The 123,798-nt window shown below is 55.9% G+C and overlaps 3 protein-coding genes across 4 annotated transcripts; 2 read left to right on the top strand and 1 right to left on the bottom strand.

The window, feature by feature from the left end:
- Window positions 1–10,395: 10,395 nt before the first annotated feature.
- On the top strand, window positions 10,396–83,488 carry PITPNM3 (PITPNM family member 3). Of its 2 annotated transcripts, XM_041000573.1 has the most exons (20): window positions 10,396–10,588; window positions 26,216–26,311; window positions 33,535–33,642; window positions 50,440–50,487; window positions 62,609–62,685; window positions 62,936–63,171; window positions 65,655–65,844; window positions 66,334–66,456; window positions 66,637–66,821; window positions 68,963–69,135; window positions 70,319–70,489; window positions 71,359–71,556; window positions 71,792–71,940; window positions 73,076–73,192; window positions 75,639–75,755; window positions 75,991–76,139; window positions 76,386–76,535; window positions 78,890–79,073; window positions 81,870–81,998; window positions 83,162–83,488. In XM_041000573.1, the coding sequence occupies exons 1-20, from the start codon at window positions 10,567–10,569 to the stop codon at window positions 83,465–83,467; spliced, it is 2,928 nt and encodes a 975-aa protein (XP_040856507.1). In that variant the 5' UTR covers window positions 10,396–10,566; the 3' UTR covers window positions 83,468–83,488. The 2 variants fall into 2 exon arrangements, with proteins under 2 accessions (XP_040856507.1, XP_040856508.1); XM_041000574.1 differs by lacking the exon at window positions 33,535–33,642 and having other exon boundaries at window positions 10,518–10,588; window positions 83,162–83,467.
- A 4,641-nt stretch (window positions 83,489–88,129) lies between these two features.
- On the bottom strand, window positions 88,130–91,062 carry PIMREG (PICALM interacting mitotic regulator). The gene is made up of 4 exons (XM_041001567.1): window positions 90,772–91,062; window positions 89,159–89,454; window positions 88,599–88,694; window positions 88,130–88,163 (listed from the first exon to the last, which is right to left on the bottom strand). Exons 1-4 carry the CDS (start codon window positions 91,060–91,062, stop codon window positions 88,130–88,132), a joined length of 717 nt encoding a protein of 238 aa, XP_040857501.1.
- Window positions 91,063–94,849: 3,787 nt separating this feature from the next.
- On the top strand, window positions 94,850–99,213 carry AIPL1 (aryl hydrocarbon receptor interacting protein like 1). The gene is made up of 6 exons (XM_041001105.1): window positions 94,850–94,945; window positions 95,218–95,397; window positions 96,974–97,162; window positions 97,886–98,062; window positions 98,186–98,327; window positions 98,992–99,213. Exons 1-6 carry the CDS (start codon window positions 94,850–94,852, stop codon window positions 99,192–99,194), a joined length of 987 nt encoding a protein of 328 aa, XP_040857039.1. The 3' UTR covers window positions 99,195–99,213.
- The last annotated feature ends 24,585 nt before the right edge of the window (window positions 99,214–123,798 follow it).

The following is a 123,798-nucleotide window of genomic DNA, read 5'->3' as shown; positions in this document are numbered from 1 at the left end:
CCTGTAGGCAGAGGGGAGAGCATGGACACGACCTGGAGTCCTGAAAGGGAGAGCACAGGTGTGGACACGACAGGAGCAGACAGATGAGGGCGAGGGGGTCCGGCTCAGGCCCCACGCAGGAGGAAAGCAAAGCACGGTGTGTCTGGGGTGGGTGGGTGAGGGGCCAGCCTCGAGCTTGCCCTCCCATCATCCCGCCCTTCCCTGGAAAGCAGATTGCCCTGGCGCAGATTCTCTCAGTTCTATTTCTAAATGGGGGAGTTCGTGGGGAGCCCAGGCCTTTGCCAAGTGCTCCATCTGTACGTGATCAATCTCTCTTCCTCAGAAGCCCTGTCCACCATGAGCTGCAGCTGGAGAGGCCTGCAGGCTCACACTGTTAGTCTGAGAGACAGGGGCCCCACCCACACCGGACACCCCAGGACTGCTGAACCCAGAGGGCGCTCAGGCGCCCCGGCCAGCATCAGCTCCTGCTGACGGCTTCCAACGGCTTTGCCATCCACTCAGTGGGACACAGAGGAGTCCCTTTATTTCCCCAGGGAACCCCGCAAGGAATCTCCTCCCTCCAGCCTCTGTCACCCACACAGGTGGCTCCTCAGCTAGCAATTGCTTGAATGTCAAGAAGAAATCCCAGCCGCATTTGCACCAGACTGGCCGGCCATGCAGCTGGGGCCGGGGAAGGCTAGGTGGGCCCGGGGAAGGCCAGGGCAGGTGGGCTCTTTCTGACCAATCTCTTCCCATCCTGGCCTCAGGAGGGCGAGCGCAGCCCAACACACCGATTCAGCACACTACACTAGGGGACCGTAGCCGGCAACGTGTGTGACACAGGTCACCAGGCTCCAGGGACAGGGCTGCTGGCTCCACTGGCTGCAGCTTTTCATTAACGGGGATAATTGGTGGCAGCTTTAAAAGGGACAAACCCAGCTGCCCCTGCACCGACCCCGGGGGGAGCTGCCCGCCGCGCAGTCACAGGCATCGGCTAGCGCAGGGGTTTCTCACGGTTGTGAAGAGTCAGCATTTCTTCAGATTCCCCTCAGCACTGTGGATGCCTCCCTCAGAAACCACACACACAAGTGCACACACACAAAGGGGCTTCAAGGATGGGAATCGAAAGATCCACACATAGCAGTTATTGTATTTTAAAGATTTATTTGAAAGAGAGATCTGCTTTGCTGGGGGTTACCCACGCCTTTAAGCCTGGCAGCACTGTGAGGACAGGCTCTGGAGCATCTGTGGGTTCTGAGTACTGGCACATCCCCTAGTGCTGTTGTCATTCAGATACTGTGTGCCCTGGGGTCCAGTGGGAGAGTTTCTCAGAGTCCTTCTCTCTTGTGTCCTGCAGGTCCTGGACTCAGTGCATCAGGCCTGGCTTGACCATGAGGAATGCAAACTTAACTTTTTAACCCCAAACCCGACTTTTCGATCTCAAGCTCTTTGGCAATTGGGAGTCCCCAGTGGAAACAGCCTGGCCGCCAGATCTAAGTCTGTCTGCTCCAAGCCAGCTGCTAGCCTTTAAGCTTCCTGCCCTCCAAGGCTGCCTAGGGTCCCGTCTGCTCTGAGCCCACCCAGGGACTCCTTTGGTGCTCCCCCAACTGGAGCCCAGTCAGGAGCAAACACATCTGAGGCCCAAGGGGAAGTTTCCCATGGGAGGCGACAACAGCTCGCAGCGTCTCTGCAGAGGGCAGGAACCCCTGGCTAGAAGCCACCAGTACCCAGTGCTGGACCGTCCCCTGAGGGTCCCCTGCTGGACCCTCAGAGCCCACTGAGTTCAGGCAGGGGGTCCCACTCTGAAGCCCCCTGCCACACTGTTCCCTTCCCCACCAGCAGTCCCAGCTTTAGGACTGTCACCCATATGCTCTCCGTCCCTGCCAACACAGCTCTGCATAGCGCCCCGGGGCCCTAAACTCGCTGGGCCTCCTCTACTCAGTCCCAGGATGCACTTCCCAGCCTGTGCCATCCAACCTCTAGCAATGGATATACATAATACACCCAGTGGAGATTTCTGAACACAGGCAGCAGCCGAGCCACTAAGTGGGCACCTGCCCAGCGCACCTCTCCCCACTGAGGGCTACAGGAATGTACGGAGAGGGCTGTGCCTGCCCTCCAGATGAGGCTGTCCTGTGCTTCCATCCCGCATGTCATCTAGTGCCTCCTTAATAAGTGGAGCCAGTTCCCTCTCTGAACCCTTGTCCAATTCACCCTGTTAATTGTTCTGACCAGAAGCATTCAAACCACAGTCTGAGGACAAACCAGAAGGATGTGCCAGGGATACGGAGTGTCTGCCTCCTTCTCTCCCACCGTAGGGTTGAGGCAGGCCTCTACCTGGGTGAGGCAGCCACACCCATTCCTGGTGGGAATCCGGGTTGACTCAGGCTCCCTCTACCTGCCCAGGCACCTGGAAAGGGCTGGGCTGGGCTGGGCTGGGCTGGGCTGGGCTGGGCTGGGCTTGCTGTGGAGACCAGGAGGTGGTGGTGGAGCCTCAGCCGGTTGGTTACCTGTGTTTTGTTTGTTTTTCTTGTCTGTGGCAGGAGAGTAGGTTTCAGGGGCTTGGCTTTGAATACCTGCTCCATCCCTTATTAGTTAAGGACCTAATGAATGATGGGTAGCCCAGGGGTGATGCAATAGCTCAAGTGGCTAATCTTCTACCTGCAAGCACCAGCATCCGATTAGGGCAACAGTTCCCATCCAGCTTCCTGCTTGTGGCCTAAGAAAGCAGCAGAAGATGGCCTTGGGCTCTACATCTGTCTGGGAGACATGGAGAAAACTCCTGGCTCCTGGCTTCAGATCATCAGCTTAGCTCTGGCCATTGTAGCCATTTGGGAAGTGAACCAGTAGATCCAAGAACTTTCTATCTCTCCTTCTCTCTTTAAACCTGCCTTTCCAATGAAAAAAAAAAAATCACACACATTTAAAAAGAAATAAAGAGGGCCCGGCATGGTAGCCTAGTGGCTAAAGTCCTCACCATGCATGTGCTGGATGGGCTCTGGGTCTCATCCCGGTGGCCACGCTTTCCATTCAGCTCCCTGCTTTTGGCCTGGGAAAACAGTCGAGGACGGCCCAAAGCCTTGGGACCCTGCACCTATGTGGGAAACCCAGAATAAGCTCTTGGTTCCTGACTTCAGATTAGCTCAGCTTTGGCCACTGCAGTCACTTGGGGAGTGAATCAGTGGATGGATCTTCCTCTTTGTCTCTCGTCTTCTTTGTATATCTGACTTTCCAATAATCAATCAATCAATCAATAGAAATTTTAAAAGAGAAGAAAGATAGGTGACTTTTGTAGGCCTTAGTCTGCTTATCTGTAAAACGGGAACAGTCATAGTCACAGCTCTCTCGTCATTGCTATAGGACTGGAAGGGGTAACCCATGAAAAGCGTATCAGGGGCTGGTCAAGCCACTGCCTATAATGCCAACATACCATCTCAGAGCGGAGTGCCGGCTCTCCCGCTTCCCACCCAGCTCCCTGCTAATGCATCAGGGAAGGCAGTGAGGATGGCCCAAATAGTTGGATCCATGCCACCTAGGTGGGGCACCCCGATGGAGGCTGGGCTCCCAGGCTCGACCTGGCCCAGCCCCAGCCATTGTAGACGTTAGGGGTCAGTGAGCTGGTGTGTGGAAGTGCAGCGAGACTCAGAGACCCCAAGACTGACTCCACCATACCGAACCCAGCACTACCATAAACCCCCTAGGTCTCGGTCCCCTTCAGACCCACTAGCCCTTTAGGTTTAAACTGCGCTCTCCAACAACCCGCGGTACTTCTTCTTTTTCTTCTTCTTCTTCTTTTTTTTTTTTTTTTAAGATTTATTTATTTTTACTGGCAAGTCAGATATACACAGAGAGAAGGAGAGACACAGAGGAAAATCTTCTGTCTGATGATTCACTCCCCAAGTGACCGCAACGGCCGGAGCTGAGCCAACCCAAAGCCAGAAGCCAGGAACGTCCTCCAGGTCTCCCACACGGGTGCAGGGTCCCAAGGCTTTGGGCCGTCCTCGACTGCTTTCCCAGGCCACAAGCAGGGAGCTGGATGGGAAGTGGGGCTGCCGGGATTAGAACCAACTCCCATATGGAAGGTAAGGACTTTAACTGCTTGGCCACCACACCAGGCCCTTGTCTGCTGTACTTCTTCCCTGACATTCCTGGTGTTCACTTACAGCCGCATCTGCCAATCCCTGACCTGTGCTTCCCATACCCACTTTGAGGCTATAAAGGTGTCTCATGCCTTTGTCCTCTGTCTCTATTTGCTTTGTCAGTCTCAGCTTTCTCTCTGCCCCATGGCTACTTCTCCCACTGAAATAAAGACCTCTTTGAGTGATTTATTGCATCTGGCTTTTGGGTTTGTGACAATAAAAGCTAACAGGAAGATTCTCTCTTTTTCTCCCCACCCACCTGTCTCTCTATCACTCTGCCTTTCAACTATATGACTACATGTTTGAGAGAGCTTTCCCCTGACACGTGTGTGCACCCCTTCTGTACATTCTCATATGTGTTCAGAACGTGGCGCGGTGGCACTGTCGTGCCCAGGCACTTTGGCCCGTTGCTTCTCTTCTTGGCTTTGTGAAAGATCTAACCGCACTGCTGCTTGGGGACTTGGCTTGCTCCCTGTCACACTGCCCACTGCTTTATCACATGACACGCTCCACTGTATTTTCCTAACCCTCTAAACAGCCAACGAGGGCTCACTGCTCTTCCATGACAGACGACACGGCAACAAGCCCTCCTGTGCCACAGAACAATTCATTGTCAGGTTGTTTCCTGAGCTGTTGTTCTACCAGTGCTCTCATTCAACAGATGGCAAGACTGAGGCTCAGGGACTAGCAAAGGGGTTCTGAGGTCTGGCCCAGGGCTGCACCTGCTCAGGGCGCTCCACCCAACCCCTGTAGCCAGAGGCCTTTGTCTTTGTCCACTCAGGTTTTCCATCTGCTAGTTCATTCCCCAAGTGGCTGCAATGGCAAGATTGAAGCTAAGTTGAAGCCTGAGCCATTCTGAAGCCAGGAGCTTCTTCTGGGTCTCCCATGTGGCTGCAGGATCCCAAGGACTTGGGCTGTCCTCCACTGCTTTCCCAGGCCCTTGCAGGGAGCTGGATGGGAGAGGAACAGCCAGGACACAAACCAGTGAGTGCTCTTGTGGGATGCTGCCATGGCAGGCTATGGCTTAACCTCGGTTAAGTCACCACATCTGCCCCATGTAGAAAGCTTTTGAAGGGATACTGAAAACCATGTGGATTCAGAGGAGTGGAATGGAATGGGGCTTGGGAACAAAGGAGTGGCTGGTGGGAGCTGTCTTCAGCTGAGGAGCTGCTTGGAAACGTCAGCCAAGGTGTCCTATCACAGCTCAGGACATAACAACGTCCCGGAAGATGGCCTTGGCTCACCTCAGCTCCCAGGCCTTACCCTTCTGTGCCCATGTCTCTCCTGACCAGCCTGGCCTGAGCTGGGACCCAGCCTGGGTTCCGGAGGAAGGACCCTGCATGAAGCAGAGCTGGAGGGAACCCGTGGCGAGCTGTGTGAGGGTCAGAGCAGGTGCAGATGCGTCACGGATGCAGCTGAAGGCCCTATGACATCATCCATGTACCTCATCGGACTGTGAGCTTCTGCCCTTGTCTGGAAGGGCCACACTGGCAATCAGGCAGTTCTTTCCCCGGTTGATCTATGGCTTCTTCGGCGCTTTATCCACAAGTGTGTTTGGTCATCAGGCTTCTGTAATCTCCCATAAATAAATAACGTGCATGCAGGTCAGGGTCGGGGAGGGACATGCTGAGGTCAGAGCGTCTGGATGAGCCTGCATGGGTAAGGAGGGTGCGGCTGGAACTGCCAGCGGGCCATCAGGGGAATTCAGCTTTCCCCAGGACCAACCTGTATTTAGTGTAAGTGCAGTGTGCAAAGACTGCTGGGCTCACAGGGGCGGGATGCCATGGCAGTGGGCATCCAGCAGAAAGCACAGACCCTGCTTGCAGAGACCATGCAGCTGCAGAGACTGCAGGAACCAGGACCCAGGATGAGGGGTCCACTGCCCTCTTAGACAGCAGGACCAAGTTTCTGCCCCTCAGCACTTCTCCTGGGAGCTGCTGCAAGCCCCCTTTACCACTAGCCCCCCGGCCCCCTGTCTTTCCTTGAACACTCGGCCTCTCAGGCGCGCTTTCTCTCATTCCTGATCCCATCTGCCAGCACAGCCCGCTCAGTTAGATAGCACCACATCAACCGTAATCGAGAAAAACGGAAACCCACACTTGAGCCTCCATTTAGGTCAGCATCCCAAGTGGGAAACCTAATGCAATGGGTTTAGCAGTTTGCAGACCACTTTTGCTTGGCACACACAGGCAGGCCATGTATGTGCATAGTTGTGGGTGCACAGCCCCTCTGTGGTCATGAAAGAAAATGCACTCTAATGGGAGGGCAGGGCTTTTGGCTTGGTTCCCACCCCAACCCCAACCTCCCTGGGAGAGGTTGTGTTTTGTTTTGCCTGCAGGGCCTGGAGCTCATGGAATCTTCCTGACTGCATAGCAGACTACAAGCATGAGCCCCTCCCCATATCCCCTTTATAAAGCATATTGCTTGAGGGAGGGAGGCTGGTGGGCAGGAGTCCACATGACCCCCGGAGGATGGGACCCCATCAGAGGGGATGGAGACTCCCAGGGTCCTAAAAGCACAGAGGAGGTGAGCCACAGTCACCAGAAAGGACCGGAGCAGGAGGAAGCACAGCATCCTGGGTGTAGACTGAGTCAAGAGCAACAAGCCAGAACAAACCAGAAACCAGCTACTCCCAGAGCTATTCTGAAAGGTTCCAGAGGAGAGTGGCTCTGCCTGGGGCTTGAGGGTGAGAACCAGAGTTGGAGGGTGCAAGGGAGGCAGTGAACCAGCCAGGCGACAGCTGACAGCAAGCTGGAGACAGACTTTCCGGAAAGGGCCCTGACGGATGCACATGCTAGTTTGTTCATGTTCATCTTGTCCTCCTGGCCCCAGGCCTGTGGTCCCTGCTTGTCTGGGCCATGGTGGAGTCTTGTCTAGTCTGCATGAGCTGTTGTGGTCCCCTCTGCTGAAACGCCTGACATGGCTGAGTCTTGCTGCGGGCACTCGCCGTCCCATTGGAGTCCCTCCTGGGGTAGACAGGGATGTGTCTCTATTTGGCAAGGCTGCCATCTTGCCCCTGTGTTTCTCTATTATTCACCAAGTTACTGTCAGAGAGCCGTGCGGCAGCTGGGCCCAAGCCCAGCCAGCAGGCATGGCAATGCCCAATTCTACCAGATGTTGTAACCGTATTAAAAGGAAATGAACGTAGCCTGGCATGGCTGGCTTCCCCGCCAGGGGCCATGTTGGCTCCTACAGATGATTGTTTACTTTTCCAAGTGCTTGGACACCACCTGCCCAGGACTAACATTCAGGCCCCCTTGGAGAAATCATCCCCTCCCCCCCCCCCCCCCCCCCCGGGTCCCACTCCCTCCTGCCTGTGTGTTCAAGGCCTTCTTGCGTTAATTAGCAGGGCTGGCCTCCCTTGGATTCCCCTCTCCTCTGTGTGAGGGTTTTCCTGAGCCTGGGAGCAGCTAGGCACCATAGGGGCAGAAGCAGAAGGAACTGTGGTCAGAGGAGAGGACGTGGATGCCCAGGTCTTAGAGAGGAAACCCAGCTTTGCCTCCCATTGCCAAGAACTGGGCAGCCAAAAAGACACAGTGGCTGGGCCGGGCCCTTGCCTCCCGCAGGCGGCTGCGGTCAGTGGTTCTAAATTGCTGGTTCTTACTTTCTTCAATTCAGGACAATTCTTGGGATGCAGGAAGTTAACTCCCACCAGTTAATCTAATGGCCTTGAGTCCCAGTGTGTTTGCTCTGTCTGAAGGCAGGGCCGGAACTCGCCCAGCAGCTGGTAACAGACAAAGCACACAGTAGTGGTGGAGACCAGCAGCAGCAACCCAGGGCTGGCCCCTCACTGATCCAGCCTGTGGGCAGGAGCTGGGCGCCTCGCGAAGGCTGACAAGAACAGGAGCCATGGGTGGATTTGGAAGTCCAAATCCATTGGTTTCTTTCGAGGCAAATGTGGCCGGTTGTCTTCCCCTTTGAGAAGAGGGGAGGGTGGTCAAAGGAGGCGATTTCTGAAACTCTCCGCCTGTCAACCATGCCCACCCTGTTCCCAGGAGCCGAGGGATGGCAGGGTCAATGTCCATCGAGGGAGCATGCTCTGTGAGCAGGTGTGTTAACCTGGGTCTGTGTGTGTGAGTGGACACACACATGCACACACACTGTCTATGCATGGGACTCAAACAGGCACGCACACACAGTGCTTGATGGTTACTGTTGCCACTGAGGACCAAGACCCAGGGGAGCTCAGGGACCGGGCGCTCTGCAGCAGGTTTCCTTCTTGTAAAATAAACATTTCTTTATTTGAGAGACAAAGAGAGAGAGCTTTGCTTCACTCCCCTAGATATCTGCAATGGTAGGTGCTGGCCGGCAGACAACTGAATCCAGGTCTCCTGTGTGTGTGTGTGTGTGTGTGTGTGTGTGTGTGTGTGTGTGTGGCAGGTACACACTTCCTTGAGCCCTCCCCTGCTGCATGAATTAGCGAAGCTGGACTTGGAGATGGAGCCAGGACTGGAAGCCAGGCATTCTCCTCCCGGACTCAAGGAGGCCCCAAGCAGCATCTTAACCCCTCCGTGTGGAAGGTCTATTGCATCTCCCGTGCTCACACACATGCCCACCGCAGGAGCCAGCAGGACCATCAGTCAACTGCTCAGTCAAGGACAGCCCTGGGCGGGGACTGCAAGGCATGGGACACACAGCCCAGCCCTGAGGTGGACTCCCACGCGTCCATGAGCACAAACTGTCTCAGCTCGTTTCTCTCAGTGAGAACTGGGGACAGCACAAAATACCTCAGAGAGCACAGGGTCTGTGTGAAGCCCTGAGCACACCCGCTGGCTCGTGCTGTTCCCATCCCCCACTCCTCACCCCAGGCCAGTGGAGGGGCTGCAGGTGACGGTGCAGGACTTGGGAGCACACAGCTTCCGAACCCCATCGGCTCTGTAGTGCCTGGGGCAGAGGGGGGCCCTTGCAAGATGCATGGGGTGGTCAGGACAGAGGGTTCTGGAAAGCCTCAGTTTTTGCAGGGGAGAGCAGGACTCCTAGGAGGGTCTTTGAGAATGCAGATTTCCTACCAGGAAGACTGCCCAGGATGGAAGAGCTCTCCTGGGAGGTGCTGAGCCCTCTGTGCTTGGACGCGATCAACAGGGAGCTGCCGGGTTCCTACTCAGCAGGCATGCTGTGAATGGAGTCAGAGCCCTCCAGGAAGTGCTGGGCTAAAAACCTCAGGGCAGCTCTTGCAGTCTGCATCAGCCCGGTTTCCAGAGGCGAGCAGCTTGGGGGGCTCCTGGAGTCAGGAATATGGCTGGCCTGAGATGAAATGATGGCATGGATTTCTCCTTGGCAGGTGGATGGGTTCCTTGGGGAGGGAGGCGGAGCTTCAGGGCAGGTTAGGAAGTCGTCCAAAAGAACTACTACTCCTACCCGCCCCCCAACTCCTAGGTGGTAGCAGGAAGCCAGGTAGCCGGCTTGGGTTGGGGAGATGATAGCAGGTGCCAAAAGCTGGTGGGACGTGGGTTGCCCCCTGAGCTGGAGAAATGCATGCCTGCTCTCTGGCCCCCACCTGGGACCCTTCCCTTGCAGGCACCACAGTCAATAACTGGCCAGCTTCTACCTCCTAGTGCAGCTGGACGCCGCAGCTTCCCAGCCACAGGAGGCCTGCTCATCAAGAATGTGTGTGTGAGTGTGTGTGTGTATCTGAGGCTTGGGCAGTGCAAAGGGGGTACAGCCTCCTGGCCCAGCCCAGAGCCCCTGCAGTTTACCTGCCCCCTGGCAGTTAAAGGCACAGAAGCCCATATGTCTTGAGACTAGGTCAGTCCCTGACTCAGGGATGGAAGCAGGCGGAGGGGTCGGATCCTGGAGTGACTTCCTTCTTGGTTTTGGGGCGGCCTCGCTGCTGTGTTCCTGTCTCCGTTCCTCGCGTGGTCACCGACCTCCCAGCTCAGGGCTGCTGGGTTCTCTGGTGTGCTTGCAACTGCTGTCTCGGCGCCCACCTCCGCAGCCTCGCGGAGTCTCCAGCGCCCAGGTGTCAGTGTCTCTGCGCCCGGGTCTACCGTCCCTGTGCCCCGCTCGGACCGCGCAGTGTCTTGCCCGGGCTCCGGGCGCGTCCGTGTCTCCCGCGCGGTCTCCGCTCTGCGTCCTGGTCCGGGTTAGCCGTGACCCCGCGGCTGTCGCCTTCTCGCGCGCCGCGGTGGCCGCGTCCCGGGGCTTGGGGTGCGGACCCGCGGGGGCGGCGTTGGGCGCCGGCCTCCGTCAGTCCCTCCCCGGCTGCGCGGGGTGGGAGGTGTGTGTGTTGGGGGGGAGGACCGGCGCGGCCGCCGCTCGCTCGGCGCCTTTAAGGGAGCGGCGAGGCGGCGGCGGCGGCTGCGGTGGCGGCAGCCGAGGCGAACGGGGCGGGGGCGCGGGGCGCGGCGCTCGGAGTCCGTTCGGGGCCGGAGGCGCCGCGGCGGCCGGGGCAGGGCCCGGGAGCTGCGAGGAGCACGGGCAGCGCAGCCCGGAGCCCGCCGCCCGGGACATGGCCAAGGCGGGCCGTGCAGGTGAGGGCAGGGCCGGTGGCCCGGGCTGGGGGAGTGGGAGGCGGGTTGGTGGCAACGGGGCCGGGGTGGGACTCGCGCCCCTCGCGCAGGTGGGCGGAGGTTCCGGGGTGGCCGGCGCGGGAGGTGGCGCGGCCGGACCCCCCGGAGCATGGAGAGGGCCAGGTCCTCGTCCTTCCTGCGCCCCCGGTCACCTCGTGGGACACCGCGTCCCCCTCGCTGTGGCCCCGCTGGAGAGGGCCAGGTCTGCGGCGCCCCTGTCGAGTCCCGCGGCCCTGGGTAGACCCAGGAGCGGGCACCAGAGCGGATGTCCCGCTGCCGCCGCTCCGTCCCACGCCCCTCAGCGCGAGCCAGGACGCGCCCCCTAGTCTTGCCTACCGTCTTTCCGGGGCGTCGTGATCCCCCCCCGCCCCGCCCCCAGCTCGGTCAGGAGACCCAGATTTTCTCCCCAGCAGGAGGGTGCTCAGCACCCTGCCGGCGGGGGGGAGCCGTCCCGCTCCCTCCCCCACCGACCCGGAGAGCGGCACTCAAGTGCCCCGAGGTTGGCAGGTGGGGCTACTGCTGGGGTCCCTTAGACTCTGCCCTCCGCGGGGCTCCGGCGGGCAGTGCGGTCCCCGGCTGCAGGCAGTGGGCGTTTATCATTCCTTCATTCATCCAACCGGGCGTTCATTCACTAGCGTCTGCCTGGCCAGGCCCGGTGCCGGGTGAGGGGATCCTGGGAGATCAGGTGGGGACTGGCCCCAGCTCCTGCTTGCACTCTGTCTGCTTGGGGGAACCAGGGTACCCTGGGGAACGGGGGTTGACGACAGCCTCTGCCCACAGGGCCGGCCATGCCGTAGGTGGCAGCAAGCTGGCCTCAGCGTTGCCGGCTTGGGAGGCCAACGTGAGAATCTACCAGGAGCTGGGGGACCTGTGACGTTCGCAGGTGCCAGGCGGTTCCCCAGGACCCCAGCTCCCCACCTGCAGGCAGTGAGAGTGATGGAATGAGTGTGAACTCACCCGTACACGCCCTGGGTGTGGATGATATTGCCGCGTGTGTAAATCCCCCTCCTCTCCCCCCCACCACTTTCTTCACCCTCAGAGCTGCCTGGGACCTCCCCCACCCAGCCCTGGGCCAGGTCCCCGGCTCCCTGGGCACGCACGAGGTGTGCAGTTTAGCTGCTGTCAGGGTGGGGCTGGATGTGTGAGACACAGTGAGTGCAGAGCACATTTGAATACCCCCTTTCTCACTTCCCTCCCTGGTCCCTCCTGGGGAGGCACTGTGAGATGACACCCAGCGGGCTGGAAAAGGCTTCTGAAAGCCTGCTACCTCTCTCCCTCACTCCTTTCCTTCCTCCCTCCGCAGGGCCTGGGGCCTTACTCCTGTTTCTTGCCAAGGGTGGGGCACGTGGTAGGGTATTTGACCCTGCCTGCTGCCCTACTGTGTGCATTGTCTGCACCTGTTTGCTGTGGGTCCAGGTCCCCCCCCCCCCCCCCCCCAGGGCGCTGTCCGCACAACGGCAGGTGACAACCGGGCTTGCACTGTGCGGGGGGGGGGGGGGGGGGGGATGTGCTCCTGGGAGGTAGCGAATGCTCTCACCACCACCGCACACTTCACCCAGCCCTGTCAAACATCTGGACACAGATCCTTCCAGTGGCCCAGAGAGGCTGAGCAGAGTCTGGGCTCAGCATCAAGCCTGTTGCATCTTAAAGGCTTCCTCCATCACTGTCCCCATGGCCATGTTCCCCTCTGCGTGGGGGCCCCCTTGGTCTCTGGTTGCTGGGGCTCCCTGTGATAGGTGAAGATGCTGTCCTGCTCTGAGCCCCATCCTTGTCCCCTGTCATGCTAACAGATGTTTTTTCTGCTACAATCCTCCAGGGCACCCCCTTCTCTCCTCCTCTGTGGACCACCCCAACCCCCGCCCCACCACTGGGGAGCCTTTTGGGGCTGCCCAGCAGGTGTGGGTCAGTCTTCACCATCCGCAGCCCTACTAGGCTGCTGTATTGTGACCATGTCCTTTCTCTGCTTGAGGTTCCTAAACCCACTGAATGAAAAACGATAAGCAGGAACGTGCCTGCAGGAATCTCTCTCTCCCACTATTGGAATCTGTGTGAGATAGACTGGGGTGGGGGTGCCTCTAGCCCAGAAAGACCTCTCTTGTTACTGTGCCCCAGGAGGAGAGATACACAGAGAGGATGGCAGGCACCATTAGGGAGGGAGCAGGCCAGGAGTCCAAGCTGGGGACCCAGCTTGGGAGGGAAGAGCCTCCTCCCTCCTCACCTGCCAAGGCTACCCCCTGCAGCCTGGCCACCTCCACAGAGGTGTGGACCTCAGGGGTGCCATGGTGCCTGACTCCAGGTCATCACAGGATGATCTAGTGAGTGGTGCCTTGAAAGTTGTGCAGTGCGTTGACTGAGCAGCCAGCCCTGGCTGTGCCAACTGTGTTCAAGAGGAGCAGAGAGGAGGCAGTAAAAGGACTTTTATGTCACAGGGAGAGGTGAGGTCCTAGGTCCTACCATAGCTCTGGGGGTGATGGGAGTGGGGGTGGGGGTGGATCCAGACAGATTACTGCAGTTCCAGATTTCCAGGGAAGACTTCAGCCACGCAGATGGAAGCCTTCCACAGTGTCGCCCAGTATAGGGTTGAGGGCAGGAGGGTCCTCAGTCTTGGGTGTGAAGTAAGTGATGGAGGGTGGGGAGGGCAGCAGGGCAGTGTCTGGGAAAGCAGAGAGTATTCCCAGCACAGAGCTGCCCTGGGGGTCGGGGTGGGGGCTTGGGGACCAGTGGCTTGGGAGAGCAAAGGCTGGGTTTCCTTAGGAGGTAGACCTTAGGGGCAGGCAGAATTGGGACAGCAAGGTGGCCAGGGTCAGGGTTGCAGGTCTCCGCTTGGAGGTGGGCAGGGCGAAAGTTTGTGCAGGTGTGTGTTGGGGAAGTCTGGCTGGCTGGAGTGCCCAGGGGTGGGAGGCTCCGGGTTGGACCTGGTGTGCTCCAGGCATTTCCAAAGATCCGGGGAGCTGGAGGGAGGCCCGCCTGGGCCGGGCTGCCTCTAGGGGGAAGGGCTTGTTCTGGCTTCCTGAGGCCCCTGCGTCTGCATCCCCAGCCTGCTGGCTTGCCAGGGACTCTCCCACCCTGGGTGGTACATATGAGAGGCCCCACCTCCTTCCACCTCCGCATTGTCATGCAGGGCAGGATCAGGGCACATGGCCGAGGGTCCTGGGGATCTTCCAGGCTGGGGCGGGAGTGCAGGCCTGAGGCTGGGCTTTCCTGGCTGGAGGAACCAGTTTCTGCTCCTCCCAGGCGTTGGCCTCTGCTTGCCTGGGGAGGAGCTGGCAGCCTTCACTGTGCATCCAACCTGGTAATTTGAGTCATATCCCCATCCTGCAGTGTCAGAGTGGGAGAGAGGCTTCTAGATGCTTGGTTCAAAGCCCTTGTTAACAAGGACAATGGGGTGGTGGTGGTGGGCAGTCTGCACTGTAGCATAGCATGTAAAGCCTCAGCCTGGGAGGCCAGCATTCCATACAGGCATCAGTTCCTATCCTGACTGCTCCAATTCCAATTCAGCTTTTGCTTTTGCCCTGGGAAAGTAGCAGAGGGTGGGCCATGTACCTGGACCTCTGCCACCCACTTGGGAGAACCCCAATGAAGCTCCAGGCTCCCGGCTTTGGCCTGGTCCAGCCCTGGTCGTTGTGGCCATTTGGAAGAGTGATCTAGTGAGTGGAAGACCGTTACCTTTCTCCCTCTGTAACTCTGACTTCCAAATAAACAGATCCTTAAAAATAAGGGAAATGAAGGCCCAGTGAAGGTATTTGCCCAAGGCCAAAGAGCTGAAGGCAGAGTTGGGGGTCAAAGCCAGGTTCCCAGAGTTGAGGTTTGGCCTTTGTTCTTCTGCCTGGCGGTGGGGCATGTGCCTTGCCACCCTATCCCTGGCTCTGCGCCCCACCCCGGGGCAGGGCCCAGGGAAGATTTCTCAGAGGAAGAAACACTTGGGAAGCTTAGGAACTTGTTAGTACTTCAAGCAGGTTCCAGAGAAATTGAGGCATGACTCCGAGAAACACCCAAGCCTAGGGTACCAAGATTGCTTTGCTGTGTATCTTAAGAATGGCATGATTTTGCACAAGCACATTGCCGAATCACCTGTCTGCTCAGGTCTCCAGCAGGGAGTCTAAGGTCAAATGAGTCCCCGTGTTCTAAGACCACCTCCAGGAAGCCTTCCTGGACTTCGCTGTAGTCAGAGGCGTGTTGGAGCTCAGAAAAGTCTCACGTCCTTGGCCGATATGCTAAGCTCTGCAATATCGGCTTTGCTGGCCATTGCCTGAGCCAAGTACGGCTCACTGGGAAGTCCCGCTTCAAGCATGTGACCTCAGGACGGGGACCCTCCCTGAAACCCCTCCTTAGAGGGCCCCCATGTTTGGGAGTTCAGCAAGGAGACCCAGAATGTGAGGACCCTGGTCCTGGCTTGGGGCTGTGTGTGAGTGAGGCCCGCTGGCCGGCAGCTGTGTGGTTGTCTTCAGCACATCCTAGGCTCTCGGCTGCAGGCCCCTGCCTGCTCTCACGCACACTGTAAGACCGAGAGCACGAGCACTGAGGGTCCTTCTCTGAAGGCTGACTCAGTTCTCTGCTGTGGACGGAGGGGGAGCCCGGAGAGAACAACAGGCTTTGGGGGCAGAGGACTTTGTGGTAGGACCAAGCTGCCTTCCAGGCTTGGGGGTGGAGGCAGTCTGGCTCCTTTCTTTTGCTTTTTAAAGATTTTTTAATTGATTTATTTGAAAGAAAGAGATACAGAGAGAGGAGGAAGAGAGAGAGAGAGGATCTTCCATCTGCTGATTTGCTCCCCAGATGTTTCAGGCTGAAGCCAGGAGAGGCAGAGCTGGGATCATGGCCAAGGTCTCTTCTCCACTGGGACTCAGTGTTCACAGGAGTTGAACCAGCCAGCCGAGCCCAGACCTGCACTGGCCCCAGCTGACCCTGATCGAGCACCTGCTCGGGCTGTTTCCTCGTCTGTGAAAGGGGACAGGACGAGCCTGAAGCTCTTTCCAGCCCTGGCCCTGCTCTGCTTTCTTCCTTAGCGTCATCACTGTCACAGCCTTTTCTTGGGCCACCACGGAGCCCCACCCCTCCCATCTCCCTCACATGCATCCTCCCAGATGAGTGGTTAGGGGAGGGGTTGATAAGAAGCTGAAAACTTGAAGGCTGAACTTGAACTTTGGGCCTCCTAGGGGTCGCACCTTCCAGCCCATTCCCCTATCTTTAGCCGGGAGCCAAGTTGTGGGGGTTGGTGACCAGGTGATGCGCCCTCCTCACTGTGCCACATTAGAGGAAGATTTAGGGGTGTAAAGGGGAAGGAGAGAATGCCTAAGAAATGAGTTTGAGAGTCAAATTGGAAGTGAGCTCTGAGCTCCCACCTCCTCCTGCTACTTGCCCTCCTATTTCTCCTTTAGAATTCTTGTTTTCCGAAGAGAAAGACAATGCTACTGTGTACCCCTTTTTCTGCAATGGCATGGGGGGTGCAATGAGTCACTCTGGAGGTAAATGTCACAGGGCGGGGGGAGTAGTTGGGGAGCAGGGAGACCTGTGAGGGGGTGCACAGCTGTGCCTCAGCTCTGTGACACCACGCCTACTTGGGTAGGGGAACAAGGGGGTGGGCACCTCCTGCTTGTCTGGGCCCCAGCAGGATGCCCCACCCAGCCCAGCTGCCTCCTCCAGGTTTGCCTAGGCTGCCTTTGTGACATTCACCCAGGGACTCTGCTGGGCTTTGTGGGGAGGCGGGCTCCGTGCGAAGCAGGGCGGGGCAGGGGTGGTGTGGGGAGGTGGCTGCGTGGAGTTGGCTACAATGTGGGTGCTGCAGGGCAGGAAGGCAGGGGCTGCTGCCTCTGCTGGTGACGTGGGGAGCTGGGAGGGGACAACCTTCAATGGGGCAGGTGCCCTGGGGCTGCTACACGCTCTGGTGGAAGGTCTGTCCTGTTTACAGGCAGACCTGAGACCAAGGGTGGCCAGCAAGGAGGCGCTCCTCTTCCCAGCTGACCGGCTCTTCTGGAGGAGGGGCAGTAGCCGTCTGTTAGCCGGGGAAGCCAAACAAGGGTTGGAAGCAAAAATAGAAACACATTGGGCTGTGTCGGGGAGGGGCCTGGAGTTCTGCTGGATGGCAGAGGCCTCTTCGGAGCCTCTGCTGCTGACGCCTGTTTGCTTGCTGCCTCTCGGTATTTGCAAGACGTCACGTCCTATGCCCGGCCCTCCTCAGGGAGAGAGACTTAGATGTGTGGGGGGACCAGGGACTGGGGAACACGCAGAGGCTGGCCATGGGCACACCCCCAGCCCCGGCCACTTCCAAGGCTGTCCCTCAGCTTCTGGGGGCCACTGCCCTACCACACATCCGCCTCTGACCTTTTCTGGATTGTTCTGGGTTGGTCCAGATCCCCACCCTCCCGGATGAGAACTTCCCTCATCCCCATGAGACTGGTCCCTGTTGATCAGCTCTGCAGTCATCTCATGTGGTAAAAGAGCTGTTTTCAGCCATTGTGTTACTGTCCAGTGTGTGTGTGTGATGGAGGGGTGGTTATCCCTTGCTGTTGTCTTGTTTGCATCTTGTGAGGCAGAATCTGGAGCCACCTCCAGCCCCATCTCTGGGGCCCAGGGTGCCATCCTTGACACTGTAACTGTGGAGTAAAGTGGAAGAGTCCAAAGGGCACAGGCAACCTCAAGCCTCTCCTTGTTCAGTGGCAGGTGGCAGAGTTCGTGGAGGGTGACACCAGGCCTTGCAGCTAGAGATGGGGAAGCTGCTCCCCTCCTGCTATTTGCTTCTGGTAGACAAGGAAGCCTTTGGTGCCCTTCTCGAAGGTGGTGTCCCTGCAAGAGCCTCCCACATCTTCCAGGGGTTCTTGAATTCTCATCTGGCCTCCCCATTCCCCCAGGCAGTGCCTGGACCTGGAGCTTCTCTTCTCAGCTCCTCACACTGGGGTCCTGGTATGATTACAAAGAGGACTTGTCCTTCGTCCTGTCTCTTGGCTGCACCCGTGTCCCCCAGTCCCTCGAGGAACTGATCGGGAGGCACTTGTTGGGGGGAGCACAGTGGCAGGTGTACTTCGGAGCTCCCTTGCAGGGGAGATGTGAGTTCCTCCTCCTGAAGGAGCAGAAGTCTGGCGGGACCCAACAGGGACATCTGGGCCTTGGGAGAATTGTTCCAAATAACTCAGAACTGTCGGGAGTCTAATTGTCAGGGCAGCTGTGAGTACAATAGATAGCCAAAGCTATTAATCACTAATGATCTCCTAAATAAGGTCATTAACGGGTATTTAAGTGGTATATTAAGGAGATACTAGCCAGCCTTCGAAAAGCGCATCTTTCCCAAAACAACTGGTCTGGTCAAGTGTGCCCTCTTGCAGACTGGGCTTCTAAACCTCCGAGCCCACAGGAAGAGGCAGGGCAGGGGAGGGGAGCTGGGAACGGGCGAGCCAGCTTCTTTCTCCAAGCTTCAGTTTTCTTATCAGCGCACCAAGCCTCCTGGGCTGCTCTGAGGGTGAAAAGAAGACTGGAAAATCTGGCGGTGGGATACAGTGCTGGACAGAATTCCATGTGAACTGTGAAAGCGCCCTTATAGCCACGGGCCACGGCACCTGGACTGTGCTGGGCACTCTGTGTGGCCAGGACTGGTGCTCACATGTGGCTGGCCTTGTGTCTGCTGCTGACTTGATGGCTGGGCCTGAGGCTGGGACAAGGTCGATTAGTTTGTAGCCATATCTGTGATCAGGTTCACGGACCTGGTTGGAGATTGGTACTGGGTTCTGATGCCTAGCTGGGGATCGTGGCATGTTCTGCTCACTTGGCCGAAGACGTAGACAGTGGTTGATGTCAAGATTGGAGACTGGCTTGTCCAGGGGCCTGAGCAGCTGCCGGGACACTTGTGCAACCTGAAGCCTCGGCCTCAGTCTTGTGCATTACTGTGGCTGGATGCACCTGCCTTGTCCTGGGGCCGGGGCGGGAGAGGGGAGGTGCTGGATGCCAGGCAGCTCAGCAGGTGGGCCTTTGCGGGACTGCTTGCTGGCGTGTGTCTCCCGAAACAGCCTGGCACCCAAGCTCACCAGTGGCACATCTAGCCATTTAGGAGATAGTTAGGACCTGTTTCCATAGCAACCAACCCCCAACCAACACCAGCTCCTTTCAGTAATGCCTTTTTCTGGAAGCAGCTTCTCCCGGTCTCTCGTCCCTCCCTGGGTGGTCCCACAGCCTTTTCCAGGCTGAGCAGGGCTGGCTTCCCAGGCTTACCTGCTTCAGAAGGGACATGTCCCCTAGAATATTTCCGCCAGCAGCGGCCTGCCTGTGTTTGGCCACTCTGAGCCCAGCAAAGACTTTCTCTGTGCCCAGCTCTGGGCTGGGAGATACTGGGGGCTCAGAGAGGACTCCTACCAGGTAGGCACAGGCACTGGGCATTGTGGGAACACGGAAGGAGCTTGTAGTCAATTCTTCAGGCATAGATGGAAATGGGGTTTAGGAGGAGGGATGGAGAGCATTCAGGCGAGGAAACCTGCAGAACTTAAAAGTCTGGGAGGAACAGGGAAAGCATGGAAGGGCCCTTGGTTAGACAGGGCTGGAGCCTGCCCTGCGGGAAGGGAAGAAGTGGAGGGAACAAAGAAGAGAGGACCTCGAGGGAGAGGAGAGGGGCAGAGGAGGTGAGGAGGCCTCCATGAGAGCCTCACTGCAAAGTTTCCACTCCCACGCCGCCTTTGGACTCCAGAGACCCCAGGAACCCCAGGCAGGACGGGAAGCAGTGAGGTGTGATTCTAAGTGGGCATGCACAGCTCTGTGGGCTCTTGCTACCTGCAGTGGTGGTAGTGTCGGAGGGGGGCAGGCCTCATTATCTCAGCTGTGCCTCCTGCCAGCCGCTAGACCCCTGTGCATGCGTGTGGACTTATCTCCTGGGGTGTGTGTGCCTGAGAGAGAGGACACAGGAGTCTGTGTTCCCAGGACTCTCCCCACTTCTGAGTGACAGATTGCTCGGGTCTGCTGGGCATCGCCAGGCCGTGGCTTCACATCATAGGTAGCTGTAGCTGGTGCTGGGCTCGGAGGCCATGCCACAGCCTCAGGGCCAGCAGGCCAACAGGTGCAGGTGCAGGGGTGGGCATGATGTGCACCCACCATGACCATTCCCATGCCTCCCTGGGGCACCTGGAATCGGAAGTGTTATTTGAACATCCCCCAGGTATGACTATTTCTATATTCTCCACTCCCCCACCCCACCCCCGCCAGGCCTGACAAGCCAGTTTTTTTATTCTGGAGAAGAAAGTTCTAGATCCAGCCTCCCCAGGTAATGATTCCATTGCTTTGGCCCATGTCTCTTCCTGCCTCCCATTGGGCGCCAAGTTTGCCAACCCTGCTCATCTTTTCTGTTAAGCTGGGGTCCTCTCTCCCCTGAGAAGGCCTCAGGGCCCCTGCAGGCTGCAAAGCTTCCACGGGTGGTCAGTACAGTTCACATCCATCGAGGCCTCTCCTGAACAGACGCAAAATGGGTGAGGCTGGTCTGCCGCTCCATCTCCTTGAGCACTGTGTGGGAGGCAGTGCCGGGATGTACTCCTAGGACTGGCACTCCCTAGGGCAGAGGCTGTTCCAGTTGGGCCCCATCCCGCACTCTCCCTTCCTGGGCACCATCTGGCCCGAGGTCTGGCCCGGGAGAGTCGGCCAATGCCCTTGCCCCCTGCTTGGCTGTGTGGGGCTTCCCCACTCCTGAGTATGGGGCAATGCCTCCTTGCCAGTGGGGATTGTGTTGTCAGACTGGAGAGGGGTCCCTGATAGGGCTCACATGGAAGGCTCTTGTGTGCCCACCCATCTCGCTGTCTCCGAGTCGCTGGGACCCAGGGCAAGCAGGTGGAGCAGAGGCTCCAAGGCAGGGTTACTACATGTGGCTGGACTGGATTGGATGTGTTATCTGGGGGGACTGTGCCATCCCGCAGTGGTGGGCTAGGAGAGAGAGGAGATGGCTCCCCATGGTCTCTCCTACAGCCCTGGTGGGGTAGAATGGGCTATTTGTTTCTCTTGGGCTACTGGAAGGCAGGGACAGTCCCCATTGTCTTTGATTCTGATTTTAAATTGATATGGCAAGTAGAGGCGGGGTCTTCAGGAGGAGGTAGGCTGAGCCTTGGGCAGCACCAACGGAGGTCTACAGCCCTGGCCAGGCCCTGGGTGCTCATCAGCAGGAAGCTGGAGTCAGGAGACAAACCCGGGCACTCCAGTGTGGGGCACAAGTATCTGCACGCATGTGTTTTAGGAACAGTCTCAGAAAAGGAGAATGGTGGGCTCGGGAGGTGCACACTCTCCAAGGATCAAGGGCATACACAGACAGACACATGGTCTTGTGCCCCACCCCCACCCCACGGGACACCTGCTTGTGCAGCACCAGACCCTTCTTCAGGTGAGTGTAACTATATTCTGATTTTCCCGCACATGGGGATACCCCCGGTATCAGTGTGTATAGGCCCAGTGGGTTCTAGAACCCAAACAGCTAAGCTCCCTTGTGGAGAGCCAGAGGTGAACCTCTGATCTTTGCCCAGTGCCCCAGCAGCACGAGGGAGGTGATGGTTTTAGTGGCTGAGAGAGGGAGATGGGGGTCCTTCTGAGCCAGTGCAGAGCAGCCCCGTGTGGTGTTGTGAGCACAGTCGGCTCTGGGTTCAAGTCCCAGTTCCCTCACATATGGGACTAAGACAACCCCTTCCCTTGTCTCAGTTTCCACCTCCTTGCCTGGAAGGCCCCCACCCCTGTCTCTTGGTTGAGCGTGTTCTGCTGGGCTGGTTTACGCTGAGTTGAGGTGCTCTCTGTTGGGCACACGGCATGCACACGGTAGATTATTTTTATTCTTTGGCTTCTTTGTCACTTCTTGGCCCTCTTCCACCTGGGACTCTGTACTTGGCCCAGAAAATGCAGAGATGTGCAAGGCGGGGACCTGCTTCCAGGGCCCTGGGCTGCTGTGCCTCTGTCTCTGCTGATCTGGGATCCCAGTGCCCACCTGCTCCGACCTTCCAGGCCGGGTGAGGCCTTTTGTACGTCTTACCCATGTCCACTCCACTTGTGGACTTTCTGACCTTCCTGAACACTTTTTAAGAGGGATTTATTTATCTTATTTGAAAGGCAGAGAAAAGGAGGAGAGTCGGGGATCTTTCGTCTGCTGATTCACTCCCCAAATGACTACAACAACTGTGGCTGGGCCAGGACAAAGCCGGGAGTCAGGAATTCCACCCAGGTCTCCCATGTGGGTGGGACCAAAGGACTTGAGGCATGCCTGCTGCCTCTCAGGGTGTGCATTGTCGGGAAGCTGGAGTTAGGAGCCCAGGCTGGGCATTGAGTTTGGGCATGCCGTGGTGGGATGTGGGCATCTCAAGAGTATCTGCATCACTGTGCCGCATGCCTGCCCCTGTGAAGGACGCCTAAGGAAGGAGGAGGTGCAGGAGGAGGAGCGGGGGAAGAGGCCTGGTGTTCTTCACTGAAGTGATAGCTTTGACCCCGTGAGCTCCCCGCCCCATCCCTTTAGAATGAGAACTTGATGAGACCCCATCCCTTGTGTTCAGCACCCCGTGTGTGAGGAATGGGATGCGCCGTATGACACCCACCTTGTTCTTCTGCTCATTTCTGGTGGGGGAGAACAGGCTCCCTAGCATGGGGCAGCTGTGCCTCCATAACCACGAAGTCCGCGGAGGCCAACCCATGCTAAACGCCATCCGCATCCCCTAGTAACTTAGGATGGTGGCAGCTGGCACGAAGCCACGGGGCTGGTGAGCTAAGGCCTAGTTCTCTAGCGCCCCTCTCCTGCTCCGATGTCAGCATACGCACTGTGAGATGTGTCTCTGATTACTGTCCCCCTTGCTGCCCGCTGCTGCAAGCTCAGGACAGCTCATGTGAGGGGAATGAGACTTTTCTAACCTTTCTGATCCTTGCTTCTTAGGAGCAGAATAGATTTGGGTCATAGGAATATTTGTATATTAATAATTAGCATAGCATGGTAATATAGCATTATTAATAATATGCATGAAAGTTTTTGTACCTTCAGTATCTGTTGGTTGAGAAATTATGTAAAGCTACTGTAAACTCAGGAAGAATTTTAAGTGGATTTCTTTTCATTTTTGCTTAAAAGGCAGAGAGACACACAGAGAGAGCGAGATCTTTTGTCTGTTGGCTCACTCCCCAAGTGCCTGTAGCAGCCAGGACTGGGTTAGGCTAAAGCCAGGAAGCAGGACTCCTCCCTGGGTCCCCGACTTGAGTGGGAGTCATCACTTGTCATCTCTCAGCATCTGCATCAGCAGGAAGCTGGGCTGGAAGCAGAGCTGGGCCATGACCCCAGGCGCCCCAGTGCAGGTCCCCACCCACCCCCGCCAGCTTTACGCAGCATCTTAACTGCTGTGCCGCAGTGATCACCCCTGTATTTCTTGAATCAAAGAAACACCCACATATCTTTGATGTATTTCCAAGTATCACTTTCGTGTTATTATATGTGCTGTTGTTTTTGTAATTTTCAAGTTTCCATTATTGTTGGAATATGGGAATGCAACTGGGTTGTGCACGTTCATTTTGTGGTCTTTGTTCTTGATACGCTTGGTTATTGGACCCAATGGGGCTTTTCTCTTGTTTTTTTTTTTTTTTTTGGTAGATTTTGTAGCTTTCTTTTGTTCTCCATGTAGACAATGATGTCACCTGATGATTGAGACAGCTTTATTTCCTCCCTCCTGGTCTGTATAAGATATAAGAATATCTTCTTTGTGTGTGTGTGTGTGTCTTATTACACAAGTTAGAACTTCCTCCGCCTGCATTTGGAAAGCAGTCCCATAATGACATTGGAGAAGCATGGTGAGGGTACATTAGGGCTGCAGTGTAAGTTGGCCTGTTGCACAGCCCACAGTACTAGGTCAGGGCTCAGAGCTCAGGGGAGCCAGGGAAGCCTGGGGTAGAACTCATGCTGTGACTAGTGGGGACTCCAAGGTTGCTGCTTAAGCTGGGTGTATTTGGGAATGTATGATAGATGGGGCAGAGTGACAGACAGGAGGGCCCTGTCCTGGGCCACCTGAGGTGTCCCTGGGAATGGTTTATGCTGTAGAGCTGAGCATAAGGGCATAAGGAGTGTCAGCACCCTGAAGGGCAGGGGTGAAGGGGAGCTGAGCCTGCAATGGGCTCTATCAGCTTACAGCGGAAGATGCTGCAAGAGCCGTGGCAAGGGACAATGCCTGCTTTCCATCTGTCCCCTGGCACCTGCTATGTCTCAGCTGGGTTCTGCAGATCTCAGAGCAGGCCAGTCTCTGCCAGGTCCCTTGTCATGTGGTTTGGTCACTCTGCTGCTGACACTAGAACCCAGGGCACTGGGTGGGATAAGAATAGGTGTGCCTGGGGCATTGGGGAAGGGAGGCCCTGTGTGCATGCCGGACGCAGGGGCCCAGGGAAGGGAGGCCCTTGTGCATGCCGGTTGGGCTGTTTCTCATGGAAGATGTAATCAGTTGTGAACTGCACATTAGGCTGCAGACCTCCTCTGGCCAAGAATAAATCATGCTAATGGAATCATGAGATGCCATCATTTAAGCCACAGCCCAATTTCAAAAATGTCAGTGGCAAAAAAAAAAAAGTGCATCTCAAACCATGAGCCAAATTAATACATTTGGTTTTAAGCTTTTAGATTTTATCATCATTTCTTTAATTGCCTAGGCGCCTAAACAGTTAAGTGTGTTCATGTACAAGAATTTCTGTTGCATCAACAGTTTGATCATTATGCTGTGACTCCCTTCTCCCTCCAATAATCCACTCTAACTAAAAACCTCTTTTATCTTGCATATTAACTTTTCATTAGAAAGCATTTTGTGTGCTTGTCCTAGAAAACAAGATTTGTCACAGGAAAAAAAAAAAGAGTTCTATAAAATTAGTAATCATCTAAAATGACACATGCAGTAAAAACCCGAGTTTTCTTCTGCTTCTCATCAAATCCACTCTGTGGAAACCAGGAGCCAGGAACTCCATTTGTGTCTCCAGCAGGGCTGTCAGGAGCCCAAGAACTTGGGCCAGCTCCTGCTGCCTTCTTGTGTCTGTTAGCATAGAGTCGGACCAGAAGTAGACCAGCTGGGGCTTGAACCAGCGCTCACAGATGGGGTGCCAGTGTCGCGAGCCGTGGCTCCACTTGACACGCTATCACACCAGCCCCAGAGCCCAGGTTCTTGACCATGTGGCACTTGTCTCAGGATGCAAGTACAGGTCATTTTTTTTTTAATGGAGTCAAAAGGCACATACTGTTCTGGGATGTGCCCATGGCAAATCTCTTGAGCATCTTTCCATGTCAGTATCTGAAGAGTTACTCCATCCTCTGTGGGTGTGTGCCACCCAGCCCCCGTGAATAGACACATGGGCTTCTTGCAGACAAGTGGCATGTCTGAGCCCCAGGTGGCCAGTTATGTGCTTCGGTCTCTCAGCTCATCTGCCATTCCTTCCAGAATTCTAATCATTTTAGGCATTCATTTCCGCAGTTTTAATTCCCTGTGCAGTCCCCAGCATCTCATTCCAGTGTATCTGAGCAGCTTGCTGAGGGGGAGGTGGGAGTGCTGGTCTCACAGGGGTCCCCAAGTACCTGGTGCAAGGGACTCTGACAACAGAGCGGGGTTTTCTGGCTCCACATCTGTCCTCCCAACCCTCCTTCCGTGGTCCTGGCCCAGCAGGTGGTTTGGGGCAGAGTTTGGGATCAGGGTCCACCTTCACAGGGTGGCCTCATTCTCACTGCTCCCAAGCACCCCTTAGCCCGACACCCTGGCCTCTGCAGACAGTGGTAAGAACTGTGAATGCCTCCCTGGGCCCGCTGAAATCAGGTGCTGCTGAACATGCTGGATCCTGCCAGCTAGGGATCAGTTGGTGTCATCATGCTGCAGAGGGAGAACTGAGGCTGTGGGATGGGAAGGACAACGCTGTGTAAGTGGCTGCTGGCAGAGGTGAAGCTCCAGTCTTCCTCTCTGTTCTGGGTCCTTTTCTCTGTTGGGGCTGCCCATGCTGTGTGCGGTCCCAGGTGGGCCTGTGTGTGCTGTGTGTGGTGGCCACTTCTTGTGTTCATCAGGGTGTCTGCTACCCACCCTCCTCTACCCTCTGCACATTGGGCATGGCCCTGTGACTTGCTTTGGCCAATGACCCATGGGCAGGTATATCATACTGGATGACATACGGGCAGGCGTCATTCTGGGTGACAGATGGGTAGATGTGTTGCTTCTGGGCATAAGCATTCAAGGCTGGGCATGCTTTCTTGTACCTTTGCCTCTGCTTCAGCCAGCCTGGAGGTCTCACCACATTTCAAGGCAGTGATATTGTGAGGGGGTGGTACCTTTGAGAGACAGGGATGAGCAGGGCCCCCTTTGGGTCTGTGCACAAGTGAGAAAGAACCTGTCTTTCTTTGAAATGGCTGGGGTCATTGGTTATCACGGCATGACAGCCTCTTCTAACGGATACACTATGTCTTGACAAAAGTCTCTGATCTCCTCTGGCCCTAACTATTCACCTGTGAAACGGGCACATACATTCCCACCCTTATGTACTAGAGGAGAGGGTGGGCTCTGTGAGGCCTGAGGCAGCACAGGTTGAGGATGGATGTGCAGCACGCTGCCTGCCGTCTGGCCTGGCTGGTTTGGGCTTGCCTAATGAGTGTGCTCCCTTTGGCAGGTGGCCCTCCCCCGGGCGGCGGCGCCCCCTGGCACCTTCGAAATGTCCTTAGTGACTCTGTGGAGAGCTCAGATGATGAATTCTTTGATGCCAGAGGTGAGTGAACCCATCCACTGACCCCACCCCTTACCCCACGCCTGGCTGGGTGCCCTCCCTAGAGCTTCTGTTGGGGGCAGGGATGCTGTAGAAGGCTGACAGATCTCACCACTCAGCTCTCCCACCCAATCTCTGAGTGTCCCAACAGCAGGACCCTGGGGTTCATCCCCGAGCTCTTTGACATTTGTGCCAGAGCTTGTGCCAGGCTGTCCTGGGTGCTGGGCCCCCTGTACTATCCAGCAGGCACCGGCACTTGCTCTCAGCAGAAGGGGCCAGCACCAAACAATGACACCGAGAGGGAAGGGCACCTATGAAGCTCACTGCATTTTCCCCATAAAGCCCCCAGACAAACTCTCGGGCCTTCGTGCTCATCCAGCCCAGCCATTCCTCCACATGTGCAGATTTCCCCTTGGAGCCTGGAGGCGCCCATCTCAGTGTCTCCCCGCACAGACCAGCAGAGCTGACAGCCAAGAGCTGAAAGCTCCATGTTGCCAGGAGAGTGGCATGGTCTCACAGATACTGGGGACACTTGTGGGACTGAGAGCTCTTAGATCTGTACCCCCTCTTCTGCCTCTGCCCCAGTTACACTCCCCACTCCTGCATACTCAAGATGCACATAGTCGTGGAAGAGACCAGCCTTGGGGGCCAGCACTGGACAGTCCCTTGGAAAGGTTTGTCCTACTCCTCAATAGTGCACTGGTGGGGAAACAGACCAGAATCTAGAATCCTCCCAAGATCCTGCCTCAAGATGGGAATTGGGGCCTGGAGCTCAGTGTCTTCCACTTGTTCCTCCCTCTCGCTCTGTACAACGCCACTCCTCCCTCCCCAATCCCGGCCCAGCACTGGGGCTTCCCTGGTGGTGTGAGACACTCTCAGAGCTCACAGTCTAGGCACAGAGGGATACTCTCTGTGATTCTGGGGGGGCTTGCTTATAGGTGGAAGGCAAAAGAGGGGTTGGGGGACAGCTGTTGGGCCGGGTCAGGGAGCTCCCTGAGCCTGTAATAGCTCCAAGCTAGGATGTCAAGTCTTGGCATGGAGGTGTTATTCTTCCTCCTGTCAGTACTGCCACAGGTTATTGGAGATCATAGCCTGGGTCTGTGGAGGTCAGAAGGTACACAGTGAAGGAAAATCCAGCATGTCCAGAAAGGGCTGTGGCCTCAACCCTAAACCATAGCAGGATTGGCTGACACCACAAAGTGTTTGAGTGCACTGATTCCCCACATGGCTGCAATGGCCAGGGTTGGATCAGGTCAGAGCCTGCTACCAGGAACTTCATCCTGGTCTGTCATGTGCCTTGCAGGGGTTCAAGCACTTGAGCCAACCTCTGCTGCGTTTCCCAGGCCACTAGCACACAAGCAATTAACTTATACTGAGATTCACTGTGCATAGAACAGCATAACAGAACAGAACCTTGCCCAAGAAGACATGTGAGTAGCAAAGAGACACATTGGAAAGCTGCTCCAACGTCACTAGCTGTTAGGGAAAGGAAGTTGTGAGAACAGTGAAGTGAAAGGACCAACAGGAGTGTGCAGGGATGCGAACCTTCCAGCCTTGCCAGTCAGAATGTGCAATGGTGCAACTCAGACGGGAACTGCTGGCAATGTCCACCAGACCAAAGTCAGACCTGACTCATCCCCTCCACGCCAAGGGGAGGAAAGCAGGCAATTCACTCATGCATGCTTGCAACAGCTGCATCCCTTTTAGCTCCGACCTGAAACTAATACAAATCCACATTGGTGAGAGAGAGAGAGAAAGCAAAGGAACACCTAATGGTTACAGTAAGAAAGAATGGGCGACTGTGTGGACAGATCTCAGAAATGATCTGCTGAGTACAAGGCAGACCCAAGCACACACTGCACCTAGAGCCTCCTTGGGGGGACATACACATCAATCCACAAGCACTGTAGCAGATCGGGGGTCGCCAGAGGACAGCCGGGAATAGGGAGAGACAGAACACTTCTGGAGGAGCAGACCATGCTCACTGCCTTGCTAGATGGCTTCAAGGGGACACAGTGAGTGGTCATGCCATGGTGCAGCTGGATGTGTAGCTGCCTGATTGTCATGGCGGCTCCCCAAGCCTCCCTGCCCCCCACGACTGCAAGGCATTCCCAGCTGAGAACTGAGGACCGAGGAACCAGCCACAAGTGGGTCTAGGGGCAGCTCGTTCTGGATAGTGGGAACAGCAGGTGCTGAGCGATTTCTGGAAGAAGGAGCTTGGAGCCTCTGAATTAGACAGGAGCTCAGAGAACCAGGACCTTCAGAGCGACAGATTCCCACTGGGAGTCAGTGTCCTCTGCACGTACTTCTCTGTCCAGGCTCCAGTTGGCCCTGTGTGCTCACATCCCTGTTACTGAGAAGACTAGAGACATGAACCTCAGGACCCCCTTGGAAGGATGCACCCTCAAAATCAAGCCGTGCCTGGACTATGAGAGATCTAGCTCCACGCTGTGGGTGATGAAGATGGCAGAGTGACAGGGCAACTCACTGGAAACCATGGGTGTAGAGAACCGGGCATGGCCATGGTGAGACAGCTGACCTCTCAGAAAGCTCGGCTTCCATGAGGTTCCTGGCCATGCCATGCTAAGTTTGGGAGAGAAAATGGGATGCCAGGTTGGAGCTAGAGTGGCCACTGTGGCCACGTGGGGAAGTTTAACTTGTGTGTGGCTGGATAATATTGCTTCCCAGTCTGTTTCCGTAGCAAATTGTTTCTATCAAGAAAGTACCAGATGCATCCTTCACTTAGACGTAAAGCAAATCCCAATTGAAGTTGTTTGGCCACTTGACCTGGAGACATGGAGAAGTTCTTGTCCTGATTGGGCAGGACTGCCAGTGGACAGTTCATAGACTGGCAGACAGGGGCTCTGAACTCATGGGCTAGCCCTGCCTTTGAGGTTCTGGGTGACCAGGGACCCATTGTGCAGCCCACCGTGAAGATGCTAGATGCCACCTGGAAGGTTCTTTCAGCTCTGAATGCTCTGTGAGGCTCCCACGTGTGGCCTGGCCAGGCCCTGTTGGCACTAGTGCCTGGGGGTGGAGTGGAAATACTTGTTTACCCCTCAGCTCCTCCCCTCCATGAATATGCATGAGCAGGCAGGGAGGCCCATGGTTAACAGGCCTGGGGCTGGGGAGTAGGAATTGGGGGTGAAGTCAGACAATATTTCTAGGGCACAGTCTGCTCAAGGTAACTTGACCATGGGCAAAGCATGATACCCGCTCCCTGGGCAGAGTCAGGGGGATTCTCCAGACTGTGAAATATCTGTCTCTACCTGTTCCCTTCCTCCCAAGTAGCCTCTGCCTCTCTCAGGGCTGGCAATGGCCAAGGTGCCCCATCCCCTTGGCAGGAACGAGGCTGGACCCAAGGAGCTGGACTGAATGCTGCCATCTGTTGGTGATTTTGACTTTGGTTGCATTCTCACAGTCTTCTTGGGTTCCCAGCCACAGCGGGCGTGGAAAGGGAGTAGAAAGGGGTGCCCAGAGACCTCATCTGTGGAAAGTTGGGACTGGAGCTGCAACTATGAGTCTCCTCGATGCGGGAAGGCACAGGAGTAGAGAATGTTCTAGAACCAGCTCAAAGACTGTCCTGGGACTGGGTGGGGTGGGGACCCCAGAGCCAAAGTGGGACCTCTGGGTCCCAGGGAAGACTGGTGTGGTGGCTGCGGAGATGGGGGCCCAGTCCCTCAGCTCCAGGAGGATCAGCTCTCCTGTCCCAGTGTCCTGTAGACCCAACTGCGACCACAGAGGCTGCTGGGGTTGGGAGCAAGAGGGCCAGGGGCAGGCTCCTCTCTAGCACCAGGGAGTATACTTCAAGGGCTAGAGCCAAGCTTTGGCCAGGGTCAAGGTCCATTTGAGGTCAAGCCTGTGGTTGCAGGCGATGGCAGATGAGCCTCAGCTTAGTTGGCAGGGATTAGGCTTAGTGGAGGTGGGGCTGGTACTAAAACCACCCAGGCCAAGGTCACAGGGAGTTGAGGGGAGGGGAAGAGGGGGAGAATTAACATGCAGGGGATGATTAAACCCACTGCCAGGGCGTTTCCTCATGGGAGCTCTTTGTGGCCTCTGGGGGTCCTGCGGGGAAGGCCTGGCTACAGTGACAGAGTAGAGTGAAGCTCAGAGCCCAGCCATGGGACCCCTGACACAAGTGACTCCAAAAGGAAGGGGTTCAGAGGCAGCTTCTTCTCTCTCTCTCTCTCTCTCTCTCTCTCTCTCTCTCTCTGTGGCTGCCACCCATGGGACAAGAGTCCAAATGTCAGGAACTGGGACAGGGAAGAGGTGGGAGAGGCAGGGAGAGATGAGAGATGGGTTGGAGAGAGAGTGACCTGGAGCAGGCAGAGCACCTAAGGAGCAGGGACCCCAAGCGCGACAAGGAACCCCATGAGAATGGAGGGAGGTCAGGGAGAGGATCCTGCACCCATAGGAGATGAGGTTCCTGGAGAAAGGAGAGAACAAGGGAGCTCGAGCCAGCAGCCCAAAGAGGTGGACAGAGGCGCCAGAGAGCAGCACAAGGGCCACGAGCGAGAGGCCCCCTGAAAGGGATCCAGAGACGGGGAGAGGATCGTAGTGCGAGTCTGATTGACAGAGGATACAGCCGGATCCCACAGTCCTCAGGAGGAAGGCTGGAGCTGCAGGAAGGAGGCTCACCCCTTCAGAGCCCCCCGGCAGACCCTATAAGGCTCTGCTGGTCTCGCATGTACCCCTGGGAGAAAACCGAGAGCCAGAGAGGGCTGTGCATCTGGCATGGCACCAGAGTGCTGGCTCTCTCTTCTCCCCCTTCCCCTACCCCAAACCTGGGGCTCTTTGCAGCAGGAAGGCCATGTCGCATGCTATACACAGATCCTTTAGGGATCCAGGCCCTGCAGAACAAAGGTTAGGGCAAACAGATGGAGAGCTGCCTTCTTGGTAACTTAGCTAGGAGATGCAGAATCCAGGTGGGCTGCTGGTGGATCCTGACTGTCTGGAGTGGCATGTCCTGGGGACAGCACCCTAGGGGTGGGCCTTGGGACACAGTCCCACATGGTGGCCATGGCTGGCTGCATTCCCACTGCATGCTAGGCATTCTTGCGAGCAGCACCGTTCATCTCATTCAATCCCCACAGCAACCCATGACACAAAACACGGCTGTGTTAGCATTTCATAGATGAGAAAACCGAGGCCTCACATGGATTGTACACCAGCAGGGGCAGCAGCTCCAGGACTGAAAACCGTCAACCCAGCACCAAAACTGAACTCTCTTACCCCACTTCACGCCCTGCCTCCCCAGGAGTGAGGCCCTCCTTCTTGTTTATGCTCAACATCTTTGCTTGCCGAGCTTCCTGCGGATGTACTGTAGTATCTGTCCCCACGGCACCTGGCTAGAACGAATAACAACACCCAAATTGGTGTTGCCATTTAGGAGCTAAGGAAGCAGCCCGTGACATTCAAGGGGCATGTATGTACAAAAAGCACATGGCCTCCAGGTGGCAGGTTCTGCCCTAGGGACCACTACACAGAGCTGCTCATAGGGGTGGAGCACCCCACAGAGGAAACCTGCCAGGCTCAAGAGAGTTATCTAGGCATGTGTGACATCTAGCTGGAGTTCGGGCAGCCAACAGGGGGAGTTCTCGGTAGGCTCTCCAGGACTACTGAGCTCTTCAAGTGTTCACTGTGAGTTTGACTCCCAGGCCCACCACTGACCTTGGCCTTAAGCATGATCTACTGAGTTCGCCCCGTGCCTCAGTTTCCTTGGCTACAAAACAGAAAAAATGGTAATTATACTTTTTGAGTACTATTCTGAAGTTAAGAGGGCTCATATTTGGAAAGCACTGTCTAACTGTCGCAGTGTGTAAGAGAAAGGAAAAGTGATCATTTAAGTCAGGAGGAGGTGCCTTGCCAGCAGTGGGGTCTGCATGACTACAGCTGCACTGTGGATCAGAACTCTGGACAGCTCCCCGAGCAGCTGCTCCACCATGTCCGGTCCACCTGCTGTGCTAAGTTGTTTGGCCACAAAGTGGGTCTCACCCCTCCATTCTTCAGGATTCTCTTCCATGTCCTTTAGTGTCGGTGCTGTGTGCAGGGTACGGGGGTGGGGGTGGGCGTGAAGGAAGGATAACTCTTCTGATGTGTGCCAGGGTGGAGAAGGCAACTCTCCCTCACCCCTGCTCACCCCAATAGGTTTGTTCTGTAAGAACTGTCCTGCTGGGTCCAGTGCGATGGCTCAATGGCTAAATCCTCACTTTGCAAGCACTGGGATCCCATATGAGCACAAGTTTGTGTCCCAGCTGCACCGCTTCCCATCCAGCTCCCTGCTTGTGGCCTGGGAAAGCAGTCGAGGATGGCCAAAGCCTTGGGAGCCTGCATTGACATGGGCGACCCGGAAAAGGTTCCTGGCTCCTGGCTTTGGATCAACTGAGCTCCGGCTGTTGCAGCCACTTGGGGAGTGAATCAGCAGATAGAATCTCTTTCTTTCTGTCTCTCCTTCTCTCTGTAAATCTGGCTTTCCAATAAAAGTAAATAAATCTTCAAAAAATAACTGACTTCCTGTAGGATGAGGGGCTGCAGCAGATGTAGGCACTGGATGTGCAGGATCCAAGGGCTGGTGTTCAGGATGGTTGGGGACTAGCACTCCCTGATTGCTTTCAGGACATTCACTGCTATGCTCAAACAAGGGGGCGAGGTTAGAGACAGGGTCACAGGGTGGAGTGCAAGAGAATGATGGCATTAAGAGGTCCCTTAAGTTGAGATGTGCACCAAAGGTTTCAGATAGCTCAGGGCATCCTTTGAATTCAGAAGCTTCACTGTGGATTGTTCCAGATTTCACCCTGGGACAACCCTTAAATTTAGACATTCGTAGTTCCATTTTACTGATGGGGGTATGGGGGGGCGCTTAGAAATCCAACAGTGTGCCCCATTACAGGCTGTTGGCCAGAGGCAAGGTTCTGCTCTTTCTCCATAAACTGCCTTTCATGAAACGCCACTCTCAGTGCCAGGATGGAGACTTCTCGCATGCCTCTAGTATCTTCTTACATAGCCAGGGGTGGTATCCCAGTACCCAGTAAGGTACAACAACGATGCCTTCTTGCAGCACCTGATTCTTGGATGCCTCCTACCCATCTGTAGCTGCAGACACTTTGAAAGGCTGCCATCCACCCCCACTGGAGGAAGGGATAAACCCTTCCTGTGACCTAGCTCCCTGTCAGGGCCACCTTGCACACAGTGCTGCCTGCTCATGCCAGCTCTGATCTTTCTCACAGAGGAAATGGCCGAGGGCAAGAATGCCATCCTCCTCGGGATGAGCCAGTGGAACTCCAACGACCTGGTGGAGCAGATTGAGACCATTGGGAAGCTGGACGAGCACCAAGGTGAGACTCTGCTTCTGTTTTGCCAGGGGCATGTACCCCACGGTGGGGCTGGTCACTGTGGCCCAGACTGGGGTTTCCTCTGCAGATTCCTCTCTCTGAACCCCTTTCCTTGAAGCCTCCCCAAGATCTGTGTGTTCTGAGGGCCTTGGTAGGGTTTTATGAGGGCAGAGAAATCATAGGATACATCAACGAAATTATCTTGTTCATGGAATGGCTACACCAAAAGCACAGGCAATTGAAGGCAGGTAACTGGGCCCATGCTCTTTGGACTTCTAAGCCTGTGGGGTCAGAATATGTTGGGGGAGGTGGGGTGGTGAAAACAGGCCTGTGATAGGGAGCAGGAGCCAAGGAGAGATGGGCAGCAGTGAGGGTCAGGACCTGCCTTGGCTGCCCTGTTGTACTTGGAGGGGTATGGCTGGGGATGTGTGTTGTTAGAACGTTTTGTATGGAGTGGACATGGCCTGCAGACAAAGCAGACTTGTTCTTCCAGCTCTGAGTGTGGCTAGTGGCCGCCATGGTCCGAGCCCCTCCTGAGCAATCCCTCTAAGTGCAGCGGGGACCACAGGTTGAGGCCTCTGTGTGACGATCAAGACACAGGATCAGGCCGAGGTTTCAGGTTGCTGGCTCAGAGGGGTGTGGCAGGACTTTTAGGAGGAGATGTGCAATGACCAAGGAGGGTCTCCTGATAATGGTGCAGTGGATCCAGGCTTTGAAAGGTGTGTGTGTGTGTGTGCGTCTGAGCTCACATGTAGGGAAACTGAGGCTTACAGAGTCTCTTACATTGGTGGAATGTGGTCGATGTTCAGTGGGTTGGAGCCAGTTCTAGAACGCCACCAAGGATGCAGGGTGCTGCCCTTGCACCTGTTGGCTCAGGCCACTCCCCTGTCCTCCCATAGTCCCCCACTCCCGCCCTTTTTTTGTTGTTGTTGTATTTATCTGTATAATTTGCTGTCACAGAATTGCTGGTGCTGAGCAATGCATAGAGGAAAGAGGTTTGTTTGGCCCATGATTCTGTTCAAGTACCATGGTGCCGGCCTCTGGAGAGACTGGGTGGGGGAACCCCCAGCAATGGTAGCATCGTAGGACTGGAGCGTATGAGAGCAGCGAGTGGAGCACCTGTAAGAGCTCACTTGGTGAGACAGAGAACAGGGGCAGGGGGAGGAGCCGGGCTTGCTCATTCATGACGATCCACTGTTGTAAGGGCTTATTCTTTCCCGTGAGAACCCAGGATTTCCTTCTGTCATCAATCTTGTTCCATTTGGGGACCAAGCTTGCAGCTCAGGAACTGCTGGGGTCCACACCGCACCCGAACCCTAGCACCTTCCTCTCCTGGCCTTTGCTATGCGTAGTCACAGTGGGCGGGCAGGGTTATCCTTAGGATCAAGTGTTTGGGAAATCTGGTTTCAGCCATGTCCAGGAGTGTGACAACTGTGGTGGTGGTCACCTGGTTCCTAACATCTGGTCCTTTTTCTGATCCCCTTTTCTTGCCTCCTTGGTTCAGAACCCTCCCCAGGCCAAAGTACCAATCTTGAGAATCGGGCAGGCCTAGAATGGAGACATATAAAGAAAGAGGTCTTCCATTCACCGGTTCTATTTCTGCATGATTAAAACAACCAGCACTGCAACAGGCTAAAGCCAGGAGCTTCATGTGGTTCTCCCACATGGATGGCAGGCAGGGGCCTATACACTTGAGCCATCCTCTACTGCTTTTCCCAGGCCTTTAGCAGGGAGCTGGCTCAGAAGAGGTGCAGCCAGGACTTGCACTGGCATGGAGACACTGGCATGGCAGGTGGTGACTTTACCCTCTATACCACAATGCCAGCCCCTGCAGGTGTTTCTTTGCCCTTTCCTCTACAGCAGAAACCCCAGGAGGGGTCCGCCCTGAGACAATATTTGGTATCCATAAAAAGACACTCCCAGGTTTGCATCTATTGCATATCTACTCATCTACTTCCAAGGGACGCCTCCCCCTTGCGCTTGATGTGCCGGCCAGTCCCAGTTCTTCCACAGACATCTGAGCTACCTTCAGCAGGGCTCCCACATCCGTCCCCAGCCAGCCTCTCCCTCCCACGGCCCACTGCTAACCTCCACCTGCGTGTCGTGCCAGCTGTGAGCGGACCTCGCCCTCTCCCCCTCAGCCTTAGCCCTGCTGTGGGTTTTGCCTTTCCTCTCTTTGACCGTTGACATCGCATGTTGTGTAGGCGCTTTGGGATGGATTGAACAGCTCCAGTTCTGGGGGCTGCTATTTCTGGTGTGCTTGTGCATGTGGTCTGCGTGCATATGTGTGCACGAGTGTGTGCACGCTGCATGTGTTTATGCATGTGCACACACGTGTGTACGTGTGTGTGCATGCTCACACTCACATGCTCTCTGTCCCTCAGGATTTTTTTTTTTTTTCGCTGTTCATCGTGGACTCATCCTACCCTCCCGTCTTCTCTTTTTGGTGGAAGCCGTGCGTCTTGTGTTTCTGTCCTCGGGGCGTGAGGGTTTCACTCGTCTGGATGATGTTATCGGCTATACCACAGCTTAAGGATCCTGTTCCCCATGGGTGGGATAAACTTAGCCAGCACGTCCACGGGCGGGTGAGCCCGAGGGTTCTAATGACCCAGGTGTGACTTCCCTCTTTCTGGCTGTCTGCGAGTGGCTCCTTCGCGGCTCCCTGCAGGAGGCTTAGGGACAGCCTCACCCTGCTGAGGCTCTCTGCCACAGAGGGGCTGTGTGTCGGCATCTTCCCACCCACAGGGTGACAGCTCCCAGCCTTCTGACCCAAGGATGATGGGTGTGCTTGCCCCAGGCTTTGGCTTTCATCTGCAGTCTGCAGTTCCCTCTTATTTCTGGAGACTTGAGTGTTGCCCGTGCTGTATTTTAAGCTTGGTTACGTCTCCCATTTTTGGTAACATGTTGCCCAGCACATGTGCATTTTCATGGAAGAGTCAATCAGCAGCAGCTCAGAGCAACTTGGTAATGATAAACGTTCTACAAGTGCTTGTCTGTGACTTATTTAGCGTTTCTATTATGGTAACAAAGACATAAAATGCACCATCAAAGCCATTCTGTTTTAAAAAGTTGCTTATCAGAAAGGTAGGAGAAATGAGGGGAGGCAGGAAAGAGAGAGACCTTTTATTCTCTGGTTCACTCCCCCAGATGCCTAAAGATGCTATTTAGCCTAGTGGCTAAAGTCCTCACCTTGTATGCACCAGGATCCCATATGGGCACTGGTTTATGTTCTGGCTGCTCCACTTGCCGTTCAGCTTCCTGCCTGTGACCTGAGAAAGCAGTGGAGGATGGCCCAAAGCCTTGGGACCCTGCACCCGCGTGGGAGACCCGGAAGAGGCTCTTGGCTACTGACTTTGGATGGCTCCGACCACTGAGACCACTTGGGGAGTGAGCCGGCAGACAAAAAATCTTTTCTCTCTGTCTCTCCTTCTCTGTTTATCTGACTTTCCAATAAAAATAACTTAATCTTTTTTTTTTTAATGCTGTTTGTAGTCAGAACTGATCCAGGTCAAAGCCAGCAGATGGGAACTCGATCCACATTGGTCCATGTGGGTGGCACGGACCTCACTGCTTAAACCATTCCCTCTGTCTCCTCCGGGTACACACTGGTGGGAAGCTGGAATAGAGAGCAGAGCTGAGATGGGAGCTGCACACTCCCTTCTAGGATGCAGGTTATCACAAACAGCATCTCAGGCACCATGCCCAGCACCTGCCCTGGAGCCGTCCCCGAGTGGGCAGCTCAGAAGCGCAGGTGCATCCATCCCCTGCCCTATGTGGCGGTTGCTGCCATCCACCTTCACCTCCATCTCCAAAACCTCTTTCTCCCTGCCACCTCACCCCCAGCACTTCTCCACGCTAACCCCAGTGTGCCTGACAATCCCAACTTCCCCCTGATGACTGCAGATTTTACTTCACCGGGCTCCAAATGTCGGTGTGGTCCTTTGGCGGCAGGCTTTCTTCCTTGTGTATAAATGGGTCTGAGATTCAGCCGTACTGTAGCACGAGTCCGTACCGCAGTCTATTTTATATCTGAATATTTTGTCTCGTGCCACACTTTGTTGATCCAGTCCTCTGCAGGTGGATATGTGAGTCGCCTCTTGTGGATAACTCTGCTTTGAACAAATGCCCACCTTGTTTCTTGAGAACATTTGAGAGAAAAAAACAAAACAAAACAAAACAAAAATTAATGATACAAACCAAGTCCCCGTCTCCCTTCCTTTTCAGCCCTCCCTGCCGAGGTTAGCTGCTCAGGGCGTCTCTCTGGAAACAGCCACTTTGCGCCTGTGTGCTGCTGCCTCCCTTTCTTCCCATTTCACAGTTGGCCTTGGAGAGCTTTGCATGTGGGTCAATACTCCTGCACTTTTACCATAGCATTTCCGGTTCTAAGGGGTACCAAGACTTACACAACCATTCTGTTGTGATAGACATATTCTCCGTTATTAGAAGTCGGCTATGTGGATTAAATATGTACACTCTAGGGCCTGGCACAATGGCGTAGTGGTTAAAGTCCTCACCTTGCACATACCGGGATCCCAGATGGGCACCAGTTCTAGTCCCAGTAGCCCTGCTTCCCACCCAGCTCCCTGCTTGTGGCCTGAGAAAGCAGTTGAGGACAGCCCAAAGCCTTGGGACCCTGCATCCACGTGGGAGACCCGGAAGAGCTCCTGGCTCCTGGCTTCAGATTGACTCAGCTCCAGCCGTTGTGGTCATTTGGGGAGTGAATCATCAGATGGAAGATCTTCCTCTCTGTCTCTCTTCCTCTCTGTATATCTACCTTTCCAGTAAAAATAAATAAATCTTTTTAAAAATTCATTGATTTATTTAATAGAGAAAGAGGCAGAGAGAGAGAGCTGGAGCAAGTGATGGGGAGAAAGAGTAAGCGTCTCCCATCTGCTGGGCCAGGGCCAAAGTCTGGAACCTGAGATTCCATCTAGGTCTCCTACACGCAAGGCTGGAATCCAGCTACTGGGCCATCACCTGCTGTCTGCAGGGTGTGCCTGAGCAGGAACCTGGGATCAGGAGCTCGAGGGAGGAGCCAAACCCAGGAGTTTTTACAATTGCTTGCCGCCAGGATGTTTTAGTGTTTCACCAAAGGCGTCTCCAAGCTGGATAAATACCTCTTTGGAAAGTGATGTCCTCTTCCTCACCCCCAGTTGTTTACTCGTATCTACTCCACACCTCATTCTTAATCAGTTTTTCTAAAAGGTATGATGCTCTTCTCAAAGACACAGATCTTATTTTTAGCAACCAATTCTATTTTTTTTCCTAGTTAATTAGCACAAATAAGTATTGTTTTTATTTCATTAATTGTCTTCTGCTTTGCTTGGGCGATGCTGTTTATCCTTTTTCTGAATTCCAGGGAAGAGGGTTGCTGATGGTTCTTGTTTTGTGATTCACATGTGCGCGTGGAAGGGTCGGTTCTCACGAGGCAGTCATGTGCTATTGGTTGGGGTCACATTCGCAAGAATAGGATTTCTTGATGATCTTTTTCTTTCTTTTTTTTTTTTTAGAAGATTTATTTATTTTTATTGGAGAGGCAGATATACACAAAGAAGGAGATACAGACCCTCTGTCTGCAGGTTTACTCCCCAGGTGGCTGCAATGGCTGGAGCTGAGCTGATCCAAAGCCAGGAGCTTCTTCTGGATCTTCGTGTGGGTGCAGGGTCCCAAGGCTTTGGGCTGTCCTCCACTGCTTTCCCAGGCCACAGGCAGGGAGCTGGATGAGAAATGCAGCAGCTGGGACATAAACCAGTGCCCATATGGGATCCTGGAGCATGCAAGGCGAGGATTTAGGCACTAGACTATTGCGCCCAGCCCAGTGATCTTTTTCTTAAAGGGAACTCCCATGCTGAATAAATTTCAGGTGCTCGCCTCCCTGCCACCCCATGCAAGGCCCCGATCGTCACTCTGGCTGCATCCCACAGGACTTGCATAAATAACCCTCTCACCATCAGTCATTGTAAGCCTACATTTTCGACCTCTTTTCCTAAAGTGTTATTTGGAACAGTTCATAAAGATATGGGTGAACAGATTATTTTTCTTGTTGATTTGCAATTTTATTTCATTTGTGATTAATATATTTAATAAGTGCTGTCCTTTTGGAATCCTTATTTAACACAGTTGTATGTGTGTGTGAGAGAGAGAATATTCCGAATGAATCTGAAAGCATATATGTCATGTATAGAAGTTGGGTGCCAAGTTCTCTACTGAACAAATGTATCAGCGCAGATTTCTCCTTTCGTTTTTTTTTTTTCTTTCTTATTGACACACTGACACTTCTTATACAACCCTTCTCTGTATCTGTAATTCACATTTGAAGACATATTTCCTTGCAGCATCTGGATTCAGTCAGCGTGTCTTGTTGCTGAATAGGCAAGGACGTCTGCTAGCTGCTGCTTTTCTCTAAGATTTTTACCTGCTTTTATTTCCTTGCAAGGGGAGGAGAGTGAGAGCGAAAGAGAGAGGAGCTATTTTTTTGTTGTTATTGTTGTTTGCTTATTGTTCAGGAGCCTGTGGCAGCTGTGGCTGGGCCAGGCTGAAGCCAGGAACTCAGCCCAGGTCTCCCCTGTGGGTGGTAGAGACCCAAGTACGCGCGCCACCAGCTGCTGCCGCCAGTGACAGTGGAGAAAGTCGGATGAGTAGTACAGCCGGGACTCAAACCCAGATCCTCTTGTGTGGGATGGCATCCCAGGTGCCACCTTAACCTCCCTGCCGAACACCCAGCCCTGCTTCAGTGTTACTTTTCTCACAGTTACCTGGGCCCTGCTGGTTGGTACAAACTGTTGCCAATTGAAAAGGACGTTTTTTGGTTTCTTTTTGCACAGACTTCTCCCTGTGTCCTTCCTTTTTTCCTTCCTTCCCATCTCCTTTCTCTTCAGATAAGTTTATTGAAGTATGATTTACATTCAGGAAAACTATATTAGCTGCATTAGCTAATACGTGCTGTATCAACTCTCCCTGTTACTTCCTGAATTCCATCATTCCCTCTTTCTCCTGGGCTAGCTCCCGATCTGCTCTGTAGGAAGGGCCGGTGGATAGGAACTTGCCCATTCCTTGCCTTTCTAAAGGAGTCTTTGTTTTGCCTTCTCGTCTGAATGCGCCTTTGTCCGTGGCCTATGTTCCCCACTATCTTTGAAGACGCTCCTCCATGGCTTCCTTGAAGTCAGAGACACCTGATGTCAGTTTTGAGTCTCATCCGTTTGTGGGTAACCTGTTGGTTCTTCTTCCAGAAGCTTTATGTTTTGAAGTCCTTAGCGTTTGAAGGCCAAAAATCGCAAGCTGTTTTCAGGGTGAGATGTTTTGTTGCTGGTGGAGCCTGCGCCTGCTGGTACCCGGTTTACCGCTGTGAAGTTTACCTTGCTTTGTCCCTTCAAGCGGTTCTCTCCCCATCCTGTCTCCCGGAGCCAGCAGATGTTCAGCAGAGGCTGTGGCTTCTCTGACCCTTGCTCAGCAGGTGCTCTTAGTTCTCATTCTTGATCCTCTTAGCAGGCACTGAGGGTCTGTTCACGTGAGTGTCACCAAATAACCAGGCCCAGACAGCAGGTACACAGGGGATTCTTCTCCCTGCGACAAGAACGCAGCGACAGGTGTAGCGCCCTAAAGAACCTGTCTCCCCAAGAAGCTGTTTGTGAAAATTCTTACAGAGAGGGTCGAGGGGGTGTCTGAGATGCAGAGGAAGGGGGCCCTCGCTGAGTGCAGTTTGCATCTTTACACACTCTGTGTGTAGACATCTGGTCCATTGTCGGTCGCGGTCTGGCTGCCCTGGGGTACAAGGTTGCAAGATGATCCTTCCAGCAACACGGGAACATGCTCTGAAAGCAAACTCGGGGAGCTCACTGGTTCAGATTCTCTTCCCTGGCATGCTGCGAGGGGGCTTCAAAAAGTCCCTGGGAGGTTTGCATGAAATTTTAATTTTGTTTTTTCCAGGAGTTAAAAAGAAGCATCTACTTATGTGAAAGGTAGAAAGAGAGAGAGAGAGAATTCTCTAGCCTCTGATTCTCCAAATGGCCGCAGCAGCCAAGGCTGGACCTGAACTCAGGAGCATAGAAGTCAGGACTCAGGAATTCCATCTGGATCTCCTCTGAGGGAGGCAGGGGCCGTCATCAGCTGCCTCCTGGGTGCATTAGCAGGGAGTTGGTTTGGAAATAGAGCAGTGAGAACTTGAACTGATGCTCCAACAGGGGATGAGAGTGTCCCACCCCGAGGTTGGGCCCACTGCACCCCAATGCCCGTCCCTTCCATGAATGTTTTGATTTCCACTCCTATGCTTTGGCTCTGACCCAATGCTCAGCCCCTTTGCTTTCACGGGCTGTTTCCATTCCACTGGAGCTTCGGTGTGTTTCCTTAAACAGTTCTCCATTTCCACAGGCTCTGATTTCCACATGACACCTGACACTGCCTCATGGAGACCCTGGGTCTATTCTGGTTTTTGAAAGTCTCCCTCACTTTCAGTCTCCTGGCAAGTGAGAGATGAGTGGAAACAGACACACACTGGACAGAGATCATGAGCGAGATCAGGACACAGGGTGCAGCCATCTCCAGTTTGAAGGTGGCACCTATTGAAGGTGGCATGTAGCTGCTGTGACCACTTGCCCAAATTTTTGCAAAAGGGAGTTATAATTCACATGGCCTAAAAACTTACCCTGGTAAAGTGTGCACATCATTGGTTTCAGTGTGTTCATATTGTGACAAAACCATCACTGTTATCTGGCTCCAGAAAATTCTTTTTCAAAATTTCTAAATCACTTCAAAAGGAAACCCCATCCCTGGTACCGGTCACTCCCTATTCTGGAAATTCTTGTCAATGGAATCAAGCAGTACACGGCTTTTGTGTCTGATTCGTTGCCCTTTGCATAATGGTTTTGAGATTCATCCACGTGCTAGTGCGAGTCAGCGTGTCACTGCTCTTGGTGGCTGCGTGATATGATTCTGTGAATGGACACGCTGTGTTTTGTACATCAATCACCCACTGATGGACATCTGAGTGGCTTGCACCCTTTGGCTGTGATGGGTGCTGCTAGCGCTAAGTGTTCAGACAAGCTTTTGGTGGACGTGTTTTCAGTTCTCTTGGGTGTGGAGCTACTGTATCTTATGGTAATTCTCGTCAACTTTTTGAGAAACTGTCCAGTTCTTTCCCCAAGTAGCTGTATTCTCTGGCCACTCCCACCACAAAGGTGAACGGGACCAATTTTTCCATATCCTCACCAGCACCTGCTGCCTCCTGCCTTTGTGGTTATTGCCATGCTACTAATGGATCGTGTTCTAATGAATTGTGATTTTACTTTTTATTTCCCTAGTGACCAATGCTCTTAAGCACCTTTTTGTGGGTTTATTGGACATTTACCTTCTTTGGAGAAATATCTATTCCAATTTTTTTCTCCCACATGGGAAAGCTAGGTGGGATTCCAGGCCTTGCCCTGGGTCAGCCTAGCTGTTGTCAACACTGGAGAATGAACAGCAGATGGGAGATCTTTGTGTATCTGTCTTTGCCTCACAAATAAATACATAACACTTAAAAGTCAGTTTACTCCTTTTGAGTCTATTACAGCTGGAACTATTTTCCTGACTTCATTTTCAGGCTACTTATGATGGTTATGTGGAAATACAGTTGATCTTTCTATATTGACCTTGTATTCTGAAATGTTGCTGAGTTCATTTATTTTCATTTTGGGGGGGATTCTAGCAGAGCTTTCTAAGATCGTAGAGTCTCCAAATGGCCATGGTTTTACTTCTTCCTTCCCCACTGGACACCTTTTATTTCTTTGTGCCGCCTACTTTCCCCAACCGCACCCTCCCAAACAACACTGGATGACGTCTTGTTCTGCTCCGAACTCAAGGTCCAAGTTCTCGGCTCCTCACCAATGATTATGCTGTTAGCAGCTGAGTTTCCTGTAGTTGTCCTATGTCTGGTCTTACTCCTAGTTTGTTGGAGTGCTTTTGTTTTATAACTTTATTTTATTCAGGAAAAAGTGTGGGTTTTTTTTTTTTTTTGCCAAAAGCTTTTTCTGTGTATTTTTTGAGATGCTAATGTGATTTCCTTTTATTTGACCAGTCTGATTCATTTTAATAAACCGAATAACCTTGCATTCCTGGGATACATTCCTCTTGGTCCTTGACACATATGTCGTCAATCTCTTATACTCTTCCAGAACAATTTGTGCTGAGGGTCTATGAGCTGTCACCTGAGTAGCAATTTCCAGTCATGCTTCTTCTTGGCCTTCAAGCAAACTTCGTGCAACAAGGCCACGCTCTTGTTGGCAAGAAGCAGGCACTGCCTGGAAACCCATGGTCGATCTCCTGCCTTCAGCTTTCCAAATAGCTGCATCTCCCTGTTCTTCGCCCGCACCTCTGGTTTATGCCTTGTATCGGGATGTGTGCCTCCCACCTGGGAACTTGTAGAAATGGGAGTGGCAGAGCCCCAGCAGAACCCATTGAATCTGCTGACCTCTGAGGGGCTGCATTCACCAGGCCTCTACCTGACTCCAAAGCACTTTGACATTACAGAATCGGGAATGAGTGTGACGCTCACTCGGTCCCAGGGAGGCACGTGTCCATTGCTTGTGCACTCGGTCCCAGGCAAGCACGTGTCTGTTGCCTTGTGCACTTGGTCCCAGGGAGGCACGTGTCCGTTGCCTTGTGTTCTCTGCCTCCTGTCGCTGAGTTTGCCGCCTGTCTCCCACAGTGCTGGCTCCCCTCCAGTATTTGGTGATGTTTGGACGTGTGCTCCACTTTGTATGGACAGCTCCCTGTTAGCCTATTGCTGAGCAATGCGATCTGCTGTGTGCACCTGCTGCTATCTAATTATGGGGGAAGGTAGGAAACAGCGCTGGGGAAGTTGATCCAGTAGCTTCTAGCTTACGCCTCTTGGGTTATTTTCAGCCTTCCCCAACCCATAGTGTCCTATTCCTCCGAGATTCTGTCCCCACACTTGGGGACAGATGTCTTTGCTTGGTATAAGCAGGGGTCAGGAAAGGACCAAAGCCCCTGGCTCCTGTACTATGGAAGCCCTGATAGCCACAGAAGCTTGCTTTGCACATGTATCTCCCCCCTTGAGCCTTCTGGTCCTTCTGAACTGCAAGTACTCTGGCCACACCCTCCCTTCCCATCACTCAGCTTCCTCTCCCCTGGGCAGGCTTTTGGATCATTTGGCCTTGGCAGGTCCCACAAGTCTGCCCCTGAAAAGAAACGTTGCATCTAGTTGTTGCCATCCTGAGAGCCTGCCTTCATTCTAAGCCGCAAATCCTTGCCTTTTCCGGCTGCCCTGGGTCTTGCAAGTTATGTAGCCCATCCGACCTCTTTCCGACAGATCTCTCTGCTTTCTACCCTAACGGAATGTTGCTCATGCTCCCCCACATTCCTCCTTCTCCCTGCCCCATCTGACCCCCATCCCCACTCAGTTTTGTTCTGCTAAAGGTATTCCTTATTTTACATGGCTCCTGAAGACTCATTTCGATAAAAATGATCCATGCTATTCTCTAGTGCTGTGGGGGAGGGGGGAAGGGAAAGGCTGGACCTTATGGTCAGTTGGTGATCTTTATGCAATCCCACTGGGGCAGCTCAGGTGGGTAAGCGGCCACTTGCAGTGTTGTCCTCTCACGTTGACCTGGTGGTTGGAGTCCTGGCTGCTCTGTTTCCAATCCAGCTTCCTGCCAATATGCCTGGGAAGTGGTAGATGTTGGCTCAGGTGCTTGAGTCTCTGCCACCCACATGAGACCAGGATGGAGTTCCAGGCTCCTGGCTTTGGCTTGGTCTAACCCCAGCCATCATGACCATTCTGGGGGAGTGACTCAGCAGACAGAAGCTATCCTCCTCTCTCTTTCTCCCGCTTGCTGTCACTTTGCCCTTCAAATGAACAAACAAATCTCCAAAAACAAAATGCTGGCTATGTAGCCCACCATGAGACTTCTGAAGTGACAGTGTCCTCAGACCGCTGCTCAACCCTGTCACTATCCAAGGTAGTTTCTGAAGGTCATGGCTTCTGGGCCACGGCTCCTGCTCATCCATTCCTCTGTATTTCAGCGAAATGGCTATGGCGGGGCAGGGGGCAATGGCACTTGCCGAGCCTCCCTGGGGCTCCCTGCTATTGTCCTGCTCCCTGCTGAATTGCTGCACAGCCCCCTGAATTTGTACAGTTCTCCAAGAAAGCCCCGCTTTTACCTGAGGCTCTTTCCCTCATGCCCAGTGCAGCTAAGTGGCTCCATGCCCACCACACCCTGTCCAGTTCACAGCTGCGCCTCTGGACAAATGAGTCTGTTCCCTTTCTGTGCCCGCGGCTGATACTTGCTTCATGTCTGCAGGAGACAGACACATGGGCAACTCAGAGTGGGGGTTGGGTGGTGATGGTGAGCTGATGGCCCTGATGAGTGGGGGACCCTTGTGCAGAGGCGCAGCAGGGGATGTGGCTCAGGAGCTGAGACATGAGGGGTTAAAGAGGACAGGCCAAGCAGGGAGTGATACATAAAGACATGGGGGCAGGGACAAGAAGACAGGGAGATTCAGGTGCCACGTGCATCTCACCTGTCCTGAGGTTAACATGGGAGGTGGGGGTGACACTGGGCTGGAGATGGAAAAGGATGAGAAGGTGTCCAAGAATGGGTAGGGGTGGGAAAGTTGCAGTCGAAGGCTTTGAATGCCAGGCTGAACATGGCCTTGAATGCCAGGCTGAATGCGGCCTTGGGGAGCCATGGTTGGATTTCAGGCGGGGAACAAAGGACCACTGTTTACTAAGATCATTCAGGAAGCCCGTGTGGAGGACAGTGAAAGGGGCCAGGGAATGAGCAGTGGGGCCAAAGTTGGGCCGTGCTTTTTCAGGGGCCCTGGCAGAGGCAATGACCTTGGATCCTGACCTGATGCGCAAAAGGGTGCTGCATTTGGTACCCGTACCTCTGCACGGGACTGTGGGCAGCTCTCTTCTTCTCAGCCTTGCTTCACGAGCTGCCCATGGAAGTGGACAGCCCCCAGGCCAGACCCGGCTCTTGCTGTCCCCGAGACTGCCCCTGGAGGGTTCCCAATGCTTTCTTTTCTCTAAGGCCTTGTCCAACTATCCATCTGGGGTCCCTCCTTCCCCCATGTCATCATCCCCTCCCTCCCCATGTCACCTCCTCCCATCAGTATCCCAGGCATCTGTCAAAGGTGATGTCTCATCCCTAGCCCTGTATTTTGCTTGCTTGGGCTTGCAGTTTGTCAGGAGGGAATTGGGAGGAGGCGATGCACAGACCACTTAGGAAATCACTAGCATTTTTGCCAGGACTTTCTTGGAGGAGATGCGGCAGCTCAGGCTCCCAGGGCCGTGTGGAACGGGCCTCCATCCCGGGGTGTGGCTACCAGGAATTGCCCCTGCTGACAGCCAACTCTCTTGGTACAGGCCAGACTGTTCACAGGTGCTCCTGGCAGCCTCTGCGCTTGAAGCAAGCTCTAGCTGCCGCAAGACTGTCGGGAGGACCCAGGGGCCCTGCCAAGCTGCGGGCCAAGTGGGGTCTCATTTAGGTGGCAGCTGAGCCAGCTGCACATCTGGTTAATTGCCTCCATCCTGGGAGCCTGCTAATCAGGAAGCCGGGGTTCAGGGCCGACTCCTCGCCCCACTGGCAGCTGCTTTGAAGAAAGATGGAACTGGGCTGGCAGAGCAGCTTTCTGCGGTCCCAGGCAACACAGATACCTCCTCACACAGCAGGCCTGTTCTTGCCCAGGATTGGTGGGCTCAGCAGCGCCTTCCCACCCTGCGCCTGGGACCCCTCTCTAGACATGGGGTGTCTGTCAGAGGGACCAGGTGGGAGAATGCTAGGCTAAAGCACAGAGCACCTGCGCCCAGGTGTGGCCTTCACATCCAAGTCCCCCGCTTCCTGGCAGGTTGGAGGAGTCCCTGAGCCTGGCTTTGACCTCCTCCACTAATGCTAACGTCTGTTCTCCGTTCTCTTGTGGAACACCTGGCTCCGCCCCCACGCCCTGCCCCTTCTTCCTGTGCTCTCGCTCTCTCCCCTCCCACCAGCAGCCCAGCACGCACCTCCTTGCCCACATTCCTCCTAGGCATCCTCGCCTACAGAAATCCTGCCAAGGCTAACAGTCCTGTTTACACTCTGGCAATGACAGGACCAAATGGGATCCGTGTCTCCTCCCCAGTGCGGGTGAGCAGCTACTCCAGGCATGGCGATAGAACACGGAGGGATGACTCAGACCTGGCCCGGCCTTTGGCTCATCCCTTCCTGCGCTCGGAGCCTGGCACAGAGGTGGTGCCCGAAAAAGGCAGGAGGCACTTGCACTGTAGTCGGGGCTTGTGATCAGTGCTTCATGGGTTCCTGGCTTTGGGGTTTATGATTCTTAATGGGCAATAATTTTATGTTCAAGCCTATACATAAAAATATATAAATAAATATATATATAATATATAAAAATGTGTTATATATATATATTTAATTTGTTTATTTGAAAGGCAGAGAGAGAGCTCTCCCATCCTTGGTTCACTTCCTAGATGCTGATGACATCTGGGGCTGGACTAGGTCGAAGCCCAGAGCCAGGAACTCCATCCGAGTCTCCCACATGGGTAACAGAGGCCCAAGCACTTGGGCCATGTCCTGCTGCCCAGGCACATTGGTAGGGATTGGTCAGAAGTGGAGCAGCCGGTTCTTTAACTGGGGCTCAGATATGTGAGGCTGGCACTGCAAATGTTCACTTAACATGCTGCAACATCGGCCTCTTTTCTTGCTGCTTGAACAAGGACCCCTGCATTTCCCTTCTGACCTGGGCACTGTTAGTCATGGGCTGGTTTGGTGTGTAGCGAATAAGTCAGGAGACTTGGGGTGGGGAGAGCTTGTAGGTCCCCCACTTGTCCGGGTCTCAGTCTTTACGTTTGTAATAGGGGTCACATTTCCTGTTCGGGGTCCTTTGGGTAAAGTGAGTCTTCCCCCTTCCTCTCATTACCATCTGTGCCTCTCCCGCTGTTAGCCACGCCTTACACTGTGCACAGGTGTTCTCAGCTCTTAACACCCACACCCTGCTACTCCTTCCACACCCCATGGCTCCCTGCAGCGCGCTTTGCTGGCAGAAGGTGTTTCTTGAATGTGTATCTTCATCCATGCTGTGGCAGAAGCTGCTTCCGCTGGGTGCCAGGGAGTTCCAGGGGCCACAACCAGTGGCCTCTTGCCATGCCAGTCTGTGCCTCTTAGCTGTACATCAGATGCTCGCCCATTCCCTGTTCCCACCTGCACCCTGGGTGCTCTTGCTTTGAGAGACAGCCTGCAGCCACTGCACACTGGTAAGGCCACTCCCCCAGGACACCCAGGCCTCTACTGTGTCACCAATTCTGAAACCTGCAAGCTAGCACACAGTCCTACCATTGGTCCAGACCTGTTGGTTGCGCCTGGCATCATGGTGAAAACCAGGGACAAGGTCTCGGGCCAATTGTTAAAGGGTAAATAAGCAAATAAAGCAACACTAAGAAGTCCTCACTCACTGAATGCTTATTGTGTGCCTGTTTGTGTTCAGCCGACTTTCCACACAGTCATCATTCACTGTTGACGGCGACCTGCTGAGGCTGGTCCCAGCACCAGATGCAGGCATGTGGCGCCGATGTCACAAGGTACCCAGATGCAGGAAGACCTGGCATTCGAACTGGGTGTTTAGGAACAATGCAGTAACTGGAGGGTCCCTCAGGAACTCTAGTCTGGCACTGTCATGTTTGAGTAAGGACCAGAGGGCCCGGCGCTATGGCTCAGTGCAAACTCCTGGATCCCATATGGGTACTGGTTCATGTCCCAGTTGCTCCACTTCTCACCCAGCTCCCTGCTTGTGGCCTGAAAAAGGAGTGGAGGATGGCCCAGATCCTTGGGACCCTGCATCCACATGGGAGACCCAGAAGAAGCTCCTGGCTTCAGATTGGCTCAGACTTCAATCTGGCTTCAATCTGGCCATTACAGCCACTTGGGGAGTGAACTAGCAGATGGAAGCTCTTTCTCTCTGTATTTTCTTCTCTCTGTAAATTTGCCTTTCTGATGAAAATAAAAAAAATTTTTTAATGAAGGATCAGAGAGGGAGAGTATTATGCCTCAGGTCACACAGCAGGTCAGAGGGAGCTTGGTGTGCATTTCCAGCCTCTAGACTCCCACATCACTGTGAGAGCACTTGGGGACCCTGGGCTCAAACAGGTGGGGACACAAGTGCTTCTGGGTGACAGCCCTTGGGTGGGGCTGCAAGAATACAGGCGTGTGGCCGGGAAAGGTGTAGTTCAGCAGACGCTGGAGGCTAGCAGGGGAAAGGGAGGAGTGTCCTGGACTGAGCTCCCTTGGCGGTCACAGGGGACACGCCCGAGGGACTGTCCCAGGGCTGGAGGGGTCCATGCCTTCCAGCCCTTTCTCTCCCTGGGGAGAAGTTGCAGAGTTTGGGGGGAGACTCGGACTTGCTCAGGATGTGCAGCCTCACTGAGATCCCTGGAAGCATCTAGGAGGCGGCAGACACTGTGAGCCAGGACTTCATGCGGTTCAGACTAGAGATGGCGGTGGTGCCGCAGCCTTGTGGCCATGGTGTCAGGCCTGGCCTGGGGAGACAGTGAGTGCTCGGAGAAGGTGCCTGCCGCAGTGGCAGCTGCTTTTCTGAAGTAGGAAGAGAAGTGGGCTGGAAAGGCCGGTGAGAAACAGAGGAGTCAGGTCAGTCTGCACCCAGTGACTGATCACACGGGGCCCTGCTGTGTCTTGCAAAGCGAGGATCGTGGGTTGGGGGCAGCTGGAGAGGAGGGGCAGAACCCTGGGCAGGCATCAGCGTCTGGTGCATGGCTGGGGGTGTGGCCTGCTGATGTCTCTTTTCTTCCTGCAGGAGAGGGAACTGCGCCGTGTACATCCAGCGTCTTGCAAGAGAAACAGCGTAAGTAACCACCCCCCCACACACCTCCCAGGGTCTGATCTCTTCGCTGCTGGGCCGCACTCCCCAGGCCGGGGTCCCTCTCAAGCACTCAGAGCTCCGATGAGGGTAGCATCACCGCCATCTGCCTGCAAGTAGGACCCGAAGGTCTTAGGTCCACTCAGCCTGGGTTGGGCCACTCTCTACCCCAGGAGCCAAGCCCTCCCTACCCCTACAGGCCCCTGAGTCACCCCACACTGGGCAGCTCAGGTGTCACAAAGTACAGGCAAGGGGTGTGAGGTCACAGGCCCCAGCAGGTGGCCCAGCAGAGCAGATGGGACTGTGAAACACCTGGGGAGTGTGCCTCGTTTGTGGACAGAAAAGGAGGATAGGGATGGACAGGCGGGGAGCAAGTCCTGGTCGGTCTGGGTCACCGTTACCTCTGGGCCACACACCTTCCAGGAAGCCCAGATGGTGCGATGATGCCTGAGCCAGTGGTCACTGCTCCAGGCTGCGTCCACTTCCAGTCCTTATCACTACCCTCCATCTACCCACATGTGAGTGAGCCATCCCTGTAAAGCCTGCTGCCGTGGGGCTGATTTCTGAGTCTCCCATGGAACTCTGTGTGTGTGTGTGTGTATGTGTATGTGTGTCCTTGGGTGAGGGTACACTCAGGGCTCCCCTTCCTCCTGCCTTTCTGATCTGTGGTTACGGCTCCCTGGGGTTCCGGTCAGGTGTTCCCGGCTGCCCTGGTTCCAGCTTGAAGCCATTGCTGGCAGCTCTTGTAGCTCTGTCTAATGCTGAGCCCAGATCAGCAGCAACCTGCATCAGCGGTCTTCCCACTGCCGGGGTCCAACCCTGGGCAGGTGCACTGGCCCCCTGACATCCTGCAGTAGCGGTGACATTCAGGCAGTTTAGACAGAGCATTTAGGGGCTGGGAGCGTGTCCTTCAGGGACACCCCGCAAGGCTCAGGTGAGAGGAAGGGCAGGGCTACAGGAGAGGAGCAGCTGTTTACTGGGTTTTGCATGGGGGCAAGCTGGGCTAGAAGGTACCCGTGGAGTTTTAATGTGTGCAGGTGAGTGATGATGCCGAGACTAATGCTATCGAAGAGGAGGGGCTGTGCCCAGTATGCCACACAGGGCCACTGGGACGGTCAGCAGAGCTAGTGAGGGGACAGAAGCCAGAGCGTGAGGACACAGCCTCCCTTGGAGCTGGTAGGGGAGAAGTCAGGCAGTGTGGTTGAGCTTGAACAGTGGCAGAGAGACCTCTGTCCATTCCAGGTGGGGCTCTGTGTGGGCCATGTGCAGGGGGACATCAGCTAAGCCAGGTAAGGAGGTGATGGGAGCAGAGCGAGTGGTTTGCACCAGTAAGTTGTTCATCATCCCAGTCTCTCCCTGTCCAAGGAAGGTTCCAGAATGTTAAAATGTCATAATGTAAAATGCACGATGAGCCTCAGAAGGCAGCCTCAGGTCCTAGGGCTGCAGGAAGAAGTTCTTTTCTTTTTTTTTTTTTTTAAGATTTATTTATTTTATTGGAAAGTCAGATATACAGAGAGGAAGATCTTCCATCCTATAATTCACTCCCCAAGTGGCTGCGACAGCTGGTGCTGTGCCGATCCCAAACCAGGAGCCAGGAACTTCTTTCCGGGTCTCCCACGCAGGTGCAGGGTCCCAAGGCTTTGGGCTGTCCTTGACTGCCTTCCCAGGCCACAAGCAGGGAGTTGGATGGGGAAGCAGAGATGCCAGGATTAGAACTGGCGCCCATCTGGGATCCTGGCACATTGAAGGCGAGGACCTTAACCATTACGCTATCGCACCGGACCCAAGAAGAAAGGAAAGTTCTAGAGAGAGCAGACCACAGGGGACACAGATCTGGCCTCTTGGTGTGGCTGCGGCGCCTTTTCCCGTGGTCTCAGTAGAAGCAAGGAGGTGTTGAGGGTCTTCCCCACCAGGCTGGAAAAATCATGGTTTGTGTAGAAGTCAAATCTCCTTCCCCCACATCATGAATTGTATGGCCAAAGCTGTTGTCATCAAATTCTGCTCCTCAAAGGTACAAACACACACACACACACATACACATTTTTTCCTCCAGTGCAGAATAACAAAAACTTGGAGCTGTCAGGGGAACCTTGGAGGTTGTCTGAGCCAGTGATTGCTCAGTCTAAACCCCCCAGTTTTGAGGTGTGAGGACAGCACCCTAAGAGGCCCTTTTCCCTTTTCCCTGAATGCATTCCATTAAGAGGCCTGCTTTTTTGGCATTAAAATATTCTCCCTTTTATGAAACGATGGTGATAATTGATGCCAATGCATTTGTTTATTTTTAATTCAAAACTGGCAACACAAACTCCAGTGACCTGATTTTGAAACCCGTAACTGCAATGCCTCCCGTTGATAATGCGCCTTTCTGCTTGGAATGTGCATCCCTGGGCTTAGTCGGCCCTGGCGTTTCCTGTGCCAGTGGGAGGCGCCCTGGAGGAGAGGTCCGGAAATGCCGAGATGATGCTGTTGGCCTGGGGTGGACGCTCTGCCCCTGTGGTTGGTGTCTGGGTTAACAACTCTGAGCCTCAGTGTACTGCGCTGTCCACTTGTATGGCTGTGGTGGGGATCATGGACGCAACATGCACCACATGAATTGCCAGGTGCACACCCAGTGTGTAGCTGCAACTGGCAGCAGAGGGACCCTGGCAGCTGGCACCCAATGGTGCCAGTATGAGGGCGAAGTCTCGTCCTCTTGGGCAGCCTGGACACTGTGGTGCCATGGGGGTTCTTGGTACACCTTGTGTGTCATGTCACACAGTCCTCTCCCTGAAACAGCAGAGCTGCTCACAGGGCACAGGGCCATTCCAGTGTGGTGTGTGCGGGGCAGTAAGGCCCTGGGCCGTGCATCCTGCAGTCCATACTGTGACAGGACTGAGCTTGGCCACCTCGTTGCGGGCCTGGAATTGGGACAAGCTGGAGACAGCCTAGGGAAGTGCTGTGGGAAGAGGGGGTTAGCCAGTGGAGAGGAGAGGGAGGACCTTGGGCTGAGAGGTGGGGACCTGCTGGGCAGTCTCCTGCCTGGGGCCCAGCTTTGTATCCATTTGCACCTGGAGGCACTGATCTTCTAGTGGGCTCTGGTTTTCTCTTGCTGCCCCCTTCATCTGATAGCTTGCTTTGCCCAGTCTCTCAGTGTCGCCTCACTGTTAGTATACCTTCCTGCCCACCTGGCGCCGTGCTGGGTGGAGCCTGGGTATTTGGCGCCATCCTCCCCAAATGCCCTCCTTCCATCCACGTGGACAGGGCCCTCCCGGGATCCTTCTAGACTCTCCCTGTCTGCCCCGATCCTGGGCCCAGTCTACCACTTCCAACAGCAACCCTCTGCCTCCTTCCAGCAATGTAGCTATCAGGCCAGGCCCTAAAGATCCCTGTCCTGTCCCTTCCCTGCCCAGGATAGCTGCGTCCTCCTACACACTGGCCTCCCCGCCTCCAGTCTTCCTGTTGGGCATCCAGGACTGCACAGGAGCCGAGTATGACCTTTGCTCGCCCTCCCACCATCCAGCTCCAATATTGCCATCCCACTTGTTGTTTCCCCACCTACTCCTCGCCACCCCCATGTCCTCAACTGCCCTGCCCCCTCTCCTCTTCATTTTGCTGTGCATGCTGACCGTGAGAGGACTTGGAATCCCAGGCTTCTCATGGGCTGACTGCAAAGCCTGGTGCCCCCTCCGGTGACCCTCTTCCACAGCGCACAATGGGAAAGACTTGGTCCTAGAGGCTGTTGGCCTCAGCTCTCACTGATCCACTTGTCACCCAGACAGCAGCAGGTGCTGGATCGAGGCCACCCCAGGACCCAACCCTTGCTGCTGAATTGTCCATCCCCTTAGGAGAGGCTGAGAGTCGAGACAGAGGCTCCTTGCTCTCAGCCTCCATCTGGTTCCTTCCCATGGTCGGAGCGGGGCCCCTCTCCCCTGAAACATGGCAAGGGCACCCCTGCAAGTCGCAGCAGTGCTGCAGGGTACCTAGCACTGCCCAGGCCACACTGTTGGTCCCTTGTGGAGCCATGAAACCGTGTCACAGGGAGAACACCAAGCTGCCCCCAAGTGTGTCTTTCCTTTGGAGGTGCTCAAGCCCTGCCCCTCTCTCAGCCCCACCTGAAGGGCTCAGTCCTAGTTCTGAGGTTTCTCTCTCTCTCTATCTCGTGATTCAGGCACTTGAGCAGGTGCCCTGGGCTCCCTGTAACCCCTGACGAAGCTGCTTTCCTGCCCACCCTCCAACCCTTGGAATCCAGGATGTGCACAGGATGGGAAATGGAAACAAGAGCAGCTTCCTGTCCCCATGCCCACACAGGAAGGGGAGTAGACTGTGCAGCAGGTGGACAAGCCTGGCAGGGTCCTCGGTGTTGGCCCCAGGCCCCATGACTGATACAGAGCCTTGACCCAGGGAACCTGAACTCGTGCTGGCTACCAGGTGGCTTGCACACTGTTGATGGGGCTGGGGGCGTTGCAGGTATCGGGAGGGTCTGCCCTCAGCCATGTCTGCTCATTGCAGTGGGATGATCTGTGGGCAGAGCCCTGACAGTGGCCCAGATTGCGCCCTGAGTCTGCTCCCAGGTTGATCTTTTCTCTTCATCCTGCACCAGCTGAGCCCCGATCTATCTCTGGGCAACTCCGGCCCCGATCCTGGACTGAGCTCGGTCCTTGGCTCAGACAGAGGATGTGGCCAGCTTGGCCTCAGCCCTCCCCCTTGGGAGGATGTGGATTGACCTTACAACCTGCCTCACGGGGGGCGGGGTGATGGGGTTGGGGCCGGCTTGGGGAGCAACAGCTCCTGGTTCCTGCAGGCCCACTGCCCCACTGCCGGTGGTCTCTGGGAAGGATCCTGCACAGCCGTGATGTGCATGGCCCCTTGCCCGTGGCTGGCCTCCCCACTCCTCTGCCTGGATACCGGTGTCTTTTCCTGGCCTGTGTGGGCAGCTTGCTGAGTGCAGCTGCAGACGGGCTATATTTAGCTGGCTTTAATGAGCTCAGGGTGGCAGACGTCCGCCTTGGGAGCACTTCTCTTGCCTGCGCGCGTATCTCCATGCTTGGCAGGGTTCCCTGTGTGTGCGTAAGCGTGTGCCCTTGCATTTTTTGCGTGTGCATCAGCATGTGTGTTGATGCATTGGTGCCCGTTGGCAGGAGATTGGGCGTGTGTCCACGTGTGCATATTGCCATCTATTTGTAGAAAGCATCTGCGCTCTAGCTGAGGACACACCCAGTTTCTGATTTCCTACAGGGATGTAAAATGGGAACAGATTTTCAGCTCTTTCCTGTGTTTGTTTAAAAAACATGTAGTGAGCACCTTTATATGCCAAAACAGACTCCAGGGATAAAATGGAGCAAAAACAAACCCAATCTCAGCTTTGAAGCGTTTTATAGTGGAGGAGGTAATGATAATATTCAAGGGACTACAAAATTTAAAATATGAGGATTTATGCCCAGAGAGGTCCGTGGTTCTTTGAGGGGGTGGGAAATAGGAGAAGAGGGTCTCCCCACTAGAGGAGGGGGATGCTGAAGTTTGGAGAAAGGATCCAGACACAGGCAACTGATGAAACATGCAAGGGCCCTGTGGTGAGAGCGAAGAAGGGACTTTGGAAAGCTGAGTGCGTAAGGGAGGGCTGAGGGGAGAGTTGCGGCGGGAACCCTGGCTGGGGAGCCGAGAGGCAGGTGTGGGCTGCAGGGCTGGGGAGGGCTGAGATGTGGTTTGTGTAGAGCATTGCAGGCTACTGCAGGTTCCAGCGACAACACACAGGCTCACACAAGGCTCACACAGACCACCCGACCGGAACAGAGCTGGATCAAAGGACTGTTTCCAGCCGCTGCTGCCCCAGAAGGGGGACGCATGGAGAGCCGTGGCCTTGAGCAGGGGAGCCATGGCAGCCTGTTGGGAGGACCTTTGTTCTCCCCAGTCGTGCTCTTGGCTCTGTCCACTAGCCCAACCCAGCCAGAAGCCAGGGAGAAACCTTGGGCAACAGGAGAGGAAGGAGTTCTAGACCAGGTTGAGAACAATCCCTGGACTTCTGCAAGGGGGAGTAGCCCTTCCATCGGCTGTTCTGGAAGGTGCAGCTCTGTGGCATTCCCCATGTTGCTGTCTGCCTGGGCTTGGGGGAGACCCCTCTGTGACTGCAGGGGCTTCCCCCACTACTGCTGCTTCCATTCTGCAGCTCTAGGGAGAGGAACCGGCATACATGTGTACCTGTGCGCACAGGAGTGTGCAGACAACCCTGGGGTTCGGGTCCTACCCCGGTGGTCCCTTTCGGCCTGGTCTGCAGCTCCAGGCTGACCAGGCCTTCTGATGGCCCTGGTCATCTCAGAGCCATGAGTGGACCCAATGGAACTGCCACCCTGCCTGTAGCCTGGGCTAAGGGATGTGCGGGAACCTGTCTCCTCTCAGTGATTGTATGGGTGACTTCCTGTCTCCTGCCATCGGTGTGGGCAATCGTGTGGCACACAGGTCCTCTTGCACCCAAAACTTGGAACTGCTGAGCTGAGGGTATCCTGTGTTTCTAATGGCCCTGTTAAATTGCCCCCCTGGGTATTCCCTGTATGTCACCCCTTCCCCAGCCCGTACGCCTTGGTCACAGACTGTCTGCGAGGTCACAGGGAGGTTTCTAAGTGTCCTGCAGGCGAGCAAAGCTGTTCTAAACTCCCCCACCCCTGCTGCTGGAACACACAGATATTTCAAAGGGAATGCTATGAGGTGGGCAGGGGGAGGGAGAAGCAGAGCCAGGGCAGACTCCATGGCGAGGGGGGCCCAGTGGCCCAAGCAAGCCCCTGCCGCTGGCAACAGTATCTCCCCTCCTCTTTTCCTCCCTGCCAGAGGTCACTGAGGGGCAGGGTCGGGGAGGGGGCAGGATCCAGATGTGCAGAGTTGTAAAAGAGTGAGCAAGCCACCCTTTTGTTGCTCCGTCTGACCTGGTTCTAGTCCCCTCTCTTCCACTTAGACTTTGAGACAAGGTAGCGCACTTGTATCAGCTCAGTTCAGGGAAGAGGGCAGGGCACATGCCTGACCCCACAGCATGTGAAGAGTGTCTCAGGCGTGTACAAGGACCACAAGCTCACATGAGTCTCAGGAGGGCTCAGGGATACCACATCACCTGGGTGTGTACCGATTCAAGATGGCGGCACTCCAGATTACAGCCTGATTCTCCTGAGCGGAGTTGCTCCCAGACTTGCATTTCCCCAAGTCGGGGTCCAGTTTCTAGACCCTAACAAGGGTGGGGCCTCGACTAGGCAGGTGTACCCTGGAAAAGGCCCTCAGTCCCCCTTGCAGGTGTGAACACCTGGTCTTAGCCTGGGGAGCACGGTTTATATATGCATCCATGATTGGACACTGGCCCTGAATGTGTTAATGAGTCTGTCCCAGGGACCTCAGTCTACGAGGGTTATGGAATCTGTCCCAAGGACTTCAGCCTGCAGACCCTGCCACTGCCGCTGAAAACCCCGAGAAGTGGCCCCTCATCGTCGTGGCAGCCTGCCTAACCCCTGAGAAGGAGAGTGCCTGCCTCTGGCCAGCCTGGGCCATGCTGCTTGTGTGGGTCCTTCATGACTCCAGAAACCACCCCACTCCTCCTTGTCCTGGCCCTGACTGTCCCCGTCCTGTGATCCAGTTCACAGTGTGCAGTTGCAGCAGCCACAAGGTCCCCACAGTCTTGCTCCTTCATATCTCATGTGGACCCTCAGCCTCTTGAACCATCCTGCCTGGGTCCTGGACGCTGGGGTGCCCTGGACAAGGGCTGGACCACAGCAGCATGGCAGGGGTGTGAATGTCCCCATCTCCTTGTGAGTTGAGCTCTCAGGTTGGGAAGTCACTCAGGCAGGCACACCACTCTGAGCTGTGCTCCACGGGCTTGGTCCCATGACCCAGGTCTTGACATGGGACCTGTCCCTTATTGTATGCTTGGGGCTTTGTCGTGTCACCCCAGGGACTTGGCCGGTGCTGGGTCTGATCGCCTCGGTGCTTTTAGCTCAGTGTTAGTCACGACCGTCATGAGCATCAGAATCGGCCGGGGATGCTGGGATGGTGTTTGAGCCCAAAAAGAGGATCTTAGCTACTTGTCGTGTTTCACATTCATCCTTTTCCTTGCACGAGCCTTGCTTTTCTGAATCCACTCTCTCGTTAGCCTGTCAGTTCCTGGAGGGTAGGGCTGTGAGATGCTTTGTTTTGCCTGTGGGGGCTTGTTTACTAGATCAGAGAGCATGGCTGGTTTAGGAATGTTCTGATCACCAACTTGATGCGTGTCTGTATTGTCTGTTCAGGTCTGTTCACACATAGGCTTTCAACCATAAAAGTCTATGGGCTCATTAGAGGAGGATTAGAAAGCAGAGAACAACAGGAAGTAAAACAAACAAACAAAACCAAAATCATCATCCTATCAGGGAATATCTTTGTCAACATTTTGATGTGTTTCCTTTTCTATGTTTATTTTTTTTTTTTAAAGACTTACTTCTTTTTATTGGAAAGGCAGATTTCCAGAGAGGAGAGAAAGAGAGGAAGGTCTTTTATTCACTGGTTCACTCTGCAAATGGCCCTAATGGCCAGAGCTGAGCTCATCCAAAGGCAAGAGCCAGGAGCTTCTTCCAGGTCTCCCATGCAATTGCAGGGTCCCAGGGCCTTGGGCCATCCTCTCCTCTTTTCCCAGGCCACAAGCAGGGAGCTAGATGGGAAGTGGAACAGATGGGACATGAACTGGTGCCCAGGTGGCATGTTGGTGCTTGCAGGCAGAGATGAGTCATTGAGCCAGCCCCTCCTTTTTTATTTAAAAAATACGTGTTTATTTATTTGAAAGAGTCACACACACACACACACACACACACACACACACACACACACACAGAGGGTGAGATCTTTTATTGGCTGATTCACTCCCCAAATGACCTGGGGTCCTGGGCCCTCACTGTGTTGGGCAGTGGGGCAGGAACTCATGCATAGACCCGTGGGATCTGGACCTGCCTGCCCTGCACAGGAGACAGGGGCAAAGATTGTTTTGTGGCGTGTGGGGTAGGGTGCTCACTGCCCGTCCTAGGCCCCCCGTCTTCCTCACCCGCTTCCTCCTGTGCTTTTCTTTCTCCTGGTCAGGGCTGGGCTGTGGTCTGAGGTGCCCGCTGGCTGTCTGAAGGAGGCTCTTGTGCTGGCAGGTGCAGCTTCCAGATCCCACTTCAGAGTGAGATGGAAAAGCCACATTGGTTTTAGGCAAAAACAAAGCAACCCACAACTCCTCTGTGTGTTTCTGCATGCGCTCGTGCCTCCACAAGCTCACAGAGGATTAGAGACCGCGGCAGATGCAGCTTGAGACAGCGCACGTGGGCTCCCAGGAGGCCCAGCTCTGCTCAGTTGACCCAGGGTGACTCAGGGAAGTGGGGGTGACTGCCGAGGAACTGGCAGGATGGAGGGTGACACTGGTGGGGAGGACACCCCAGCATCCACCCCGCTGGCAAGAAGGCGGGGGACAGTTGGACCCCAGCTGAGCTGGGGACCACTTGTTCTGCTTAGGGCACCAGGCTTGTGGGTGCCGACCTTGGCTTTTGTCTCAAGAGCAGTATGGCGCATGGGTAATCAGAAAGGAAAGAAAAAAATCACGATTTGTGCCTTCCCAAGGCTGTGATTAAACAAAAATAGCCTCCATTCTTTAGCAGGCATAGTGGGGAGCTGGGTGGGCCCTGAGTCCTGATGCTGGGGTTAGAGGGGCGCTGGGAGTATGGACTGTGGGGTGCCGGCCTGCCCCATAGCTGCTCACAAAACCTCTCCACAGCAACAGCCGTGGCTCGCCTGCCTCACCGAATCCCAGGGCAGCAGGGGCTCATCCTGGACAGGGCCACGCCAGTGGGGATAGGGCAAGTGGGAAGAAACTGGCAACATGATATGAGGTCCTGGGGTCACACCTAGTGGCTTCCCATTGGTCCAGGCTATTCTAGAATTCTCAGGGTATCCAGATCCCAGGTCCCCCAGTGCCTTTGTAGGAATCTGCTTCCCAGTGGTGATGTGTCCTTGAGCCTGATTTTCTGCTTCTCCCACCCCTTTCCTCCACCAGGGGTGGGCAGAGGATGGAGGAGGGTGTCTCCTGGCAGTATGCATTCCCACATTGTCATTTCCACTTTTCCAGAAATGCCACACCAGTGAGATGCATACATAATAAGCCTTACCATCAATGGGGGCCTAAAGATAAGCAAAACCACAGCAGGAAGCGTGCTGAGGAAATTACCTTGTCTAGGTAGAGAGATCTGGGAAGGCTTCCTAGAGGCAGTGACCATTAAGCAGGGTTTTGTAGGATGAGGAGGAACTTCCCCAATATGGGAGGAAGAGCTTAGCAGGCATGAACGGTGGTGGTGGGGGTGTTGCTCAGCGTGAACAGAGATGGGGGCAGACTGAAGGAGAGGCAGAGCTGATGCTGGCTGGAGAGGGGGCTGCTCATGGACCAGGACCAGGCAGGGCGACCTGGAACCTGCTTGCTCATCCACAGAGGCCTCTGCCAAGAGCTGAGATGCTCCACCCGTGGGCTAGCAATGCTCATCCTGTTAGCGAAGGCTCCGTAGCAGAGGGAAGCTTGTGTCCCCATGGAGGCAGGAGCTGCCACATCGTCTGGACACCTCCCTTTGCGCCTCAGCTTGGCCTCCAGAGCAAGGCGTGCACCCCCATGGACATCGACTTCGGGCAGATGTAGGTCTGGGATGCCAATGAGGGTTCAGGATCAGCTGCCTTCCGCGGGGGGCACGGATGCCCAGGAGATGGCACGGCCCCCTCATGTCTTCCCGGCAACTTTATTTATAGCCTCACTATGGTAATTTGTGGCAATCACAGCATTTAATCCTGTAATCACATCGCAAGCAGGCAGCCAGCCCAGCCAGGCCGGGAGCCTGCCAGGGCGTGGGCAAGGATCTCAAGATCTGGCAGGCAAATATGGAGGCGGGGGGTGTCCCCAAGGGACTCGGGTCCCTTCTCGTCAGCCCTTCCCCCGCCCCAATGCACCCTGATAATACAGTAGATAATGACAACCTCAGCAGCTGACATAGGACGCTTCATGTGCTGGCCGTCCTGTTCTAGGCTCTTAGGCAGGCTGGACCCATCTATCCTTACCTCTGTACTAGGAGGTATTAACTATCATTATCCCATATCCCAGACCAGGAAACCGAAGCAAAGGCAATAAGAGCCAAGGTTTAAGCTCAGACTCTAAAATCCATGGTTTCAACCACAGGCCCCAATCGAGTGGTTCCTTTTCTTGATAGCCCTCCCCTCTGCACGTCACATGGGAGACCATCACGGGCGCGTGCATGCGTGGGAACTGTGGGTGCGGCCCCACTGGCAGCTGGGGTTGCCACCGCCTTTGAGTACTGATCATCTCAGAGATGCCCTTCCCCTGCTGAGCACAGCCTGTCCCGCTGAGTGCCGAGCCAAGGTGCCCACACCCATTGGCCACCAGTGACCCTCAGGGCCTGTGGGAGTGTCCAGCAGCCCAGGTGGGACTCCCAGGGGGAGCAGTGGGTAAAGTGGGCAGGGGACACGGCAGTGTGGATCAGGCTGCTGGGGGAGGAGGGAGAGGAGGTGGGAGTGGCTTGAGGGGAGGGCAGGCTCCTAGGGTGGGCACCAGGGGAACTGAATGCCTCAGGCCCCCAGGGGACTAAAGGGAGGTGAGCGAATCTGGCTGTATTCCAGGAAACCTTCACCGCAGTTGGCGGGTGGCTAGTGGTTCACACTGACCCCACGCAGTGTTGGAGAAGCAAAAATTCAGGGAGGGCTTCCTGGAAGGGGTGTGTCTGGCCTGGAGCCACAGGCAGGAGTGAGGACAGCGTTTCTGGCAATGGCCTGGTCTCCCGTGTGGGAGCTTGGGCCATCCTCCATCTGCTTTCCCAGGCACATTAGCAGGGAGCTGGATCGGAAGTGGAGTAGCTGGGTCTCAGAGTGGGTCTCTGATAGGAGATGCTGGCGCCACAGTGGGGCTGTGCCAACAGCGCTGGCCATTTTTTGCTTAGTCCTTGCCACAGGGTCAGCCTGCTTGACCCCCTTTGCTGGGACAGGGAGAGGATTGCAAGCCGTGTGGGTCTCAGAAATGGGGGACAAGACTAGTGAGCTGGAAGCTGGGCCCAGGTATGTCCAGTTGCCTTAGAGATGGGTTCCCCCTGTGCCCTCGCAGGAGAGCTGTACCGAGTTTCTCTGAGAAGACAGAAGTTCCCAGCCCAGGGAAGCATCGAGATCCATGAAGACAGTGAGGTGAGTCAGGGTGGCAGGGGCACCTGGGGTCCCATCTTGCGGTCAGGAGCAGGTCCCTGGCCTGAAGACTGCCCTGAGCTCTCCATCCCACCCCCCGCAACCTGGGGAGCCCACGTGCCCCACCCCCAATCTGAGGTTCCACACCCTGGGGGCTGCAGTGGGAGGTGGGCGGGCCTGGCACAGCACCTGCTTCTGTGGCCACAGTCCCACTACCCTGTCACCCCACTTCTTTCTCTCTCTGTCCCCACAGGATGGCTGCCCACAGCGCACCTCCAAGACGCACGTGCTCCTGCTGGTGCTGCATGGGGGAAACATCCTGGACACGGGCTCAGGGGACCCCTCATGTAAGGCGGCTGACATCCACACCTTTAGCTCTGTGCTGGAGAAGGTCACACGCGCCCACTTCCCCGCCGCCCTGGGCCACATCCTCATCAAGCTGGTGCCCTGCCCGGCCATCTGCTCCGAAGCCTTCTCACTCGTCTCCAAGTGAGTTCCTTCCAGCTAGTGGGGGCACCTGGGTGTTGTGGCGGGGGGGCAGGTGGGCCCCTGCCAAGGCCTCTCTGGGCTGTGAGAGCCACCAGATCTCAACAGACTGTGAGTGTCCCTGCTGGGAAGTCATCAGCCAGGTTTCTGCTACCAGGTCCCATCCTTAGTAGCTTGGATCCCACTTCCTGTGCTCAGGGAGCCCTGTTCTGTTGGCCCAGCTCGGGAAATGGAGGCATGGAGAGGTTCAGCAATTTCCCCCAGGGCTGCCCAGCGAGTGGAGCCAGGAAGGAAGCCCTGCCTCTTCCTGAGTCCTGGAGGAGGTGGCTTTTGAGTGCACGGTGTGGTTAAGTGTGTGGCTCCCTACCAGGCTGGATTTGACCTTGTTGGGGGGGCGGGGAGGAAAGCTGTCTCGCCTCTCCTTGCTTCAGTTTCCCCATCTGTAAAGTGGGGGTAAAAACAGTGAGGAGGAACGCTGGGGTTGGGGTGAAGATCCTGCATGCTGGAATGCGCCATGTGTTCAGGTGGCGCCAGGTGCACAGGACATGTGTGGGGGACGGCTTCTGGAACTGGCATTGTGGGGGACTGTGTGGGGGGCAGAGCAGAGAGCTTGGCAAGTTGGGAGGAGGAAGGGGAGGGTGGCAGAGCTCTGGCACATCCCTGCACATTGCGTGGAACCCTGGGGGAACACACCAAGAGGTCAGACGCCCCTCCAGGGTCTGAGTGAGTCCCCATCCCCTCCCGTGGCTCCCAGCCCAAGGGCTGCCATGCTCACCAGGTGCCTGCCACCCTGAGCTAGCCAGAAGTGGGTCCTTGTCTGTGGCCTATGTCCTACACAGCTCTGCAGAACACACACCCAACCACTGCTGGAGCGGGAAACATGAAGCCAGGAGCTTAGGGATGAGGTCCTTGGGGCACCGTCCTTCCCCTTGGGCAGGGACAGAGGTTGGGCTGTGTGGGCAGCTCCCTGCCTAACTCAGTGCAGGCATCTTTGCTCTCAGTCAGGTTCGGCTCTAGGAGCAGTCCCCTCTGCCTCCACGGGGCAGCAGCCAGGTGGTTTCAGTGTTTCCTGGCCACCGCCACCACTCCCCGTGCCACCCAGGGCAGTCCTCCATCAGAGGAAGGAGGAGGGAAGGTGTTCATGACCCAGATGCTGGGTGGGGTTCTTGCCAAGCCCCAAGATGTGCAGACCTGACGGTCCATTGGGTGGGGACAGGAGCCCTGGAATCTGCATGCCGACCTGGGGCTGGACACCTCCAGCTCTGCAGGCCTTACAGTACTGGTTCATAATCCGTCTCTGGACTCTTTTTCTCCTAGTCAACTCCCTCCCACTCCACCCCCACCCTGGAGCCCTGACCCCCAGAGCTGGGTCATGCCTGTCTCCCGGAAGACGGATGGTCGGGCCACCGGAGAGGATGGTGGTTAGAAGCTTACTCCACCCCAGGCAGCCCCCAGCCAGGCCATCCATCACTCGTAATCACTGCTGGGAAGGAGCGTGTTCCTGGCTAATTAAACCCTCTCTGGCTACAGTAGAGACTGTTTCCTCCAATTTACACTCTTTTGAGATGATGGATGGTGGAGTGGGGCAGTCCTACACTTGGTGGGGACTTGTCCAGCTGCCCCCAGGTTCTGTAGGGTCCCCACAGAACCTGAATGGGACGCTAAGTTCCACCTTTGGCTTGGGCTAAGGGGGATAAGCCGGGCTCCCAGTGCCTCTAGGACAGATGCCCCAGGGGATGGGTGGAGCAGGACATGGCTCTTGGTTCTAAGCCACCCATGGAGGTTAGAATTTCCTGGTGGGGAGGCAGGGAGTAGGAGGGTCACTGTCAAGTCCGGAAGAGCACCTGTCTTGAGGGTGTGAGGAGACATACCTTCCCAGCCTTGTCTTCTGCAAAGCTGGAGGCAGCACTAGACCCCTGCCCCCTCCCTGCCCCCTGAACAAGGGATGTGGGCGTGCAGGCAGGTGTTGGCCTCTGAGCTGTGGCCATCTGGGGAGTCCCTGGGCCTGGCAGGCTCTGGCACTTTCTCATCTTCCCCACAGCCTTTCTTTGAGGCCTGGGTCAGACCCTGCCTCCTCCAGGAAGTCTGCCATGAGGATAGCCTCCCCTCCCTGATACCTGGACCTTCACCGCCTGGCTCCTCAGCTGATCCCTCCACTTACAGTTTGGGGTGTCCTTGGGGTCATGTAGAGGAGGGCCAAAGGACACAGATGTTGCAGGAGACCCCAGAGGTGAACACCGGGGACTCAGTATACAGCCTCAGATCCCCTGCGGCCACTACCTGCACCACACACACACACACACACACACACACACACACACACACACACACACACACCCCTCCTGCCTGGAACCAGGGACCACATATCTGGTCTTCAGGTTGCTCTCTTGTGCCCTGCCCTCAACACCACCACTACCACCACCGTCATCCTGGCCCCCAACTGGCCTGGCCCCAGGGCTGGGCTGACCATGGGCTCCTGTCCACAGCCTGAACCCCTACAGCCACGATGAGGGCTGCCTCAGCCACAGCCAGGACCATGTCCCTCTGGCCGCTCTGCCCCTGCTGGCCATCTCCTCCCCGCAGTACCAGGACGCCGTGGCCACTGTCATCAAGCGAGCCAACCAGGTGTATGCTGAGTTCCTCAGGTCTGCTGACGGGATTGGCTTCAGTGGGCAGGTAGGACAGTCTGCCCCCGCCCCAACTCCCATCCCATCCCAGCCCCTGCAGGGAGAGAGGCTGGGGTCTGCCGAGAAGACCCCACACAGAACCTTCTGGAATCATAGCATCTGGGGTCGTAGGAGTCCTTTGAGCTCTTCAGAACTGCCCTCATTTTACAGATAGAAAAACTGAGGCCAATAATTTGGATTTCCGCCCCCCGACCCCTGACCCCAGGCCTATGCTGGTTCCTGGCTCGGTCTGGATCCCTGTTCTTAGGCTGCCTCCCACTGATGGTAGGGGAGGAGGCTGACCTTTGACCCCACATGGGCTTTCTTGGTGCCTCCCAGGACAGGTTCTTCCTGGGCTTCTGATTGGATGGGTGACCTCTGCTCTGGTTGGGTGTGTAGGGGTCGGGGGTCAGTGTGTGTGTGTGTGTGTGTGTGTGTGTGTGTGTGTGTGTGTAGTGGGGGTGGGACAGACCTGTAGCCCCAGCTCTGCCTCCTCTAGGTGTGTCTCATCGGGGACTGTGTGGGCGGCCTCCTGGCCTTTGATGCCATCTGCTACAGTGCAGGGCCCTCGGGGGACAGCCCAGGCAGTGTCAGCCGCAAGGGGAGCATCAGCAGCTCACAGGTACGATGGGGGTTGGGAGCAGGACGAGGAGTGGGGTGGGGGCTGTGACCCTGAGCATCCCCCTCCCCATTTGTCACATTCTGGCTTCCACACGCCCCATGGCAGGAGGCAGGGGCTGGTGTGAGCATGGGCATGGGGCTTTCGCTAACTAGTTGCTGTGCTCGGTCTCTCTGGCCCCAGGACGCCCCCGGTGTGGTGGAGGAAGACTGCAGCCTGGCCGACAGCAAGCGGCGCAGCAAAAGCAACATCGACCTCTCCAGCGGGGCCGAGGCCACCGAGCCCCGCAGGCCGTTGCCGCGGAAACAGAGTGACTCCTCCACCTACGACTGCGAAGCCGTCACCCAGCATCACGCCTTCCTGTCAAGGTGACTGCTCCCGGTGCCCAGCCTCCCTTCCATCCATCCAAGGGTCCTGGGGGAAGAGAGAAGACCAGGCCATGTTGTCCCAGATCCTTACGCGGTGGGAGGGTGGGGGGAGTGCACAGACCAAGGCCACCTGTCCTGCACAGAACCCTGGGAATCTGTGCCCTGACTTGCAGGAAGTCTGGGGATAATGTGCCCCACCTCTCTGCACCTCTGCCTCCTATTCTGTGATGGATCCCATGGCTGTCAGTTCACAGAGGGGGCGTGGCCAGGAGCCACCCCAGGTGTGAGCTTCTCATTCCTTACCCCCCCACCTGACCCCAGCTTGTGCCAAAGCACCCAGGACCAACTTTCACTGGGCCCCTGGTTTGGTGACTTGTACACAACACACTTTTGTGTGTACACAGGTGGGTCCCTTCCTGGAGTGGGCATCCTTTAGGTTTACAGAAGACTCGTGCCAGTCCATGTGGGTTAAGTGAGGCGAAGCTTTTCCAGGCATCTTAGCAAAGAGCTGAGATGGGAAGTGGAGCAGTCAGAACTCAAACCAGTGCCCACATGGGATGCCAACATCACAGGCAGTGGCTTAACGTGCTAGCACCGTAATGCCTGCTCCAATTCCTGGGTTTTCAAGTGCATGCTATTCCGAGGTGAGCGAGGGACTCTCTTGTTATACCACTCCATCCATCCTTCCGGGAATGTGAGCCATCCCTTTGTCCAGTGTATCTGCACTGCACCCACGACCTGCTCCCATGAGTCGCTGAGAAGGCGTTCGACTACAGGATCCACCCATGTCACAGGGCTCATGTTTGCGTCAGAGTGGCTCCAAAGCACAGGGCAGCGATGCCAGCAATTCATGTGTGCCAAAGGGAAGCCAGAAAATACTCGTTGCTGTGTCAGGCACCTGCAGAGAGAGGGTCTTGGATCATATCCTCCCACCTGTAGAGGCAGTTTTGTTTCCCTCCAATGGACTTCTGGAAGCAGAATGACTAAATGGATCAAAGGGCTCGCATATTTCAATTTGCTGACGCATGAAGTTCTTCTCAGGGGTTACCCTTCACCCAGGCAGCTGCCTGCCAAGCTGAAAGCTCTTGACATTTCTGGTTCATCCTTGACAAATCCTTGAGGGCAGACCCACCCTAGCTGAGGGGTGGGGACGGAAAGGATTCAGCGAGCTGGCCCGGCCTGCATGAAGACCCTGCCATTGGTACAGGGCCAGATGGCCGTTTCTCTGGCAATGAAGTGGTTTGGTGCGTATGTGGGGACTGCACCGGACGTGGGGCATGTTGTCCAGCACCAGCTTCTCCATCCTCACTGTGAACCGCTCACACTGTGGCAGGCAGGTGGCAAGATGGGAGGAGGCCCTCCACCTGCAGCAGGCTTGCTCACTTCAGCCCAGGTGGCTTCTAGAATTTTTCTACTCGAGTGTTGTTGCATTTTTTTTTTCTTCTTTCAGTTCCACTGACAGCTGTGTCATGTGCCTTCACTGACACACTTGCAGCTGGGCGCTGTACCTGAGTCAGCTGGAAGGTCAGGGAGGCTCCCAAGAGTCTCAGAGCCCAGCTCCGGGCTCCCGTTGGAGCAGTGGGCATCTGGGAAGGGATTGGCTGGGCTCCCACTCCCATGTGCATCTCTTATTGCACCTGCCAGGGGGTGGAGGTGGACCAAGCTGTCAGCCTCGGCGTCTGAGGGTGGCCAGCAAACCCCAAGCCTGGCTGAGCTAGCACCGTCCAACTGGGCTGCAGCTTGGCCAGGTGGAGCTGCCCCAGCAGCCAGTGAAAGAGTCGGCAGCAATGCTAACACCAAACCAGCAGGCCCGCCGGGAGAGGTGGGGAGGGCTCTTGGACTCAACTTTAAAAAAAAAAAATTGCAAATAAAGTTGTTCAGTGTGACAGTGTACAGGTGTTATCTCAGCAGTTTAAGAGCTTAACGTGATGTAGCAGACACAGCATGGACCCCACACAGGCTGAAGTATTTCCTCTCTGGCCCTGTGTAGGAAGAGCCCACTGGCTCTTAGCTGGGCCTGGGTAGCCACCACTGAGACGGTCACTGGCTCGCACTCCTGGGCTCTGCGTCCGAGCTCCATCCCCGGGAGCGAGCACCGGGCATCCCCTCTCTGACCGCCAGCCTGGCCTCCCCTCCCACAGCATCCACTCCAGCGTGCTGAAGGATGAGGCCGAGCTCCCAGCCCCCAGGGGGCCCCTGCTCCCCGAGGTCAGCCTGGGCCGCTTCGACTTCGACGTGTCTGACTTCTTCCTGTTCGGCTCGCCCCTGGGCCTGGTCCTGGCCATGCGGAGGACGGTGCTGCCCGGGTTAGACGGTGAGTGTGTGCTCCTCTCACACCCTCCCCTGCCAGTCTGGGGAGGGGTCTGGGATGCCATCACCATTACAGGGCCTCCAAGTCAGGGACCTGAAATGGGGCTGGTGGGGAATGGAGGTCAGTGGTGGGGGCTGGGGATAAATGGAGAGGGGTGGGCGAGTGGAAAATAGAGAAAGGGGAGGGAGGGAGACGTTTTCCCAGGTGGGGTGAAGGTGAGGCAGCTTCTGGTGGGTTTCGCACTATCTGGTCCATGCCCCCACTCAACAGCCATGTTCCCCACAGAAGAGAAGCCACAAACACCCTGTTGTACCCCACCTGTACTTCCCATAGGAGCCCCTGCTTGTCCCCAAGCCCACCCCAAGTGTCTTGGCTCTGTATGTCACCTGAGCCTCACAGGTTTTCTCCTGGTTTGTGCCAGCAGGGGGTCCAGCAGCCACTTAGGGCCGAGGGCCCTTGGGGCATCAGTGGATCCATGCTTTTGCCTCAACGCTTAACAACATAGCAGATGTAGGGAGAAGGGTGGACTACAGTTGGGATGGAGGAGCGAAGTTAGAATCCGCAACTGCGTTTGGTGCCGTCTCGAAGCCTCAGGCTGGACCAGACTCAGGCTGGACCATCAGGCCCCTGACCTGGAACGACAGGCAGGCTCTTTGGCCGGTGGCAGGATGGAGGCCTCAGTGGAGACACCTGCTGGCCAGTGAGAGCAGTGTCGTGCCTGAGTGCTAAGTGTAGGAGTTTCTTGGGGCTGGGGTGTGGGGAGCTGAGGGAGGGGGCATGGATCCTGCTGGCCAAACCACCTGAGCTTCCCAGAACAGATGTGAACGGATGGAAAGCTGGAAGAACTGAAAGAAGTTTGATCAGTAGTGATGGTAGAGGGAGGGATCCAGCTAATGGAAAGCAGCCATCCTGCCTGGGGCATTGGAGCTGGGAGCTCAGGGGCGATGAGCTTGGCATAGGCTGCGGGGGTGCGGTGTGTGTCTCTGATGGACAGTCAGGGTCTAGGGGCAGGCAGAGCCCAGGTCCTGTACCAGCCATCTCCCAGGCCTCAGATGACCAGTAGAACTTAGGCCTTGGTTCCTGCTTGAACAAATACCTGGGCTGCCCACAACTGCCATCCCAGGAGCTTTCTCGGGCCCTGGGGAGGGGCAGATGCCTGATGGAAGCTCGCCCACTCACTCTCCAGGTTTCCAGGTGCGTCCTGCCTGCGGCCAGGTCTACAGCTTCTTCCACTGCGCAGACCCCTCGGCTTCGCGGCTGGAGCCGCTGCTGGAGCCCAAGTTCCACCTGGTGCCTCCCGTCAGCGTGCCACGCTACCAGAGGTTTCCCCTGGGTGACGGACAGTCCCTCCTCCTTGGTAGGTCCTGGGGGCAGGGTCGAGAGATGGGGGCCAGCAGGGTGGCATTCCCAGTCTGGACCTCTCTGAATCTCTCCAAGCTGCCAGCTAAGGGACACACAGTGCCCAGTGCTACTCCTTAGTGCCCAGCCTTACAGCCATGGAGGGGGCATGGAAGGGAGTGTGTCATCCTGGTGGGCTTCGTGGAAGAGGTGGCCTTTGACCAGAGCATGGGCAGGGGATGTGTATTTGGATAGTTGGAGAAGAGCTGGGAATGGAGGGTGCAGCAGGGACCAGGGCAGGGAGCTTTGGGACAGGGCCAGTGGATGAGCCAGGATGGGCTGGGAGGGTTACCAAGGAGGGGCCCATCCTGGACGGTTGGGGGCTTGGAGAGCAGAGCTTGATCACATGTTCTGATGAGGAAGAGGGAAGCTGGCGGGCTCGAGGCTTGGCCCAACAGCAGGGGGATGCTGGGTATGGGGCTCATTCACCCCACTTTTCAACAGAGACTTCAGGGGAGCTCTAATGGGCAGGCTAAGCTGTCAATGTCCCCTCCCCATTCTAACTTGTGTCAGGGGACCCTCTAGCTGCAGAGCACCTCTCCCACTGGCTCCATTCACCAGACTGGGGTCTTTATTCCTTCCAGCTCAGCCATAGTTCTGTGGGTTGTGTGCCTGGTGACCTTGGCAATCTCACAGACTCTCCTGGTATCTCTGTGGGGATGGGGTGTCAGTGAGGTCCCCTCCCCACCATGGCCCCCACCGGCGTAGCTCACAGCTCAGGGGAAGTATCGAAGCCTCCTGGTAGGTGACTCAACAGCCCAGGGCTGGGTCCTGCCTGGCTCTGCTGGGGCCCTGCCCTGTGCCCTGACCTTGCAATTCCCCCTCCAGCTGACGCCCTGCACACCCACAGCCCCCTCTTCCTGGAGGGCAGCAGCTCACAGGATGGCCCGCCCATCCCGGATGCCCCAACCTCGACGCCTCCGGCCCAGCGGTTCCAGCGCCCCGGAAGACGGCTGAGCGAGGGCAGCTCCCACAGTGACGGCTCCGAGTCCTCTGACAGCCTGGCGCCTGTGGGTGCCGCCCGCAGTGAGTGAGGTCCTTTTGGGGCCCTGCCTGCCTGTGAGGGAGAGGGGCTTCTCCTGGGATCAGGCTACCAACACAAGGCATTGGCTGGGCCGGGTGCCCCGAGGGGACACACTTGTCTTGGATGGGGGATGGTGGCTAACCCTAACCTGGAATTGGGTGCCCCGGCTGCCACCTCAAGCCCCAAGCAGCACACGTCTGTGCCAGGCTCTGTCCTCACCTCCCTCTGGCCCTGCAGTCACGGCCACGTGGTGGGGTGCCAAGAGGATCGACTACGCGCTGTACTGCCCGGATGTTCTCACCGCCTTCCCCACCGTGGCCCTGCCGCATCTCTTCCATGCCAGCTACTGGGAGTCCAGCGATGTGGTGGCCTTCATCCTGCGTCAGGTACATCTGCCCACAGGCCCCACCCCCTGGCAGGGCATGCCCTGCCCCATGCCAGGGAGAGGCTCACATGGCAGGCCACCTTGGGCACTTTATCCCAAGAGCGTGGGGAATGCTCGGGAGCTCTTGAACAGGGGGTGCCATGATCAGAGACAGGGGTGAACAATGAACAAAGCTAACCCCACGGTACCTTCTAGAACACAGAGCAGAAACCGCAGGTCCCAGTGTTGCACATAGAACCTAGCTTGGAGGGCATGATGTGGACTTGTGCACTGGGGTGGGGGGTGCCCTGGGGTCAGAAGGCAGCTTGGCATCAGTCCTCGTGGGAAGCAGTGAGGGGTGGGGAAGCCCAACAAACTTTAGCTTTCTGGGAGTGGGGGGAGGGGAAATCAGGACCTGGGTACCCATTTAGGAGTTGAGTCTGGAACACGGGGAAGACGTTGGAGTGAGGGATAAAAGGGCTTGGACGATATCCAAGACCAGCGGTGAGTGCCTGTCCAAGGGGATTGCTGGAGGTACAGAAGCTCAGGGGTGGGTCCCGGAGGAGGGGCCACCCCGGGAGGAGGACGAGGACCCCTCAAGGTCAGGGGAGACCCAGGGAGGACTGGCAGGAGCTGGGCACAGTGGAAGGCACCAGTGGACTCAGAAGCTAGAAGGGAGGGACAGGGAGGGGAGGGGATGCAGGCGAGGCAGTAGAGAGAAGCACAGCGCTTAGGAGCACTGAGGTGCAGCAGAAGCACCTGGGATCTGAGGTGGTGTTAGAAAGAAGGGGCAATGCTGTGCCTTAGAGTCTGGTCAGTGCTGCTGAGGGGAAGGGGCGGGGCTGGGACCAGGACTGCAGCCAGCACCCAAAGGAGGGAGGTGGTGCATATGCAAATAGCTGTTGGGCTCCAACCTGCAGGACAGAGGCTGCCTCCAAGAGCAGAGCCACTTGGGAGAGTACCCTAGCCCCGCTGTCAGGATGGGAGGCAGGGAAATGGGTCCTGGAGTCCCCCAGTCTCCTGAAGGTTCCAGACTGGGGGAGGAGGAGGCCGTGGGCAGGTCCTTCTTGGCCAGAGACCCGGGGGGCTCTGGTGGACCGTCAGAAGCTGAGGGTTCTGAACGCCTGATGCAGAGCTCTGTTCACTCTGCTGGCCAGGTGATGCGATATGAGAGTGTGGGTGTCAAGGAGAGTGCTGGCCTGGACCCCGCCGCCCTGAGCCCAGCCAACCCCAGGGAGAAGTGGCTTCGCAAACGGACTCAGGTCAAGCTGCGGGTACGTGCATGCTGGGGTCAGGCAAGGGCTGGGGCTGCCTCGTGGTACAGAAGGCCTTGGACTTGACTCTCTCAGATCCCCACATCGCACAGGCACTGCCTGCAGAGGGTGTGAGTTGGTCTCTGGCACCTGCCTCTGCAGGGGAACCCTCAAGGTAGGGCTAAGGGGGCGGTGGGAGAGAGGGGGAATGAGGAAGAGGTGCCAGTCGCAGAACCATGGCTACAGGCTAGGCTTCTGGGATGTGGGCTGGAGTCAGCAATAGTCCTGGCTGCGGCCATGGCCACAGTCCCAGCCGTGGGATTCTCTGTCTGATTAGAGTGAAGTGTGGCCGGATGTGACACCAAAGACAGGCAGGAAAGGAGGATCAGCAGGGCAGGACTCACAGGGCCTCGGTTGTGGAAGGATGCCTGGGTGTCTTGGATGTGCAGATCTGCTCATTCACTTTGCAAACTGCCATCGGCACACACCATGTTTCAGTCTGTCTGCATGGGACTGGGGCAGTGAATGTGTAGGCACAGCCCCCGGCTGGAGCCGGGCAGTGGGGGTCGCTCCTTTCTGGTGGGCAGGTCAGATGGTAGGGACAGCCCTAAAAGGCGGATGGCCAGCAGTGCTTGCTGAGTCAGTTCTTTGGGTAAACACGTTCCCTGAGCTCGATTCACACGTGCAGTTAGCTCATCCGGGCAAAAGTGTTCTGCTCAAACGTGGGGCAGTCTACACTGGGCTCTATGTCAGAATGTTTCATTACCTCCAGAAAGGGACTCTAGGCTCTTCTGTCACCACCCACTCCCTCATCTCCCCCTCCCACAATGCGCCCCCTGGACCTCTTCTAAGCTGCCAACCATCTGCCTTCTGTCTTCGAACACTGACCTCTTCTAGACCTTCCATGTCCACACATTCACTTGACCTGCATCTCTGGAACTGGTGTCCTTCACTCAGCATGGTGTGTCCAACACTGACCAAATCATGTTCTACCACATGGCCACCCTACACTGTGTTTATCTACTCGTCAGCCCCTCTGTGGGGCTGTGTGTGCACGGTATTTGAAGTTGGGTGTTTTCATGTCTCCTTGTCTCGTCCCTGAGAGTGGGATTACTGGAGTAAATGGTAGCAGTGTATCTGGTTACCCCAGGAACTGCAAGGTCCTGTTTTGCAACAGCCATGCCGTTTTGTTCTCCTGCCAGCCGTGGTGGGGGCCTGATCCCCCTGCCTCCTGACAGCATTGCCCATCTCCCTGATTGCCCGGCATCTTAATGACGGCGGCCCGGGTGTCTGGTTTTGATTGGCCTTGCCCTAATGACTGGTGATGGTGAACATCTCATGAGCTCGCTTCCCCTTTCTGGCCCAGTGCACCTGCAGGGACACCTGTGTTCCCCCACTTGTGTCCCCCCACAAGTTGCTCTCAGTTATAGGAGTTGAAGAAACAGCTGAAGTTGAGTCTGGTCCCATGGGTGGGCTGCGCTGTGTGTGCGGAGGCCAACGCTGGCACATCAGGGGCAGGGCGCACCCTGAGCAGAGGCCTGGAGGCCCTGCGGAACGTGGCCCAGCAGCTGCAGGAGGCTGGCAGCTGAGGGGAACCTGAAGGAGTAGCTCAGGCCAGGCCAGGCTCACTGAGCTCTGGATTCGCACCTTCTCCATCAGGCTCTGGCTCGTACTGTGAGGGTCAGGGGCTGGGATGGGGCCAGCAGGGCCAAGGCTGGGGTGGCGTGGCGTGGGAAAGGCTCTAAAGGAAGGGTCTGAGATAAGGAACTCTGGCCCCAGGCTGGCTGTGATGGGATGTGGAGCTGTAGAATTAAATGAAGTGGTAGGAGAGTGGGGATGCAGTCATGCAAGCCAGGTCCAGGGCTACTCCAGAGGGAGCCGTGCTGGAGGAGAGGCTAGGGTTGAGTGGGTCTGTAGGTGGGGCTAGGGTCAGAAGAGGTGGGGCTGGGGAGGAACTGGACTGCTCAGGGATGGTGGAGTAGGTGTCAGGTACAGAGGCCTTCCTTGAGCTATTCTCCCTGCTCCTGTGCATTTGAGTTTTCCCACTTTTACCCCCAGAAAAAAAAAAAAAACCGCAAATTTGGGGCCAGTGTCATGGCTTAGCAGGCTGGTCTTGTCCCTGTGGCCCTGACATCCCATATGGGCTCCAGTTTGTGTTCTGGCTGCTCTGCTTCTGGTCCCTGTGTAGGCCTTGCAAGGCAGTGGCCCCCAAGTGCTTGGGCCCCTGCATCCACAGGAGCGACCAGGGTGGAGTACTGGACTCCTGACCGTGGCCTAGCCCAGACCCGGCTGTTGTGGGCATTTGGGGAGTGAACTAGCAGATGGAAGGTCCCTCTCCCTATCACCCTGCCTTTCAAATAAATGAGTGTAACTTAAACAAAGAAAAGAAAAAGGAAAGGGTTTTAGTGATAAACTGAGGTCAAGGCGTCCTTGTCAAAGCAGAGCCGGTGTCTTTCTGCCCTTCCAGAACGTCACTGCCAACCACCGGGCCAACGACGTGATTGCTGCCGAAGACGGCCCCCAGGTCCTGGTGGGGCGGTTCATGTACGGGCCTCTGGACATGGTGGCTCTGACAGGGGAGAAGGTACAGGGGCCGGGGAATCTGCACGAGCTTCAAAGGATGGGGGCTTCAGGCAGGACGAGCAGGGGCAAGGGACAAGCTTGGAGCATCTGGGTGGGGGACAAGAAAGCTGTGTGGCTGCAGCGATGAGAGCAAGTTGGGGCAGGGGGTGGTAACAGGAGCCAGGACGGGCCACACGCAGGAACCTCTGCTCCCCGGCCTGCTGCCCCTCTGCCCTCACTGAGCCCTCTGCCCGTAGGTGGACATCCTAGTGATGGCAGAGCCGTCCTCGGGCCGCTGGGTGCACCTGGACACGGAGATCACCAACAGCAGTGGGCGGATCACTTACAGTGTGCCGCGGCCCCGGCGCCTGGGGGTCGGCGTGTATCCTGTGAAGATGGTCGTCAGGTTAGGCCCCTCAGGGTGGGGAGGTTGAGGGAATGTGCTCATGCTAGCTTCTCCTGCTCCCATGGCAACTGCCAACCAAGCCCCCAGCACTTACACGTGGTCCTTGGGCTCTGTTTGGGTCTCCGTCCCCATGTACATTGAGAGGAAGACAGAAGTCACCCACAGTGGTGGCTCCTGGGACCACCCCAGGCCTGGCTCTGGCTGAACTCTGACCATAGGCGGGGGCGGTGGGGGACCTTCTTGCAGGGGCGACCAGACCTGTGCCATGAGCTACCTCACAGTGCTGCCCCGCGACATGGAGTGTGTGGTGTTCAGCATCGACGGGTCCTTTGCAGCCAGCGTGTCCATCATGGGCAGTGACCCCAAGGTCCGGCCAGGGGCAGTGGATGTGGTTCGGTGAGTGCTGTCTCCCGGGGGGGGGGGGGGACAGGGGAGGGGAGCAGGGATGGAGGAGGGGCAGTTCTGCCATCTCCCATTTCCTCCAATGTTGGTCCCGGGCAGGAGCTGGCAAGTCCTGGCTCCACCTCCAGGATCCAATTTACTGAGGGTCCCTGGGCAGCTCTCTCCCTGCTCCCTAGACCTCAGCTTGCCTGCTCCTTTATCCTCCTCCCGCCCGTCCCACTCTGCCTCTTCCCCACTCATGCCTCCGTTTTCCCTTTTCAGAGGTCTAGTAGGAAAGCACGTCATGGGCTTGAGAAACTGTAAGGCAGCATTAAGGTGCTAGAACCCCAGATGGATGCAAACCAGGCCCCTGAAGTTCTTGGGGGGCTGGGGCTGGGCCCTGCTTTCCTTCAGGTTAGTAACAGTGATTCCTTTGAGGGACAGAACACTGGCCTGACTGATGACACCTATTGGCTCTGAGGGAGTGACCCTGGCCAGACTCCCTCTTGTGGGATTGGGTCATTTGTTCCCATGACAACAAGCCCCTCCCAGGGAGGGGAGGCCCTGGTCCTTCCATGCCAGGGCTCCTAGGGCCCCTGCAGAGCTCTCCAAAGCTTGGCAGTCCTCAAGAGCTGCTTGCGGTAAGCACAGGTCCCAGGGCCCACCTCACTGCTGGCCGGAACCCCCATAGGGCTGGAGCATACTGGGGCTGTGTTTCCCCGAGACCTCCCCTGACCTCTCTGCTCACGTCCAGACTTAGGAACCCTCAATCCCTGGCAGCCTGTTGGTGGCGAGTGCCAGACACATTTCAGTCCCTTTGGCAGCTTTGTTTTAAAGAATTGATTTAGGCATTTAAAGGTTGGAATTATAGAATGTGAGGCGAAGATAGGGAAATATATTCTATTTGCTGGTTCACCAATCCTTCCCTTCCCCTTCCCTCCCCACCGTCTCAAATGCTGCAATGGCCAGGGAGGGCAGGGCTGGAGCTAGGGATTTCCTCCAAGTCTCTGACGTGGGTGCAGGATCCCAAGCACTTGGGCTATCCCCCACAGCTTTCTGGGGGCACATCAGCAGGGAACTGGGTCAGAAATGACATAGCCAGGACAAACCAGTGTCCATATGGGACGTCGATGTTGCAGGTGGCTTAACCCACTGTGCCACAGCACTGGCCCTCTTTTGACATCTTGTTATGAAGTCAGTGCTGAGAGAGCTCTGAGAAAATGGGCTGATTCCACTTGGGACACAAGGAAGGCTTCCTGGGGGCAGAGGGGAGGAATGCGACTAGAAGGAGGCAGAGCCACGGAGATTGCATAGTGGAGGGGCCTGCAGCAGAAGAGCATGGGGTAGGAATGCAACCTTGTGTGGGCCAAGCAGCTCCAAGTCCCAAGGGCTGAGGGCAGCAGAGTGAAGAGAGGAGCATTGGGGAGCCAAGGGCTGCTTCCAGGCAGAGGGCGTGGTTACGGCGTATAGCCATCACCATGAGAACCGCAGGAGGGATCGCTCTGAAGCTTCCTGCAGTCAGCATCCAATGGCGATTCTTTCCCTTCCCGTGGGGTATTTCCTGTTATTCCCATTTTACAGATGGGAAAAGAGATCCTGGGGTGGGAGCAAGTACGTAATCTTCTCCCAGGCTGCAGGAGTTGAGGTTGGACTGGAGCAGCAGAGATAGAAACCAGCAGGCCTCCTGGGAGGACTCAAGTGGTCCAGGAGAGATGGGGCCTCCGCTAGAGATGAGAAGTGGGGCCATAGTTGAGTGGATGGGTGGAGTTCTGGCCTGGCTTCCGAGTCCAGCTTCCTGCCACGGCAGACCCCACGAGGCAGCAGGGGGAGGCTCCCTGTGTGGGTCCCTGCCACCCACAGGGAAGACCCTGGTTGAGTCTGGGGTTCCTGGCTTTGGCCAGGCCCAGCCCTGGCTGTTGCAGGCCTCTGACGAGTGACCAGGTGGATGAAAGATCTCTCAGCGTGTCTCTTTCCGTTTTTCAAATACACATAACTTAAGTGGTTTTTTTTCTTTTTTTTTTTGGTTGTTGTTGTATTGTTTTGTTTTAATGAGATGAAAATGAGAAAGTTAGAGTTGAGCTCTGTCCTTGGGGAACTTAAGGCTGCTCTTTGGAGGAGGAAAAGAGAAGAGGGGGAGGAGAAGGAGAAAAGGAAGAGGGAGGGGAGGGAGGGCAGAGGGAAAGGGGAGGACTCCGGGTGGGCTGTGTCCCACTCTAGGAACTTGAGCGATGGTGGTGAGAGGAATGGGACGGCCAGGTGTCGGGGGGCAAGGGGCATGGAGCGTGAGGAAAGTGGATAGGCAGCCAGGCAGCTGGGCAGCCCGTGGTCTGCACGGCCAGGGCTGGACCCTCCACCCCCGTCTCGCCCAGGCACTGGCAGGACCTGGGCTACATGATCCTTTACATCACGGGACGGCCGGACATGCAAAAGCAGCGAGTGGTGTCGTGGCTGTCCCAGCACAACTTCCCGCAGGGCATGATCTTCTTCTCCGACGGGCTGGTGCACGACCCACTGCGGCAGAAGGCCATCTTCCTGCGTAACCTCATGCAGGAGGTGAGCGCTGCCTCCACGGAGGCGATCCTTGGCCCCTTGGGCTGAGCGGGAAGGGCAGATCTCACTGGGTGCGCGGTAGGAGTTACTGCCTTTGCGGACATTCGTCCACGTTCCATCACCTCTGAGCATATGCTTTGCTGTGTTCTTTATTCGGGGCTGGGCCTGCGACCAGCACCTGTGGAAACTTCCAGAAGGGTGCTGGGCAAGCGCCACGTGCAGAGAGATTTTTTTTTTTTAACTTGCTGATCCTGGAGCAGGGCCCAACAAACTATGGCTAAATCCGGCCCCCAAGCCTATTTTCATGTATTTATTTTTAATGTGACTTCCAAGCTAAGAATGGTTTTTTACGCTTTCAAGTGGTTGGGTGGAAATGGATCGGAAGACCGTTTCATGATGTGTGAAAATCAAACGAGATCCAAACCCTGCGTCCATAAATAAAAGTTTTGTTGGAACCCAGCCAAGCTCATCTGCCGATGTATTGTCTGTGGTCGCCCCTGCTCCACAGCGAGAGAGCTGAGTAGCTGTGATGGTGCCAAGCCGGCAGTGTTTACTGTCTGGCCTTGCATGGAGGATGGCTGCCAATCCCCCAGCTAATCTGACAATTACTGGTGTGTGGTTGCAAAGGGTCCTGTTGGCAAACAGAGGGAGGAGGCCAGGGAAGGCTTCTCAGAGGTGGCAACTTTGAAGCGGAGACTGGGGCCTGAGTGTGAGGTTATCAAGGAGTTGCTGGGGTGGGGTGTGCAAAGGTACAGGGACAGCAAAGAGTAGGGACATTCTTGGACAGCTGCACCCATCTGGAATGGCAGAGTCGGACCTGGCCTAAGTGGAAGCTGAGGCCATGGAAGTCTACAGAGGAACCCAGAGGGTACCAAGAGCTGAGGGTGACAGGGAAGCACAGGGGAGCTGGATGTTGGTGGACAGCCAGGTCTGATTTGGGGGCCTTCTGGTGGCTGCATGGACCATGGCAACAAGCGAGGCCAGGCAGGAAGCAGTCGCCCAAGCAAGGGACAGAAAGCCCAGAAGCCAGGCAGTCACCACCAGGTGACAAAAAGGGCTGAACGGGCTTGCGAGGCTTGAGTGGAGTTGCCAGGCCATGGTGTCATCCGGGTACTGGGGATGAAGGGCACCGGTGCTTGCCTGTCTGTGCTGGGGAACCAGGAGGATGGGGGAACTCTTTTCCTGGCCGCGATCTCCATGGAGACAGGCTGTGGCTGTTCACCAGCATATCCTGGAATGCAGGGCGATGATGCACACGGAAGGCACTCAATAGGTGTCAGCAGGATGAATCAATCAGTGGGCAGCTGAAGGAGGGGAGAGGAGCCACAGGAGGAAGCCCAGGCTGCAGGGGAATGAGTTCAGCTGAGGGCACACTGGGACCAATGGGGTCCTAGGTGAGATCTGGGGTGCCAACGGCATTGGCAGAGGGGAGGCTGACCAGGGCCCCAAGAGCTGCAGGAGAAGCTGTCAGAGGGACAGGAGAGCAGAGGAGAGGGCTTCCAATGAGGTGGTGTCCTTAAGCAGAGATGGGTACGGCAAACTCTGCCCACTAAAGGCTAAGTGGCTGCTGGACAGCCCTGAAAAACAGAAGCGCCTCTTGGGGGGTCAAAGAGCAGAGAGGGTAGCCCCTGGTTTGGAGGGGTTCTGTGATGGCAGCTGCAGCCTTGGAGCTAACAGAGGGAACCCAGATGTAGGAGGAAGGGTGAAGAGAGGAGACAAAAGGAGCTGTTCCTTCCTCTGAGATGAAGGCCGTGTGGCCGTGAACCCCCAGGGAGGTGTGAGGGAGGGTTGACAGGCCCACCTGTAGGCTGGAGAAGGGCACTGGCAACATGTGGTGAGAGCTGCATGGTCCCCTGAGGTTTCCTGAGTGGCTCTTGGGAGCCTGTGCAGAACCATGGAGAAAGAGAATGACAGCAAAATCTCAGGGCTCAGATTCTGCCAGGTAGATGTGGCAGGGTAGGGAGCAGGGGTGGGGATAAAGGGGGCTGGCAAATCTGGAATGGAGGCCACAGGACAGGGGGAGGCAGTGAGATATCCAGGGAGGATGAACAAAGAGTGAAGAAGACAGGTGCAGAAAATGTAGGGGTAGATGGAGCTGAAGGATAGCTGGGAGAGGAAGTCCTGGAAGCTGAGCGCAGGGTGTGGCCGTGGCCAGAGCGGGCATGCAGAGGTCCAGGGTTCAGCCCCGAAGTGTTGGTCGATGATGCCAGGGACAGCAGGAAGCCATGAGGCTTTAGTGGTATTACCCATGTGGACAGTGAGTCATCCAGCAACATTTCGGCTCAGGGGAAAGAAAAGCTGAGGCCAAGGACCCAAATCTCCTGTGAAGTTGGGAAGAAAGAAGGTGACATTGATGGGGAGGCACCAAGTGAGGGGCGGCTGGGTGCTGCTTATCTCACAGGGTAGAGTGGTCTACATGCCGAGGGGTAGGGTTGTGGGGAGGAGCTGGGAGAGCCTCTGGGGCAAGAAGGGGGCTCTAGGCCAGTTCTCTGAAATTGACAGGCAAAGACCTCGGCTCGGCCAGGCGGAGGCAACAGGTACAGGGCGAGTCCCAGCCTGACCCAGTGATGATGACACAGCTCAGGGCCTCCAGTCCCTGCCCCCAGTTTCCTTCCCTTCAAAGGAATTCTTTGGCTCCTTGCTGCCCAACCTGCATTTATCAATGCTGCAGGTGAGGCGGTATAACTTGTGAGTTGGGTCCTGACCAGGATAGACCCCTGGCTGGGAGCTAGCGCAGGGGACTCCCTGGGCTGGTCCGGGAGGCCTTGCTGCACCTCCACAAGCTGCCCTGTGTTCTAGTGTTTCATCAAGATCAGTGCCGCCTATGGCTCCACAAAGGACATCTCCGTCTACAGCGTGCTGGGCCTGCCTGCCTCCCAGATCTTCATCGTGGGCCGGCCTACCAAGAAGTACCAGACCCAGTGCCAGGTGAGTGGATCTCCAGGACCTGGAAAAAGGTTGGCACGTTGTGGGAAGGAGCAGGCATTTGTTTGTGGGGTCATTCAGTCTCACACTTGTTCATTCCTTTTCTGCTCATCCATTCATTCAGTGACCATTCTCATACATCTGTTGTGTGCCAGGCCCAGTGCTGGGTGCAGGCGAGAATCCTTGGTAGAGAGAGTCAGGCGTGGCACCATCCAGCTGAGCGAGTGAGATGGAGACATCTGCAGTCATGACAGGGCAGCATGGCAAGTGCCTGGATGCATGAGAGGGGGCAGAACTGATGCGGGAGCCCGGCTGCACGGGCCTGGGGCTGGGAGCAGCACTTTTGGCAGAGGCAGAAGCAAAAGCCAAGATTCAGAGACAGCAGAGAACATATGCTGGGAACTGCCAGCGGCCCAGCCTGGCTGTGTGATGTGGCAGGGACGGGGAGAGGGCTGGATGCAAGAGGTGCATCTGAGATGGCCTGTGTGTGCCACTCCATCTGGACTCTATCTTGTAAGTCAGCCAGGTGAGGGTTGGGGAGTGGCTCAAGCAGGCAGCAGGTGGGATGGGGCCAGGGTCAGAGGCATGGAGGAGAGACAGGGAGGAAGTTGCATCAGTGTGGGTCTTGGGCGGCCAGGTGGCACAGACTGGAGGACAGACAGGTGGAAGGGAAGGAGATGACCTTTCTCTGGGGCATACCAAGGGCAAGGTGCCTGAAGATGGTGATGAGTAGGTGGAGGGTCAGAGGATGGTGGGACCTCAGAGAGGGCCATTCCAAAGCCTTGCCTCCTGGTTTACAGCCGGTGCTCCTGTTTCCTGGGAAAATCTGGGTCAAATCCAGACTCGGATATAGTGGGTCCTGGGTGGGAGCTGGGTTTGGCGGTTGGTGCCCAAGGGTTGGCAAGAAGAGCAGCTGTGGGACTGGGAGTGTGCCATAGTCACATGGGGTGCAGCTGGTCATGGGGAATGACAGGGATGGGCTTCCCACCCATTGTGAATCCAGAGAACCCATGGGTTCAGCTGGGTGTGCCCAACCATCCAGACAGGATTAGTTACCTGCTATTCTGCACCTGGGGCCCACAAAACTGGGTGATCCTGGGGAAATGGCAATATTGGGATGGGATGGGATGCAGGACTCGCCTATTTGATGCTCATCCCCTCCACAGTTCCTGAGCGAGGGCTATGCAGCCCACCTGGCGGCACTGGAGGCTGGCCACTGCTCCCGCCCCAAGAAGAACACAGCGCGCATGGTGCTGCGCAAGGGCAGCTTTGGCCTGCACGCGCAGCCTGAGTTCCTGCGGAAGCGCACGCACCTGCGCAGGACCATGTCAGTGCAGCAGCCGGACCCACCCATCGCCAACCCCAAACCTGAGCGGGCGCAGAGCCAGCCCGAGTCCGACAAGGACCACGAGCGGCCCCTGCCTGCTCTCAGCTGGGCACGTGGGGCCCCCAAGTTTGAGTCGGTGCCCTGAGGGGCAGGGCCATGCTCGGAGTCAGGGCCAGGTGCCCATTGGGGCTGTCTGCGGGGACGGGAGGGGCCGCCTTCTCCCGAACACAGGCGTTTTCCTGCTTTTTCCCTCCCGTGTCTGTCCAGCAGTGTCCGAGCAGAGCAGGGAGGGGCTCCCTGGTGAGAGCGCCTGGGAGGAGGCTCTGTGCAGCTGTTGCTGCCTCCATACCAGTGCCCGTGGCTGGCCCAGGTCGGGGTTGAGTGTCTGTGAATACTGGGGGCAGGCCAGCTGAGAGCTGGAGAGTTCTGTCCAAGTTAGCCACCTTTCTGAGTCCCTGACTCCTGGGACTTCTGTAGTGGCCATGCTAGGCAGACCTTCATGGGAGATGCCTCCAGCTCCAGGGTGCACAGTTGCTTGCAGGTGCAGCTTCTTAGCAACCCTGTGGAGGGATGAGTGGCATGGCCACCCACACTGCCTCCCTCCCTGTGGCCTCCTGGGTTGTCACTTGGGGCCTGGCTTTCTTAGTGGCCAATGTGGTCAGGTTTTTGAGAGAGCACTTTGTGCGGGTCCATCCTAGTGTGTGTGTGTATGTGGTGTGCACAGCCTTCAGGAGTGGGGTCTGCTGCTGCTATTTGGCTTGCAGCTGGCCTTTGTGTCCCTGTGTTGTCCTCAGTGTCTGCACCATCATTCCCTGAGGATGGGAGAGTCCTGCCTTGTGCCCTGCCCTGGATGACAGCCGCCTTGGCTCTGGGCCCAGCTGGGATGGCTCTGTGCCCTGGAGCCCGCTGCCTGCCCTCTCGGTAACTGGAAGGCTCACTCAGCCAGCTGAGCTGGTGGGTGAGGGGTGAGCTTGGACCCCAAGGCTGTCTTGCCCTTTCCTCTCCTTGAGGATTTGTAGGCCTGAAAGCCCCTTGAAATACCCACAGTTTCCACAGGGCCTAGGAGGGGCTGGGTGGAAGGGGCATGCCCACTGGCCCCCAAAGGGGGCCCTTGTGGAAGGAGCAAAGGAGAGCCACGGCAGTTTTGTCCTGCCCTGATGTCCAAATAGGGCATCTTGCCAGCCTACGCACCCAGGGGTGCTGGCCTGGCTTCCTTACCCCCACCCCAGCTCTGAGGATTCTGGGGTCTGGGGCTCACACTGTTGCATTCTCTCCCCTTGGTCCTGACACTCAGTGTCCAGCTTGTGCCCACAGCCTCTTCCTTGCTCATCCCGAAACGGGCAGGCCTTGGCTCTCCTGGGAGTCTCCCCACCCAAAGGCTACCCCTACCCTGGTCCCCCTGCCGCATGGGTCATCCACACAGCAGTGTCAGCCAGGCAGCTGCAGGGCCCTGGGTGCCTGTACCACAGCAGGCAGCTGTCAGCTCAGTGTTGCTTCTGCTCCATGTCTACCTCTCGCAGCTCCCATGCAGCCCGTGGCAGCTGCTGGTGGGGGCCGCTGGCACCAACGGTCACACAGGATGCCCTGCCTGGGCTGGGGGGTTTGGGCTCCCGGTCTCTCCCCCCACCCTCCCAGCCAAGCTCTCCACTCAGTGTGTCTTCTCTGGCCTGCCAGCGCCCTCCCACTCCCTCACATGATCTGTCTGCTGGCTCCTCAGCCACAGTTTGAGCACTGGGCCCTGCATCCGCAGGAGCCTGCATCCCAGTGGGGACGGGCCTCAGGTTCCCCTCTGGGCCTGCTGCCCAGAACCCCACATGGCTCATTCACCTTTGACGTGGCGTGGTGGCGGCGTTACTCTTGTTGGCCATAAGCACCAGCTCTTGTGTGCGGCTCAGCCACTTCGACTTTAACCCTTCCACTCCCTTCTTCCCCATAAGACCATGATGTAAATGTGGTCACCGACACTCCAGTGTCTCCTGTCTGCGAAAGACACCCATGTGATTACTGTCAAGTGATAACACAGTGGGAGACCCTTTGCTAGCAGTTAGAGTTCTGATCCCTTTTTGAGGACCCTAGGCTAGGAGAAAAGAGGGGGAGGACTTGGAGTCATCATGCCCCTGGGAGTCACAGCTAGGACACATGATCCAGCAGAAGGGCCATGGGCCCCTCCATTTGGGGGCCTCAGGGTTCTGAGTCCCATGTGTTTCCGTTTTGCAACCAGGGCGGTTTTCCAGGCACCCACATGTCGTGCGTGCCTTTTCTTTGCTACTGGTGTGGTCTGTTTTGTCTGTCCAGTTCCACCGGCGAAAACCAAGCGGGTGGTTCTCGGGGTCGCGTGGTACTCCCTCTCCCTGGGCAGCCCTGTGGCTCACAGTCCACCCACATCCTAGAGGATGTTTGCAGCCCCTGGCGTGCCTGCTATCTGGCAGCGGGAGGCAGATCTGCCTGCCTGACCAAAGCTCCTTGTTTCTCGCGTGGCATGTCTGTTCTCCAGGTGTGGGCCGTCCCGGCCCAGGACCTGCCTCGTGTCTTCCTCTATCATTTTTCCCTGTTGGGGGTTCAAGGTGCATTTTTTGGCTGGGGCCTGCTCTTCCAGTATCATGGACCTCCCCCCATCCCCTAAAGATCTTGACTTCTCCCTTTAGGCTCCACAAAATATTTTCTTTCTTCTTCTTCTTCTTTTTTTTTTTTTTTTTAAATGGTAGATTCCTTCCATGTATTTGGATCAGCAGCCTTGAGTGTGGCGCCTGCCTACTGTGAGGGTGTTTGAACCCAGAGATCGCTGGGGGGTGGGAGGGAGCCCTCAGAAACAGGAAGAGGGGCTGACTTAAAAACAAACAAACTAGAAAAACTGCACTTTTACCACTCTGGAGCCCATGCCAGTGTCGCCGACGTGTGCTACAGACAAAATGTGGCACCAATGTCTGCTTGACCACCAGGCAGCCCTCCTGGGACAAGTGTGCCCAGGACTAGGGTGGTGCAGGTGTTGCATCCACACCTTCTCAGCCCAGCACAGGTGCGGCGCCGCCCGGGAGGGGCTCCCTGGCCATGATTGAGCCTTGCAGTCAACCCCGCCTTAAACAAACCGATTTTCTCACCGAATCCCGGGGGGGGGGGGGGGGCTTGGGTGCCAAGTGCCCTGTAAATCTAGTCTTTGGCTCAACCCAAGCAAACACCTTCTCTTCCCATCTCCTTTCTGGGATTGGGGAGAACTTTCTTAAACACTCCAGTTAGGGTCAAGTCCAAGCGGCAAGGCCTGGCTTGGGCCCCCTACTGTCCTTGCTGAGAAATCACTGGGGAGACAGGAAGGGAAATGACCATTTGACTCCACCAGACCCTTCAGGACACAAGGGCAGTTGCCACACAGAGGAGCAGCAGGCCGGAGGAGGGTGGCTTGCGCCCGGGGAACCCCCACCCTCGGATCCCGCTGTCTTTTTCTCGTTGTTTACTTGGTGGAGGCAGCCAGCCCAACCTTGTCCGTGGCCTGACCGTCCCTGTGAGTGTGACTTTGTCAGTGTTACCTGTGCTGGTCGATTCTGTGGCGCAACAGGCTCGTTCGGTTCCTACGGCTGCCTGCACACACTCCGTTAGAAAAGGAAATGTCACTAACCTGATTTCTAACAAGACGAACGCAGCATTATGGAGTTCTGAGATTTTTACACCTGGTCTTGATTTTGATGTGAGCTGGTTTTTAACTATCAAACGTTGTCAGTTAAATAAAAACCTTACTTGCCTTTAAATCATGCTTCGCTGAGTGGGGTTGGGAGCCTTATGCCACCCCGTTAGCTGGGAGGTGTGTGTGTGTGTGTGTCGGGGAGGCAGGCCACACACCTATTGCCCACAGTGGTGTGGGAGAGCGAGAGCGAAGCAGTCAGTGTCCAATCAGTCTTTATTGTGAGATAGCACCGTCGTCTGTGAAAGTTATACAAGGGTTTCTTTCTAATAAAATGATAAAGCAGGTGTTCTTAAATAATTTACAAAGAGCAGAACTGTTCCTGGGGGCACGCCCACAGTGGCGCTGTCAGGGTAGCTGTGAGCGCTGGGTCTCGGCATCTGGAAATACCTCCTTTCCACCTCCTTGCAGCAGGACGCTGGTCGGGGGAGCAGGCATGGGGGAATGCACTGACCCCGCTGCTGGGCCTGGGGCTCAGACACTCCCACATCCTCCGGGGACTGTATTTCATGTCATGTGGGAGGCGATCCCGAGGCTCCAGTGTGGGTTGAGTTCCTGGGCCCGTGGGTCCCCTGGGGGAGCAGAAGATATGATTCACTGCACCCTTGCAAGGCCCCCAGTCACTCTCGGGCTGGCAGGCGGTCCCTGATGGGCCCAGAGGTGGCTGGGACGGGTGTTCTGGGTCTTTCTGTTGGTCAGGTCCTGGTCAGCAGGAGGCTGGAGGGTACTGGGGCTCTGGGAGGGGGCTCCCTCCAGGGCCTCACGGGGTGGCACAGACATCGCAGGGGGTGCCACATGTGGCTTATTCCCTTGGTGGTTCAAGGTGGGGCAGGTAGGGGGCACAGGCTGGCTCTCCTCCCTTCTTCCCCCCACCCCCCTGACGGGAGGCTGGCAGGTGAATTGAGCTTCTTGGGGTGTGGGCGTGTTTGATTAGTAATGGGGTCAGTGGGGTTAGCAGTTCTGGATCTGAGCAGGCAGGGAGATGTATCCATTTTCTGTTCTCCTGTGTACAGTCAGTCTTTTTCCAGAAAAGACTCCTTTCCCATAGGCATGCATACGGATATGTGTGAGAAGAGGGAAGGAAGATGCTAGAAAGACACGTGGGAGGTGGGTCTTACCTGCACGACGCCGTCCTTAGTCACGAAGGAGAGAGACGGTCATGTCGACACTAGGAATAGAAATGGGGCAGATCGGTGAGGCTGGCAGCCGCAAGCCTGGAAGCAGGGGGTGCCATGGCCCCTCGGCACCTGGTCAGAGTTGGCAAGCCATGCTACCACTGGGGCAACGGCCTCAGGCCAGGCCCTATCCTACCAGGAGTTCTGAGCACACAAGTCCAGGGCAGCCATGGCACTTTGCCTAGTTCTGTGGGCAGGCAGGGGACAGAGCCAGGGAGAGTCCTGGAGGAAGACTAGATATCCCAAGGGACACAGGATCCCACCCCCCGTGACACACCCACACCCAAGGCTTCCATCCCTTCTTGCAGCTGAGATGAGGAGGGCCAGGGGCTGGCCAGAGCCACCCAACAGGTGCAAGCCATGCCCAGTTGGCAGCGTACAGAGCTGGGTGGTCAGGGCTGCCCGGTGACTGGCACTACGGCACTCACCTGTCTTCAGCAATGATGGCTTCATCCAGTTTTTGGGACAACGTTTGGAGATGCTGAATTCCTGCCCCCACGGGCTCCAGGTCACTGTCAGACTCGCTGAATGAGAGCCAAGCCACACCAGTGACCAGTTGGACAACTGTGACAGGAGCCCCTCCCAGCCAGCCCCAGATGACTTCGATGTTGGACTGGGGACACCTCACCCCATTCTAGGAAGTGACAACACCAGGGCAACTTGGAGCAGCTGGCAGAAGTGAAGCCAAGGTCATGGGCCAGTGACGGTGTGAACAGGTGAGCAGGTGAACCCTCCCTTGGAAGCTGATGCTCAGCATCGGGGCATTCTCTGCTTGGGGGCAGAGCCGAGCTCACCACTTGTATTTACAGCCCTGAAAGCCAAGACCCTGCAGGATTTTCTCAGGTCTTCCTGTAACTGGGGGCAGAGCTGGGCCCAAACACAGGTGCAACTTGGGGTGCCCTGGGCTGCAGGAAATCTCAGTAAGTTGTCAGAGGTTCTGGGGCTCATGTAGTGTATGTGTGTGCATGTGTGTGACAGCCCCACTTGCCTGGGAGAGCAGAGGGGCTCAGTGGAGGAGTAGGGGCTCCTCCAGAAGGCAGCTTCCCTCCTCGCCCGCCGGAGCAGGTGAGCACGGGGGCCCGTGTGGGACGGGAGCCGGTGATGCTCCCACTCCCGGAGGCCCAGGGGGAGGTGGGTGGCTCCAGACAGTCGGGTGTTCTTCTGGTTCAGGCTGTGTGAGGGAGAGCCACTGCCCTTCTTGTGCACTCCCCTCTTCCTCCTCCTGGCTTGCATCTGCGTGTCCACCAGCCACTTGGTGCCACTCTGGCAGGACTCCTGGATTCTCTGTGACAGGTACACGAATAAGGGGAGCATGTATAAAACCCAGGATGGGCCACTCCTTCTTCCAGGCCTCACCTCCAGGCCCGGGACCCCACCAGCCATCTCACAACATACAGGCTGGTTTTAGTCTCCAGCATGGGGGATGGGAAATAGGGGGCCACCCTCTCCTCTCCAGAACCCCAGGGTCCATCACAGCCAAGTAACCCTGGCTCATGAAGCCATCTAAGTGCAGCGCCTCTTTGCAGAGACAGAGTGGAGCACTGACCCGAGGGGGAGGCACAGAGACAGGTCCCTCAACCCACCCCAGAAAGCAGGGGGACATGCCTTCCTGCCTCTCCTCTCGCTCACCCCCATTCATGCTCCACCTTGGTCCAGAGAGCAGTTCTGATCAGGACACACGGCTGCTCACAGCCCTTCTATGACTCTGCGGTGCCCAGAGGACCAAGCCTGTCATGACAGCCGGGCGATGGCTGTAACGACTTCAGCGCCGCCATAAACCAGGGTCCGGTGTTTGGAACCCGCCCCGGATGAGCTCCCTCGATCTGCCCCTCTGATCCCTGAGTGTGGTGAGAAGTCTCGGGTGTTAGGTGGCACTAACAGCGGGCCCAGAGCTCTCTGCGGAGGGCTTGACATGGCAGCCCTCTCCCGTATCCTCGTTCCCAGTGAGACACTGAGAGCTGCCCCGTACTCAGTCCCCTCCTTGTTCATATATCCCCTCTCCTGGTGTCTGTTTTTTATTCTTCTGTTGTGATTTAAGAGGTAGACAGAGTTCCCACCTGCTGGTCCATCTGTCCCCTCCACTCCCCTGCCCCCCACAAATATCCTTCGTGCTCAGGGGCCAAGGTCACGAGTCAGGAATTCAATTCAGGTCTCCCACGTGGGCAGTGGGCACTCAGCAGCCTAAGGCATCCCCCGCCTCCTCCCTAGGTGTGTATCAGGAGGGTGCTGGCACAGGGAGGCAGGTGTTCAGACACGGGATGCAGCTTAACCACAGGGCCAGGCGCCTGCCCCAGCTTCTGTCCCTTCTGTCTCTGGGGATGCATCCACCCGCAGAGTGAGCAACCATCTTGCAAGAGACTCTGGTGCCAGACAAGACATGCTGGCACGGCAGCACATTGGGCACAAAAGGATGCATCTTTAAATCTGGATTCATGTCCCCTGAATGACACCAGCTCTTTACTAAATGCCCACCTTGTACCAGCAACAAGGAACAAACCCATGTCCCTGTCTGTGTGTTGTCTGAACTCCTGGGCAGGATGGCTCTTGGAGGACAGGCACCAGCTGGCACCGCAAATACCCTCTACAAAGTGTTGTAATTACCTGAGACACGGCGCCCAGGGCGTTCTTAGCTGAGCGAGCTGCAGCCTGGAGGCCTTGTGCCTCTGGCTCTGGCGTTTCCAGGCGTTTCCAAGAGGGGCCTACCCCAAGGTTCAGGCTGACAGCTCTCAGGGGCAGCCTCCTTTGGAGCTGTCTGCACAAGGAGCCCAGGGTCCCCGCGGCCGTGTCCTGGTGGGCCGGTGGCACGGCCCTCTTCTCTTCCAGCTGCTCCTCCTGCAGCAGAGATCTGCGGCGACGCAGGGAGGCCCCCACGCCCTGCCAGCGACACGCCATCTCCCAGCTGTGTGTCCTGCGTCCACCGGACCTTGGGGAGGATCAGCAGGGCATCAGCAGGGCATCCTGGCCCCCGAGCTCCTGGGCTAAGAACAGGGACCAGGATGAAAGGCCGCCGGGTGCTTGGGGCGGGCACTCCCTGCAGGAGGAAGCCCAGGCAATCCGGCCGCCTGCGCTTTCCTATGCAGCTGTCTTCCTGGCCCCGTTTTTCCTCTCTCCTCGGGCCGAGGGACTGACAGAAGCTTTCCCGGCCCTGGGCACGGAATTCAGGCCACCTTCCTCCGGTTTGCTCGCCCTGGCCCCGGGCGCGCTCCTGCCCAAACGGCTGCCGACCCCCAGGCGCCCCCGGGCTCGATCGAATGCTCCCCACATCCAGGCACTCCTGGATCCCCCCACCCCTCGGAAGCCGCGATCCCCCCACCCCTCGGAAGCCCCCCCAGGTCCCGGCCCGCGCTCACCCTGCGGCCCCCAGAGCCGACCGCACCCCGAGCCCGGCGGGCGCTCGCCCACCCAGCAGATTTGAAACTCCGCGCGGCCCCGCCCCGGCCCTGTCCTCGCAGCCGATTGGCTCCGGGACCACGGGCCGGACACCCGATTGGCCACCTCCGCTCACGGCTGCTAATCCTGCCCAGGGATTGGCACGATCGTCCCCGTTGGGACGGAGGAGGGTCCCGGGCTCCAGACCCCTCAGCCCGCAGCACACCGGGTCTTGTAGGGACCCCTCCCGCCGTGCCAAGGGGCGGGCCTTTTCTTTCTCTCGTGGTGATTTTGCCCGGAAGAACCGTGGACTAGGGGTGCAGATCCCTCCCTTCAGGAGGCGAGGTGGTTCTGGTCCACACTGCTCTGCACCGAGCAAACTGGGAGATGAAACGGTCCAGGATGCACCTGCCCTCCTTCCACTTGCCCTCCTCTCATCTGCCCACCTGCCCACCTGCCCTCCTGCCCACCTGCCCTCCTCCCACCTGCCCGCCTGCCCTCCTCCCACTTGCCCACCTGCCCTCCTGCTCATGCCGGATCCCCGACCCCTCCCCTCGGCATCCACAAGTGTTCGCAACTCTTCTCCCTCCCCTGCCTGGCCCCGTGTCTGTGCCGTCCCCAGCCTGCTCCCCCAGCCTGCTCCCTCTGCAACCCAATGATGTTGGAGAGCACCCTTTCTGTGTAGCACCAGGGCTGGGGTGCTACGAACTCACTGCAGCCTGGAAACTGGGGTATGGAGAGGTTAGATGGGGGTGGTGTGCAAGGCTCACCTGGTGACCATATAATAGGGCCAAGGATGCAAACTCCATGTCCTGGGGGCCCTGGATCCCTGTGCAAAATGAGTTCACCAGGCTGTGTGTGTGTGTGTGTGTGGCCAGTCCTCCTGCTCAGAAACCTCGGACGCATCATCTGCCGTTTGTGATATCAACTCTGCTTGTACAGGCAGCCACAGCTCCAGCCTGTGTGTCCTGGCGGCCACCAGCGGGCGCCCATTGCAGTGTGACCACTTGCATAGCCAGTATGCCTGGGATTCCCCCCTTGGGCTGTTAGAAATGCTTGTCCCCAAACCTTGTGGGTGCAGGTTGTTTGTGATTGAAGTCTGGAGGAATTTAAACATCAGATACCAGGGAGGGAAAGAAAGCCTGTTGCTTCTATGGAAACTAAGTTGCAAGTGCAAAAAAGACTCAATGAAGGTGAAAGACAAGTGAAGCCATCAGGCGTAGGCAGTGGGCTCAGAGTCCCTGGCCCCCCGCGGTGGGGCAGGAACCCCCCACTCCTCTGCTAATTGGTTTGACATTTTTATTGCTCCTTCTTCCTCAGGGCCACTCTGGAAAACGAGCTATTTTGAATTCCTATGGCAAATGACAACGGAAGCCAGGTGAAGCAGCTTGCCCAGGATTGTGTGGGGTGTCCAAGCTAGACAGTCTGTCCGTTCCCCCCGGCCCTCGCCCCTGGCCCCGAGGACCTGGGATCCTGGGCACTGGGAGGCAGACGGGTGGGGAGGGAACACAGCTGTGTTAAGCTTGGGAATGAACGCGTGCAGGCTGCAGGAGGAAGCCCTCCCTTTCTCAGCTTTTCTTTCTCGCCGGGCTCACAATGCTAACTGGCAGCTCAGGTTAGTGAAGAGCAGTCTCCATGGCAACAAGGAGAGGTGGAAAAAACTTTTGAATGGAGTGTTGGTTTAGGGGTGGGATGCTTTCTGGGCGGGGCTGCTATTCTGTTGGTCTCACCGTTGCCTCTGCAGTGGAGGGACTGGAAGAGGGAGACTCCCACCTGTTCCCTTGACCTCCTGGGCTGGCTGCTCTGGTGGGAGACAGACCTTCAGATGATGAACATGAAGAGATAGAGGGGGTGCAAGGGAGAGGGGCCGTCACTGGAGCTGGAGGGAGGTGTGATGTCGGAGAGGGAGCCCAGAGCCCCATCAGATCCAACCCCGGACGGAGTTAGGTGGGGCAGACTCCAGAGGACAGAGTGGCGAGGTTAGCTTTATCCCAAAGCAGCTCGGCTGAGTTTGAAGGCTGCGTTTCCATGACGCCCAGGGAGAGACTGGTTTGGGGGTGTCAGTGTGGAGGCTGTGGGTCTGAGCTGGGCTGTGACCCAGGCGGAAACCCAGCCCCTGGTGTCATCTGTTCCCGCCGCACCCTGGGAGAGTCTGACCCTGCGCATGGAAGCAGTCAAGGGCGAGATGTGGGCAAGCCGCAGGTGCAGCGAGGCTGGGCGCGACTGGATCCCTTTCTTCCTCTGTGAATCACTCGCTGCCAGGAACCGAGACGCTCCCAGGGTGGGCATTGGGGGCATGCAGTGTTTCAGGTGCGGCTAGTGACCCAGATGCCGGCGCTCTGTCTCTGCCTTTTAAATCATTAGAAAATGTGCAAAGCTGAACTCCTTGGAGCTCTCCCTCTGGTCAAAGGCGAACGGCAGGACCCCTGGGGCAGCTCCTCCCCTCCCAGGCTTTCCCAGGTACTGGACGCCCTGGCCAAGGTGGGGTTCTTGCCTATCTCCCTACCCCAATGGAGCAGGGTCCTGCCTGCGTCCTGCGACTTAAGCCACTCGCCAAGGGTGTCTCAGCAGGACTAAGGGCAGCGGAGGTGCAGGAACAGGGAGCGGCCACTGGGGGATGCCAAACACCAGGCCTCCCCGTGGAAAGGAGCGGGCTGGAGGGAAGCTGGGATTTGCTGGGTCCCCCTGGGTCCGGGGGTCCTGGGGGAAAGGCCTCTACAGAGCTCACCTCCCAGTGCACACAGGAAGGGGGCAGCAGAGGACATCTTAGCTTCCCCCCACACCCGGGCCTGGGCAGCCTCAGCCTTCTGTGGGTGCCTCTTGGTCAGCAGAGGAGGATAGAGTGGCCCTCCTGCGTTCAAAGGGATCTGGGTCCGTGGCCAGACCTGGAGGAGGCTCCTGGCTGCTGGATTCAGCTTAGCTCAGCTTTGGCCCTTAGGTTATGTGCAGGAGTGACCAGTGGATGGAAGATCTCTTTCTCACCTTTACTCTCTCCCCCTCTCTATGCCCCCTGTCTTTCTCAAATCAGTCTTCACCCGTCTGGTGGCCCTCTGCTGTCCTGCTCATTCTCTCGCCTCCTTTAAGAAGGCTCAGCTGAGTTCCTTTCAGAGCACAAGCAGCGGGTGGCTGGAGGCCCTGTGGGCCAGGAGGGCAGCAGTGGCCCTGAGGAACTACAGGCTGGGCCACTGTCAGTCCCTCCCCAGCCTCACCCCCCCCACCCCGCCCCGCCACCCCAAGCTCCAGGGCAAATCCCCTCGGGTCTGAGCCACACAAGTGTCTTTCCCGCGGCGAGATTAGCGGGCTGGGCGCCATGGACGCGGCTCTGCTGCTCAATGTAGAAGGCGTGAAGAAGACCATCCTGCACGGGGGCACGGGTGACCTCCCCAGCTTCATCACCGGCTCCCGTGTGAGTGCCCTCCCTACCCCTGCCCTGCCCCGCAGCCTTCAGCCCTGCCCAACACAGTGCCATTCATGGGGCACCTTGCAGACAAAGACTGCAACGCCAGCTGAGGGCACTTACTGGAGCCCAGGGTTTTAGGGGTTTGTCTCCAGGTGCCTGGTGAGCCTTGCTGGCCCCTGTGATAGAGGGGGTGGCTTCTGCCAGATCTCTGGAGATGGGGTGTGTGTGTGTGGGGGGGTCCAGGCCAGCGGCACCCCTCCACCTCTCTTGGCGAGCAGGTGACGTTTCATTTCCGCACCACAAAATGCGACGAGGAGCGGACGGTGATTGACGACAGCAAGCAGGCGGGCCACCCCATGCACATCATCCTGGGCAACATGTTCAAGCTCGAGGTGTGGGAGACCCTGCTGACGTCCATGCGCCTGCACGAGGTGGCCGAGTTCTGGTGTGACACCATTGTGAGTAGGCCCTGCCGTGTGGCTCTGCCCTCGCTCGGGAGCAGGGGTGGGGGGACACTGGGGGTGGAGGGGACACTGTGCTGGGGGGACGCTGGGCCGGGAAGGGACAGTCCCCTCCCCCCAACTTTGCAATGTTAAGGAAGATTTTTGGCATTCCTGGGGAGTGATTTTTTTTAAAATGCGAGTTAGCCTCTTTGTTCTGAGGTCCAGATCCATGGCCGTTAATCAGATATTTCTTTTCTTTCAAAACTATATTTGGTTGTTATTGTGTATCTGAGAAGTAGAGTGGAGGGAGAGAGCGCGAGGGAGCAAGCTGGCTCTCCCATCCACTGGGTCACTCCCTCAGTGCCTGCAAAAGCTGGAGCTGGGAACAGTCAAGCCAGGTCCAGGGACCCTGGCAGTGCCCAGGCTGTGCAGCCCTAACCCTTAATACAATTGGGTTAGCTGAAACATGGGAACTGGCATTTTGAATCAGGAGCATTTTGGAGCATATTTCCTCATTTTTCCAACATACAGTGCAGCAGGGGAAAGATGCTTGCTGTGGGTACAGCAGGTTCAGGGGCAGGACAAGGCCCCCTGGCCCAGCTCCAGGTGGAATGAGGCTGCAGTCCTGCCATCCACCAGTAGGTGGCCACACCGAGCTGCTCTCTTTCTTAGTCCAACCTTAATCCCAGCCGGCTCTGCTACCATCTGGTGATGCCAAAAAGCCTCACAAAACGTCATCGGGCTAATCCCGGCTGGTGGGTGGGGCAGGAGAGGTGACCTTCAGTCCCTACTGGCGACTTGGGGCAGATCTGAAGGGCTTCCCCCGGCCCCTTACCTTACTGGACTAGTGTGCAGGAACCTAAACTGGCCATCTCAGAACCCGGTTCCAGGAGAGCAGTTCTCAGAGACCAGTGGGGGAAAGAAGCCCATCGTGCCTCAGGCCTTGCTGCACTCACAGGGCTGCCCTCCTCCCCCCATGGGTGGCACTCACAGCGCTGGTGGTGGGCAGGGCTGCAAGGAGCCAGCCCCCTCCCTGCACTTGTTGCAGCTCCCCCCAGCTATGGCTCCAGCCCTGGGCAGGTGCAGCCTAGGGAAAGCCAGGTTCATGGACATGAGCTCACCTGGGCTCTCTGTTCAGCAGCAGTCTGGGCGGGAGGCTCACCTGACTGTCTTGGACTCAGTGTCTATTGCCCTACACTGCGCTACACTGCCATGGGAGCCCTAGGCTCTATGAAGCCCAACGTTTCCTGGCAGGGGGGTGGAAGATGTGTTACTGGGCCACAGGGACCAGCAAGAGGCAGGGACGCCCACCGCTGGAGCCAGCTTTGAATCCTGGCTCTCATTTCCAAGCTGTGTGACCTTGAGCAAGTGGCTTGTCTTCTCTGGGGCTTTTTTCCTTGTCTGTAAATGTGTCTAATGTGGCGCCTCCCGTGTCATTGTGAGCGTGGAAGGTGCTAGTGAGAAAAAAGTGCTTTGCCTGGTGTGGAGTTAGCCAGGGCGGTGAGCCAGGGGTGTGGTCTGCTGGGAGATGCCAGGCCAGTGCTGGGGAGAGGGCCCTGGGCACACATAGCATGCTTGTCTCTCTGCATAGCACACGGGTGTCTACCCCATCCTGTCGCGGAGCCTGCGGCAGGTGGCCGAGGGCAAGGACCCCACGGAGTGGTGCACGCACACATGTGGGCTGGCCAACATGTTCGCCTACCACACACTGGGCTACGAGGACCTGGACGAGCTGCAGAAGGAACCGCAGCCGCTCATCTTCATCATCGAGCTGCTGCAGGTGGGGCAGGTTGCGGGGAGACATAGCTGTGCTTCTCCTCAGAGAACTAGATGGGGGTCCAAAATCAGAGCAGAGTTAGAATTTGGGGAAACACTCCTTCCCCCCCGCCCCCCCGCCCCAAGAAAAAGTCCGTTTGAACCCGTTTTGTAAAAGCACCATGTTGGAGGCATCTTCCTTCTGTTGACTTCAAGTTTAGGTCAAATTCAAGTTTAGGTCCATGACCTTCTCCTCGGGCCCTGCAGTGTGTGGGCTCAGACTGTCTATGACGCTGGAGTAGCCCAGAAATGTCCACCTCCTGCTGTGATGGACAGCTTGTGTTGGGGGTGGTGGGAGAGGACCAGGCCAGGGTCAAGGCTGTCAGGTGAGGCTGTCCCTGAGAGCGGTGTGTTGGGCATCTTCGCAGGGGCCCTGGAGCAGACATGTGGTCTGTGCACTGCCTGAGAGCACATCTCAGAATGACTTAAGCATGGAAAGTCCATATTTTCCAGCACACAGGGAAGGGTTTTGTTCTAAGGAAATGAGTTTTCAGGACAGTTTCCTGGATGTTGGAAGCACTGTGACCGAGAGGTGCCTTTTCCTCGTGGTTACCACGGTACTCATGCTGGCAGAGTCCCGGGTCTGGTCACCTGCTCCCTTGGCATTTGTGTATCTGAGACCTCAGCCCTCTGCCTTGGCAAGGCGGAGCTGCGAGTGGGGCTGCACCTGCTGTGGTTCCTGTGGCAGGTGGAGGCCCCGAGCGAGTACCAGCGGGAGACGTGGAACCTGAATAACGATGAGAGGATGCAGGCCGTGCCCGTGCTGCACGGTGAGGGCAACCGGCTCTTTAAGCTGGGACGCTACGATGACGCTTGCACCAAATACCAGGAAGCTATCGTCTGCCTGCGGAACCTGCAGACCAAGGTGGGCAGTGCGTTGTACGAGGATGTGTGGGGAGGAGCCATGCTGCGGGGAGCGTGTGTGTGTGTGTGTGTGTGCGCGTATCTGGAGCTCGCAGCCCTCTCCCACTGCTCCTGCCTGCGTTAGGAGAAGCCCTGGGAGGTGCCGTGGCTGAAGCTGGAGAAGATGATTAACACCCTCATCCTGAACTACTGCCAATGCCTGCTCAAGAAGGAGGAGTACTACGAGGTGCTAGAACACACCAGCGACATCCTGAGACACCACCCAGGTGTGGGGAGTGGGGGGCGAGGAAGGGGGCCCCCCGGGGCCAGCGCCACCGCCTGTACACCTTGTTTGGGCCACCGACCTTGGTCCCAGCTGTGGAGCTGTGGAGCAGTTGATGGATGACCGTGCTTACTAGGGGGAGGGTATTTTATTGCATGTTAGGACAAAGATGCAAGTTGGCTCACCAACCTTGCCACTTTAAAAAAAATGATTTGAAAATCAGAGAAAGAACGAGAGAGCGCGCATGAGAGAGCGAGTGAGCACTTTTATTTGCTGGTTTATTCCCCAGATGACAGCATCATCCAGGGGTGGGCTCTCCCACGTGGGTGGCAGGTGTCTAACCACATAAGCCGTCTATCAGCTGCCTTCCCAGCTGCACCAGCAGGGAGCTGGATGGGAAGTGGAGCACGTATGGGTACTCCATTTGGGATGTAGAATTCCTAAGCCTAGCCCCGACCCAGCTTGTAGCTTTGAGGTGCTTCTCGAAGAATACAAACTTCTGAATGTAAAATGAGTTATAGGTCTCGGAAGGGAGCAAGCGTGGGGCAGGGATAAGCAGGTACCGTCGGCTGTGCAGTATGTCTTTACAGTCAGGGAAACCGAGGCATGCCAGGTGCAGAGACGTTAAGGGCTTGGGGCAGGTGGGCACAACTGGGTCCTCCCCACAGGCATGGTGAAGGCCTACTATGTGCGCGCCCGGGCTCATGCGGAGGTGTGGAACGCAGCCGAGGCCAAGGCGGACCTGGAGAAGGTGCTGGAGCTGGAGCCGTCCATGAAGAAGGCGGTGCGCAGGGAGCTGCGCCTGCTTGAGAACCGCATGGCTGAGAAGGAGGAGGAGGAGCGGCTGCGCTGCCGGAACATGCTCGGCTAGGGCGCGCTTGCCGCTGGGCGCAGGCGCACAGGGCAGGGCGGGGGCTGCAGGTGCACCTGCGCCAGCTCTCGCTGCGTCCCGCACCCAGGACGCCTGGGCGGGAGAGAAGCGGGTGAGGTCATTTCTGATTCAGTTGCTTTGGGTGTCACATTTGAAGAGTAAAGATTAATTTTATGAAAGTAGTCAAAGGGCCTACGGTGACAAAGTCGCATAGCGCATACACGGGAAAGACTGAATCAGTTGTGAAACCCCCCTCTCCCCCGAGCCCTGCGTTCTTCACTCTTTCCTCAGGGGCTTCGTATTTAATGCTGCTAGTTTTCTCTCTGCGAAACAGGCAGGTTCTCCACACGTCCTTCTCCCTCTCTCCCAAGGCCAGAGAGAAGCAAGGACTGATTTCACAGCATCCCTCCCCTCCCACCCCTTTGTCCAATTCTAGGCGGTAACATCTTTGCGCCTGCTTTTGCTTGTGACTATGACTTTGTAGAATTCTCTAGAACCTTAGAAACTTCAGGCGGCTGGTGACTGCTGACAGAAGCTCTGTTGTCACTGCCCCCACTCTGCTCGGTGGCCTGCGCTGCGCATCAATAAACAGCTCCTCCGTGGTTATGGCTGTGAGCCCTGGGCCGCTGGGCTGCGTGTGTCCCTGGCTTGGGAAGGCTGCTGTGTGTTTCAATGTGGCCATGTTTGATGTGCTGTCTTTCCCTTCATTTGTGGGGCTGGAGGCTTGGCCTCGAAGCCCGTCTTGGGTTGAACAGGGGGGAGGGCAGTTGTCTTGCTGGATTGGGCCGAGAGCCCAGGGGTTGAGAACGCTGTGGAGACCAGAAGCGTGGATTTAGAGCAGGGAGTGGCGTCGTGAAGTGCATGAGCGGCCACGGGGGTGTGATTGGAATCGATGCAGCGTTAGGGCTAGGGCCAGAAGCCGAGCGTCCAGGGCACCTGACACTCGCTGGTGGCACTGCCCAGGGGAGAGGTGGGAGTGTCTGAGCAATCCTGTCTTCACCCCTTCTGATACCCAAGGGCCTTTGCAAGCCCAGGAAGAAACAGGACAGGAGCCAGGACACCTCGGGGAGAGTGCTCAGGGACCCCTTGTCCTGTGAAGTGGGGTGTGACACAGGCAGCCCCTCCAGCCAGGACTCTTGTCTCTACACGGGCCTCCTTTTGTGCCTTGGAAACTAACCCCAAGGGAGGTCCTGGCTGGCAGGTCTGGCTGGGTTGGTAAGCAGGAGGAGGTTGCTGGGGCGCTGGCCTGTGCTCCTAAACCGACTCTAGCTGGGAAGTGTTTATTTTCTTGCGGCCAGCAGAGGGCAGCAGAGACCGAGCAGAGCTAGGAGATGGAGCAACCAGGTTGGGGTGGTGGGCGAGGGGCTTCTCCCCCAGCACTGACCAACCCTGATCCTGCCCAGTGGCGAGGTCAGGCAGGTTGGCTACAGAGGAAGTGCTTAAGAGCCGTGGGACTGACTGTGGGCTCATGAGGGCCTGGGAGATGGCTCCCACCCCCTTGTACAGATGGGGAAATGAGACTCCCGGAAAGGCAGTGGCTTTGCAGCCCTGACTTCAGGGGTGGGGGTGGTGGACGGAGGGGGACAGGTTTATATCCAGGTCTCCAGCCTTCTGGGCTGGGGGAGCGGGGTGTGTTGGAACTACAAGCTACTGCCATCCTCACTAGCAGTTCAAACACTGGTGTGACATATTGGAAAGCAGAAAAGGAGAAAAGGAGAAAATGGGACACTTCCTTCCGGCCGCAGTGAGAGGCACCAACACCAGAAGGGGCTGGTGTGGCATTCGCAGCACCCTGTGGCCCGGCCCCTGCCCTGCCCTAACCTGGCTGTTCCCAGGTAGGAGCTGTCCTTCTAGCCTTTGTTCTCGCGGGAGTGGATAGGGACCCTGAGGCCAGAGAGGGATTTGGGCAGGTTTGGTAGTGGTGGTGGTGGTGGGGTGCAGGGGGTGGCCCCCGCATCATGGGCAGGTGCATTGAATCCTGAAGGAAGTGGCCATAGACCTGAAGGCTCAGCCTCTGTGGTTCTGGGAGGGTTAGAACCCTGTAGGCGGGTGCGTGCCTGTGGGCTGTCTGCAGGTGCCGGGGAAGAGGGCTTCCGGCCTTTTGTGCCTGCTCTGGGCCACCTGCCTCCTGGGCCTCTTCTTCCATCATCAAAGCCACTAGGTAGCATCTTCCAGTTCCTGGGTGTTCTGCCTCTGTGGCCTCTGACCCCCTGTCTGCCCCCAGTGGGGACCCTGTGACTCTGAGGCCCACCTGGCTCATCCCCCTACCCTACCCTACCTCTATATCACATCGGCCAGGTTTCTATTCACAGGTCTGGGGTTAGGATGTGGGCATCTCTGGGGACAGCACTACACAGCAGGGTGCCCTGCACCCATCCCCACTCTGTTTCCCACCCTGGAGGCTCCTTGCCTTCTGCCCACCAGCCAAGATGGGTGGCCAGGAGCACTGGCGGAGCGGCCAGGGAGGGGAGCCCTGGGTCGTGGGTTTCTCTGAGTGCCCGCTGGCTGGGCTGGGGTCTCCAGTGCCTATGGTCTCTGGTCACCGTTGCTGTCCCTGGAGCAGCAGCTACCTCTTTGGGCCCTGAGGCCTGAACTGAGCAATGGTGCCCCTCCCCTGACCCTTCTTCAGGGGGGTCCCCCAACTCCACTTTCACCCTCCTCCTGTTCTCTGCGGCTGCCCCTGGGAGCAGAGCCTCTGTGAGCCTCATCAACTGTGCAGGCTTCCCTGGGCTGCAGGGAGCAGAGGAGAGCTGGGAGAAGTCGGGGCACATGCAGGATCGGGCAGGGCCAGAGTCTACCTACATGCCTTAAGACCGTGCATGGGGACCTGGGTTGACATTCGCCTTCCCCCATCCTGCGGTATGGCCCCCGACCCCTCGACGGCAGGGCCACGTGGTGACAGTGGCTCAGCTGGGAGCAGGTGTCAGGGTAGCCACACATTGGAGGCTGAAATCATGGTGAAGGTGAGCAGTATGCAACATGCGGCATGCCACATGCAGAGTGTAGCCCAGAACACGTGACAGACAGCCAAGCAACCTGGTTACGTGCTGTTCACCTGAGGGTTCGGCTGTGTGAAGCTGGGTGGGGTGCTTACTGTGGGGCGCTGGGTGGGTGACCTGAGCAAGCCGCATCCCACTGAGGCCCGCTGGAGCCGGTGGCGCCACCTTGTGGTGGAAATGCAGTTGCAGGATCCAGGCCCACACCTCGGGCAGAGCCTCAGCAGGGGATGGTTAGCAGCAGGTTTACCTGCGGTCCACTGGCCCTGGAGGCTGGCACCGGCCAGACACAGCGACCGAGGAGGATGCCAGCAGTTCCTGGCACTTACTGCTCTGTCCTCCTGCTCTCCTGGGCAGCACGGCCACTTTCTGACTGGGTTGGGACCCCAGCTGACACAAGATTCCTTTGCAGTTGTGTCTGAATGCAGCCCACCCTGGCATGATGTCCAAGGCCCTTGGCACCCACAGCCCTCTCCCGGTGAGCAGGTGGCCACGTCTGCCCACCTCCCTCCCTCCTGTGGAGGTCCACTTTCCATAAACACCAAGTCCCACTGGCCCAGGGGCCTGCTGTGGTGCCCTCGTTTGTAAGGGCCAGTTCTGATCAACACCACAGTCTGAGAGAGAACCCCTTTGTGCGTGGATGGGATACAGCCTAAGCCATAATGGGCCTAGTTTGTTTCTGTCCTTAAAGACACGGACTCATCCTCTCTCAGTCTCCTCCTAGCTCAAGTTTGGTGTCGGCCAGCTGGGGAAGAGCTGGGGCTCCTGATGTCTGGGGGGTGGGGGTGGGGTGTCCCCAGGCCCCTGTGGCTGGGCCCAGGTCCCAGGAGGGAAGCTTGGAGCACAGACCACTCCCATTGGCCAGGACGGTGGCACTGCTGCGGGGTCATGCGAGGTTTCTGCCACCAGCACAGCGAGGCATTGCCGAGTCAGGTGGGTTTACACTGTGTAAACCCAGTGATTTCACAGAATGACAGCTCTGATCACCCCAGGGCGCCCACGAGAACTGTTCTGCCAGCCCCTCCCTGGCTGGGACACAGGCCTCCAGGAGCTTCAACCCACAGTCCTGGCACCGTTCAGGCTGTGTCCCCCATCGGTGGGCTCCGGCCTGTGCCCTGGGCTCTGTGCAGGACAGCTGTGATCAGAACAATCCCCAATGAGAACATGAACGTGGGCCTCTCCGAGGTTGCCGTCTGTGGGCAGGATACCCTTCTCCTCCACTAGAGGACGCTGCAGCCCGGAGTTCTTCTGGACACTGCACACTAAGGGCTGGCTCGTTCCTACTCCTCCTGATCCCGATCCGACCCCATCTCACTGGAGAGGCGCAGTTACGTCATGTTCCCAGCAGATGGCAGAAGAGTATTTTGGTCCAGGCATGCCTCTTCCTAACTGGGCCGCAGCGAAGGCTCGGTTTGACCCGTGTGGCTTGTGCTTTACAAGGTCCCCAAAGCCAGTGCCCCGTATCCTCCCAGTGCTTGGTGGGCTGCTTTCTTGGCTCCCATGGACCTGTGTACTGGCCAGTGGAGATGGCTTGTAGGTGATGCATGCGGCTCCCAGGCTTTGTTCTGGAAATCTTTTGCTTGGTTCTCCAGTTCTGCTGACCGATGTACCCTCTGGGTAGGGAGGATGCCCCTTCCCTGGGTCGGGGGAGAGGAGGCAGGCCTTGTGGCAAATGGGCTTTCCCCAGACCTCTCAGCAGGTGCCTGGCAGAGCAGGTGCAGGCCCTTTGGTTCTGGGTCCTTCATAAGTGACCACCACCCACACCTGTGGGCCCTTCCCGGGATGGACTCAGTTGGGAGGGGGCTGCAGAGAGGGGCCTGGACTGTCTGCTCCATGATTGGCTGGTTCTCCTCATGTGACACTTTCCCATCATGGCGGGAACCGCGTGGAGACTTGTGGCCAAGTCGTGGGGGTGAGGTATCCTTTGTGTCTTCGTTCACACCCGCAGCGAAGGAGCTCGCGTGGCCCAGGTCAGGAGCTTTGAGTGGATGGGGGTGAGGGAGAGCCAGGAAGGAGCTTCCTGCTGGCTCCGGAGCTGGTGTGAGGCCGGCCGCGCGGGGCTTTCCTCCCTAGAGCGGAAAGCAAACAGTGGGACGGCTGGGAAGAGGGAGGACCGCGAAGTGACCTTGGCCATGGTGGTGGTGTGGTCCGGCAGACAGAACATGGACACCCCCAAGTGAGGGAGGGGGCCCTGGATGTGGTGAAGGCATCTGGGAGGGGTTGGGTGTGGGCGCAGGTGTGTTCCGTGTGGAGGAGGGTGAGAACGCCAACCCTGACCTTGGGCTTGCAAGGAGGGCCCTTTCCGGAGCTCGTTCCCTTCCTTCTGCAGCCTGGAGCGTGAGGAGGGCAGGAGTCCAGTCTCTCAGCTGAGGTGCGTCGGCTGGGGCTGCTGGGTGGGCGACTTGGTGCAGGTAACATATGGGACATCGGGGAAGCGGCCTCAGGTGCAGGGTGACTCAGTGCACTCGGTGATCCCCGGCTAGCGTTCAGAGCAGTGGGAGACGGGAGCGGCTTGGTGAAGGGCCACGTGGGACATGGTGCTCTACGTGGTCCCCAAGCCAGCGCCCTCTCTGCCCCGGGACCTGTGCGCTGGCCAGCGGATCTGTGTCGGGAGCTCCTCCGGGAGGGACCTGCTGCCGGAATCCTCTCCCTGCATCTCAGCATCTGATTCAGGCATGTTTTAATGGACTCCGTCACTGAGGAATAGGGAAATTCTCAATGTGGAGCATGGAAAATGGCCTTCCCACCTCGTCTGTGTCCTAAAGCCCAGGTGCTGTGACTAGGTGAGATGACCTGACAAAGCGGGGTAAGGGCAGTGCATGCAATTAAGTTTGCAAATCAACTGAGCTTCAAGTAGGAATATTATCCTGGCTCCCCAGGGTGGGCCCAGGGTAATCAGGAGGGTCCTTGACCCTGGAAAAGGAAAAGGTGAGCCGGAGAGGTGGTGACGTGGGAAGGACCTGGCCTGGTGTTGCCGGTGTTATAGATGGAAGAAGACAAGGAATGTGGGTGGTCTCTGCAAGGACGGGGGATTCAGCTCCGTGGAACAGGATGTGTGTCTTTTCTTTGCCCGATGAACAAAAGCCGACCAAGTGCTAGCTAAGTGCCCAATTCAACAGACAAGTAGTGCAGGCTTGAGATTCTGGAAACTGACTGTTTTTAAGGCCAGCTGAAGCCGTCCAGCTCTCAGTCAGCATGAGCAAGGACTGGATTTACTGGGGCAGGGCATCCATGGGCACGGGCTCTGCCCCAGCGAGTGGAACCCTGGATGTGTTACTCCTGCCGGATCCCAGGCACGTCTTGCTTTGCACCTGTCTTCTTGCGCCCAACATCTGGATGTGTCCTCTCATGCTGAGGTCAGGCTGCCAGCAAGCTTTAGGAGGAAACATTTTGAGGACCAAGATGGACAGCACAGTGCATCATCAGCTGCAGCTCAGGCCTGGCTGCTCCTGCCTGGCCATTAGGCGTACCCCAGGCAGTCCAACCTCCCCTTTGTCTTCCCAGGAAGCCCCAGGACCTCCCTCCCCAAGGCACGTGAGATTTCTTGAGACCTGAGGCTGCCATCCTCCTCCTACCGTGGATTCAACTTTCTCTTTTCCTTTCAAAGCCTTGTCCTTGTCAAACCAACAGGCTGGTTACATTCCAGAGGGCTGGCTGTACTCTCCCAGGGGGATGGGCAAAGCACCCCTGTGAGTGCAGGCTGTACGCTGCAAGCCCAGAAAGTCCTCCGATACTGTGAAAAATTAACTTCCGGTTATCACCGGCCAACCCAGCACATTCCAAACAAAGAGGCAGAAACAAGGGTACTTAGCATTTCTCAGTAAATTCCTCTGTGTTTCAGGCAGGAGACCCAGTATTAGTGAGGAAGAGGGAGTCTGTGCCTGTACACCCCCACCTTCTCCGCACTCTCCGGGGTTTCCACTCGTAGCCCACCGCAAACACGCCAAGTTCTGCAGGAACAGCCAGTTTCACCAATGAGGATTTCTTCCGACTCAAACCAAGCTTTCTGGGCAAGGAGATCTAACAGAGAAGACATCTGATTACAATGAGGTTATACTGCCCTCCCCTTCTGCATTGTATTATTCTGACCAATTTTATGCCTTTATTCAAATTGCCAATTTAAAAGTGCAGCCACTCGGGCGGTACAGCAAGATTAGCTCTCCATGTCCAATTTCAGCTCCAAGCTGCCACCAGTGGGGCAGCTCCCAGTGGGAGAATGCGGGGTTCCTTCTCCCCGCAGCAGCTGTGTGAAAAGCCACTTAGGGGAAGTAAGTGTCCATCATGGTTTTGAGTAAAGAAAAAGGTAAAATTATTAAATAAAGCTGAAGAGACGCAGGGAGTTGGAGAGCCAAAGGAATCTGATTATCTCCCGTTCACCGCGCTTAGAGGCTTAGTGGGGCAAGGTCTGCGTTTGTAAAAGGAAAAAAAAAATCCAACAAATGGTTTAAGGTCATCAAACCCGAAACCACACATGAACTCATTTATCTTAAAGGAAGGTCCAGTTCCTAGTAGCAGTTCTGAAGTTAGCTGTTTCTTAAAGAAAAGCAGCAGGTGACAGGGGAAGCCTGTACTTTTAGGCGTGAACTTCCTGGCAATGAGCAAGTAAGAGCAACGGGGCAAAGGGGATGCTGAACCCGCTGCCACACCGATTCCCGTGGGCTTCAACGTCCACAAGTGGCCGCTGAACAAACCAGGCATCTCCACATGGATTTGCCCACTTAGCAAATGTTAAAGGCTCCTGGTTGGAGTCATGCCTGCCCTCCTAGAGTCCATGTAGAAATGTGTCATGACCAAGTCGGGGCTCCTGGCCCTGCCCTGGGGTTTCGACCTGGGTCTTCAGGGCTGCCCGGGCTGTGAGGGCAAGGAATCGGACGCTGTTTCACAGTGTAGACAGTCCACTCTGAACTGGGGGCGCCTTGCACTGCCGAGTGTGGACCGGCGATGCAAGCAGCAGCGACACTCTCAGAAACCGTCTTGCAACACTTTCTTTCCATTTGCCCAGCACAGATAAATCACAATTTTGGTGAAATTGAGGTTTTGTGTAGATTTTATGACTCTGTAAGTTTTGTTCATAGCCAAGTGTCAAGCCAGAGATGGATTATGGCAACGATTCTTCTCATGGCCTTGGGTGCACTTTTTGTTTGTTTGTTTGTTTGTTTGTTTGTTTTTTTGCTTTTCCAATAGTTTGGCTGGTCTCATGCTGTCTCTATGGTTTTGAACACCAGGGGTAAGCATATGACGCCTCACTGCCATCCCTAACCCTGTCTCTACCTTGAACTTGGCTCTCTGCTTCCGATGGTTTTTTCAACACTTCTGTTTGATTGCTTGACAGGCTCTCAACCTTACTGTGCCTCAGACTCCGTTCCCTGCACCTTCCCTATCCCTCGTTCCTGACCACTCGATTTTGCCAAATGCCCGGATGAAGAGCTTGGGCGGGGGGGGGGGGGTCTCCCTGAGGCTCCTCTGAATCTTATATTCCCCACCCAATCTTGGAACATCTTGTGACCTCAACCTGCAAAATGCATCTGTACTCTGTCTGTCATTGCTGCCCCTTGCCCAGTGCCTCCGTTGACCCCACCCAGGTTTTCACTGTGTTTATATGTCCACTTTGACCATTTTTTCTCTGACAGTCTTGCAACTCAGAAGCTGAAGTAATTATTTTTCTAAAACAGTTTATTTATATTAGAGGGGTGGTAGGAGGGAGGGAAGGAGGGAGAGAAAGAGAGAGAGAGAGAGAGACTGACTTGAGTCGTCCTCCACTGCTTTCCCAGGCCACAAGCAGGGAGCTGGATGGGAAGTGGAGCAGTCAGGACATGAACAGGTGCTCATATGGATAATCCTGGTGTATGCAAGGCAAGGATTCAGCCATTGAACCATTGTGCCAGGACCCGTATATATTATACTTTTTTGTACTCTGTGTATCACTACAAATCAGGGAAAACATACTTGTCTTTTGGGAACTGCCTTATTTTACTAATGATGTCCAGTTGTGCCCATTTTGTTGCAAAAGACATATTTCATTCTTTTTAACGACTGAGTAGTATTCTGCCACGTACACCTGCCATAATTCTTTGCTAAGTCATGTATCAATGGGCGTCCGGGTTGCTTGCCTATCTTGTACATGGTGAGTTGAGCTGCTGTAAGTGTGGGAGTACAGATAACTCTTACATGTGCTAATCTCATTTTCACTGGGAAAATTCCCATGCGTGACGTGGCTGGGTCATATGGTAGACCTATTTCAGATATCTGAGGAATCTCTATTCAGTCTTCCATGGTAGTATGAGTTTACATCTCGACCATCAATGCATTAGAGTACAATTTTCCCCACATCCTCACCAGGATTTGTGTATTTCTGTATGATAGCCATTCTAACTGGAATGAGGTGAAACTTTACTGTGGTTTTTATTTGCATTTCCCAGATGGCTAGAGATCCTGAAACCATTTGAATTTCATTCTTTGAAAAACGCCTGCTCATATCCTCAGCACATTTCTTCACTGAATTGTTTCACTGTTGTTGAAGATTTAAGATTTGTTTATTTTACTTGAAAGTCGAAATTACAGAGAAGGGGGAGAGACAGAGAGAGAGATCCACCATCCCCTGGCTCACTCCCCAGCTGGCCTCAAAGGCTGGAACTGAGCTGATCCTAAGCCAGGAGCCAGGAACTTCTTCTAGGTCCCCCACATGGGAACAGGGGCCCAAAGACTTGGACCATCCTGAACTGTCTTTCCTGGTTATCAGTAGGGAGCTGGATGGGAAGTGGAATAGCTTGGATTTGAACCGGCGTCCATATATGGTGTTGGCACTGTAGATGGAGGATTGGTCTGATACGCCACTGCATCGCCTCCCTGTTGTGTTTCTGGAGCTCCTTATATATTCTGGGTTATTAACTCTTTATAGGTTGCATAATTGGCAAATATTTTCTCCCATTCCATCTGTTGCCTCTTTGTTGAGTGTTTGCTATGCAGAGCTTGATGTAATCCCATTTGTCTAGTTTTTCCTTTGTTGCCTACACTGTTGGGGTCTTACCCAACGTCTTACAATGTTTTCCCTCAGATTTCCTCCAGTAAGTTGGTGGTATCAGGTCTTAGACTTCGACCCCCGATCCATAGTGAGTTGATTTTTGGATAGGGTGTAAGGCGGACACCCAGTGTCCCACTACCATTAGTGGAAGAGACCATCCTTCCTCCAGGGAGTGATTTTAGTTCATTTCTCTAAGGTCATTTGGCTGTAGATATGTGAATTAATTTCTAGCGTCTCGTTGTTCCCTATGTCTATTCTTATGCCAGTAACAAGCTGTTTTGATTATAATTTCTCTGTATAATGCCTTAAAATCAGTTAGTATGATGCCTCCTGCTTTGTTTGGATTGTTTAGGACTGCTGTATCTATTCAGTGTCTCCTATGATATGAATTTTAGGTTTTTTTTTGAGAAAACCCCTGCCCCCGAGGACTACACTGTCCCAGGTTGACCTTCCCTAGCCCTTCCCACACTTTTCCAATTATCCTCTTGCCAAAGACTAGTCCTGTTCCATTGGCTTGAACCATCCATATCCAAGGGAGACCCCCTAATAAGCCTCCTGCACCCCCTCCAGCTAGTGTCTGATCCTTACACCCAGCCTAGCCCCGCCCTGCCCCACAGGACTCCCAGGAAGAAGCTGTCCTTCGCCCAAGCAACCATCCATTTCCTTATTTGACTTCTCCCGATGCCTTCCTGTTGCCCTCTGGCCACTTCCTGGTGTGCTTAGTGGAGACCCAGGCTGAGGAGCTGGCCTTTAGCTCTGTCTCCAGCCCCCAGTGCAGTACCTGCTGGGACATAGCCGACCCCACTTCCGGCCTCTGTGTGTGAGTGAGGGCTGGAGAGACCCCAAAAGAGCAGAGTAGCCTCTTCTTGGCTCTGTGGCTGTGACCTCTGCCGGTGTAGCATTGACCGCTATGACCTTGGCTCTGTGGCTGCTGGGGGCCACACCTGCAGACTCCTTGATGCCCACCAGCCCTGCCAGGATGTTGCAGGTGGCATCTGCAGGGAGCCTTTACACAGCACCCGACACACAGTAGGTGCATGGATAACAGTTGCGAAGTGAACCTTGACTGAGTGTAGGAACAGACCTTGTTTATCGGTGAGAACAGCTGCTCTGGGAGGTTTACTTCATTGTTGTTTTTCCTTGTGAACTCATTATTCTTTAATTTCAGCATTGCTGTTCCAGAGGTCTACTGCTTCCCAGGCCTGGGGAGATGGCTTAGAACCGGGCAGTGCTGGGCAGCTGTGAGAGGAGAGAACACAGGGCCCAGGGGAGATGGAGAGAGACGCCTGGCAAAGCTGGTGGCTGGAAAACAAACCCAACCCAAAGAAGGCAAGAGGGACAGTGCTAGCTGCTGCCATAGCCAGACAGACAAGGGGAGCCCTGTGACCGGGGCTGCTTCCTCTCTGGGGAGGCCCAGGGGGAGCAAGAGTCGCTGGGCTGCACCCCGACAGCCAGTGGCGCGCTCTCCTGGCTGCACTGGAGACGTTACTGCCTCACCGTGGCCATGCAGCAAACTGCAAGTGCAGCTGACCCCATCCGTATGATCCGCGGCAAAGGCCACCATCTGTACTCAGATGAGTCCAAGTTTCTGTCTTGATTTTGCTACTTCCAGTTAATGAACTTGGTCTTCAACTCCCTCTGTTGTCTTGGGAAGTAGGAATTCTACTGATCCCTGCTGTAGGCTGGCTTGAAAGCTGGTTGATGTTGCAGAGACAGGGCTGTGTGAGGGGCACTGGAGGAGGCTCTGCTCCAGGGGAGCTCCCTGTGGCCCCCCGGCCCGGGACACCGCAGCGGGGAGCCAGGGTCTCCCCTGCTGTGCCTTGTGCCTTTAAAGGCAGTGAGAGGCCAGGTGGTCAGCCTGGCTGGACCCTATCTGCCCAAGCTGGCTGTGGAGGAGTGGGAGCAGGGAATTCCGGGGTTCCATGTGCTGCCTGGCAATTAAACTAGGGAGGGCCGCAGCCGAGGAGAGTCCCAGCTTTGCTGCTTGGCCTTTTAATCTTGTCTGTTGCTATGGGAACAGTGAGTGATTGCAGGCATCACTGTTTGTATCGGCCACTGGTTCCCCTCCTTGCAGCTTTTGAAAAAGAAGAAATGAAACTCTTGACTCCCACACGCCAGGCATTACTATTCAGAACAAACTCCCCACCCCCTGAGAAGTTGTATCTGATGTGTCCTTTCCGGCTCTCATAGCATCCACCTCCCCAGCCCTCCCAGCCATGTGGCTCTGCTGAGGCCATCCTGGGAGAGAGGGCTGGGGGTGGGATGGGACTGGCCTCCTCACTTCACTCACTGAGTGACAGCAGTGGTTCCAGGTGCGGCCTGCAGCACCTGCCCATCCCAAAACTGAGGTGACTACGTTTCTGGCTCCTTATTGCGTTAGTGATCACTTTCTGAAGATGAGGAAGGAGGGAAGTTTGGAGTCTGAGTTCCGGCAGCGTGATGCACTGGGGACGACAGCCTGGGCTCCTGGGGTTGGGCAGCTCTGAGATGCTTAGCTGGGAGGAACTGCAGGGGTCCCTTCCCTGTTGTCTGCTGCTCTCTCTGGGTGAGAGAAGCATCCAGAAGCCCACGTGGCCTGTAACAGGCACTCCAGCCATGCCTTGAGCAAAGCTCAATGGTTCTTAAACTTGCAGCCTGGTTTATGGGAGAGAACGCCAGAACGCTGGCCTAATGCCCAGAGATCACTGATTCTAGCTTTTTCCTTTGAGTGGAGCAGGACTCCCTAGAGCGTCCGATCCCATCCCCTCATGCTACCGCTGGGGATCAGCACCCAGAGGAGGCAGCCCCTTGCCTGCAGTCACAGGAGGAGTCAGCCTCTCCCAGCCCCCGTCTCTTACTTGGGTGTCAATCCAGTCTCATTTGCGAGATCTGCCCCAGGCAGCTTCCTCTTAAAAACGCTACAGAATTAAAACCGCTTTCTGTTTGAGATACTCATATGCCTTAGACTACTTTTCTGTAGAGAAGATGCAAATTGCTGTAAAGATTAGAAGCATGGCTTGAATTCTTAGTGACTGTTGTACGGGGACTGGAGTCTCACTGACTTCAGAACTAGCCTTGGTCTCCAGCTCTGCTTCCAGAGCCTTCTGGCTGTGTGGCCTCGAGAGATCTGCTTCATCTCCTAGCACCTGAGCATGCGTTTCCGTAGGATGCAGAGAAGGCAGCTTGCCTTGTGTACCTCATGGAACAGGTGTTTTATGAGCTCACCAGTGCAGGGGCAGGTAAGCTGCAGGGAACTGTGTACTGTTAGCTATGCCTATCACCTTCATAGAGTCTCCTGGTTCCAAACAGGAAATAACTTTGATAGTTCAAATATCTATATGATGGACCTATGTTTTCACACTCAAACTTGGATAAAAATCAGCCTTCTTTGATATTTGGACATTGCACAGATGTAAGACATGCATCTGTTAGATTCTATTCTTTAAAAAAGATTTGCTTATTTGTTTTTATTTGAAAGGCAGATTTTTACAGAGAGAAGGAAAGACAGAGAAAGATCTTCCATCTGCTAGCTCACTCCACAAATGGCTATAGCGGCCGGAGCTGAGCTGATCTAAAGCCAGAGCCAGGAGCTTTTTCCAGGTCTTCCATTGTGGGTTCAGGATTCCAAGGCTTTGGGCAATTCTTGACTGTGTTCCCAGGCCACAGGCAGGGAGCTGGATGGGAAATGGAGAAGCTGGGACACAAATCAGTACCCGGCACTTACAGGCAAAGGGTTAACCTGTTGAGCCACCTCACTGTTCCCCTAGAGTCTAGAGTTTATTTTTCTTACACAGAGGGAGAGAGTCTTCTATTCATGAGTTCACTCCCCAAATGCCTGCAACCACTGGGGCTGGGCCAGTCCAAACCAGGATCCCAGAACTCTGTTTGGGTCTCCCTTGTGGATGGCAGGGAATTAGCTACCTGAGCCATTTCCTCCGGCAGTGTGCACAGTAGCAGGAGGCTGGGATCAGGGTCTCACATGGGATGCAGGCATCTCAGCATCTTAACTCTTACACCAAAAACCTATCCCGGCTCTGATTAGAAACCAGCTGGGTACAGGCTGTGCCTTGAGCTATGCCACATGTCTAGCTCTACCTGGCAGTCATAGGGTCATGTGCTCATCCCAAGAATAAGGGAGTCAGTCCCCCTGTATGCCAGGCTCTGAGTTGGTGACTGAAACAGAAGACCCCTGCTCCGGGAAGGCAGACTGAGCCAGCCTCCTCTGCTGGCCCTCACCCGGACCGTGGTTTGCCACCTGACATTTCCAACCTCCACGTGTAAACACCAACACCCGGTTGCAGGCTTGTGTTATGGGAATTGGAGCATGGTCTCTTTTAGTTTAAACACAGGGATGACCCAGTGTACTGCTGTGGACATGGGGTACATCCTGCCCCACACAGCTGGCCCTCCCACCCTTCCTGTCACTTTGCACCAGGAAGTGATGGTGCATTTTCTGTCCAGGTAGAAACAGAGGAATGGGAATGGAAGTGATGGTTGGAGCTTCAGTGCTGGACGAGCCTCTTCCTGCTCCTTCTCCCCCGGGTCCTCGGGGTTGAATCTGCCCTGCTGTGTCCATGTGCTGCAGGGATGTGAATAAAGTTTTATCGCAACACAGCCATGCCCTTTCATTGAACCTGGAAGAGACTTCGTGGAAAAATCTCTATAGAAAATACATATTATGGAAAGACTATGGGAGGATTTCTTTTTCTTTTTCCTCCTCTTTTCCCTCCTTCCCTCACTCCCTCCTGGTGGGGTTGTGGGGGTGAGAGAGCCACATGGAGATCCAGGAAAGAGACTGAGTGAGCAAGGATCTCAGCTTTCAGAACCAGCCCCCCAGAACTCCCTTCCGGGGTCACATCCCAGTGACAGAGACCTTCCACAGGAGCCCCCTTTACGTAACGTAATTAGGTCAAGTTTTTACCTTTAGTCCATAAGCCTTGAGCATTAATTAATTAGGCATTGTCACAGAGTTGGGAAGCAAGCCTCTAATACAAGGACCTTTGAGGACACCTGGAGGGTTTTCCAGACCTCAGCTCTACAGCTTTCCAGAGGAAACCCGATGCCCAGCCTTGGAGGATGGCAGAGATGCAAGATGTATGGGACCTGGATCCTGGAGTCTTTATGTGGAAGGAAACTCTTAAAATGATCTATTTTATTTATTTGAAAGGCAGAGTTTATACATGCAGAGGAGAGGCAGGGAGATGGTTCACTCCCCGACAAGGCCACAGTAGCCAGCTTGGGCCAGTCAGAAGCCAGAGCCTGCGACTCCATCCAGGTTTCCCACAAGGGTGACAGGGCCCCAGGCACGTGGGCCATCTGCTGCTGGCCTCCCAGGCACATCAGCTGGATCAGAAGTGGAGCAGCTGAAACTGCAACTGGCAGTCCTATGGGATGCTGGGGTTGCTGGTGGCAAGCAGCTTAACCCTCAGCACCACCGCACCAGCCCCAGCATGCAGATAGGATTTCCTTGGCCAATCCAGAGCGCCTGCTCTGAGGATGAGGCAACCTTGTATCAGGTGCATGTGTAATCATCAGGGGTCAGCGTCTGGCTGTCTGGCAGACAAGGCAATGTGGGCAGCGCGTTGGTCAGTCCGAGTTTGCATCTTGGCCAGCTGCTTTTCTGTGGTCACTGTCGCAGGAACACATCATGGGCTTCTGGTGGCTGAGACAAACTTCACTTTGTCTGAGGGGGAAGAGAGGGTTGGATGTAGGGACAGGTCACCTGGCAACCCAGGAGCCAGAGAGGTGAAGGAAGGGAAGCCAGGACAGCGTGGTGAAGTGGGTGAGGAGTATGTGCAGGATTCAGCTGGCACAGATTTGAAACCCATGTCAACCACCCACCAGCATGGTGGCCTCAGGGGAGTTCCTTCAGTTCCATGGGATGTCCAGGAGGGATTTTGGGGACTGCTGAAAATACAGGGGACACTGGTTCAGCTGGACTCCACCCTCTACTTTTGAGACAAGATGGCTGCTGTCGGGCAGAGAGCAAAACCCAGGACTTAGTTTCTGTAAAGTAGCAGATTGTACCAGGTGACTGAAGAAGGCCCATGACAATGGAGTTAAAACACAATTTGGGGCTGCGGCGTGATAGTTTAACAGCTGAAGTCCTCACCTTGCCCATGCGCTGATCCCATATGGGTACTGGTTCTAATCCCTGCAGTCCCACTTCCCATCCAGCTCCCTGCTTGTGGCCTGGGAAAGCAGTCGAGGACGGCCCAAAGCCTTGGGACCCTGCACCCGCGTGGGAGACCCAGAAGAAGCTTCTGGCTCCTGACTTTGGATTGGCTCAGTTCCGGCTGTTGCAGTCACGTGGGGAGTGAGCCATGGTTGGAAGATCTTTCTGTCTCTCCTCCTCTCTGTATATCTGACTCCCCCTGCCCCCCAAAAAGACAATGTGGGTGGAAATTTAAAAAACAAACCCATGGTGCATGAGGTTTTTCTCTTGCCCGTTTTCCCCCAAGCTGTTAGAGGCAAATAGGTGTGTTCAATAGAAAAGTTCAATAGAACTTTAAGGACAGTTTCCACTGGAATGTAACGCTGTGAGCCACCGACAGCCGGTGTACACAGTGCTGGCTCTGGAGAGGATGTGCAAGGCACAGCAACCAGATGTGAGAGCTTGCAAGCGTGGGGCTGAGGTCTGGGACTGAGTTTGCCAGCTGGGTGAGTCGCTGCGCCAGACACCTGTGCAGGGGTGGATGTGTTCATATCAGGCTTTTCCAGGTGACCGGCATGGGTGACAGGATGCACTGAGATGCAGGGACACTTCAGCATCCTGAACTGGCAAAGCAGGGGCACAACACATTGATGTGCCCCCACCTCCAGCTCTGGACCATCCAGGCGCCCTTGGGTGGAACAGATGGAGGCAGGAAGTTGTGCTCAGAGTTCTGGGAAGCAGGTGCTCTGAGGTCCCCGTCTCTGCAGGGATGGGGGAGGGACTGCAGGCTTCCGGCCCTCTCTCTGCAGCTACCCAGTCCATTGCTCTCAGCTCAGAGCCATACGTGCCTAGGAGAGGGCCAGGGCACAATTGGTTGTCAAAATGACCAGGTTCACTTTGGGTATATAGAAGGGGGAGAAAAAAAAGCTATTTCCTAGTGTCTAAATCTCATTAAAAAAGCAATTTTGCAATCAATTACAATGCAATTTAGCCACTAACTATTTAATTATATATATATAACAAAGAAAGAGCAGAAGCTGCAGAAGCGAACGTGTGCTTCCCATCTTCATGTTTATGGGCCAGACCGGGAGCGGCCGTCTCCGGATGAGTTCTCAGGATCACATGAGTGGCCAGTTCAGACCGATTACATTCCAAGTTAAACTTTCAAAGTTAACACATTCTATCAGCCCGAGGAGGTGGGCTCCCTGGGAGCAGGCTGGAGTGGGAGAGACTCATTTCTCTCCAGGAGGCTGAGCCTTTCTTATACTGTCATGCACTATAAAAATTGTATAATTCCATGTGAGTTTTTTTTTTATTAAAGGAATGTTATTTCTATAAATTATTTTTTAATGCTGTGGAAGAATTTGCCTCCTAGAACCATCTTAGTAAAAGAAATGGGGAGCTGGAAAAGAGATTTGAGTCTGCAGAGTGCTGGAGGTGTCAAGGCTTGGGAGAGAGAGAGGGTGGGGAAGAAGGCTGGTCCTGGGTGGGTCTGTTCTCCGGCAGACAGGAGCAAAAGGGACATAGGGGCGTGCAGGGGGTTGCCTGTGGTCTGAGTCCATCCCCCTGGGGTCCACATGCTGGGGACTGGGTCATCAGTGAGGCAGTATGAATGAGGCTGTGGCTGTAAGGAGAGGCCCCTGAGTCACTGAGGTGCTGCCCTTGGAAGGGGTTAGTGGACCCCAGTTAGGGTACCCTGTCTGTCACAGCCCCAGGCCCTGGCTGGAGCCACACCTTTGTGGCATTATGCCCTTAATCCTCCCCAAATGGGAGCCAAACAGAACTCTTCTCCATAAGGTACCCAACCATTGGTTCTTTTGTTTCAGTAACAGAAAATTATTAACAGTGAAGGACAGAGAGATGGCTACTAAGTGGAACTTCCATCTGTTCTCTTATAATTTTTAATTTAAAAAATATTTGAAAGAGTTATAGAAACAGGGAGAGAGAGGGGGCTTCTATCCATTCTTCAAAAAGCCACCCCAATAGGGGCTGGGGCAGGCCCACACCGGGAGCCTGGAGCTCCCTCTAGGTTTCCTGCCTGGGTGCAGGTGCATATGTGGTTCCCAGGTGTGTTCGCAGGGAGCTCAATTAGAAGTGGAGCATCTGGGAATGGAGCCGGTGCCCACATGGGTTGCTGTAGTTAAAGATGGTGGCGCCGACCCTGTCTTCCTGTTTTTAGCAGCAACTACACTTGTGTTGTACGGGAGTTGGAAGATGCATCTCAGACACAGCGTGATTACAGCCAGGTGCCACAAAGCTTTGGCTGTGGGTTATGCTTCTCCAAGCATGCAGATTTCACATTCGGAAACCATAGCTTGGCCCCAGGCTGTATCCCAGCATGAACTCTGAGTGCAGGCTGAAGTCCATTTCCAGCAGGGTCTGACTTGTGGCTTTAGCTCAAGACGGAGGTGCAAATGAGAGCCCCAGGCTCAGCTCAGGTCTCTGTGGGGTCTGAGTCATGAGCTGGAGCAGCGGAGCCTCGCCCGTGCACCCCAGAACACAGCTCTCTCCCGCTGTGCAGGCAATCTCCATCCAGGTCCTACAGTCCAGAGCTTCTGTGGGTGGGGGAAATGTGGAGGAGGTGCCTGTGGTGTAAGGGTTGATCCCGGGACTCTGAAGAGCCTGGAGAGGAAGCCCCAGGAACAGGACTTGACCAAAGTGACGGAGTCCAGGCGGAACTCCAGTTCACACCCTTCTGACTTCCTGTAAGGGGCTTCTGAGCAGACAAGTGATAGGGTTGTGCCTGTGCCGGGGGCACTGGGATTGGGTTGCTGGTGCTCACGCAGGGCAGCTTTGAGGGGCGGAGGTTGGAAGAGGCAGGTGAAGAGGGGCCGCAGAGTCCCCACCCCTGCATCCATACAGCTATGAATCCCTGTAAGGAGAAGCCAAGGAGCCAGCTTGTGGGTCTGAACTTGATCCTCTCTATTTGAACTTGACCCTCCTGCCCGAATTTGACCCTCCCCATCTGAACTTATTCTAGGAATGTGGACCTTCATTGGGGAAGATTGTGAGACCCAGGAGATGGTGCCACAGCAAGGCCCATTGGAGCTAGTCCTTGATCCCAGGTCAGTTCAGCTGCCCGCCTGCCTGGGGGGTGTCTACAAGGCCAGCCATGACCACTTACCCAGTTGTCTTCACTCTCTGATTCCTGATCAGCCCTGGCTCTGCACCCCACGGCACAGACAGAACACATAATTATGTATTGATTTCCTTCCAAAGATGCATTACCCTGCATGAGGGTGGCACTCTCATGGCCTTGCACAATACAAGCTGAGGAATGAGAGGGTTTGAGCTAGGAGAAGTTGGAGGAGGCCAACCCCTGGGTGAGGGGGGAAGGGCCTCTGAGGCCCCAGGGCTGAACGCTGCCAGACCTGGATATGAGGCTGGGGCAGGGGTGGGCAAGGATATGGGGGAACAGGCACTGTGACCTTTCAGGGATTTGGGGACTGCCAGGTCCCTTAGGAGCCACCATGGCTTCGGTCCACCAGATGTAGGGGACCCTGGCTGACTTGCAGTGTTCCCAGTCAGTCACCCCTCTGGGACACCTGGCATCCATTGGGCATTCCTACAGGTGTACAATTTACTCTCTCATCTGCATTTCAAGAATCAGTTCTTTCTGGCTGAGTTTTTGATGCAAACTAAATAGTGTAGGAATACAACTATGGCATAAATCTTATATTTTCTTCTGCTCTGAAAATTACCCATATTTGTCAAATATTTTGGAACTGTTCCTGCTCTGATAATGTAGTAAACTCTCAGAGTTAAAGACCATCAGCTTGTAACCTCACCGTATGTTAAACCCCCAACTGGCATCCATGGCACACGAAAAAATAGATATTAATCCAGAGTGTCTACAACGTATTATGTACATTGTATCATATACAAGGATCATCATACAACTAACATCTACCAGAGATAAAAAAAATGTGAGCAACAGTCAAAAGGAAAAACAGCCAGCGGAAACAGATCACAAAAATAACCCAGATGCTGGAATTAGCTGACAAACTCTTTAAAGAAAAGCTGTGGAGAGGCTTGTGTTTGTGGCACAGCAGGATATTCTGCAACCTGTGACAGGGACATCCCCAAATCAATGCTGGTTCAAGTCCCAGTTGCTCCAATTTCTTTTTATTTTTTTTAAAGATTTATTTATTTTATTACAAAGTCACATATACAGAAAGGAGAAGAGACAGATCTTCCGTCCGATGATTCATTCCCCAAGTGAGCGCAACAGCTGGTGCTGTGCTAATCTGAAGCTGGGAACCAGGAATCTTCTGGGTCTCCCACATGGGTGCAGGGTCCCAAAGCTTTGGGCCGTCCTCGACTGCTTTCCCGGGCCACAAGCAGGGAGCTGGATGGGAAGTGGAGCTGCTGGGATTAGAACCGGTGCCCATATGGGATCCCGGGGTGTTCAAGGCGAGGACTATAGCTGCTAGGCCACGCCACCAGACCCAAGTCCCAGTTGCTCCAATTTCAATCCAGCTTCTCGCTGATGTGCCTGGGAAAGCAGCAGAAAATGGTCCAAGTACTTGGATACTGGAAACCCAGGTAGGAGACCTGGATAGAGCTCCTGGCTCGTAGCTTTGGCTTGGTCCACACCTGGCTATAGTGGACATTTGGGGAGTGAGCCACGAGATGGAATATCTTCCTCTTTCTGTTTAATTCTGCCTTTTGTATATATACGTACATACATACATACTATTGAAATATGCATAGGTTTGGTCATAGTTATGAATGGATGGGAAAAAAATAAAAATAAACACCCACCAAATGGAAATTCCGAAATGGAAAAGTGAAGTCTCAGATATGAAGTTCACGCATGGGTTTAATAACAAACTACAGACATCAAAAGGAACGGGGAGTAAAACTGAAGCCAGACCAAAAAAGTTCTCCAATCTGTGGAGAAAAATTGGTACTTGAAATAAAATTGAGCACAGAATCAGTGATTTGTGAGACAGTATTGAGTGACTCTTACTGTGTGGCACCAGGGTGTCATGAGACCAGAGAGGACTGGAGCGAGTAAAAACTGCCTAAATTTCTCCAAAGTTTGTGCCAAAAGCAAAGCAAAACAAAACAAAACCTTGCAGACCCAAGACGTTCAGCAAACCTCACAGCTGCAGGTACACGAAGAACAAGACACCTCAGTCCATCATCACAGAATCACTGAGATGCCTACACAGTCACAGCCCGGGCACAATGAGAGGTGACTGCTTGTCAGAGACAACGGTGGTTGCAGGACGATGGAAGGACGAGCAAGGGCGCCCCCGGGTGGAAGGGCACTTCAGTGTGAGGAAGGAAGGAGGTAACCAGCCTGCTTGGAGCTCTATGCCCTGCGCCCACCAGAAGATAACCCTGTCACAGGCAGGTTAGGCACCACCAAGACAGGTCTAGCTAAACAGAAGCACATGGAAGGCAGAAACTCTTCAGGGTAAGGGGAATGGCACCAGGTGGAAACTCAGAAGAGAAGGAATAGTAGACAATGGCGACCTGAGGTGCACACAGAACATTCTTTTTATTTGAAAGGCAAATGGTTACTTCACAAAAAAAAGTAGCTACACGGTGAGGTTTATGATGTATGCGAATAGAAAAGCCAAGTGTGAGAAGTCAGCAATTGGTGCGTTTTCGGAGGCCGCAGGTTACATGCACCTGAGTCTCAGGCAGTCAGCACGCTCCTGGCCGTAACAGCTGAAGCCAGTGCGGAGAAGATTGTAGCCCAGCCAATGAGGAACTGGGGGAGAGATTTGTGTGCAGGCCGATGAAGAGCCAACAGCCAATGAGGAGCCGGGGTGTAGGAAATGAGTGTGTTCCCAGCCAATGAGGAGCCGCGGAGGGCCGTGCGTGCTGGGAAGTCACTGTGGCTGTGGCCACCTGGGTCTGCCCGCCTCCATCTTGCAGGTTGTTCGCGAAGGCCGGCGTTGCTGCACTTGCTGAGGCCCAGAGCTCCGGCTGCCCGTCCCGGAAGGACAGAGGCGGGTGAGTGGCCGTGCTTCTCGCTGCGGCTTCTCGGGGGGCGCTGGGGCTGCGGAAGGGGACCCGAGTGGACGTTCCTCGGGGCTGGTGAGGAGGCGGGCAGTGGTCAGGGCCTCGTGCTGCCCCTCCCGGGGTCAGCCCCGAGCACAGGCCCGGATCCCCCGCAGCCCGTGGGGAGCGACCACCGGCAGCCTCTGCATGCATTTCCACCTGCGCCCCTGCCCTTCACCTGCGGCCTCCAGGCCCTGACACACGGTGGCACAGTCAGGGCCAAGGGCACCGCGCTGGGCTCTCGCTCCCTGCTTCTAGAACCTTCTTTGCACCCCTGTCTCCTGGGGTAGACGGGAGGATTTGGAAGGGTGTATGTGGTTGTGCTTTTGGCAGTATTTAGTGGCAAGGAGCTGGGGGGGGGGTGTTGTGGGCCTATATGACACTCCCCAGGAGTCCACACAGGGACAGAAGCCAGTCCAGGTCAAATGGAGGGGGACGGCTTCTTTGTTCCAAGGCTCTGGGCACCCAGAGTTGGGGTGCAGCTTAGAGGGAGGGGACTGGCCCCAGGCACCCCAGATTTTGCCATCCGAGGAGCCACTGAGGTTCTGTCTTGTAAACTTCAGATGTTGGCTTCCATTTGGTTTGGGACTTTGACTGACATGGTTGGGCACCCAACGTTCTTTGCCAGTCCCGTGGGCCCCGGGCATTTCTCTGTCATCCCTCCTGAATGACATAGTCTTGCACGAAGGGGCAGGCGGCGCTGCGGCCCGCAGCTCCTCCCTTCATTAGCGGTGACAGGGGCCAGGCGCTTGCTGGCCCGTGGTGTCCGCAGCGGGAGGAGCAGAAGGTAGCAATCAGGGCCCTTAGTGTCCTCGCTTCGCAGGTGCAGCAGGTTGAGTTGAACTTGGCTGCCTGCATGCATTCACACGTGTGAGCTGGTTGATGACTTGTGGAAGACTTGATCCAATCCTAGTGGCTCGGAGAGAGCCCTGTGGGAGGTCCTTGGGGTTCATCCTGGCTGCACCCCCGTCCCCCACTTCCTTACTTCCTCTCCACCTGCTCCACTATTGCTGGACCTGAACTGTGAACCTGCCACATAGTCTTTATCTCACGCAGTGAGTTCCTCTCAGGTGTTATAGTTAAGGTCACTAAGCACTAACTCGGATGGCAGGTGTAGCCAAATGTAGCCCTCTGACATGGAGAAGTTGGCATCAAAGATGCCGGGTTAGGTAGGGAAGGGGTCAACGAGGACAGCTGCCAGCCTGGCGCTGGGGCCTGCAGTTCCACCCCCCACATCTCAAGCCAAAGCAGCAGGTGGCTTTTCTGAGTGTGACTCTGAGGGGAGTGGGGCCAGTGTCCTGGAGGGCAGCTGGAGTCACAGCTCAGGGTCTCTCCCAGCCTGTTCCTGGGGACAGGGCAGCGCAGTGTGGGTGTCGTCCCCTCCCCAACAGTGACCTTAGGTGTTGGAACTGATGGCAGGTGGAGCACTGGCTAAGCAGCCCGGGGAGGGGTTGGGAGGGGCTGGAACTGGAGACCTGTCGCTGGGGAGGCAGGGCCGGAGCTCGCCTGCAGCCCCATCACAGGCCCTGCCCCTGGGCTGCTTTGGTTCTAGACCTCGGGTGCTGCGTTTCTCGGTGTGTTAGCAAGGAGCTGTATCCAGAAGGCGAGCAGCCAGAATTCAACCCCGTGCCACAGTATGGCATGCTGGTGTAACAGGCGACAGCCTAACCCACATTGCCACAATGTCAGCGCTTTCCACCCCCTTCCCCAGTGCTTCCTTGTGGCATGTCTTCATTTTGGAAGAAGATGTGCTGCAATCCAATTATGCATATGTGAGTTTTTTGTTTAAGATTTATTTTTTTAAAATTGCAAAGTCAGATACAAAGAGGAAGATCTTCTGGCTGTTGATTCACTACTCCTCAAGCAGCCGCAATTGCTGGAGCTGAGCCGATCCAAAGCCAGGAGCCCGTAGCCTCTTTTGTGTGTCCCACATGGGTGCAGGGTCCCAAGGCTTTGGGCTGTCCTCCACTGCTTTCCCAGGCCACAAGCAGGGAGCTAGATGGGAAGTGGGGTGCTGGGATTAGAACCAGCACCCATATGGAATCCCGGAGTGTTCAAGGTGAGGACTTTAGCCACTGAGCTACCACGTAGGGCCTGAGGGGTTTTTTTTTTATGTTGATTTATTCTTTTTTTTAAATTTTTTTTTAAATTTTTATTTTATTTTATTTTATTTTTATTACAAAGTTAGATATACAGAGAGGAGGAGAGACAGAGAGGAAGTGGTGGAGCTGCTGGGATTAGAGATTTATTTTTTTTTTTTATTATTTTTTCATTGGAAAGGCGGATATACAGAGAGGAGAGACAGAGAGGAAGATCTTCCGTCCGATGATTCACTCCCCAAGTGAGCGCAACGGGCCGATACTATGCCGATCCGAAGCCAGGAGCCTCTTCCAGGTCTCCCACGTGGGTGCAGGGTCCCAAAGCTTTGGGCCGTCC

The sequence above is a fragment of the Ochotona curzoniae genome, unplaced genomic scaffold, assembly GCF_017591425.1.
Source record: "Ochotona curzoniae isolate NIBS_2020 unplaced genomic scaffold, NIBS_Ocur_1.0 scaffold_2453, whole genome shotgun sequence".
In the NCBI taxonomy this organism is placed as follows: Eukaryota; Metazoa; Chordata; class Mammalia; order Lagomorpha; family Ochotonidae; genus Ochotona; species Ochotona curzoniae.
The sequence above is the reverse complement of the archived record's forward strand: the minus strand, read 5'-3'. Positions and strand labels throughout refer to the sequence as shown.

Excerpts from the sequence above, each read along its gene's own strand:
- PITPNM3 (XM_041000573.1), top strand. The coding sequence starts at position 10,567 with ATGGCCAAGGCGGGCCGTGCAG. Across the intron at positions 66,457-66,636 it reads GGAGCATCAGCAGCTCACAG|GACGCCCCCGGTGTGGTGGA; the intron begins GTACGATGGGGG and ends CTCTGGCCCCAG. Across the intron at positions 75,756-75,990 it reads TGGCTCTGACAGGGGAGAAG|GTGGACATCCTAGTGATGGC; the intron begins GTACAGGGGCCG and ends CTCTGCCCGTAG.
- PIMREG (XM_041001567.1), bottom strand. The coding sequence starts at position 91,062 with ATGGCGTGTCGCTGGCAGGGCGTGGGGGCCTCCCTGCGTCGCCGCAGA. Across the intron at positions 89,455-90,771 it reads CCCTGGGCGCCGTGTCTCAG|AGAATCCAGGAGTCCTGCCA; the intron begins GTAATTACAACA and ends TACCTGTCACAG. Across the intron at positions 88,695-89,158 it reads GAGCCCCTCTGCTCTCCCAG|CGAGTCTGACAGTGACCTGG; the intron begins GCAAGTGGGGCT and ends GCTCTCATTCAG.
- AIPL1 (XM_041001105.1), top strand. The coding sequence starts at position 94,850 with ATGGACGCGGCTCTGCTGCTCAATGTAGAAGGCGTGAAGAAGACCATC. Across the intron at positions 94,946-95,217 it reads GCTTCATCACCGGCTCCCGT|GTGACGTTTCATTTCCGCAC; the intron begins GTGAGTGCCCTC and ends CTTGGCGAGCAG. Across the intron at positions 98,063-98,185 it reads TGCGGAACCTGCAGACCAAG|GAGAAGCCCTGGGAGGTGCC; the intron begins GTGGGCAGTGCG and ends TGCCTGCGTTAG.